This window comes from Poecile atricapillus, chromosome 14, assembly GCF_030490865.1.
Source record: "Poecile atricapillus isolate bPoeAtr1 chromosome 14, bPoeAtr1.hap1, whole genome shotgun sequence".
NCBI lineage: Eukaryota > Metazoa > Chordata > Aves > Passeriformes > Paridae > Poecile > Poecile atricapillus.
The window spans coordinates 14,159,948-14,274,053 of record NC_081262.1 but is presented as its reverse complement, the minus strand read 5'-3'; the positions used below and the strand labels follow the sequence as shown (position 1 = coordinate 14,274,053).

General features: G+C 51.8%; 4 protein-coding genes across 9 annotated transcripts; 2 read left to right on the top strand and 2 right to left on the bottom strand.

Moving 5' to 3' along the window:
- Window positions 1-11,907: 11,907 nt before the first annotated feature.
- DHRS7B (dehydrogenase/reductase 7B) lies at window positions 11,908-22,036 on the top strand. Of its 5 annotated transcripts, none has more exons than XM_058849478.1 (8): window positions 11,910-11,984; window positions 12,600-12,706; window positions 16,294-16,465; window positions 17,981-18,096; window positions 18,717-18,927; window positions 19,568-19,660; window positions 20,956-21,108; window positions 21,433-22,036. In XM_058849478.1, exons 2-8 carry the CDS (start codon window positions 12,698-12,700, stop codon window positions 21,636-21,638), a joined length of 960 nt encoding a protein of 319 aa, XP_058705461.1. In that variant the 5' UTR covers window positions 11,910-11,984; window positions 12,600-12,697; the 3' UTR covers window positions 21,639-22,036. The 5 variants fall into 5 exon arrangements, with proteins under 5 accessions (XP_058705460.1, XP_058705461.1, XP_058705462.1 ...); XM_058849479.1 differs by having other exon boundaries at window positions 16,290-16,465; XM_058849477.1 differs by lacking the exon at window positions 12,600-12,706 and having other exon boundaries at window positions 11,908-11,984; window positions 16,290-16,465.
- Window positions 22,037-25,442: 3,406 nt separating this feature from the next.
- Window positions 25,443-34,416, bottom strand: TMEM11 (transmembrane protein 11). Its single transcript, XM_058849492.1, has 2 exons — window positions 34,215-34,416; window positions 25,443-26,373 (listed from the first exon to the last, which is right to left on the bottom strand). The coding sequence occupies exons 1-2, from the start codon at window positions 34,277-34,279 to the stop codon at window positions 25,857-25,859; spliced, it is 582 nt and encodes a 193-aa protein (XP_058705475.1). The 5' UTR covers window positions 34,280-34,416; the 3' UTR covers window positions 25,443-25,856.
- Window positions 34,417-36,209: 1,793 nt separating this feature from the next.
- Window positions 36,210-47,158, bottom strand: NATD1 (N-acetyltransferase domain containing 1). Its single transcript, XM_058849495.1, has 3 exons — window positions 46,928-47,158; window positions 40,287-40,405; window positions 36,210-39,544 (listed from the first exon to the last, which is right to left on the bottom strand). Exons 1-3 carry the CDS (start codon window positions 47,022-47,024, stop codon window positions 39,428-39,430), a joined length of 333 nt encoding a protein of 110 aa, XP_058705478.1. The 5' UTR covers window positions 47,025-47,158; the 3' UTR covers window positions 36,210-39,427.
- Window positions 47,159-50,939: 3,781 nt separating this feature from the next.
- On the top strand, window positions 50,940-80,632 carry MAP2K3 (mitogen-activated protein kinase kinase 3). 2 transcript variants are annotated; one of them, XM_058849482.1, is made up of 13 exons: window positions 50,940-51,040; window positions 67,388-67,420; window positions 67,797-67,866; window positions 69,641-69,689; window positions 72,152-72,265; window positions 72,727-72,846; window positions 73,006-73,122; window positions 73,264-73,315; window positions 74,118-74,245; window positions 74,802-74,879; window positions 76,649-76,788; window positions 77,483-77,528; window positions 77,950-80,632. In XM_058849482.1, the coding sequence occupies exons 1-13, from the start codon at window positions 51,025-51,027 to the stop codon at window positions 78,031-78,033; spliced, it is 1,047 nt and encodes a 348-aa protein (XP_058705465.1). In that variant the 5' UTR covers window positions 50,940-51,024; the 3' UTR covers window positions 78,034-80,632. The 2 variants fall into 2 exon arrangements, with proteins under 2 accessions (XP_058705465.1, XP_058705464.1); XM_058849481.1 differs by lacking the exon at window positions 50,940-51,040 and adding an exon at window positions 62,436-62,911.
- Window positions 80,633-114,106: the final 33,474 nt, after the last annotated feature.

Sequence of the window (114,106 nt, the reverse complement as noted above, 5' to 3'; positions counted from 1 at the left end):
AGGTGCACTTCTAGGCTCCTCTGGATAGCCATAAATCAACTGTTACCTCATGACTTGGGCATGCTTTACCATGATATGTGTTAAAATGTCCAATTTAGTTCTCAGGTAAGCAGGAACCTTTCCCTTCAATCAGGTGTGTGAGCAGCATCGAGGATTTGGGTCGGATTCCTCCTGTAACCCTGCATTAGAAGTGGAGCTGGCTTTAGTTTGGACCTGCAAGAAGCCCCTGGCTCCACAAGTGGATTTGAAGGGGGATGTTCAGGAGCTTTGCTCTTGCAAGCACAAGGGCTTTCCACGCTAATAACGAATACAGAATATATGAAGATTCCTCAGTACCTCTCCTGCATTTTTTAAGGTACTCTGAAAAAGTTCTCATGCATTCTGAAAGGAAAGAACTTACAAAAGAATTCTGCTTACCAAAACACACACAGAAAAATATTCTAAAGCCTAAAAAGAACACTTTTACCTCTTAAAAATGACCTTATTTTTAATCTTCAGGAATTTTTTCTTCCCCCTGAGCTCAAGCCTTTTTTCAAGTTTAGCTGAGTTACCCCAGACACCTGAAGGTCTGTAGGGAAACAATGGTACCTCTTATTTATCTTGGGCATGGAGTACTGACCTTGCTACAAAACCAAATGGGTTGTAAAGTCCTAGCTACACCAGCTTCTCTAAAAAGCCTTGTTTTCATCCCAATCCATTGGCAATGGCACCTGGTAGCTGCCAGAGCAGAGGTTTCCATGTGGCTCAGTCTTAGCATAGGACACAGAGTGGTTTCTTGAATTCACAGCATTCTGTGACAAAGGATTGGCTCAGCTGAGGGGATCCTGCCAGAAAGATGTGTCAGTCCAAGGACTGCACAGATAGGTGGATTTCAGTGGATCAAGCTGACTTTGAACTTGGTAATCAACTCTTGACATTCTCCTTTGGAATCATGGCCCACTGTATAGCAAATTTAAAGGTACTGACACTAAAATTCCTTGTCTTTGAGATCTTTTGCGGACTTCTTCAAAGCAGTGCACAAGACTCTAAGGATTCATGGCCCATGGATTGAAAATAGTCCTAGAAAAACACAATGCCTGTGCTTATTTTTCTGAAGATCACTCGTTAGATTTCCCGTCAGCACTGTCAGAGGGTGAAATCTTGGCTCCTGCTGAACTCAACAGGAATTTTGACACTGACTTGAATGGAGCTAAAATGTCACTCCTGCTATTTGTCAGGCCAATTACATCCAGACAATACTTTAACATCTGGCTTTAAGTGAACACACAGAGCAGTTCACTCCCTCAGTCTCTGAAGACAACACAGGACCTTGGCTATCTCCATAAAAAAATGAAACATCTGTTCTTGGCAGCTGCTTGTAATGAAGAGGGGATCCATCCAGTGACATCCAGGAACTAAGTCCCTGATCCTTAGCCTATAGTTATTGGCAATAGCACCAATAGATTTTCTGTCACTTTCTGGGAAGGATGTCAAAAGCACCCATCTACTGTTGCAAGTCATTCTGTTGTAAAAACTTTGTTTAGAACAGCAGATCTGGCCTCATCTGTGGTTTCTCACAGATGAGGGGGGTTTTCACCCAGTTCATCTTCTATTTCCCAAGGCACTGGAAGGTCCCTTGTTAGGTCAGGGAGCAGCATTTCTGTCTAAACCCTTCTCTGAGTATGGTGGTCAAAGGTAAGGCTAAAGGACAACTGATTATAGGAGAACAAATGGTGTGAGCTCATTTCTCTGTCTAAAAACCCATCTGAGACAAGGCAATATTGATTTATTGCAAAATATAAAGGTTAGGTCAACCTCAAGTGGGGCACATGTTTTCCTGGTAGGAAAAAATAAAACCCTATATATAGAATTATTTGATTAGTTGTGATTAAAAAATCTATTTGAATAGGAAGAATCACAGGATCATAGAATGGTTTTGGTTGGAACAGATATTGAAGTTTATCCAGTTCCAGCCCCAGGCTTTGGGCAGGAACACTTTTCACTAGACCAGGTTGCTTCAAGCCCATCCAACCTGGCCCTGAACACTTCCAGAAATGGGGCATTCAAAACTTCTCTGGGCATCCACAACTTCTCTGAGTCATTGGATATGTCTGGAAGAACAGAGATGTACAAATAGAGGGGCTTTTATTCATCAGGTAGCCAGGTCACCAGCTCTGTACTGGTGAGTTGTATTACTGCTCACCTGTGCAAAACCAGCTTCCCTTGGTTTCCTTCCATCCCTTGGGATGCAAAACCAAACTCAGTCACCAGCATCTGATGAGCCTTAATTCCCAGCACTTTAATAATTAGCTTCTCAAATGTACGAAAACAACTCTCATTTTCTGGATTAATGAAGGGAGCTGGGTTCCACTGAGCACAGCTATTATGGGGCTGCTAATGCAGTGTTTGATTCCATGCTGCCACTGAGCAGAGAGCGATCCAGGCCCCTGGGACAGCAGGAACACAGGGAGAGCAACGCTGCAGGGTTAAAGTGGAAGCCAGCAGGGGAAACCCTGGCAGTGCTTTGTGGGTTTATACAGAGGGAGGGATGGTTTTATTTCTGTGTCTGCTGAGTCTCATCTGGGTTGATGATGATGCCACATAACCCAGATTCAGAAGGCTGAAGCTCAGGGAGATCCTGGGTAGTTTGCTTTAATCACAGTCGACATAAAGGCAGTTTCTGAAGCAGGGTAATAAAAATGTGACACCAACAGAAACCTAAAGCTTAGGTAGGCACACAGCAGCTTCTGCCCAGTTCCTGTAGCCACAGCAGTAGAGAATGGCAAGGAGCTGGAAGGCTACAGTGGAACCAGAATGTTCCTGTCCTCTGTGTTCATTGGCTGAGGAGTTGGTAGGAACTGGTTGCAAAAAGTCAGTCTTGCCTCATTTTGGCAGGTACAGGCATCTAAACTCTTCAAAACAAACCTCTGTTCTTTCTTTTGGATCTTGGCACAGGGCTGGCAAGTTTGTTTTTCCCAAATGGAGGGAGAGGGGACTGAGGAAATGTCAGCCTGCAAAGGCTGCCTTGCTCTGCCCTGGGAGGTTTAAACTGAGGCCACATTACATGGGCAACTCAACACTCTTGGGACTATTCCCTTCTTCTCTCTGCATCACTGCTTCCCTGCCTTGTGCATTGAATAGGGAAGAGAGAATAATTACAAAATCAGGAATTTGAGATGTAACTTCAGCCACTCAACAAAGTCATGCAGCTTCTCGGAGAACTGGAGATGAAAAGGCCTGGAGAGTTCATTTCCAAAAATTCTTCAGCCATCAAAGAGCCCTTCAATACATGTCATTCTCTTCCACCCATTTGTACATCCAAATTAGTGGTCTTGCAACGCTGGATGTGGATTTGGGGCTAAATATCTTCTCGTACTGGAGTTCTCCTCCAACAATATGCCCTTGAACACATGACATCTGTCACATCTGCACACCAAACCAAACCAAAACTTTTGACCTGTGTATGAAAAGGTCTGAAATTGCAATGGAAGCCTTGGGTTAATCAAGAACCTCAGTGAAGATATAGCAGGAATTGAGTGGTTAACATGGGAATTCATGGAACTGTGGTGGTTTATGCAGCAAAGTTTCTGCTCCATTCAGTGCCAAGCACCAGGGACACCAGGGACCTGCAGGTGCTCAGGAATCTCAGCACCTTCCCAAATCAGGAGCACTTCCCTAGGGCCGGTCATTCAAAATTAAGCACCTTTGAAAATGCATGGATGCTGCTTCTCATGTCAGGGCTTGTTGGGCCACTGACTTGAGAGGAGTAATTTAGCTGAAGCAATAAGGAAATAATTATTACAGTGGAGAGTTAAAAGACAGTAATTAAACTGTATAAATAAATAACTGAAGTGACTAAAAAGTCTACCCAAAGCCTACTTTTGGAGCACTATTTAATGTAAATGAATCACTTAGTGGACAATACAACAATCATCTGTTCAGCTTCTATTCATTATCAAAAACAATACAGAAGGATTGGCAGGGAATAGCCATGTGCCAGAGGGAGCCCTTTAGGAAATACCACAGAATCTGGATTGGCTTTGTCTGTTCTTCTATTGTGTTCTGACAATGCTTTGCTAATGAATGTCCAACGTCATTTCAGTTGTATTTTTCTTTTTTTTTCCCCCTCCCCAAAACCAGATCAGTGGTAATCTTGGCCTGCCAGGGTTGCTTGTTCCTGCTGGGAGCACTTCTACACATTATGTATCAGTTTAGCCAAGGTCCAAGAGACTGAGGATGTGTTGTCTCAGGTCCTCTGGGAAATCCCACTGTAGGTGATGAGACAAAATCCTTTGATTTGGGCAAAAATCCACCAAGTTTTAAAGAAATCATCACATATCTTTGAAACACGAAGTACTTCAGTGAGTTGTATACTCAGTAAATTTGTCTTTTGTTATTCTATTTGAAAGGACAATAACCTCATTCTGAGAAATAAACTGCTTTTCCATAGGGAGTATTTACACTGATTATTCCCAGCATTGTCATGGGAGTTATCTGCAGGAAGCTGCAGGCTAAAAGGAATCCCATCAGGAATCTGGGGAGCTAAACCTACCAGGCAGACACCTATGCTAGAACAGAGGTAAGACAACATCAAGCACTAAAATGCTGTCATTAGGCCTCAGAACTGATGATCCACTGACATTCCCTTCTCTTAGGAGTAACTGGTTTGGAATAACTCCAAGTTCACACCTGAGGGTGCAGCAGTACCCAGAGGGGATTCTCTTTTCTGACCTGGCTCCTTGGCTCACTCCTGCATTGCTGCTGCAGCTTTCAGCTCCTGCAGCGTTGCTGGTTGGACTCTGTGGAGCCCTACGGTGCAAAATCACTGTGACAGTCTGACTTAAGAAAAAAGGGCAACACTGATACACTTAGAAGAATAAACAGGCTTTTCTGCTGAGAAAATGCATGTGGACTAGCACCCGGATTTGACTTTTCAAGGCTGTCTCTGAGGTTGTTTTATTTTGTATTAAAGAAAATCTGAGGCTCTGCAGCAAATTTCTGCAGCCAGGGATGATTTCTGTCAATTCCAGTGACAATGGAGGATGTGGGTTTCTAGTTAACGCTATCTAGAATTTGAGATAGAAATGCACACTTCATAAAATCTTGCTCTGAGCTCGGTCTTCCAAATAAAACAGAGATGGCATCAAACCCTCCAGGGCCTTATGCTTGCAAAATCCCCACCAAGTTTGCTGCAAGCTTGGTGAGCAATTTGGGAGTTTTACTCACAGCATGAACTCAGAGTGCCATTGAAGGTGGGACTTGAGGGTTGACAGCCCCTCTGGGGGTTATTTCTGATATTACTATTTGCAGCTTCTCCCTGTCCTTCAGCTGGAGATCACTGGGGCTGCAGGATGGGTGGCACATCTCCTCTCTGTGTCACTGCAGTGCTTGGAATAGCAAAGGAACCTGAAATAATTTGCTGAGTTGGATTAATACCCTGGGCTGTGGGGATGCACAGACCAGCTGCCACCTCGGGGGAAGGACTGAGACCTCTGACAGCGAGCTGGGACAGCAAGAGCCAAAATCTATCCTCTTAGAACTGCTACAGCTCTTTGGGAGGCACCATTAGTATTACAGCTACCTCCAGACACACCGTTCTTGGTACCTGCCAGGCCAAGCTGCCAGGTAGAGTGCTGAAAATGGGTGGTTATAGCACCCTAAAACTGCAATCCTGAGTGCTGCCCTTTCACTAAGAAAACTGTCACTGGGCTTGGGCAGGGAAGGAAAACTGCTGAGCTTCTGATAAACAGTAATTCATTTTGCAAGATCATTGCCACCATTTGCACTAATTGACACTTTTTTATAGTTATCTCTGTTAAAAGACAGAATTTCTCAAGTATCCTTTTGGTAGGAAAAAAAATAGCTGATTATGTTAATGCTCAGTATATTAAAGGCATCGTCCTAATTTTGGGAGAAAGAAAAATCGGAATTACCCTCCTTTGTTTAATAAACTTCCCCTGAAATATATTTTAAAAATTTTATTCAGTAAACTTCTGTTCCTCCCTGCTCTGGTAAAGAATTCCTTTTGTTAGTCCCTCGAGTGGATGCTTAAGTCAGGTCTCGCTGTAATTACACACCTCGCAGCAGTGAGGGAGACTTAATTAAGAGAGTCACTGTAGGTGTGTTGTCAGACGGATACAACCCAGTGCTGCTGGAGGAGACACCAGCATCCAGCTGCAGTGGGCATGTTGGGGAAGAAAATTCAAGTTTGCAGGGTTTTGAGATCCTCCTGCAAAAAGAAGCAGCGTGGACACACCCAGCAGCCTCTGTTCAAAGCCCCTCAACTCCATCATCAGGGAGTCTGTGGTTTTAAAAATCTCTCTGTACTCACCAGGAGACGCTCTGCCACACGGCAAGATTTCAGATTCTCTCCTCCCCTCCTCCCAAAAGTGTGACTCACCAGTTTCAAATGGTGACATTTCATTCCCAAACTATTCCGGGAGCAGCTGGCTCCACAGCACATGGGGATGTGGGGAGAAGGGAGGAGGGAAGGAAGAGCCAGCTTGCACAGTGAAAACCACTCATTCTCTTCCCCTCCACAGGTATGTTGATTTTAAATTTCAGAACCACGTAATTTGGGACACGCTGGCAAATTCCATCGGAGGAAAACAATAAAACAAGCACATTTCGGAGGGAAAACAAAAAAAAAAATTTGCACGCGCAAGTGATGCAATTCCCTGTCAGCCAGGAAGGACTGGGAGAGGGGTTTGCTCTCCAGATGGAATAGATGTGAGGAAATGCTCTGTCCCCACTTCTCACTCTCATCTGTGTGATGCAGGGTCAGGGTTTAGTCAGAATCAGTATCTTAATAATGATGAACAAATGCATGTGCAGCGGGACGCTGACAACAGGGGAATGACAGAGAAATCCGTGTCGGCTCTCGGTCCCGAGAGGAGTTTAGTGTCACACTGCAGTCCGGCATCGCTGTGTCCCTGCTCTGGGGACATCGCTGTGTCCCTGCTCTGGGGACATCGCTGTGTCCCTGCTCTGGGGACATCGCTGCCACGAGCACACCACCCTGCATGTGAGGAGCGGCATGCTGCGGGCACCGGCCTCGCCAGCACACACGTGCAGCCACAAAATCCCAGGATATTCTGAACTGGGAGACACCCACAAGGATCACCGAGCCCAGCTCAGGTGTGAATGGCCCAGCCGGGGATCCTGGCGTTGGCAGCAGCGGCCGGTGCGGTGCCAGGGACAGGAGCGAGGTGTCGGATTGTCACTCTGAGCGCGGCTGCGAGGTCAGAGCAGCCCCCAGCCCGTTCAGTGATGCTCCCCAAACCTCACCGGGAGGGAGCTGTGCGCGGTGGAACCCGCCGGGATGCCCGCGGGCACTGGCACGGCAGCCTGGCCCCGAGGCACTGGGGACACCAGGCTGCAGGGACCATGCCCAGGGAGGCGACAGCCTCAGGGAGACGTGGCGGGGGCCCAGCCCCTGGTTCTCCCTGTGTGTGCCGGATTGGAGTGCCGGGAACAGGCTGTCACAGCCCGGCCCAGCCCCGTGCATGTCTGCACAGGAAATGTTTGATTACAGCTTCATTCATCTCCTCTGCTGCCGTTGGAAAAGGGGACGCTGTTCCTGTGGCTCTCTGTGCCCAGCAGCAGCTCGGGACCTTGCGCTGGCCAGATCCAAGCCTAATTCCTATTTTTTTCCTTAGGACTGAAAGCAGTCCGCATTCAAGAAGAGGATGGCTCGCTGCTCGGATCCAGGCATGCAGCAGCAATGACCTTGGCTAGGCAACCATCTCCTGAATACAAAAATGGATATAAAAGCAGCAATCCCCTTTTTTAAAAACACACAGTCTTCTGCTAAGGTAGGGAAAGGCAGTGGTTTGTTAAATAAACGCGTCTGTCAGGGCTGGATTTCTTTCCCAGCTTTCCTAAATGCCCTTCACCAGCAGAGAGGGGGAGGGGACCTGCTCTTTGAAGCCTTTTCCTTATGGGAATAGAAAACACGGAAAGAATTCAATTCTCTGCCACAGCCCAGCAGCGCTGATCCACACTTCAAACCCAAAGCCCGGGAGCACGGCGGGCTGGTGGGTGCTTGGAGCCTGCAGTACCGCAGATTAGCCTTGTTCGATATCCAGCATCATTAAGTATCCCCCGTGGTGTTAAAGCTCAGAAAAAGGGGCAGGAATGGAGACTGGGGAAGAAAAATTAGGAAATTCTGTGTAGAAAGAACTGCGGTTATCCAAATCTTTGATCAAAGCACCATCTAGTGAAGAACAGGCTCCTTGCAGCTGGCAGCGCTCGGGGCAGCTGCACCAACATTTGCCTTTCACCAAAGGTTTGTTGCTAAAAAACCCAAAATATCACCCAAATATGCACAGCCCGTGCTGGACCTGAACGAACAGGGACATGGCCCCAAAATTGCTGCCCTCTCCTTAAATCTTTGTGAGTGGAAACGCATTCCTCTCCTCATCTCCCACCAGAGAACCTCAGCCCCCCTGAAACCTGCAGGGAACGAGGCACCACAGGAAGAGAAGGATTTCCATGTTGTAGTTTGGGAGCTAAGGAAAAGAAAAGGTAAGTGAGCGGTCCAAGGTCGTGCAGGAAGCCGGAGGCAGATCCGGGAATAGAGATCAGCCACCCTGGACCCAGGGATGCCTGAACAATAGCACAGCCTCTCCCTCTGTTGTCATTTAACTCCTTCCTGACCCACCAAAACCCAGAGAGGGGTGGGCTCTCCACTCCTCTGCAGATGTGCCTGAGGCTTTTCAGCTCTTGGGGGCCCAGCCCTCAGCCTGTCCCTGCTTTCCCCCCTCCAAACCAAGAAGTAAAGGCAGTAGGGAAGGATAGGGTTGGATATCCTGAGAGCAGCGAAGCTGCAGGTAGGAAATACTTCTGTACAGTTGGCCTGAGCTGTCCCCTCATCAATTAAAACAACCACAATTAGCATCTTTTTATGGTCTTATCTTTTTTAATGGTTTATTATCTTTAAATGGTACCTCAACTTTGCCATTTCTGTGAGTGACAAAACATCACTCTCTCCCCTGGAAGCATTCAGCTCCATTAAAATGATTGTGGAGTGTGGGGATTTTTAGCTGCAGGAGGAGAGGATATTGCTGCCTCTCCCTCTTGCCCAGCTTTTGGGTTATCCGCAAGGATTGGGGATTTGCAGCACGATCACACATCAAAAATGCAGTTTCACTAAGTCTACACTGTTCTCACACTGAGCTTGGAAATGCTGCAGTGCAGGCTCTGGAGGAGACAGTAATTACAAACAAACCTTATAGAAAATAGCTGGAAAAGAAAAATAATACTCAGGTGGTGGAAAAAAACTGAACTGCAGTGAACTGAACCTGCAGCAAAAATTCTTCCAGAGACAAGAGCTGAGAGAAATAGTGACCAAGTATCCAGGCAGAGTTCTCTGAAAGGAGTTGGATGTCCTTGAGTCAGAGCCCGGTTCCAAACCAGAACTATAACTGAGACAAAAGTTAAGACCATCTTCTTGTGTCACTGTCTCAAAGGGACACAGACAAATCTGCAAACAGCTGCAGGGGCAAAGAATTGAAAAAGCCCTGAGAAACCCTTATTTTTCTGTTTTCCATCCTAGGTCTGTTTGTTTCCCCTACCCCCCTAGAATGTTTTCCTCGACTCCTATAAACCCAATTATGGGAGCAGGGAGGGGAGGATGAGAGTCTGCACCCTTGTATGAGAGGCTGAGACATGGAAATCTTTAATCCTACCACAGCCTTTTGAACATTTACATCTTCCAGCCACAGGGGCTGTGAAACTGGGAGCTCTCAGTTCAAACGAGTTCAAGGATGTTTTCCCTGGGGAAGGGTTTTGTTACCCTGGGGGGATTTCTGCCTAGATCTTTGCTCTTAGGATAAGCAACCAAAGCTTTTCTTACAGAAAGAAGCTACATCTTATACTCCTTGGGAAAAAGAAAATGTGATAAATAAGAGCCCACAGGAGCTAGGACAAAAAATTGCTGCCCTAGAGATTAGGGTTAAAAGGCTGCAGATCTGCACTCAGTGATTGCAGTAAAGCAGACGTCACCAAACACAAGTGAAAACTCAAATCCTTGAGTTTGGAGACTTTTGCTTTTCTCCCCCTCAAAAAAGAGTTCCTGCACTACAAGAGGGCAGCGATAGAACAGCAGGATGTTTGTCAAGGAAGTGTTAACATGCTAAAAGGATTCCAGCCCTTTGCAGTTGTGGCCTGACAAAATGAGAAAGAAAAGAGGAGAGATTCGAGTGCTAATAAAAACAAGCATAGTTTTGGATTATGCCAACATTTACCAGTTGGGGCTTGCACAGTCTGCAAACCAGTCCTAGATTTGGGGTAGAGCCTTCACTAATGGTTCTGAGAACAAAGACATGTTGACATAAGTAAATCATCTCATCCCCATCCAGTGTGTGATGTGTCAATGAGCAGGTTTAAATCAGAGGTGAATTTGTTGTTAATTACATTAGATTAACCTAAGGAAATGGAATCCCAGTCAAACCAACAAAGTCAAGCTTTAATTCACTGACTTTCCCTCTCCAGTTGCAGCTCCAGTCTGACCCTGTGCTGTGTGACTTGCTGGGCACTTGGTTTCAATCAACTCTGCCAGCACCTGCCTGTCTGGGGACAGATCATTCCTGTTAAAATAAACACCAGGTAAATGACCAGAGCAGCTTGGGCAGGGCTCTCAGGTAACTGCTGTCCTGTGCTTTAAGCTTCAGCTCTTGCTGCCCTGCTTGGGTGGGAAAGAAGGACTGAAATGGCTTTTTCCAGCTCTGATTTTCAGAATTCTGAACCAACTACAGCTCCCAGTAAGGCTGCCATGACATAATTCTTTTACTGGGCTTTATTTTTCGATTTCATTTGTGTAAATAAAATTATTGATTCTTCCATTTCATTACATATTGTCCCTGAAGTCAAAAAAGTGCATTATCATCCTTCCTTTCAGACAGTAATTTTTAGGAAGATTTTGAATTATTTTCTTATCTTTTCCCTGAAATATTGATCCCTTACTAATGATGAACCGGCACTGAAGCTTTGAATTAATTTCAGTGTTTTCCCTATTGGAAGAAAGGAGCAGAAAAAAGTTACCATAAAAATTGATGATAAAACCATCTTTCAAAGAACTGCTGCAAAAATCTGTCCTTTATTATTTGTCCAGGGATATCAGGGGATTTACAGCTGCACAACTGCAGAACATTCAGGCCCCATTTCTGAGCTTGTGGAAGAGCAGAGAAATCGGTTTTTTTCCCCATCATGGATTTGAAAGAGGCTCTGCAGAAATGCCTCATTTCTCCTACAGGAATTTACTGATCCTCAGAGTCACGCCTTGCACAGGGTCCTGTCCTGTGCCAATGTCACTCTCAGGCACAGGGTGGGATTTTGGGGAAGTCCTGTGTAGGGCCGGGAGTTGGTGACCCATGGGGCTCCCTTCCAGCCGAGCTTTTTCTGATCTTCAGTTTTCATGTGGAGATATCAAAAACAACCAGAATTTAACTTGGCGCAATCATCAATGAGCAGGTAAAACAGTGATCATTGCAGCTGGGAATTCAGGATGTGCAGGGAGGGGTCAGAGATGGACCAGGATCTGCTCCGTGGGGCCCAGCAATGGCACAGGAGGAATGGACACAAACCGATGGCCAGGAAGTTCCACCTGGATGAGAAGAAATTTCCCCGTGCGGTGCCCGAGCTGTGAGCAGAGAGGATGTGGAGCCTCCCTCACGGGGGAGATTCCAGAGCTGCCTGGGTGCAATCCTGGGATGGCCTTGCTGAGCAGGGAGGCTGAACCAGATCCCCCACAGTCCCTTCCAGCCTGACCCCTTTGGGATTTTGGGATTCTGGGAATGAGGGCAATGCCCACACGGAGGGGAACCCCGAGAGGGCGGAACCCCTGTTTGGCAGCGCTGCTGCCCGGCCGGGCTGCATGGGCGGGAGGACAGGTGAGGGCAGCAGCTCTCCGGCAGAACTTCCGGTTGTGTCACAGCGGAGCGGAGTCCGGGCGGAAGTTCCCGGGCGCCACTTCCGGCGGTGGCCATGGTGACGGCGGTGGCCAGGTGGGGACAGGAGGGGACAGGAGGGGACAGGAGGGGACAGGAGGGGCCGGGGGACACCCGGGAGGGGCCGCGGGACTGCGGGTGCGGCCCTGAGAGGGCCGGGGGGCTGGGAAATGCGGGAGAGGTCGGGAGAACGCGGCGCTGGTGCGCGCAGGGACACGCTGCGCTCTCCGGGACAGAGTTCACCGCTGGTACTGACATTAAATACCTAATTATAGATAAATCAGGGAGACAGCCGGCGGTCATGTTCTCACGGAGGTTTAGGTGGTTCCTGATTTGGTAAATGTCTGCAAAATACTTTCTTTGGAACGACAAATGTTTCAGTTTTCTAATCGGGCCACCTTTGTTTCTGTCCCAAACACCAATAGAGGAATTCCGCGTGGGAGGGTGGAATTGCAATTTGCAACTGAGTAAAAGTGGCAGGAAGAGTAATGAGAAGACGATTTAATAGAATCCTAGGCTGGTTTGGATTGAAAGGACCTTAAATCCCATCTCATTCTACCCCTGCCAAGGACAGCGACGCCTTCCACTAGACCAGGTGGAGGAGCAGACAATTCCTCAATTCCAGGCTGGTTTTTGGGTGATGGAAACGTATTTTTTCCCCTCTTGCTGCAGCATGGATTGAGGTTGTTGTTTTGCATAACAATTATGGAAGAACTCGGGCAGGATGCACTGAATGACTGCTGGGATACAACAGAGGGTTTCCTTGGGTGATGCTTCAGGTAATGCCTGCGTGGTGGCAACTTCTGAGAATTCCAGTTGGGTTGTTGTTCTTCTTCTCCTGTTTAGAATGAGGAGCTCTGTCCAGTTGCTGCATTCCTCCCTAGGAGTTTTTACTGCTTTCATAAGTTTAAATTCACTTCTGTCTTCTCATTCTGGGGGTTAAATTCTCCCCCTTCACTGGAAAGGTCAGAGCCTGTATTCCCAAGGTTTGTTTTTAGAGGCAGCCCCTGGCTGAGCTGGCATTGGACACTTGCTTGAATCGCTGCCATTTCCAAATTTAAGTCGGGGCTGTCCTGCTCCGGGACCGAGGGAGCTCCAGCTCAGAGTCACTGCAAGTGAGCCCCTTTCTCAGGTAGGACATTGTGCTTTCTTCAGACTAAAGTCCTCACTCAAACCTAGAGGGGCTGTGCTTTTTTCCTTAGGAAAACCAGATTTTTTTCCCCTTTCTTTTATCCCTCCAAATCTTTGGATTTGGGAATGCAGCCTCCCAGTTGCTGCTACTCGTCATGGAAAGGACAATGTGATTCTGTGAGCCTGCAGCTGCAGGATCAGTGTTGTTTGGGGAAGCTTCCAGGGGTTTGGTTGTTTAGGACCTGGTCTCATCTTTGCTGTCTCTAATGCACCCTTGACCTTATTAATCAATATCCATGTTCCTTCAGAAACCACTGTCCTGGCTTTCATAGGAGAACATCCAGTTTTGTTTTAAGGGGAAAGTTCTGGGGTTATTTTTAATTGGATAAATGTGATTTATTCTGGAAGTTTCCTATCACCTGTATTTCCTCACATTATCAGTGTTCTTATTTCTGCTCTCGAATACCCTGCATGTTCCAATCCTGCCTTTTGGGATGGAGAATTGGGAATTACAGGACTTGGTTTGCACCACTTAACGAGCAGTGCCTTCTCCCATTCTGAAACCCTGGTGTTATAAACATCACCTGCTAATAACAGGGAATTTTTTTCAGTGTGAATGCCCAAATTATTGAACAAAGGTGATAGTGGGGTCTCAGACCTTTGAGCAGGAGGCCTGAGATAGTCAGTTTATCTCAAATTAGGTGTGGAACCCACGTGTTCCCCACCCTCACCCCCGTTTTTAATGTCTTTGGCTACTTCAGTGTTACCTAAACTTTGTGATAGAAGGAAGTCACAAAGTCAAAGCAAATCTTTTTGCTGTAGATCTGAAGTACTACAGAAGTTCTTCTGTCCCAAATAATTTATTCAGCTGGGTTGTCCTCTCTTTCAAATCTGACTGAACTGATATTTTCTTTGTTTTGGGATTTTTTAAGAGGCCATTTGAGCACCTTGGAAGAAGGCACTGCATCTGCATTCCCCAGTATAAAGGGATTTACATCTCTGATTGGCAAATCTTTCTCTCTTGCTCCTCTCCCTTCTCTTCCCCATCCCCTGTTTCCCCTCCCCAGAGCTGTTACCTGTCGGTTCAGACTCCAGCCAGGAATCTGCCAGAGCAGGTTGTTGCTCCTGCCTGGGTTCTTGGTTTGCTGCAGCCCTCAGGCAGAGATGGACAATCTGCCCAGTTCCTGTGTATAACATGGAGAAAAAGGAAAGAAAAACAATAAAAGACTTGGAAATATTTTTCAGATCTTACTGTGCTTTAGTTAGGAGAGGTGTCAGGAAAGCCCCCTCTTCCCAGTTACCTTTTCACTTGCATTTCACTGGTACCAGAGCAGGGCCAGATTTTTCCAGTGCCTCATGAAGGAAGTGCCACTGCACCTGCCAGCTCCCACTTTGGAAATAATGAAAGAGCCTAAACGTGGGCTGAAGGTTTTTTTTTATTCCAGAGTGTTCTGTAAGCCCAATGTCAGCACAGCACCTGTTGTCCCTGCCCACATCTCGTGTTGTGAATCTCAAGAGATCTTTGAGAGAACAAAAAAAGGGGAATCATAAAGAAGGCAGCTGCTTTCAACGACCAGCTGAGCATGACCCAGTCTGGAGAACCTTCTCATCCAGTCTGAAAATCCAGTGGCTTTGTGTCAAAACATCTCTTTCCCAGAAATTATTTTAAGGAAGATCCATTCTCTTATGTCAAATGAACTGTAGCGGTCCCTGGCTGCAAACCAGTACAAAATACACTGTGTGCACTCCCTCAGCTCAGGGCTGGAGGAATGAGATGCTTTGCAGTGGCCTGAGCTGAATCCTCCTTTTGGATTTCTGCTTTTCCACTCTGGGCACACTCCCTGTGCCTGGGGGATCTGCTGTTCCCATGTCTCCCTGCATTATCCACAGGAGACCACACCAGGAAGGACTTCAGACACACATGAGTCAGTTTGGGAATGGGAAGCTCCAAAGGACTACAAGAAGATTTGTGTTCTGACTTGATGGCTTTGTTTCTAGACCTTGCCAAGTTTATTTAGAGCTGTCTTTATGTATTATTTTATTGTGTTCCAGCTGTACCCCCAGAAATACTTATTTTAATCAGTTCTCTACTATTTCAGCAAGCTGTTCACTGAGCAGCTATTTGAGGAATTCTCTCCAAGCCCCTGATGGATATCTGGAAGAGCCTGACATTTTCCACATTAGCTCTGTTCCATGGCATGCAGAGCCTCTGCCATCCCCTCAGTTCCACACAAGCTCAGTCCTACTCAATGACACTGAATTCTGCCTTGGCATTGTAGTGACCTCTTATTTTCTGCTTCTTGTGCTGTCCTTTTGTTTGAAGGAGCACAAGTTGTGTGCCCAGAATGTCCCAGTATCTTTCCAGATAGAAGATTGCCTGTCTTGCAGTTCAGACTGCAAGAGTTCAAACTCTGCCTGCACGAGAAAGAAGAAGGGAAGGGAAAATATTTCCCTGATGTTTGTTTTTGACTTCATGTGTGACACAGAAGATTTCAGGAAGGGGTTGTAATTAACTTTACTCTTACACCAAGCTGTGATAAAAGCTCAGGGATATACAGAGGGAAAATCAGTGGCCTTTTCACAGAAGTCCCAGCTGCTCTTTGGCCCTGGAGTAAGCTGTCACATAAACTATTCCCTTGAAGGAATGGCTTAGCAAGGGGATTAGGGCTATGCCTTGGTATCAGAATCCAACTCCAGCATGAGATTTCAGTGTGTTAAGCAAATAACTGGCTCAGAGAGAAAACCTGGAGCCTCCAAAAGACAGACTGGCTTATATCCATCTGGGATAATACACAGTAACTGATCTCTGGCTTGTAGATACTCTGGTACTGGCTGTTCTAGAGAAATCTGAACCATTTTATACAATCAGAAGAATGTGGAGAAATATCCCAGCCCTGAGGAAATTCCAAACAAGAGGGTGAATTTAGGGCAAAACACGGGAACAGCATCCCTGAACCCAAGCTTGTTACGTGACAGCTGACAGGATGCAATGCCAAGTGTCCTGCTGGGATGTTCACATTACTATTTAAATGCTTTAACTTGGGTACTGATGTGAACTTTCCAAAGCCTAAATGAAGGGATGAAAAAATCTGCTGAAGATACAGAGGTATCTTGGTGGTTTATTGGTGGTCTAAGGCAGGGTTAAGAAAAATAATTTCAAAACCGTTTTCAAGCCTTTGCTCATTTTCTTCATGGTGAAATGATCTCTTTCCTTTTATCCTGTGGCTCTAGGAAGACAGTTCAGAAAGGAAAGCTGATGGATTTCACAAGCACTGTCATCATCCCGCTGCTCTTTGGCAGCTTGGGGATCTTTGCGCTGTTCCGGCTGCTGCAGTGGGTGCGGATGCGAGCTTACCTGCAGGAAGCAGTGGTGGTGATCACAGGGGCCTCCTCTGGCCTGGGGAAAGGTATGGACCCAAAGCAGGGCACCAAGGGCAGGACAGGCATGGGGCTGTGGCAGGAGCAGCTCTTGGAATAAAGCAGTAGTGAGCTGAAAGTTCCTGTTGATCTGAGTTCTGAGAGACGCGGCTCCCACCTGAGTTATAACCACAGCCAGTGCAGACTGGGATGCAAGAAAGTCTCAATGTTTGGTACAGAAAATTTTAATCATCCTGTATAAACTGGAGCTCTTCAAAGCAAGGAATCAGATGTGCTTTTGTGCTGTCAGGGGTCCTTTCCCTAAATCCTGAAAAAGCCAGGAAGCTAAATTGTTTCTTTAAAACCTCCCAGAAGTGTTATTCTGCATTCATGTACTTCCAGCTGCTCTTCCAAACTTTCCACTCCTCCTTCTCCCTCATCCTCAAGTTAAGGTACCTTTCCTCTCATGGTACAAATCCATCCACTCTAAAGTTAAACTCTTTGCATTATTTAACACCAGGAAGTATTTTTTTCCAGCTGAAACTTATGTTTTGCTTCAGTGGCTACATTCTCTAATTGTGCTTTCTATAATTGCTTTAAAAGCTGCTTGAAGAGAAGACAAGGTGCTCTCTGCCAGCAAGGCCTTTCATTAGGATGAGTACATTTATAGAACAAATAGAGCTTTAATTGATGCTGCCTTTGCGTGTGAGCTTGTCCCTAAGGACAGGGGTGTTCAGGAACTGGCCAAAGGAGATGAACTGGTTCTCTCTGCCTGCCTCAACCAAAGAGTGGGAGTGGTAAAGGATCTTGTACTTCTCATCAAGAAGAGAGGAAATTAGTATTCCAGGAGAAACCTTCCAGGTGGAGCTCCGTCTGTGCTGTGGGGTGTAGCGACTTCCACCACTGTACAGTAAAGTTTCCTCCCTTATTGACTCATTTGCAAGATCTTTTACAACTTCCCCTTACTCCTCGTTATTAATACACCAGACCACTTCTAATTACTGTGTGTTCATTGCCATCCACTGTCATCCCTCATGCAAACAAGCAGTTTGTCCCTCTGGCTCCCAGAGGGGACAGGAACGTGCAATTAGGAGGACAATAGCCTGGCATCCCTTCGCCAGGCTTTTCCAAATGAAGAGAATCACCTTGATGAAGACATTAAATCTCAGGCTCCCATAACCTCTGGAGGTTCTGGAGGTGTTCATTAAAATAGAAAGTCCTAAGACCTGTGTTAGATGACTTAAACAAGCTGTGGTCCCTCTTAAGAAGGGCATAAAGTCAAAAATGGAGACACAGGCAAATTTGACCAGCTAAGGGGGAGGATGTCTAACCAGCACAGTATCTGTGAGCACAGCAGCTGCCTCACCACTATTATGTGTCTCTCACAGTCTCACACGTGGCTGTGACCTCGCTGTAAATCAGCCTGGCCATCACACAGCAGCAGTAAAGCCACCTCAGACCCTGCCAGCAAACAGCAGTTTTGGCTATCACCAGGTCTGATGTGAATCTGTCTTTTGTCTGGTATTCACATGCCTATTTTTCTCTCTTCCTTGCTTCCTCCACAGAATGTGCCAAAGCTTTCCATGCAGCTGGATCCAAGCTGGTGCTCTGTGGCAGGGACAGTGAGAAGCTCAAAGAGCTGGTGCAGGAGCTTTGTGCTGTGAAGAATCACCGCAAAAATGTGAGTGTGGGACAAGGACAGGATTTCTGCTTGGGCTGTTACAGAATTGCCTGTGGGCTGTTCTCTTGAGCAATAGGAAAAATGCAACTCCGTGGTTAGGGGTAGAGGCTGATATAGGAGTACACTGAGCTGTCATTCCTTGTAAAAACCCCACAGAAAGAGGCCTTGTGGCTAGAAATAGAAGTGAAAGCAGACAAGCACAAAGTGCCCAGACTCTTGCACCTCATACACTGAATCTGGAAAAGTGACTTTCTTTCTGTTGGCTTTTATTTTTTATGTCTATGCCTGCTGACAATAGCTAAGAAAGGTACTCCTGGCTTCTGCAGAAAACAGTTACGTTTTGCCTTTTTCAGATGCATTTCATTTGACAACAGGAAACTTTAGTACTTGAGGAAGATCTCCCTTGTCCCTTTGCTAGGCTCAGGGATAAGGAACAAGCTACAGGAGCAGAGAAAGACAAGCACAACCTGCTTCTGTCATGAATTCCTGCCACATGGAACTGCTGCACTGTAGCTGTACAGGGCCTGGATGGCTCCTGTGCTTCCAGAGCTGGGAGATCCCATCATCAGCTGGCACATCCAGCACTGAACTGTGTTTTGCTAACTTCAGTTTATTCACAGACACACGAGCCTCACACTGTGGTGTTTGACCTCTCGGACACCAAAACTGTGGTAAATGCTGCTGAGGAGATCCTGAAGGCCTTGGGTCACGTGGACATCCTGATCAACAATGCTGGCATCAGCTTCCGAGGCACAATCGTGGACACAGGACTGGATGTGGATAAGAAAGTGATGGAAACAAATTACTTTGGACCTATAGCCCTCACCAAAGGTACCTATGATCCACAAGACTGGGCTGATGCCTCTGCAGACCAGCACAACTAAACACAGCTTCATTTTGTGATTGTCATTATACTTGGTACAGGCACAGGGTGAAAGGAGGTTTGGGGTTATGGGCAGGCCTGAGGGCATGACTGTGTGGAAAATACCCCACTGGAGATGATCCCTGGTTCCATCTCCTGATGCTAGCCTGGCAGGGACTTGGGAAGAGGTCCAGTTATCCTGTCTGCACTGATAGAACACTGGAGAACGTGGTGAGGATTGCAGTGGAGCTGCAGCTTTCCTATGAAGCTTTGGTTACCCAGAAAGCTCAGCCCGGAGCGTGTCAGCTGCAGGAAATGGGAAGATGTTCTGGTGTCAGGAAAAGCAAATCCTGCTGCCCACTGTGTGGGAGATCAGAGCTGCCACAGCAGCTCTTGTGCAGCCTCTGGCACAAGGAACCTCCTCACAGGTGAATGTCCCAGCCAGACAGAGCTTCAGTCAGAGGCATCCCAAGCACTGTCCCAACCCCTGCACTGAAGAGGGATCTTGTAATTCCCTTCAGCATCTCTTGAGTGCTCTGAAAGCTTTGATTCTTGACAGCAGCAATGGCAGGACTGTTGTCTGAATGGGTCTTTTCTGTCCTTTGCTAGCACTTCTCCCCTCCATGATCAAGAGGAGACAAGGCCACATTGTGGCCATCAGCAGCGTGCAAGGCAAAATAAGCATTCCTTTCAGATCTGCATGTAAGTACCTCCACAGAAGATGGGAAAGACATATTTGGGGCACCAGACTGAATAAATACTTGGCTCCTGCTTCCACATTTAACTCTCCATGGAATTGGCTGCATGCAGGGAAGGCAAAGCTGTGGATCACCCTCAGTGGGGTCACAAACCACTGACAGCAGTCTTAAATAAAAAATCTTAGCCCCATCCTTAAGTTTTCAAGGGATGAAGAAGGAGAATATGTTTTGAAAAGAGCTTGACAGTCCTATCTTAACACTTGAGAGTCACTATAATTCTGTAATTTTATGGTATTTTATCCTTGTCATTTGTCTGCATTTTCTCCTCTAAGAAAGCAGGAATTTTTTGTTTTAATAAATTATGAAGTGCCATAGTACAAACAATACCAGAACAAAAGCCTAAACAATGTTGATCCAGCAGACTCTTCATGCTAAATCAGTTATGACAAGAAATATTGGTGGGATTACTGGGAAAAAACCTTTTAAAAGATGGATGAACTAAGAGGAGAGCATTTGACACGCAAGCATCTGTAAATCACTGAAAGTAAACACCAGAAGTAGAGTGGTGAAGACATACAGTGGGTCAGGAATGATGCTGGGTGGGGGAGAGTCTGGAATGTCTGAGCCATGGGGTTTAGCAGGTGATGTGGATCCAATTGCTCCAGGAAATGTGTTCTGAGGAGCTCCCAGAGCATTTGCGCAGGGACCAGAGCCACGTGGATCTGGCAGCAGGAGCTCAGCCCGTGCCTGGGTCCTCACAGGGTGTGCAACCTGTGCTGAGCTGCCTCTGGTGCTGCTGGCGTGGCAGTTTCCAAGCAAAAGGAGTCACTCAGCCATTTCACAGGGGAAAATCCTCTACTAGGAGCTTCCCTGCTCTGCCTGCCTGTGTGATCTGGTGTTGCCTTGTGTGCAGCCAAGCCCTGAACCTGCTCTGCAAGTCCCCAGTGCTCGGCACGTGCAGGGCAGCCAGCTCTGCCTTCCAAAGCCTTTGGGTCTCCTTTATCAGGAGTGGGAGGCAGCTTGGGTTCACTCTGAAGTGCTTTGGCAGGGCTGTGATATTAAGCTCAGGATCCCAGCCAGTTTTCAACTTGAATTTACATTTTGTCTTCCTAAATTGCCCTGACTCCCACTACCTGTTGCTGCCATTCACTAAACAAAAACAAATGTAGAGGCTGGTGAACAGCTCTTGGGTTCTTGCTGAGAAGTGGCTGCATTGCAGTGAAAGATCCATTCAGGAAGGGGAAATTCCTTCAGCCCTGCTCCTTCTCCTTGGTGCACAATCCTTTTCCTGTTTTCCAGATGCTGCCTCTAAGCATGCTACCCAGGCCTTCTTTGACTGTCTGCGAGCAGAGGTGGAGCAGTATGACATTGAAGTGACAGTTGTGAGCCCTGGATACATCCAGACAAACCTGTCCCTCAACGCTGTCACAGCGGATGGATCTCGCTATGGAGGTGAGAGACCTCTCACTGCCCTATTTCTAAAGCATTTCCATGCTATTAGAAGGTGTGTTTGCAACACATGGCCTCTGGTAGGAACACAGGTTAGCCCTGAAGGATCAAAAACCAATTTTGGATGCAGGATAGCAACAGTGAGCCCCAAAATTTAGACTTCTCAGACAGCAACTATAGCCTTCTGGGCCAACCATGAGGAACACCTACACAACTGGAATAAAAACCAAAACAAGCAGCCATGTGCAGTTAGAGCATTCCTAGGAAAGGTACCTCATTGAGGGTTTACCTGCTGGTGTTGCTGCTCACTCAGCTTTCCCTTGGCAGTTATGGACAAGACCACGGCCGAGGGACAGACGGCGGCCGAGGTGGCTCGGGTGGTTCTCAATGCAGTGGGACAGAAGAAGAAGGAAGTGCTTGTGGCTGGCCTGATGCCCTGCCTGGCTGTCTACCTGAGGAACCTCTGCCCCAGGCTCTTCTTCACCTTAATGGCATCTAGAGCAAAAAAGGAGAAAAAAGCAAAGGGCTCTTAGAGCTCAGCTGCCTTGAGCAGGGAGAGGCTGAGCCCCTGCAGTCAGCTGGGACATCACTGGAGGTGCTCCTGCAGGAAAATCCTTTCTCAAAATGCTGTTTACTATTGCATGGAGACTGGGAAGTGGTTTCCCCCACACTGCTGGAGTATAGCACCTAAACCTCAGCTGGAGAAGGAGGGGTGCTCGGACAGTGGGGGAGAGCTGAGGCTGCAGGGGAGGGGTCAGGGGAACACTGCAGCCAAGGGAGGCCCTGGCTGGGAGACTCCTCACCTCACTCCAGGCATGCTCAGCTTTACTGGCCTGCTACAAATAAAACCCACCTGTTCTGCCTTCACACGAGCAGACCTTGGCTGTCCCCACCCCTGTGAAATACAGTCCTCAGCTGGGAGCTCTCGTGATCAGTGTCTCATTCCCACTCCTTCCAATCTGATCCAGGACATGCTGCATGCAGTGGGAAACTTCAGATCCTCTTCCTTTACCATGCCAAGTCATCTGATAAATTAAGCTCAATCCAGTGCCACTTTTAAAGAAGTAACTGATGTACAATTTGGGTGTATTTGGCCATCATTTTACCTGTCTGAATCATGCCCTACTGATGTACTGGGACAGTTAATTCTGCAGTGATAACGCTCTGTGAATCCCAGCCCAAGGAATGAAGGGAAGCACTGAACAGGTAGAACACAGCAAGGCATCTGCTGCCAGGACACACTGCACAGGTGACAGCAGCACACCTGGGCCACCTGCAGCACAGAGCAGGTGTGATCCTGTGGATGCCAGCCACTCTCTGGCACTAGAGAAGAATCCATGTGTGTAGGGTGCAGAGTGTAACAGACAGACCCTTTGTTCTCATCTGCTTTAAAGCAATCACAGATACTAATTAGTATCACATCCAGTGAGGAATGACATCTGCCTGTTCAGGTATCACTTCAGGGAGCCTGACAGCCTGAAGGGGTGCCATGTTCCACTCCTCACCCCTTCTCCTCGTGTGAGGGACAGCAGCACCACTAGGAAAAATGAACTGGCTGGACCAAGATAGGACAGAAATAATCTTAAAATTGAAATAAACTCTAATAGTAGGAACCAAGGTCCAGACCCCTCCTGCCACCTCCATGCACTTGCCAGCATTTTCCATGTGTCCTGCCTGGGAGTGCACATCAGATGACAAATAAATTACAGTGCTATGAAATTAACCCCTTGGTCTATTCCAGCTCCTCACAGCACGTAACATAAGAGGAAGGAAAAGCAGGAGGGTTTTCTTTTTCTTTTCTTACATCCCTGCAAGATGGTGTTGTACCAGCAGTAGCTGCAGAACAACATACTTTATCTCAGCCCTCTTTATGGGACCTGCTGGCTTAGTGTGAATCCACACAGAGGATTAGTCACACAAACTCTGATACAGGTGTGCAAGCTCAAAAGGACCTCCTCCTTCTAAAAGCCTTTTCTTAACCACTTCAGATTTATAAATGATCTCTTGAGAACCAGGATGTGTTTAATGATGACAGTGCTGCTGCTCTGTCAGGACATCCATGCTCTGCCACCTTCTCTGTGGCTGAGGCTGCAGCTGTGTCACAGGAAGGCCCTGGGCTCGACTGACAAGTTGAAGCTTTCAGGTGTGCAGTCACCTTTTTTCCTGTTAAGATAGGAAAGCAAGACATTACCTTCTCCTCCTCTCCACAAGGGGAGTGTTGGTGTTAGTTGTGCTTTTCCTTATGTTTCCCATGCTCAGATCCTCAGTTTCTCAGTGAATTGCAGTGCTCCTACCAGGTTTGTTCAGCTGCTCCATGTTCTGGTGTTTCAGGTCGTGGCTACCCAGGAAGGACCGAGGGGCTGCTTTGCATTTCTGTGTTCCCATCCAGGGCACTGAGGGTGAAACACATCAGGCCTGAGGGAAAAATTATGTGTGGGGAGTTACTGTGGGTAGTTACTGTGGGAACTACAGCTCCAAGGCAGAGGTTGCTGAGGGTGCATCCATTCCCTTTGGAAGTAAATTCCCTCTCTGTGACAAGGGGAATGCTGCACACTCCAGAGCACATCCACAATTGGCAGGGTGGGCAGCAAAGTGTGGGGGCTTCTGAAGGGAGGTTTGTCCCCAGCCACTGTTATTCCACTGAGCTACTGGCACTGGGGACAGCAGATACAGCACCACTCCACATGGATGAGAATTTTTTGAAGTTGTTTTACCATTTCACTGTGCACTGAAATACCCCTCAAGACCTCTCTCATTCTCCCAGATCACCTTGTGCAGCTACATCCCAGACTGACTAACAACCAGAATGTTGAAAAGCATTTTAGCTATGTTATCACTGAGATTCCTTGGAAAACAAGCCCCTCTGCCCCTCCACCTCAGAATGGAGTAACAGCTGGTTTTGAATCAGACCTACCCATTCTGACAGCTAAGCTGACTTTTCACCTTTCCTCCTGCAGTAAGAGACCCCAGGAAACTTGCTAATTTTTAACTCCAATCTCTGATGGCAGCCATGCATTTAGGGAACCTGCCATAGTGATCATTCCAGATCAGGGGAAGCTTAACACAAAAAAGTACCAGGATCCCAGAGGTTTGGTGCAGGAAAGGAACTAACAGCTCTGAGAATTATTCTGCACTGAGTAAAACAAAGACCAGGAACGCCTTTGGTGTGGCCAGCACAAAGGTACTTCATGTGTAGCAGTAAGCAGTATTAGCTGTGGCAGATGTGCTGCTGGCTTCAAATCCATCCAGCAGGGACTCTGGAGACACGTCAGGGTGGAAGGGCAGCCTGCCCAGCCTGGCCTAACCACTGAAAGATGAAGTAGTTGCATTTCTTTGCCTCCTCTCTGCCAAGGCAACTGTACATTGTTGCTATAAATAGACGCTCTGGATCCCAGCTTCTTTTAACCTTGGAGGGAAAGAGCTCAGCCACTGTACAAAGGGCTGCTGCCACCCAGAAATGTCTCACTGCCACTGGAGCTTCTCCAGCCCACTCATGTACAGCTGCCTGTGCTGGTGCTAAGGACTGAGAACACCCAGCAAACCCAGTTTGCCCAGCACACCACAGTGGGCTGCATGTCCTGCTCACAGAAAAACTGCCCCAGCAGGGAAGCACAAGTCAGAACCGTGGTCAGAACAGCCATGGAGGCGAGGACAGGGAGAGTCCTTGGTGCTTGCTGTGGCAATTCAGAGAGATAAAGACAGAAAAGCAGAATTTGGGGTCTGACCCCTGTCAAGGTCAGTGTTTCAGCTGTGAAGGGCAGGCTGCAGCTCCCACTGGAGCAGGGAGCACACAGTGCACAGGCAGCTCTCACTGCAGGCCTTTGCTCTCCTATTCCAAATGTAACACCTGGAGCCCTGCCAAGCTGGCCCTGCCAATGCCAGCCACACCTATTCTCCATGTGGTGGGAGGAGATTACAGACAGCAAGCTCCTATCTTTTAAAAATAACTGGCAGATCTCACAGAGGAGTAAATGTTTCCCATTCTAAGAACAAGATTTTGAGTTTAGAGCTAAAAAATGAATTAATGCACAGTACTGAATTCTAAAATTTCAGGTAGCACAGTTACAAGATGCAGTCACGTGGATGCCTTGCAGCAGAAGCAGGCAGCTCCTGTGTTCCAGGCAAAAGCAGTGGAATTGTGTGGTCAGGGCACAGCACAAAGGTAAGGCAAGTAGGTTCCCACCTTGGCAGCCCCCAGCCCTGCTTGTGGCTCAAGGCATTTCAGAGATGTATCCACCTTAGGAAGAACTTCTACAAGAACTAAGCAGAATGTGTTTGTAGCTGGACACTTAAAGTGATATCACTATGATAACAGTGACAAGAGAGCAAGAGCATTTGAAATTCTCATCCTTTAATGGTCAATGATAACTTCTGGCTGGTTCTGTGTAATACAATTAAACAATATACTTAAATGTTTCCCCAAAAAAAAAAAAAAAAAAAAAAAGGAAAAAAAAAAAAGAAAGCAGCTCTCACACCCCTTCTTTCTATTGCTTTCTTTCATCGACATTCTGCTGCTGGATTGGACTCCCCTGGCCTAACATACGGATCTCAAGTCACCACACATCCACATCTCAAGTGTAACGAAGAACTGAAAAACCTTGGTGCACCAGTGATGTGTTATTTGAAAAATAACAGCTCTATTAAACCAAATCCTTCCCAGTCTCCACCGCTTCTCAAAGAGGAAAAACAAAATGTTACTGTGGGAGTCTTAATACACTTGTCTTTGTGGGTTTCTCTCTTCCCTGCTGAAGTCATACAGCGTAGAGTTCATAGATCTTCTTTACACAGTACACCAGGGCAGCGAGTGCTATCGTGTTGTGCAGTCTCTTTCTGTGCAGGTCGTCCTTCCTCACCAGCACCACGGGAGTGGACGAGGTGAGCGTATGCAGGGGCAGGCGCGAAAGTTTATAGGCATCGTACTCGACCTGGTACTTGCAACAGGGATCAAACTGCCAAGAGATCCCGTAGAGGGTGCAGCAAGCCACGCTCAGCACTCCAGCGGGCAGGGAGATGTAGTGAGAATAATCTACTGGCAGTGCCAGAGGGGTGAAGAGGCAGGTGGTGCCTGCCAGCACGGCCGTCTTGTGCAGGCAGTTCCCCACGGTGATCCAGCGCGCCGTCTCGTCGCCGATGCGCGTGGGCTCGATCACGATGTACTTGTACTGCGCTTCCAGCGCCTGCTCCAGCTCGTACTCAAACTGGTCCTGAGCATTCTCCCCGTTGTAGATCTCGTGCACAATGTAACAGTCCGTGGAGGACAAGGTCACCCTGGTAAGGGGAAATGAAGAATTAAAACTACAGGGCTGAAGGACAGGCTGTTCACCCACCCGGCTGGGAGAGCAGGACAGAAGTGCCTCAAGTGAGGGCAGCCCCTCGAGGTCACTGCCTCTGTTTCACAACCAGCAGCTTCTCAACTCAAGCTTCATTTCACATCAGCTGATTACTCCTGCTGTACAATAATTCATCCCAAAAGAAGGCAACATATTTTTCTTACCTTTTCCTAACTTGGAGGATCTAGAACAATTTGAGAAATAGGGTAACAGTCCTGAAATGCTTTCTCACACTGATACCCAAGCAGTTTCTTTGGAGAGAGCAATAGTGTCACACCTTAGTGACCACAACACATCACTGAACAAACCACAGAGGCTTCAGGAGCTTTCACAGAAACCAAGACAAGCAGCTCATTGATCCAGGAGGACAAGCTGCTCTGGGAGGTTTGGAGAGAGGAAGCATCTCCAGATGAATACATTTGCTTTCTGCTGCAGCTTACTATTTAGTCCTCTATATTAACACAGCCTGGTAAATCCAACAAGGATGGCCAAGGAACACTGCTGAAAGGGAAAGTGAAGAAGGCAGCAGAGCATTCAGTTTTTGGCAGAATGCTTCACTCCGTCTCCTGAAGTGGGATGCAGTAAAGCAAAATACAAGTAACTTTTTAACCCAGGCAGACTTTAGCAGTGGAGAAAGAGCTCCTCACTTCACCTGGGAGCACATTTCATACTCAGGGGATTCAGGGAACTTGTATTGGAGCAGCAGCTTTTAGCTACTTAATGTCACATCAATTTCCACCTTCCCTCCACCTTCTCCACCACATCACCTTACATCTGCAGCTACATTCATGTACAGACTGCTAAGAAATAGGATTATGATTGTTTACCAGCTCTGAGAAAGGGTAAAAACCTATCCATCAGAACCAGGCAAAATTCTACCTTCTAAGCAGAAATGAATATTTCTGACATACTTGTGCTTAACCAGAGCAAAACTGAGCACGTGGCCCAGCAAAGATAAAAATATCTAGCAGATTCCTTTGGCAGAAGGAGAACAAATCACACATCTGACCTGATCACAGCAGACAAAACAGCCTCATCCCAACAGCATTTAGACCCCCGTGATATCGGGAGGAACACACTGCTGATGTAGAGAACAGAATGAGCACTTTTTGCTCCATTAGTACAGTGGTACTTATGTGCATGCACTGGAAAATAAGGGAGAAAAATACACATTCACAAGCTGCTGTTGCCAAACATTATCCTTAATGTGCAGCTCTACTCAGGCTGCAAAGGGGATTGAGCAGTGGCCAGCTGTAATCAAGAATATTGTTAAATTACAAGCTGTTGCAGACATGCTGGGTTTGTAACAGCAGCAAACATCAACCAGCAGGACCTGAGAGGCACCACCCTCTCCCAAAGCAGAGTCATAAGCAGTTTCATTAAAAGTCCAGCTGGAATTTATATAACCTACAAGGAAAACTCAACTTACAATGTAGTTATTGAGTTCCTTGCAGTGCATTTCCCCTTTGGCCTGTTCATGGGTAGAAAGAAAAATAAAAATCCACCTTAATTCTGTGTATGCCGGGGGCTTCTTTAGGGCAAAGAGCTTGTCAGACATTGTTGAGAAAATTACCATTAACCCTTTCAGCACAGGATGTGGTGGGCTCTGCTGTTCTGCAGTGAACTGAGGTATTTAAAATTTAAGGACAGGACCTATATAAGGAGTTTCTAACAAACCAGTCAAGCAGGTGTTACATTAACACCAAGGACACAGCTGGTCATGGTTTCTGCCAAGGATTATTTTCCCTGATAACAGCTGCTCCAAGTGCAGCTTCTGCTAAATCAAAAATTCCTATTTCATTGCAAAAGACATATAGAGGCTTAAGGTAACTACACACCACCACCCATGACTTTGTGAAACCACTTGCTAGGGCATAATGACTTCATGGAAAAGCTATTGCTGAAAGGCATTTTCAAGCTGGAAGCCAACCCAGTGCTAACACAACCCTCCAGACAAAATAATGTATTTCCAACTTTCAGTGTTTTGTAATACCTGGGAACATGCAGATGGGTCTGCAAAACAGAGAAGCAGAATTCAAATTCAACTAAGAACTTCCCAGAGGCTTAGGAACAGCACAGTTGTCATTCAGATCTCCCTGTCATCACTGGGAAAACATGGATGAAGTGAGCCCAATCCTTCCCTGCCTGTACAAGAGCCATTGGGAACTGAGCTTCTAACTTCCAAGAATTCAGTATCTACATTACATGAGATTTCTCCAGGCTCAGCACCAGGACACGTGGCACTAACCCATCAGCCTCATTTCTCCTTGCTCAGTTCTTGCCTTTTCTTCCCTCTGAACACCTTTTTTTCCTTTCACCATTATTGCACAAGCAGATCCACACCACAAACAGCCACCTGTCAGCAGGAATCCAACAGACTGGCCAGAGGCAGCACTGTCCATCTCCTCTGGAATTTTTTGGCTTGCAAAGCTCTGGGGCTTTATAACAATAAAGATGAGAAAAGCACGGTCCTCCAATGCCAAAACAAGCAGAATTTAAAGTATGTTCTGCTGGGAAAAATAAAAATCACTGGGAACTGAACAGCACAAAGACTTCATCCATGAAAAAGTCTGCCCCCCAACTGTGCTGTTTCTCCAAATGAATCCTCTAAAATCAGAATAAATCTGTATCATAGTGCTGAAGCTGCAAATGGCAAAACAGCCAATCCAAAAATGACAAATGAAGAGATATCTGCTCAAACAGGACATGTGAAGAGTCAGCAAGGCAGGCAGCAAGTCCCTATTTCTGCACAGGGAGGTGGGGTTATCATGTATTACTTCCACACAAGAACTGGCTGCCCCTGGAGTACGGAAAGCTGAGAACTGTTTGGATTTCAGATGATACAGAAAAAGACACAGATATGTGGGCTTGAGGAGGTTTCAGCTGAGGACTTCACAGAGGCAACTCTCCTGACACAGCCTTTCCATTGAACAAAGCTGCTGCACATGAACAAATCCAGTCAAAGCAACTGGATTTGCTCAAACACTGGAGGCCGTGGAGTTTGCCTTTTGGAGCTTGTCACCCATCCCCAGCCATGACAAACACAACTGCAGAGCTGTGCAAGCAACTCTGAGCTGGCATCCACCACCTATCAAATGTGGGGATTTTATATAAACTCCATCTTACTTAAAAGAATAGTAAATAACCAGAGAGCACCTAATGCCAGAAGACATAAAATGCTGCCAGGTGTTCATTAGCCTGACAGGCTGTTCACTAGATAGACCAAAGCCTAAAAGCAGTTGTTAATATTATTCAATCAAATGATTTTCCAGGACCTGTCTCCCCACTCCAAGTAAGAGGGCACAGTTAAAACATTGTACAGCTGTTCTATAGGAATAGTTCTAGGCCTTACATCCAAATATTTGTTCTATTGCAGCTTCTTCAGGCATTCTATGTTTGAGAACTTTAAGTGTCTCATTCTTGGTGCTGAACGAATGCCTGGATGAGGGAATGTGACAGAGCTCTCAGCATTCAGCACAGCAAGATGTAAATCACTTAAAACCCAACTCAAATTTTAGTATTGCCAAAGTTATAAATAAGGAATCCATTGTTAACAGAGCTACAGCAGCAGGAGAGGCAGAAGTGTCTGTTAGCTATACAGCAAGCTTCAAATTACATTTGGATTGTCTTCCTAACATGGGAATATGGGAGAGCACCAGGAGAGGGTGAACAATAGCAGCTCCAGCAGTTCATCAAATCCTGAAATGGTTTGGGTTGCAAGGGACCTCAAAGCCCATCCAGTTCCAGTCCTCTGCCATGGGCAGGGACACCTTCCACTATCCCAGGTTGCTTCAACCTTGGATACTGGCCTTGGACACTTCCAGGGATCCAAGGGCCTTCCCACCCTCACGGGGAAGAATCTCTTCTGAAATTCCAGTCCTCAGAGCAGTTCCATTTCTCTGCCTCCACCTTGGAAGCAGGCTCCTCAAAACAGCAGCCTGCCTGGTAAAAGGAAATTTCAACTGGATAGTCTTTATGGTGAAGTAACATTACAAAGAGGAGGCACAATACCATTCTGTGTGAAAATACCTTCCATTTTGCCATGTGGCAAGTGGCAAAAGCAGAAACAAAGGAACAGAGAACTGAGAACAAGGCAGGGGAAAACAATCTGGGAGAACCCTCAGTATCCTCCTACCACTCCCACCTGCAGGGATGACTGAGCCTCCTGAGTTTGTTGCCTTGAACCTAATGGCATCTGCCAGACAGACTTTTGGTGAGGGTTTCCAGTTATCCAACTATCTCAGTTCTGCAAATGCTCAAAATCACACTTGGAAACAGTCTTAAGCTGCACAAGCAGAGTCTGGGCAAAAATAAAAGTTCTTTTAAGCCCCTCCCATAATACATAGGTAAAGTTTTGTTAAAGTTTTCTTTCCTGGGCAAGAGTTTTGCTTGGAGCACCAAACAGATTAACTGAAAATGAAGACCAGTTTGATAAGTAGTTAAAAAAATTAGAAAGGAGAAGCTTGCAGCAGTGTGATAACACCTGGTCACAAACAGCACACACAGTCCAGCTCAGCAATGCAAGAGGGGTTTCGTGCTGGTTGTGCAAGATCTCAGAAAGGACATTACAGATGGCCAGAGCATGTCTGGGAGTATTGTCAGCATCTCAGCCAAGCTGAAAGAAGTCAACAGAGCCAAGGCATGACAAATTCAAACACAAAACTTCCCTCCCTCCAACATAAAATCCTTCCTGAAATTTAATTTAATTTCAAGATTAAGGAATGAGCTGTGGCCTGGCTTTAATTCTCAGTGGAAATATTCCACGTCCCAGTCATATTCCCCAGTGTATGTTTCTACTCAGGATATGGTGCACAGAAAGCACAAACAACCCTAAACACCTGGAGAATTTTTTCTCTGAAGGTCCCCACAATCTACCAGGCTCAAGCCCTCAGCCAGGGCTGTCAGGCCTGGGGCTTTAAGAAGGGCATTCAAGCAGAGGAAGAACAGGAAATGCAGGGCAATAAAGCAAGACTTTAATTCAAAAGATGCACCTTAAATTCAAATAGCAAAAAGGACAGGAGAACATTGGGAAGCTCTTCAAACAGCCTTAGGGAGGGACAACATTCCCTGAACACTAAGGAAAACATCACCAGACCATTACAACAAATCCAGCCCCCAGACAACAAGGAGGTGTCAATTTTAAGTCAACTAATGATTAGCCAGGCTGATGGAAATAGGTCAATCATTGCTGCAAGCAGAGTACCAGAAATCTGAGCAGTGCAGGTAGCGAAAGGAGAGCTCTGGGAGGGCACAGAGGAGCCAGTGCAGGCAGTGGTGATGACATGAAAGCTGTTCTTTCCAGAGTTTGTCAGAACATCTCCCAGGGGAACAAACGACATGCTGTCCACTGCTCTGGCGGGCACCGGGCTGCCTTTTATACAAAAACACCCAGTACAATCCAGTGTCTGTTCTGTATGAAAAAGTTGTTTTGGTCTACAGATTAACAATTCCCTTTAGACAGGCTCCATTAAAGAGTCTATCCAGAATGAAGAAAAACAAATATTTAGTTGGTTCCCTTCTGTGTTTTTGGTTATTTTGTTTAACATTATTATTTCACCAGCAAAGCCAGCTGGAGTTCACAGTCAACATCCTTTGCAATTAATGTCCTTACATTCACTCCTAGCAAGGAAAGCACTTTTTAACCAATTATAGCTTTCTCTGTATCAATAAAGTTACTTGTGAAGGGACTCAGTCTCCACAGATACGCTGTTTTTTTTTTAAAGAAAATAATTTTAAATGAAAGCTGCTCTAGTCTCGCAGCAGACAGGATTTTATTCAGTACCGAGTCTCCTCACACCACCTCCGACACACAGATGCCTTTTAGAGCTGCTGGCTGACAACTACAGACACTCCTTGAAGCAGCTCAGTTACCAGGAAAACTGGATCAGCACATTCAGTTCAAAAGAACATGTCTTTGGACAAGAATCCTACCCAGAGTAAGAAAACTGTATTCACCCTATAAAAAGCACATGTGATGACATCGGGTCTGTGAGCGCTGCCTTTGCACAACCGGTGCTGCAGCAGCCTGACAAGACAGGCAGGTGTGGTTTGGGATCAGCCACTGATGGAGTGGCAGAGAGGCCCAGTCATCCACATCTCCTGCTCTGCAACTGCCAGGAGAGCAGCAGCACCTCGCTGACATCACCCAACACCTTTGGAATTATCCTGTCACATTTGTACAGGGTGACACCTGAAGAACCACCAGGTTTTGATGGAGATTGTGAAACGCTGCTCGGGGAAGATCTGCTGTTCTGTTCTCTTCCATTCCCTTCTCGCTGGCAAAGGAAAAATAATACATGCAGCAGGTTCATGGAGTGACTCGTGTTTAAGAATATTTTTGATCCTAAGATCAAGAGAAATCACAGCTTTGAAAAAAGATCACCTCAAACAACAATTAGATTATTGTACAGATCACAGATGAAGTTATACAGTAACAACTCACTTTTAAGTCTGCATCAATTTTCACCCTGGAAGAATAATTGAAGTTATTAAATGTTCTTTTCCATATTCTGTTTCTTCCCTTCTGCTGGGAGGACACATCTGCCACATGAAAACTCCACACCTCCTGTGCTGGGGCAGTGCCAGCACTGGGTGCAGACGGTTTTACCACTGTGGTATTCTTAGTTGTTTATTTAAACCACGCTGATGCAGGAATTCCATTGGCCCTTCCAGTTCAATTACTTTTGAATTCCCTGAACACAGGCAGCATTCCTGCAATTCACATTAGCGCCAGAATTTTCAGGGCTACTTGTGGCTCTCCTTGGCCGTGTAGATTCAACAGCATCAAAGCAAACACTATCGGATCACAGCAAGGGAACAAAGTGAAGCAAAAGCCACAACACAAATTAAGGGGGATATCAGAGTTTCGAGGCGAGGCGGCAGGACAAAGGAAAACTCAGAAAACACCGCAGCAGCTTTCAGCAGCTGCCGGTTACATCAGTCAGCCCTGGGGCAGAACGGAAAAATGCCAACGTCAGGATATGCGGGATAAACCCAGACATTTTCAGCAGGTGGAGAGCTGTGCAAACAGATTTTAAAGTAGCTCGACCAGACACTGTCTTAAGCTGTGCCAGGGGAGGTTCAGGTCGGACATTTGGAAAGATTTCTTCACAGAAAGGGTGATTAAATGCTGGAATGGGCAGCCCTGGGAGGTGGTGGAGTCACCGTCTCTAGAGGTGTTTAAGTTAAGACTGGGTGGCACTCAGTGCTCTGATCTGGGTGACGGGGTGGGGATCGGTCACAGGTTGGACTCGATGATCTCAGAGGTCTTTCGAACCTAATTGATTCTGTGAGATTTCCGTCTGTCTCTTTTCTCTCTTTAAAGTCGCGATTCCTAAACTTCCACCGCTGCTCCGTGGGTATTTCCAGCCTGTGCTGGCCGCTCCCCCGGCCCGGCAGAGGCCGGAGCGCGGTAGCGAGCCCCGCGCAGAAGGAGGTCACCCTGGAGGACTCGCCGCTCCCTCCCCGCCTTTAAAAATAGCCGTGGACGGAAGGAGCCTCCCGGGGCCGGCCCTCTTCTACCCGGCCCCCAGCGCCGCATCCCGCCGCGGGCAGCGCTGGCCCAGACACGCCGCGGGCCGCGCTGACCTTCCCCGGGCCCGGCCCCGCCGAGCGCCCCCGGCCCCTCCGCGCCTCAGCGCGGCCGCGTCCCGCGCCCGCCCCGCCCGGCCACGCTCCCCTCGCGGCGCCCCCGCCTTTGCCGCAGAGTCGCGGGGCCGCCGCGGGCGGTGCAGCCCCGCAGCCCCCGCCGCCTCTCGCCCCGGCCCGGCCGCCCCTCACCTGTCCCGGCCGCCGCCGCTGTTGGTGCCGCCGGGGCCCGCGCGCCTCCTTCCCCACGCCGCCATCTTGGAGACACTCGCCTCGCAAATGTCTCCGCCGGCGGCCCGCGGGCGCGCCGCGATGCCCGACGGAAGATGTAGTGCGCGGGGGCGGCGGCGGGCGCTGCTCGGGGTGGGGCTGAACCCCCGAAAGGACTACAAGTCCCGCAGTACCCCGCACCGCCGCGCGGCCGCTGGGGGCTCTGGGGCGTGTAGTCCCTTGGACGGGGGCGGTGGGGCCAGGTGGGTACCGCGGTGGGACTCCAGTGAGACCCCTCGCCACAGCCCCGTCACCGGTGGCGGAGCCCGGCCCGTCACCGCCTCGGCTCGGCCCCGCCGCCCGGGATCTTCCACCCGGTGGGAGGAGCGCGGCGACGAGTCCCAGCCTGCCCCGCGGCCCCGCCATGAGGGGATGGGCTGCCGATGGCCGGCACCGCTCGGCAGGGCCAGCATCGCTTCGTGTTCCTAATCCAAAAAACCCAGGAGGTTCCTTCCCTGCGGGGGAATAGGGATGGAGGATCCTCCCTCCCTGGGAGGAGAGGCTGGGCGGTTTGGGGGTGAATTTCGCCCCCTTAATCAATCTCGAAAGAGGGGCAGTGAATGGGGAGGCTCCCCTGCTGCATCTCTGAGGAGGAATAGATCACAGAATCACTTAGGAAAAGACCTCGAGATCATCAAGTCAATACAAAGTTTACAACCAAACGCTTTTCTAGAATTGCAATGTAGGTTTGGTACTGCCAGGGGTTTCCCAGCTCCTGTGGATCCGTCCGAAGGTTTTGTGGGTGACCTGTGCCACGGTGCTTGGACTGGTTATCTCCAGGATGCTTGAGTCTCTGCAGGACTCCCTCTTGCTCCCGGCCGGATTCCTCCCAGAACAGGAGCCTTTTTCTCAGGAATTTTAAGTTTTCCCTTATCAAACAGCAGCTCCCTGTCTGTATCCCCCCTTTATTGGAGCCCTCCTCCAGCCTGACAGCGCACATCAGGAGACAGCGGCGCTGGCTCTGCAACCCCCGTTCCTAGAAAAAGCCTCTTTTTGACATTATTCCCAAGTGATGTAATGGGACTGAAGAGAACAAACCCCTGGCTGCCTCCACCTTCCCAGGCATCCCGAGGCTGCTCTCCCAGCCTACAGGGCCTTCCCACACCGCTGCTCTCTCAGCTGTATTTTGGGGGGGCAGCTGTTTCGGGGGAGGTAAACTCTGCATTCGCAGGAACAAGGAGGTGTTTGGGAAGGGTGCCCAGCCCGGCAGAACGTGCAGCAGTGCTGGGACAGGCCGGAGCATGGACTGTCTGGAATGTGGAATGTAAACAGAGTGTGTTACCAGCAACAGCCCAGCTACAGATCCCAACCGACCGTGCTGTCCCTTGGGAGCAGCAAACCCCACGCTCCTGCTGCAGCCCAGGGGCAGCTTGTCATGCTGGATCAAATCATACCTGTTCTCCACACCAACCTTCCTGGCAATCTGAGTTACCCAAACTCCAGCCTCAGCCTCTGTAGCCTTCACACAGCATTGGGAAGTGACACAAATGCCCTGCTCAGGAGTGCTCAGGCTGTGCTCCCAGCCCTGAGGAGTGCTGGCTCCAGGAGGGAAGGGCCTTGTGTCCCTCTAAGTCACCTGCCTGCCCACCTTCCTCTGGACAAGCACAGCTGCTGGATATTTAAGTATTTTCATGTCGATCTTAAAACAGTGGACATAAACACTGATTGCTCATTTGCAGGACAACTCCCAAAGACTGGCCTGAAATCTCAAGGAGGAATAATGAAGGTGAGCAGGGCTGGATCAGCTGGCAAAGGAGAGGAACCAGTTGTGATCCCGCTCACCCTGAGCTCTGCACAGTCAGCACGAGGTCAGCCAGCCCTGTGACCTCAAACAAAACACAGTAATTTCACCCCTTACCTACTGTTCATTTTCAATGCGAGCATGTGGTCCCCCCAGCACAGCACAGCCACTGCAGCTCAGTTAAGCCACACTTTTATTGTATTGTATTCCATGCATTATGTTCATGTTTTATAGTATGACAGAGGGAGGGATCAAGATAAATGTTAAACATAAACAAGAGCAGAAAGGTTGTTTGTAACAGGTCCTGAGAAGGAAAGGCACATCGTAACCACCGAATCCAACAGAACGGAAACCTTGGACAGAGGAAGACAATGCTGGAGAGCAGATAAGGGAGGGGTGTTTCAAGTTGGGGGCTGTGGAAGCAGGTTTGACAGCCACCTGCATTCACCCACCCACCAAAAGTCTGCAGTTCAAATGGGTTTGGGGAGCTCAGTATTCAACCAAACCACTTCCACACTCCTGTTGCCCGGGGAAAAGTCCAAGATCCCAAACTCCTCCAGGCTTAATCAGCACCAAGGGGCAGCACAGGTCTCAAAGCTCCTTTCTGCAGAGACCAGCTGGGAAAAGGCAGCTGGTGGGGAGGCAGGGAAGGGCTACCCAGCACCGAGGGACCCCGAGCCGGGTCCCACCCGGCCATGCAGGGTCACAGGAGCACCGTGGACTGCAGCAACGCTGGTGACCTGCAGGTATTGCTATTCACTGGCATTGAGGAGGAGGGAAGGCTGGGACAGAGCATGGACACAGCAGAGAAATGGTTGGCACAGACACTGGCACACGTCTCTGTCAGGTCAGACGCTGGGGGGGTTGTAGCACCTCGAAGGGAAGCAGCAGCAAAACCGTGTGCTGTGCCTGATTTAAGGCAGCGATCGCTGCGGGTGATCCAGCGCCGGGAAGCACGAGGTTCCTGCCAGAGCAGCACGAGGGGCTCCAGAGCCAGGCTGGGACACTGGGACACTGCCCAGACAGCACAGCACACCCTCCAGTGAGCTGACACAACAGGGAGCTGCTGGAGACTACACACAGTGGAAATGAGCACAAAACCAGAACAGAGGCTCACAGCACTGGGCTCAAACATCGCTCCTGAGCACCCAGCCCCGCTGTGGCAAAGACACAAGTGTGTTATCTTGGCTTCCAGGGGAGAAAACAGTTCAGCTTCACCTTGGAATCAAGAGAAGGGATGGTTCAGTCATCACAGCAGTACCAGAGCCAGCCTTGCTCCTGTAACTATCTGTTGAAGTGTGTTTTGCATGTTAAAGAAGGAACATTTAGCAGCCCAACTTTCTTCTTGAGTCCCTTTAGTTTGTTACCTGCCACCCTTTCCCAGTCCCTCAAAGCCACCCTAAAGGTCACAGCCTGGGTGAAATAAGCAGCAGGAGAGCAGAAATGAAGCAGAGGCAGGGCTGAGCTCGAGGCCTTTCCTGAGCAGCACAAGGCAGAGGTGGCTCTGCCCCCTGGCACAGGTGGTGGGCATGGGTAGGAGTCTCACAGCCTGCAGTGTGCAGGGCAGGGATGGAGTTTGGGAGGTTAGGAAGCCTGAGAGGGCTGCACTATGCTGGTGATGGGCAGCCCAAAAGCACAGGCAGGCAGCAAGGGTTCACCTCGAGCTGGTGGCCAGGGACAGCTCAGACTGAAATCCTGGCACAGGGTCTCCATCTCTGGCCACTCCAACCAGGAGAGAAGATTGTAGTTTTTGCCTCTGCTGCCATGGATTTTGTGCTGGGCTCTGGGAAAGGGCTGAGCTGTCTCTCACCTGGGGTTTCAGTCACTCCGTGGCACAGATTGTAAACTTTAGTCCCCGCTGAGCTAAGCAAGGTCTGGATTTGGTCTCCAGGTGAGAGACTTTCCATCTCCTGCCTGGCTGCAGCCCCCAGGTGCTGTTCAGGGCTGGGTGTGTTGAAAAACATTTCCCTCACCACAGCCCTGCCCTGGGACACTCCAAAATCCTGAGAGCTCAGTGTGAGATGCTCTGAGGTGTAGCTCAGGCCCTAGAAAACCCAGGCAAGGCAGGACAGGCAGCAAGCTGGAACCTGGCAGTGCCCTGCCATCAGGGTGTTACCTCTACATCTGAGTGTGGCAATGCTGGGTTGTGCTACAGAATTGTCATCCACGGAGGTAAGAGGGTGCTCCTCACAAAATGAGGGTGTTCCTGTTGCTGGCCAAGGTCCCCACGATGCCACCAGTGCCTTGAGCTTGGAGCTGTGAGGAGGCCACTGAGCAGACAGGTAATGCCATGAGCCAGGGCTTCTTTCCAAAGGCTGTAAGGAGAAACCATCAGAATCCACATGGACGCAGGCGCCTCTAGCACTGAACCCTGGAGATGGGCCAGGAGCAGTCCTGGAGGCCTCACTGCTGCTCTCAGGATGTCACGATGAGGCTGATCTGGAGCACTGACAGGGATGCAGAGATGGAGCAGATGGGGGGAATGAGGGGAGCCTTACTCTTCAGCTGCAGGAAACCACCCTGGTGCCCTTGGATGTCTCTCATCGCCTAGGCCAGGGCTGGATGTGGGGCTGGGCTCTTCTCCTGAGCAGGCTGTGCCCACACCAAGGGCAGGGAGACAGGAATAACAGTCCATGACCCTGTGGGGATGCCACTTTAGGGTTCTATACAGAAACTGGCATCTCCAAGGAGCAGCATCTGCAACTCAGCCACATTTCTTCCTCTACACAGACTCTGCCACAGCCTCTGCAGTCCAAGTCCACTCTTCACACAGGTCTTGTCTCTAGGCTCCAAGCTGTCCATCCCAGTGTCTCCACAACCAGTGCAGCAAAGCCCCCAAGGTGCCACCGTGGTCCACATGTTCTTGTATGATTGCATGTGGGCTTGGACACAGCTTGGTGCCCAACAGAGGATGGACCTGACACAGGGCTGGGGCACCTCCAGCGCTTCCCTCTGTCCCACAAAGCTTAATCCACAGCATCTCCCCAGCTGCCAGCAGGAAAGGGGGGCTGGTACCCCATGACCACACCTAACCAACATCCTCCAGCAAGTTCAGAGATGTTGCCAAGCAGAGGGGAGAGGATGAGGTGCAGAACAAGTCATCCCCTGGCCTTCCAATGGAGTTTGGTGGGAATATCACCCTCTTCTATCCCCTGGCTTGGGAAAAGCACTGGGGGGCACCACGTGTGCCCAGAGCCAGCCTGGCCCAGGGGCTGTAGCCATGCTCACACGTGGGCAGAGAGGAGGAGGTCGTGCCCACACTCACGCGCCGCGTGGACACGCTTAAAAAAAACGGGAATTGTGAGTGTGGGAAAGGGTTTCCTGAGACTGCAGAGAAGCGAAGGCCGCGTTGAACAGTCAGGGACAGCTGTGCTGGTGTGGGAGCAGTCCTGCCTTAAGGCTGCAAGTGTTCCAGGTACTGTGGCAGCGGGTTCTCCTTGACGTATTTCTGAATGTACCAGCACGTCAGGTGGGCCTTCAGGTCCTCCTCCACCACGAAGTCCAGGGCTGCCTGCAACCAACGGAGATCAGGTGATTTTACAACCTGCACTCCCAGCCTCTGCTCCCCTCTGAAGCCTCATTGGAGTCCTGTACCCCTCACCCAGATGGGGGAAATAGCAGGGGTCCCTCAGGTACACCCTGTGCAGGGCAGGTGGAGGGAGAGGCTTAAGGGGAGAGCAGAGCTGTCCTGCCACAGCCACCACCTCACCACAGAGTCCCCAGTTTAACCCTCAACACATCCAGCCCCATGGATGCTGCAGTGCATCATCCCAGCCCATCCTGTGAAGGCCACCTTCATCATCCCTTTGTCTCTGCTTAAAGGATCAGGGAGCAGCTGTACCCCAAAGCACCACCCCACCCTTGTGCTCATGGCTCCTCAGCTCTCCCTGCACAGCCCAAGGCAGGCAAAGGGCTCACGAGGGCAGTGAAGGTTTGAGAAGAGGGGTCTGGCTTGAGCTGAGGTGAACCATCAGCCCCTGCACAAGGGTTTTTTTGCTGAGAAGAGGAATGGGCCAGACCTGGGCGAGTGGCTGGATTTGCTGACACTTACCCAGCTCCTCTTGCCACAAGAAACAGGAATGTCTGAGCCCAGATTTCCATCTGCCCTGCCAGCCACCCCATCTCCCACCGGAGCAGGATTCCCACAGGGCACACGTGGGGTTCCAATCTGATGGGGCCTGGCTTCAGCCAGGATCTTTAGCCACAGCTGGGATGGCAACAGCTCTTGCCTTTGTGGGTGGCTGGGGTCATACCTTTGCCAGGTGCTTGGCTATTCCTCTCCCCCGGTAGGCATCCGGCACTTCCGTGTGCTGCAAGTCCACGATCCGCTTCCCCACGTACTCATAGAGCAGCACGGCCTTGTCGTGGCAACCTGAGGGGTGGGAGAGAGGGGTGAGGGCTGGGATGTCCCTGGGGAACCCACAGCAGGGGATGGGAGAGAGGATTGAGGGTCGGGATGTCCCCAGAGAGCCCACAGCAGGATGAGCAGTTTTGGGACTGCTACAGCATCCCTCGTGCCCATGGGAATGGATCTGGTGCTGGGTTGGAGACTTTGCTTCCAGTGACACCTGGATGTCCTCATTGCTCCTCACGAGGTGTGAGCAGAGCCAGATCTGCTTGGCCTTTCCAAGCCCCTGGAGCAGGAGCAAGTTTTTGACCCAGCCCTGAATCAATGACGCCAGCACAACACGTTTAGGGTAGGAAAGCAGCTGTGGGGAGGGAGGAGATGTGCTGATGGTGGGGTAGAGTAAAAAGAAGAGGGAGAAAACCAACAAAGCTGATCCAGGTAACAGCCAATTAATTTCTCCTCCAGCACAGGGTTTTTTGTTGTGGCACATGAAACAGGACAAGACTCCTTGGGTCTGCTGTTGCTGCATTGTCTAGACACGTTTTGGAGAAGATGCTGGGGAGGTGAATGCCACAAACACACAGGAAGGTGCACACAGGTGTGCAAGGGGGGCTGTGCACACAAATTTACATGTACACACACAGGCTTCCTGTTTCGACACCCTGACCTTTCTCACACAGCAGCTCAGTTACAGGAAAAAAGAAGTTTCAGCTCATGTATAAATCAGAGGAGTCAGAACATCCCTCTGGTTTCATCCACAGAACCTGAGCTTCTGCCTGCAGTGCAAAAGCAAGCGTTTCATTTCTAGAAAGTTTCTGTACTTAAAAGTGAGTTCCAGAAATGCAAGATCACAATCAAAGAGACAAGTTTGATTAAAATGATGGAAACTTTTCCTTCTCTCCAATGCTTTTTTAAGGCTGAAGGGCCGCAAAGTTCACCTGCATTTAGGATCTGCCTTAGCTGAGATCAATACACTCTACTTCACTGCATTTTAGCTGAAAAGTCCAGCCCAGTTTGCCTCATCCCTGTATTCAAGAGAAACTAGAAATGAGCCCACTGGAATTTTGTGTTTCCAGAGAAGCAGCTCAAGCTTTTTATTCCTGCTCCTTTTTTGCAGACACTCAATTCCCCTACATTGGATGGAAACCTTCACATTTCCAGCCCAAGTTTATTCCTGCTGGTTTCTGCCCATTCCTTCTTGTGCCAACATTGTTCTTGGGTGGACATAAATAATTTCCCTCTCTTCTGTTCCCCCAAGTATTTATAGGCTTCAGTCCTGCCCCTCTCAGCTCTGGTTCACCAAAAAGCCAAGCTCTTTGAGTTTCCTCCAGACAGAAAAGAGGGAGCACTGCAGTGTTTCTCCATGTGGATCCAGGCACCCCAAAAAAGCCAAGGGAGCAGGTGAAGCCCTTCCCCAGCAGCACAGACCTGCCCAGGCTGGGGCATGAGGTGCCCTCACGCTCACAGAGCATTTGGTGGCAGCTCTCAGGGGTGGCAAGGGCAGAGTTGGCAGCACCAAAGGCTGTAAAATGATCTTATAGCAGCAGCTTTCACTCGTTCCAGCCCTTCCACCCCACTCTCCTCCCAGGCTAAAACTTTCCATAGCCTCTGCCTGAAGCTTTGAGAAGTTTAAAACTAAATTGACAACAGAACAAAAGACCTTTTTCCTTTAAATACACTTTCAAAATATGTGATCTGTTTAGAAGTGTCACAGACACAAATGCATTTTAAAGCAGAAGGTGATGCAGTGTTTGGAGGATCTCAGACATATCCTGGACAGGTTTTTCCTCGATATTCCCTGTACCACAGCAGCTCCACAAACCCCCAGCCAGGACAGGAGCTGCAGAGTGCCACCAGGGCACAGGTGAACACACAGAGAAAGGATTTTACAACCATCCTGATTTTACAACAGAGAGTCAGTGCTGCTGGAAATTTGGCCCAGTTCAGAAAAACATGCCAGTTCAGCCAAGTGCATGATCACATCCACACACGCTCACCTTGGTGACACAGCACATGAAAACCAAGGGCACTCAGGGTGTGGTGTGGGCCCTGCAGCTCACAGCCAGGGCTTGGCACAAGCCAGCCCCGGTGCTGTGGGGTACCCCAGACATGGGGGGCTGCTCCCAGGAAAGCTGGGGGAGCTGGAAGCAGTGCTGACCCATCCTGGGGGTACCCAGCCCCAGTTTGACGCAATCACCCCCAAAGAGAGGGGGCACAAGCAGAAACCCCAGCAGAACAAGGCACAAGAGGCACCTCCTGCCAGCCCCCAGCCCGTGTCACCCCCTTGGGCTCTGGGACAGGAGTTTATCAGCCTGCACAGACAGAGATGGCACAGCAGGCCCAGCAGAGCCCCAGGAGCCTGCCCGTGGTGTTTGGCTCACTGACACTCCCCTCCAGGATGTGGAGTCAATGCAAATCAGCACAGGCAGAGAGGAGCAGGATGGCAGCAATGGCAGCACAGCTGGTGCCCTGCTCGCCCTCTGTCCCTCCCTCCACTCACAGGGGGCTCAGGGGAGGGGAAGCTTTTTTGGAAGCTGGGAAAGGGACCAGGTCTAAACTTTGCTCTCCATGGAAGGCTTCCAGCAGGAGCAGTGGTGGGCTCAGCCCTCATGCCAGACACAAGTCCCCAGGCTGCCAAGCAGAGAGCCCAGTCCCAGCCCAGCTGAGGAAGGGACACGTCAGGCATCTGGACAGACACAGGCACCCCACCCCAGCCCATCCTTCAGTGCCCCCCTCTCCTGGCACACACAAAGCACCTGCCCAGCGAGGGGAGGATGCAGCACTGCAGGACCATCCCTTGTCCCTTCTCCCTGTCCCCCTGCACCAGCCCCAGCCCTTGATAGCCCTCGGTGTGCCCAGGGCCCAGGCAGCGCCATGGCTGCTGCCCACAAGGCCAATTTCTGCACACCAGCCTTTGGAGCAGCCCCTGAGCTCCAGCCTCCTTGGAACACTGCTGCAAAGCCATTCCCTGGGAGCAAGGGCAGAGAACAAATGCCAGCCCCATCTCCCAGGAGCAGGGGGCAGCTCCGGTTTTCTGCTGCTGAGCCAAACAGCGCGGAAATGAAAAAGCAAAAGCTGCGTGTGGGGTGGGCTGAGAGGATGAGACGTCCCGAGGAGCTCTCGCTGCCTGCCATGGGCTGGCCTCACTCCCCAGAGAGCTACTGGCACGTTACTACGGAGAGAAAACACAACAGAGCACAACAGCCAGAGTGGAGACAGCACAACCCTGATGGAGGGGCCTCACTCGCAGGAATGGCAGCAGGGAGGGCTCTGGTTTGGAGCAGTTTCCTGTTTAGGAGCTCTCTGGAGGCGCCTGTGGCACGGGAGCAGCAGGGACATCTTTGATGCAGTGTCTGGTGACAGATCCCTTGGTCCCTGCTGCAAACTCAGCACCTTCCCCTCTCCTGGAAAGCATCTGCCTCATCAGGGAGGAAAGCTCCAAGGCAGCACCTGCTCCAGCTTTCCCAATAAACCTGAGCCTGGGCTCCTGGACAAGGAGCTCCTGAGACTCAGATGAGCAGTGGGCAAAGCAGGAGCTTCCAGCCAAAATCGTGTCCAAGCACAGCAGGGGAGGAGTGGGAGGTTTGGGAAGTGTGGTGTGCTGCACCCAAGTGTTGGATGAATGGGAGTCGGAATGTGCCAGAAGCCCGCACATCCCTGAGGAACTGGAGCTGCTCCACGCTCATGGTGAGCCTGACTGGAGAGCTGATGGACATCAAGAAGTCACAACAGCTGCTGCTAAAAGCTCTTCCCCTGCCCAAAACATCTGTGCCAGCAGCTGGACCAACCAGCCGACTGCTTTGGGGTGGGGGATCCCTTTGGGTTTCTTGTTTTGACCTGAAATTTCATCTCAGATCCAAAGAAATACCCAGCTATTCCTGACAAAACCAGCCTATATGATTCCCATGGAAGCTTTTAGCTTTGACAAATTGATGTTTTCCAAGAGTCTCTGCACAGGGAGATTTCTGGCTGGCTCAGGCTGTTAGTCACATCCTAACCCATTACAAATCCAGTTGGGCGTCTTTTGCCCTCCTCTCGAGGGATAACGAGACTCAGTGAGGTCTGGTTATAATCAGCTTTACTTTCAGCTTCTAAATGCTCCTTCATTTGGAATGCAAGGCAAAAGGGAACGTGTTCAAGTGAAGCAGCTGTTCCTATCAGAGTTTTAGGAGCTACTGCAGCAATGAGGGGAGGGAGGGGAGGAACCAGCAGAGAAAGGGAAGACAAGGCAAGCCCCAAAAAATCAAGTGCAATTCATCTCCCTTGTGCACAAGGAGGAAGTCCTGACACGAGGTCACACAGTGTTGCAGAGGCAAACACAGGATGATGCTGAAAATGAACACTTTCACAACCAGTTCACAGCTTTCACTGTCTCAGGCCTCCTGCTCCAGGGATTTCCAGAAATTCATCACCATGGAAAGTTTTCTACCCAACATCACATCGCCATAAACCACCAGCTGTCAAAGTCTGGCTGCTTGGTCCACGTGCCTGGTGCATCCATGTTTTCCCAGGGTATCCTCCCCACTTGACATTAAGCAAAAATAAGAATATCACAGGGAAGTTGGCCCTGGAGCCCACAAAGTGCTGCTCATCTCTGCTACAGTGCAGTGACACGGGACAAGACCCTCTGAGGGTCACGGGGGTCACTTTGATGCCAAAATCTGCATCTGACCCATTTGTTGTCATTCCCTGCAGGCAGCAGGGAAAACCTCCCAGAGCATTCCACACCACCGATGCTCATTGTGCCAGGAGCGACAAAGAGCAGTGCAGGAAATAAACACCCTGCCACGCACTCCCACAGAGATGTTATCTCCTGACCATCTTCCAGGGCTTGGCTGCTACCAGCAAGTGCCTCACAAGGAGGAGGAGAGATGGATCACCCACTCCACACGGATGTTAGTCAGCACAGCAGGACAGCAGCACACTGCTCAGCTCGGCTGCCTTGTGTGGCCAGTGCTCAACTCAAAAAAAAGAGCTCAGACTCCCTGAACTCCCAGATAAAACACAACTTTGAGCATGGGAATCCACCTGGGTGACGCCATGGCGTGACTGGATGGGGCTTGGAGCAACCTGGTCCATGTCTGGACACACAGACGGCATCCCTGGGCTGGAATGAGATGAGCTTTAGGATCCTTCCAACCCAAACCATTCTGGGATTCTGGGATTCCATGACCCCCTCCTGAATCAGGAGGTTCTGTGCTGATTCACACACGACTCCCACAGCTGATTGATTCTCTCCCTCTCAAAGTTCACCCTCTCCAGTCACGACTCATCCCTGCTCAGCCACCAAACGCTCCTCGGCCCATGGTGTGGCTGGCAGAGCTTTTATCCAGAAAACCACGATAAAAGATTACGTTTCCCTAATAATTGTTGACCCTTGGCTGTCCCCTCTATTTCCTGCACACACCAACTCCACTGACTGGGACAATGCTCTGGTGGTGGCAGTGGGGACCTGGCACCTGGGACCTCGTTTGATCTCGGGCTGAAATAAGCACTTGGTGAAATTGTTTTCTCCGCACCCGTCTCCTCCTTCCTCGCTCCACCACTGCCGAGCCTCCAGCCTGCACTTTGTAATTAGTGGTTGAAATGAAAATGGGGTGGGGGGGGAGGAAGAGAAGTCTAAAATAAAATCTGGGCTATTCCTGTTGTTTTATCGACAAAGCCTCCTGCATTCCCTATGATTTCTGAACTACACATTTCATGTATTTATTTTTTAAAGGCAGCTACCCTGCAATTTCTGCAGGGCAGTGAGGCAGTTTTACCCAGAGCAGTTCTCAGCACGACAAATGGGTAGGAAAGAGACGTTGGGATGGTTGAATATCTGGAATTACCCATTAAGACGAAGGCTGGGAAAGAATCAGGACACCACAGAGAAATTTAAGTGGCACCTATTTTTTTTTTTTCCTTTGTTCACTCCACCCAATATGTGACAGAGCTTTTTGGGGGTCACTGTGTCACCAGAGCTCCACAGTCCTGGTCCCATTGGTGGCTGTGGCAGCTTGGATCCTACAGAACCGTGGCACCCACCGTGCTGGAGACCCCGAGGGGCTTCCCTGAAGGAATTTCCCCAGAGGGTCCCCGTTCCCAGCGGGTACCGCAGCTCCTCATCACCCAAAGGCACCTGCCCAGGGCAGTGTCCCCAAACCTGCCCGTGCCACCACCGGGCTCCAAACACCGAGCCCAGGGCAGGGAACCGAGACAGCCCCGGACCCGGGAGAAGGTTTTAGGGTGCAGGAAGGGGATTTGGGGTGGGGGTCACACCGCAGCAGGGTGGAGAGCACAGGGGAAAGTGCTGCGGGACACAGCGGCACGGGAGGAACGGGGGAAATAGGTGAGAACAGGAAAAAGAGGGAGGAACAAGAATAAAAAGGGGGGAGAGCAACGAGGAGGAAGAACGGGGAGGGGAAGCGGGGGAGAGACGGGGGGGGCGAAGGGGGGGAAACAGCGAGAGCTGAAAAGGAACGGGAATCTGGGGCCGCCAGCGAGGCCGAGCCGTGGGCAGAGGGGACAGGTAACGTCCCGGGGAGCCCCGAGCGCCGTCCCTACCGTTGAGCCGCACGGTGAACTGCCGCCGCTTGCGATCGTGCTCCACCTGGATGGGGCAGCCCTGCTCCAGGAGGCCGAGCGGCGCCGAGTGCGCCATGGCGAGCCGGAGCCGGTGCCGGTTCTGGAGCTGAAGCCGGTGCCGGTGCCGGAGCCGGGGCGGAGGCGCGGTCGGGCCCCGGCGCGGCCCCGGCCGCAGGAAGCCCCAGCTGTGCGGCACGTGCCCGCCCCGCAGCCAATGGCCGCAACGCGCTTTTGTTTTGGTACGGCCGCGCGGCCCTTAAAGGGGCAACGCCGCCACAGCCGTGGGGCCCGCAGGCAGCGCCCGGCGCCCCCGCGCGGGCGGGCACCGCCAGCAGCACTGCGGGCACGGGACACGCGCGGTTCTGCACCGGGCCTGTACCGGTTCTGGATTGGTTCTGGATTGGTTCTGGATTGGTTCTGTACCGGTTCTGGATTGGTTCTGTACTGGTTCTGTACCGGGCCTGTACTGGTTCTGTACCAGTTCTGGATTGGTTCTGTACTGGTTCTGTACCGGTTCTGTACCGGTTCTGGATTGGTTCTGTACCGGTTCTGGATTGGTTCTGTACCGGTTCTGGATTGGTTCTGGATTGGTTCTGTACCGGTTCTGGATTGGTTCTGTACCGGTTCTGGATTGGTTCTGGATTGGTTCTGTACCGGTTCTGGATTGGTTCTGTACCGGTTCTGGATTGGTTCTGTACCGGTTCTGGATTGGTTCTGGATTGGTTCTGTGCCGGTTCTGTGCCGGTTCTGGATTGGTTCTGGATTGGTTCTGGATTGGTTCTGTACCGGGCCTGTTGTGGTCCCGCACGGTTCTGTACTGGTTCTGTACCGGTTCTGTACTGGTCCCGCACTGGTTCTGTATTGGTCCCGCATTGGTTTTGTACCGGTCCCACACTAGTCCTGTACTGGTTCTGTACTTGTCCCATACGAGTTCTGCACTGGTTCTGTACTGGTCCTGCACTGGTTCTGTACTGGTCCCACATGGTTCTGTACTGGTTCTGTACTGGTTCCACATGGTTCTGTACTGGTTCTGTACTGGTTTCACATGGTTCTGTACTGGTTTTCCTCTCTGGGTTCCTGGTGCCGCCTGCTCTGCAGCAGCTCCGGTTCTGCGGGCCCTGCTGGGCTCCCTGCCCTGCCCTGCGCTGTGCAAGCCCCCGGCCACGGCCCCTGTGTGATGCTGGGACCTGGAGGCTGCTCCAGGCCCCGTCCAGCCCGGCCTTGGACACATCCAGGGGCAGCCACAGCTGTGCCAGGACTCCACCATCCTCACAGGGAGCAATGGCTTCCCAATATCCCATCTAATTCCCCCTTGTTCTGTTCCTCCATCCCGTGTCCAAAGCGCCTCTCCAGCCTCTTTAGGCACTGGAAGGGGCTCTAAGGTCTCTCTGGAGCCTTCTCTTCTCCAAGCTGAGCACCTCTGGCTCTGCCAGCCTGGCTCCAGAGCAGAGGTGCTCCATCATGTACCATACACACATCATCTATCACATACACATCACATCTTTGAGCCCAAAGCTCTCAGTGACAGGAGCTGAGAGTGCTCGAGGTGTCTGTGCCGGCTGTGCAACAGGAAAAGCAGTAACACCTGAATTAACCTGGAACTAGGAACAGCTCAGCAGCAACTTCTCTGCACCTCTGCACCATCTCGTGTAGCTTGGCCTTTGTTTACTCATCCCTTCAGCTCCTGCTGCCCGAGTTGCAGCTGAGGAACTCACTGGGTTGGGTTGTGCTGGTGTTCTGCCTCTCAGGGTCTCCTGCTCTTTTCCCACTCCCGTCCAGCCCTGGCCCAAAGAACTGTGTGTCTGCCTGGAGAGAAGGCTCCATTCCCTTCCTCCTCCATGGATATCGGTGAGGAGATGTTGTCCTTCTCCCCATCCCCTCCCTGTGCTCCCACACCGTGTGGTGCTGCAGGGAGACACAAAGAGCAGAGCACCCGGGCAGGGGAACGCAGGGAATGCAATCACTGCAACAGCCAGGCTGGGCACTGCTGGGGTGCCGTGGGGAGGAAGGGGATGAGGGATCCCAGAGCTGTGAGGGAGAGCTGATGTCCACACAAGGATGCTCAGGAGACAGTGGGTCTGGGAAACCTTGGGAGAGAGGAGGAAGGAGAAGCAGGTTTTGCCTGGACATGGGTGAGCAGCTCCTTATTGCTCTGCTGGTGATCACCCTGACCCAGAGCCTGCACAACCAAAGGTTCACCTACAGCCCCTGAGAGCACGGAGAGGCTTTCCATGGAAATCCAGTACCTTGCCAAAATCTCTGGGAGCACTCAGGCTCCATGGGGATCCTGTGCCTGTGATGATTCCGGGGAGTCTGCAGGGCCCGAGCACAGTGGCTCAGACAAGGAGGTGCAGGCAGAAGAAGCCATGGCAGCAGCACTGGGAAGCTGCAGGAGAAAAGGAGAGGTCTCCCAAGAGATCCCCAAGCCCTGCCATGGTTGGGAGGTGAGCAGGTGGCTGCTTCTGGTCCCATCCTCGCAGCCTGGGTGTGCTCCCTGCCTTCCCACCCTCTTGGATCTGGATTGGGAGTGCATCCCAATTTCCCTGTGTGTTTCTGCAGCGCTCCTGTGCTGGAAGCCTTGGTCCCACAGCTCCACATCTGCAGAAGCGCTGGTGATGATGCTCTGCTCCCCAGACCCCCCAAACCTCACACCCGAGCACTGGCTCAGCCCAAAGCTGTGTTCATCACTTCAAACCCCGCTGCTGACTCCAAGATCCGTGTGGATAAATGTCAGAAAGGTAGAGACAATACAGAACCACCCAGCTCCTGCTTGCCCAGCCCTGCAGTGACATCCACAGCTCTTGCACCAGCACCAATGACCCGAGGCTGGGCTGCAGAGCAGTTTTTTTTGGGGGGGAAAGACTCCTCCTCGTCTGTGTTGAAAGACTTGAAAGGTGGTGAATCTGTGACGTCTCTGGGGAAGGTAATTGCTCTCCCCATTAAAAACCTGTAATTTATTTTCCATTTGAACTCTTCCACCTTCAGCGTGCAGCTGCTGGATCCGGTGCCATCTGCTCCAGGCACCCGTGTGGCCACAGATCCCAATCCATCCAGTTCCTTCCCTCTGGCAGTGATTCCCTTCGACTGCTGGGGTTTGAGGAACTTTTTCCAGCCCTCAAATTTATCCCAAACGCTCTGCAAAGCTGTGAGCTGGCTGCGACAGAGCAGCTGTGATCTCACCAGTGCTGTCAGCAGTTGCCACCCCTCCTTTAGATCTTTATGGATCATGCTAGGAATTCCAGCCAGAAAATGGCACTTGGAATCTCCTTTTCTGCTTGTTCAACTGCATCTCTCACATCCTGTCCAGCACTTCTGCCTGCAGCCCAGCTCGGTGGGAGCATCCTTACCCTGGGATGTGCCACGTCTAGGAGGGATTGATTCCTCAGTGACTCAGAGAGGAATTAATCATAGAATCACAGAGTATCCTGAGCTGGAAAGGACACACAAGGATCATCCAGTCCAACTCCAGGCCCCAAAATCCCACCCTGTGCCTGGTGTTGTCCAAATGTTCCTGGAGCTCTGGCAGCCTTGGGGTTGTGACCATTCCCCGGGGAGCCTGGGCAGTGTCCCAGCACCCTCTGGAGGAAGAACCTTCCCCCAGTATCCAACCTAAACCTCACAAAATCACAAATCCAGCCGTTCCCTTGATTCCCCGTCCATTTTCCAGCCGGACCCCCCCGGTGGCAGCCGTGGCGTGCAGGACCCATGGGAGATGTGGCGAGTTGACCATCATTAGCTGACAGGTGAGGTGCGTGGGTCGAAGAGCAGCACAGCACGGGTTCCCCGGGGGATGCTCCGCGCCCCAACCCTGCGGGTTCCGCGGCGAGGCCACACCAGCGACACCGGGGACACCGGGGACACCTCTGCTGGGGAGCAGCTCCGCCCGCCCGCCTCACTTCCCCTCACAGCCGCGCCCGAGAACCGCAAAGCTGTTTCCGCGCGGGGCCATAACCACGCCCCCCGCGCGGCGCTGGCCAATGGCGGTGCGGGGGCGGGCCCGGCGGGCGGTTGGCGGCGGGGCCGCGGCGGGCGGGACGCGCGGGCTCCGCTCGGGCCCGCCGGGCTCCCTCAGCGCCATGTCCCTGCCCAGAGGTACGAGCGGGGCTGGGGGAAGCGGCGGCCGGGGGTAACCGCGGGGCCGGGGCTAACGCACAACCCGCCGGGCGTGGGCTCCTCGCGGCTTTCCCTGCGCGGACCCCGGCGATTCCGCAGGCCGGAGCCGGGTGCCGCGGTGGCCGGGGCTGCAGAGCGCTCGGTGGGGATGTGCGGAGGGGAGTGCGCTGGAGGGGACGGGGCGAAGCTGCGTTTGGCGTGGGGAGGGCGATAAAAACGGGTTTTGTTTGCTGCTGCTGGAGGCTTTCCCTGTGTTGAGTTTCCACTCGGGAATCGTGGGCTCGGAGCCGGGGGAGCGGAGCCCTCGGCACGGCTCAGCCGGGTGGGAAGGAGCGGGCTGGGATTGCGGGCTGTGTCTCCTGGTGTCGGTGCTCGGGCACGGCCCGGGGCCGGTGCCGAGCGTGCCTCGCTGTTTCCCCGCCGGAGAACGTGACCGTGTGTCACCGGTGATATTTATAGAGCGGGGCCGTGACTCAGGTGGCCTGTCCCCATCCCAAGGTGAGCACCGGCCGGCAGGTACCGGCCTGCCATGGCCGTGCCGGGAGGGATGGGGACGGGGAAAAGGCTCTGCCGCTGTCCCGGTGCTCCCCGGAGCGCAGAGCGGACGGAGGAGGGAGCGCACGGAGTGCGGCTGCTGCCTCTCTCCATCAGCGGAATAAAATTCCAGGGGTTTTCCCTGTGCGGGAGTGATGCGCTGGAAACTTGAAGTCAGGGGCCATGTGAGCAGATGAACGCACCTCCCGTGACTTTTTTTTTCTCCCCCCCCCCGTTTTTAAATGATCCATGTCTTATCCGGAGGGAATGTGAACCTGAGTTTCCTGTTTGCTGTGTAAGCAGGGGGTGAATCAGCAGCGATTTACGGAGCTGCTGAGCGGAGCTGCTGACTCACAGGTAGGAGCACATGCCTCCAGCCATCCAGCCTTGGAAGGGATCATCCAGGCTTCTTAAAAGGCTGGGACACTCGAGCCCAGACCCTTCCTTGGCTGCCTGTGCCGGACCGGTGGATGTGTGGATGGAGGGACGAGGTGAGCCTGGCCCTGGGACCACTTGTGCCCCACAGGAGATGAAGCCCGAGCTGGGCCTGGAGGATTTTGGGGGAAGCAGCGTGGCTGACACCAAGAGATGATGCCTGGAGGAGGTTTGGAGCCGTTCTGTGTGTGCAGGTTTCTGTTGGTTGTGACAAGTTGGTTCATTCATGCAGTTAACCCCGATGTCCTGTGCTGGAGGTGTCACACGTGTGCTGAGAGCTCCAAGTCCCCGTCTGACCTGAGCTCCTTTACTTCCACCAGCACGAGGGTCCATCCTGGGTGTGTGTGTGTGTGTGTTACACACCTGCATCCTCACAACCCTCTCATCCTGCCTCTCCTTGGCTTGCACCTGCCTCCGAGCGGCTTTTTCCAGGGATGCTCGCAGGTCTGAGTGTGTGCACCTGCTGCTCGTGGCAGCCACTTTTCTCTCTTTCAGGCAGCCTGAATTTAAGCTGAATTTCCCTAGTTTTCCTTAGGGAATTTCAGCGAGCAATCTCAGGTTTCCTTTGCTAGTTCTCCTCAGGTTTGTATTGCCCAGGGTTGTAAACAGAGGCCGCTGCGTTGAAGCTCTTGGTTGGCTCTTTCTGTGACAGATGCCTTCCAAAACTCACCTGCCATCACTCTGGCTTAGTCATGGGGCTGTCTCCTGCCTCGGGAGATTTTTGGGATGCGTGGCTGGTCGTGACACTGGCGATAGGAATGGTGCTGGGCTGGGGCTTTGCTCTGCACTAAACATAGCTTGGGAGATAAACACCTTCTGGGGATTTTGTGAAGCTTAGGGAGGATTTCAGCTTTCTTCCTTCCTCTTCCCATTGCTCCTGTCTGCTTGATCCAAGTTATCTCACAGGATCTTGTATGTGGGAGAACGTCTCTTGTGTTATCTTGTGCTGTTGAGGCTGATGTTTACTCATATGCAAAAATCTCCCTGTTTTCTCAGGTCACCCAAGTTCCCTCGAGCTGTGTCTCATGGCATGGGGTGGCACTGTAGGAAGGAATCGGGAACAAAGCTCTGGAGCTGTCCCTGTATCCTCCTTGTAGAGTTTTTGCAAGGGACGCAGCCTCTGACTGCAGCTTGCAAGGTTTGGTTTGGCCTGGGTGTGATTTTCCAGCAAGGTTTGCACCTTTTTCAGTGAATGGATGCTGTGCACAGAGGGTGTTGTGTGCCAGAGGTTAAAGAAGGAGGGGATGAAGCCTCAGGGAATTTTCAGCCTTTGTGTGGGTGCAGAAATACAGCGGAGGGTGCAAGGTCTGAGACCCTGAGGATACAAATCCAGGCTGTTGCCTTTTCCCTGGGTCTCAGGGTGTCTCTCCTGCCTGCCCTGCATGTGGAAATCCCTGTGCCCATCGCTGGGGCTGTTGGCTGTGACTTGAGTGGCCCCTGATGCCTGGGAAGCCCCTCCTGGAGGGACAGGCAGGAGTGTGCCAGAGGCAAAACAGTTGTTTCCCAAAATCTTGGAGTTTGCTGGGAAAAGCAGCTGCAGGGAGGGAGGGTGAGCACATGGACGGGATCTGGAGGGAAAAAACCTGCTTGGCCTCCCTTGGCTCACCCAGCACTGATGCCTGAGTAATTCAAAAGCAAGTTTTCCTTGGCAGGGAGATTGTCCTTTGGGAATAGAGGTGCTGTTGGGGAGAGGAATCAGGATCTGTCTGGAGCCAGGCTGTGCCTCTGGGGAGGCAGCTCTCCTTGGCCACAGAGGCTTGGAAAAATCAGCAGTGAGAAGTGCCAGGACCTGAGGATGAACTGGTGCTTGTTCTCGTGGCACATCTATTCTGGGTGGGTAAATAAGTGGTGGGGACGTGTCCCTGCCGTGCCCTGGCCATGCCCTCCGTGGGAGCACACCACTGTTATGCAATTCAGTCTGTGAATCCAGCACTGTCTCATCTGCCATTCACACTTTTCCAGCTGCCATCCCCCAAAAAAAGGCAGCTCTGCCAAAAATACACGTGTGGGTCGTGACCTGCTGAAGCAGGACTTTGGCTTTGGGCTCCTGTCATGTCCAGGCAGAGCAGCCACCAGCCTGGTGTGAGTGCTTGGAGGGGTGGGAGCTCTGATCCCATGGAGCCAGTATTTAATTCTAGTTGAAGCATCACAGAGCTCAAATCCAATTAATTCTAATGATCCTGGAGAAAACACAGCACTTTGCTTCTGCCTTCCTCCTCTGCTGGCATAACGGTGGGTGCCTGGAAAATATCATTCTGGACGTGATAAATATTTAGCTGTGCCTCAGCAATCCATTTCCCTCCCTGGAGGGATGCTTCCCTGCTTTTCTTCTAGTGGATAATGAATCTTGCTGAAGGCTGATCCCTTTATTTTCCAGCTCTGAGTTGGAAATAAAGTGGTCCAGGGATGAGCTGGAGTTTCTTTGCAAAGGTGGTTATTCTGGAGAAAATTCATCTGTGCTTTGTGGAGGCTTTCTGGTATTGGTGATTTTGTGGCCCAAAATGACACCTCTGCAGATGTGAGGCTCTGTGGGTTTTTGGACAGAAGATGGTTTTTGCTTGTGTTGGTTAATAAGGCACAGCCTGGGCTGGCTGTTTGCTGGGGAAAGAGCTGGGAGAGAGGAACTTGTGTTGGCTGGGGAGGTGATTTTACTCTATCAACAAAAAGTTTGGGGTTTTACTGGCATGACTCAGGATGGCTTGTGGGTACGTACGGAGCTGGATCTACCCGCTGCCTCTTGCTGACAAACCTCTGCAGCACAGGTCAAGTGTTAGTCAGGGATTTGGAGTGGGGGAAAGGGCAGAGAGGATTTTTTTATGATGGAAACTGGAAGTTTCTGTTGGTTTTTTTTTCCACCTGGGAGATATTCCATCTCCTCACAGCCTCTTATCTGTGTTGGGCAGTGCTGCAGTGGTGCTGTGGCAGCGTTGTGGGTCCCAATGTTCCTTGTCCTGAGGAGCACTGGAATTACTGGGCACAACTGCAGCAATCTTGGGTGTCACAGGGCAGCCTGGTGGCCCCAGTTTGCTGTGGATCTGAGTCTGCTCCCTTTTCTGGAGCTGGGACAGGGCTCCCTGTGTGCTTCTTTCTCTTGCAGCCATTTCTCTGCCCAGCAAAAGGCTGGAGCAGAGGTGCTGCTTGTGTGGAATGTGGTGGGTTATACGTGGTCAAGGGGAAGGGAAGGATTTGGGGGTCTCAGGGGGTAGGGGAGGGAGGAAATCATTGCCTTATGCTGGGGACCTGCAGTGGGGTGAAGGTGAGGATGAGGTGGATCCTCTCCAGCACCCACTGGGCTGCCACAGCCTCCATCCTCTGGCCTGCTCTGTGCCCAGGGAGGGGCACTGCTGAGTTGATCTTTCCTGTACTCTAAACCTTAATTTCATCATTTCAATTGAAATGATTTTTTTTTTTAAGATAAATTTTCACTAAAAACCTATCTTGAGTGTAAAAGGAGGCAGGATGAGGAGGAGACAACACTTACCAGAAGTTGTTTGTGGAGCATTCACCCTTCCCTCCCCCCTCACCGCCACCAAAGACAAATCTGGGTTTGGAAAGGAAGAAACCTCCAGAGTGCTCAATACAAGTAATTTCCCATCAGAGGCTGCTAACCTTAGCTGTGGTTTGGCACTGGCACCAGCCAAGCTGCTTGTGTCTGCTGGAGCTCTTTGGGAATGCCTTGGACCCTTTTCTCCCTGGGATCTGCTTGTTGAGCACCAAGTGTCCCTTGTCACCAGTGTTCATCCCTGCTGCCTCCTCTCCTGCCATGATAGTGCCTTTTAGGAAACATAAAAGCAACTTTTAAATTCTTGTATCTCATTCCTAAAGGTATTGGAGATTTCTCATGAGGAATGCATAAATCCCTGCAGAGGGGATGGGGTCCTGCCAGCATCTCTTTGGTGGTGTCAAGAGCCACATCCTCCCTTAGCATCCGTGGGAGATGGGTGTGGATGGGACCAGGGGTGCAGGACAGAGGGACAGGAGGGGAAGAAATTGTCCTGGAGGGCCTGGCAGGTGACAGTCATGTGTCTGACAGATCATAAACACGCAGGGCTGGTTACGTGGATGGGCTGGGGGTGGTTTAGGGGAGGATGACGGGGTTATCTAGGGTGTGTCAGCTTGTCTGGGCTTGCAGGCCAGTTAGAAACTGCTTTGTGGTGTGTGTGTGTGTATGAATTCCCTCCTAGCTGGGGTCTCGTGGGGATGGCTGACGCAGCAGCCTGGCTGTGCTGCAGGGGTTGGCTGCAGTGGGCTGGGTGCTGGGTGTTCACTGGGGTGTGTTCACAGCAGCTTGGAGATGGCAGCATCCTCACCCTGCTGCCTGGAGGGTGTCTGGCACAGCTGGAGCAGATGTTCCCTGTTCCTGCACTCATCCCTCCCTGCAGGACACTTTTTCCAAGGTGGTGAAGGGCAAACACGCTGCACGATGGAGGAGATTTTTGCTGTAGCGTGAAGATCTTGCTTTACTTGGTGTGGGAGTGGGAAAGTTGAGGCTTGAGAGGGAGATGATGAAGCAGCAAAGTGTGCAGCCCTTGGGATGGCCCCTCTGAATCAGCCCTGAACATTACAGGCATGGCTGCAAGGGTGTGTTGTGCTGCAGACACGAGGATGTCTTTGCAGCTTGTCACTAAAAATGACGTGGCTCCTGTGCTCAGGGCCAGATGTGCTCACGGTCAGGGCTTTTGAGGAAAGCTGCTCTGCATAGTTCAAAATCCCCTGCTGCTCTGCACTGCTTGGTTTCTCTCCTGGTGTGCTGCCAAGTTGCACCCCGGCCAAAGCTGAGATGATCTCGTGCTGATACGTGGCTTTTGCTGCTCTTTGTCATCTTCCAAACACCTCTGAAAGGTGCTCGGGGGTAGGTGACAGGCCCAGCCCCACGTGCCTGTTTGTAAAACCCCCAGAAAATCCCTGCTGGCACGGGACAGGGCAGCGTCAAACACCTTTGTGTGGGTGCACGTGTGCTCAGCTGACTCCTGAGGTTTCCCTGGTCTCTCCAGAACTAAAATCTTCCACCCTGTGCCAAATCCTCACCTGTTCCTCCCGTGGTGCTGACTGCCACCCCTGTGGTGCTCAGGGAAAAAAAAACACGATGTAATTGTGCAGGAAGAGGGATGAAGGTGCTGGTGGATGGTGATGATGCTGCAGGACCAGCCTGGACCTGAGCAGCCCCTGTGCCAAGCTTTGTCTGTCTTTGGCATCACCCTTTTTCATTAAGTCTGGAAGCAGCTCCACACTGCTTTAAGGCTGCTAAAAAGAGGGATGTGGTGGGTGTTTTAGATGATCTGCTTGTACAAATCTCAGTGTTCACTCTCTGTTAGCATCTGCAGCCTGTTTCTCTCAGGTTTTTGGTTGATCCCTGCAGTTGTTTGTCTGTGAGCAGCATCCTTGAGCATCAGAGGTGAGCACCAGGTGGCTGAGGATGGCTGGCACCAGCCAGGGCTGGGTTTGTCCTTGGAGCCCAGGATACCTGCAGGGCTGGGCTGTGCTGGGCATGCCTCTTGTGCCCTGCAGATGCTGCTTTCTTACCCAAGAGTAGCTTTTTGCAATTTTTATTAATTATACCTGGCTGTGCCTTTGTTTTTGATGGGTGGTGAGAGTGAAGCGAGGTCTGGAGGAGGTAACCAAGCAGAAATTGTGGGTGAATTTCTAATTCTTATCAGCCTTGTGTGTGGTGTGCTAAGGTGCTCAAAAAACCACTTGGCTTTTCCTCCAGCAGCTCCCCTGTAGGTGTGATTTCTTTGTGTACATTCCAGGTAGCTGCGAGAGTTTACCCTTAATTTTGGATCCACAAAGGGTTTTGTGTTTGGTAACTGTGGGTTTCCCCATGGGGCTTTACAGCCTCAGCTCAGTGAGGGAAACCGTGTGTAACCATCCCAGGGAGAGGAGCCAGGGTGTGTTTCCCTTGATCTCAGACAGGTTTGATGTTTCACACATCTCCTTCCAGCTCCTCTCCACGCGTCACCCCGCAGAGACAGCGCCGCTCCTTTCCCCAGAACACGGATGTGAGCCTCGCTCTTCTGGGAGAAAGGAGATTCTTAAAAATTGATTTTTCTCTTACTCAAATGGAAATGGTTCTTGGAAGCCTTGAATGTGCCCCAGGACAGCTGCAGGCTGAGCTGGGCTGGTGAGTCGGGACCAGCCCGGCTGTGGAGACCTCTGGTTTCCTGGGATGGAGAGGCAGCTCTTTAATCTGCCTTTACCAGGAAAAACCTGCAACTCTCACTTCCCTGGGCACTGGGAAAAGTGCAGTGTGCTGGTGGATATGAGAGAGTGACAAAAGGAGGGGAATGAAGATCCATCCCACCCAGAGGAGCAGCTGTGCCCTTCCTGCCACCACGTGGGACCGTGGTGGCAAAACACGTTTCCTGTGGAGCCCCTGCTTTTCCTCATCATGAATCAAAGCTGCCATGTGGGTACTGGGCAATTCCACCAGAAAATAAGGAGGTGGTACATGGTGTGGGCCATGAGGATGGTGTGGGTAATGCCAGGAAAAGAGGCTGCAGGTCCAGCTTTTGGGGCTGAGCTCTCTGTGTTTGTGTCTCCTGCCTGGTTCCCTGTAGCGGGGAAGGGATGGAATTGAATGTGCACCAAAAAGAGCAAAAATTTGGTGTGGGACAGCAGGAAATGTAGAGAATTGTACTGCAGCACTTGCCTGCTGCTTTGTGTAAGCTGCTCCAAAGGAAATAATCCAAGGTTTTCTCTGCTCCTGCACCTCAGGGATGTGGAGCTGGCTCAGTGCTGCAGGTCAGAAGTTTTCCTCTGAAGGAGCACAGGCTTTTTCCACCTGAGCTGTGGTGGCACCCTGGGAGTGGGGAAGCATTCCAGGTCCCTGGGGAATAATGTCACTGTGAACCCTCTGAGCAGCTGCTTGGCCTGTTCCCAGTGCAGATGCTGCTCTTGAAAGTCCTGCCTGAAGTCTGTGGGAAGCACCTGGGTCAGTCCCTTGTTTCTGCCCCTCTCCCAGAGCAGGCAGCTGTGAACATGAAGGGGATTTTTTTTCCCCCCATAAATTCCATTTTCATAGCAGGTGTCTGTTCTCTTACATCATTTGGAGAGATGACATCACTCTATCCCTGCCCAAAGCAAATTAGAGGGAGGATGGTAGGAATTTTTTCTTACCTTTTTTTTTTTTTTTTTTTTTTTTAAAAAGAAGCAGAGAGGGGAATACTTTGCTTTCTTGGTAAGTTTACAAGGACACCTGGCAGTACTTGAATGATAGTTTGGATAGAAGTGTCTTTTGATGCTGGAGTTGAGTTACTGCTGACAATTACAAAGTCAAACTATTCCCTTTCCCACTGTGCCTCCTGTCAAGCTGATCTATTCCAAGGACAGTTTGAGTTTTCTCTCCCATCAGGAAACTGTCACTAGCTGGTCACATCAATTCCAAGCAGATTTTATTTTTTCATGACTTAGCCTACAGAGTGAGAAGTCAAAGGAAGGAGTGATGCTGGTACCTGCTGTCGAGGAGATGGCCATAGGTGATGATGCTTCTGTCTCTTCCTTTTTTCCTATTTTTTTTCCTAGCGTGTTCTTTGCTTTTCTCTAAGCATTGTCTCCTTTGCCTTCCCCTGACAGTCCCAGGGCATCAAGGCTGGGATTCCTTCAAAGGATTCATGACAAAGCTGAGCTTTGAAGAGGTGCAGCCTCAGCCACTGCTTTTTTTTTGGGGAAAATCCATTTGGAGCAGAGGATGCAAGGGAGGCAGTGTCCATCCCAGAGGATGCTCTGCCTGTGCCCCAGCTCACTGCCTGCTCTCAGCAGGTGCTCCTGTGACTGTCAGCACCTTTGCACAGGGGTTTTGCACAAGCTCTGGTGCAAAGCACCACAGCTCTGGGCATTACACGTGTCCTGTAATGTCACAGTGTCAGACAGGGATTTTCATCTTCCTCAGGGGAGTCTGGCCTCTGGTCACGTGTGGGTTCTCGGCGTGGAGCCTGTGTGTTCCATTGTCACGGGGCTGACACATGGGGACAAAAATCAAACGTTTTTTCCAGCCCTCGAGGTTGTGCAGGTAACCTAAAAATACATCTGGAATGTGGCTGGGTGGTGACATCCTCCCAGGGCTGTCCCGGTGTTATCTGGCCGGTGCAGGGAGCCCGGGTGTGGCTGGGAGCCCCTGTGCCAGTGCCTCTGCTTGTCAGAGACTGTGGCTGAAGTGCCCATCCCCAAATTCCTCACTGGGCACAGGGAGGTCACATCCTTGTCCCTTGCACAGTCTCATCCAGAGCTGGTGGCACTGTGGCTGTGACAAGCTTGAGTCCCGTGTGGTGCAATGATCGATCGTCCCAAACCATGGACAATCCCATGCCCCATCCAAAGGGATGAGAAAGATAACAACACTGTTCCCTTTCCAGCTGGATTCAGTTCAAAGGCTCTATTTTAAAGCAGAGTTTCCAGCCTGTGTGTCCCGTGCATGGCTCAGGCACGTGGGGCTTTCCCGTGGGATGTGTGTGTGGAAAGGCGATCACAATCCCTTGCAGCCCTGAGCAGGGAAGCTGCTGCCCTTCCTGGAGAGATGTGGGGGACATCAGGCAGTGTGGTGCTGGGATGGGGCAGCCAGCTGGTGCATGGGCTTGTCTCTGATCAGAGGGAATGAAATATTCCATGGAAATCACACTGTCCCCGTGGTTAGACAGCAGCTCTGCTTGCAGGACAGGTGAAGTCAGTAATTTTTTGGTCTATCCCAAACACATCAATAAAAAGCTCCTCTCCAACCCCAAATGGGGCACTTCTGCTGCTCATGGCAAAGCAGCTCATCCCCTTCTCCACTCCCTGGCTGTGATGGTGACCCAGCCTTAACTGAGGTGGCCTCGGGAGGGGCTGTGTGTCCACAGGGGAGGGGTGGGAGAGGGGCCCAGTGTTGGCAGGGCACTCTTTGAGCTCATTGCTGTTTTTGAGGGTGTGCTTATTCAAGCCAGCCCCCTGGCAGGAGGCTGCTGGGTGGGATGGGAGCCATCCTTGTGCCTGGCTCTGCCCTGCATACCCAACCCTGTGCAAGTGCCTGAATTCTCCCCAGGATCTGCTCTTCAGCATCCCTCACCTGTTACAGGGTGACATCCCTCGTGGGGAGGCTTTGTTAACACCAGTGAAACACCTGATGCTTTTTGTTCCCCTGGGATTACCTGTGCCCTATAAAGGATTGGATAATTTCTGGCAAACAGTGCACGTCTTTCCAGGCCTGGCTATTCCTAATGCACCAGTAAACCTTTAAAAGAGTTCTCAATAGTGAGAACTTGAAAGGATGATAAGGTTTGTTTTTGTTTCATCGCTTTTTTGTTGTTGTTATTTGTTTGTTTATTTTTTAAGATGCTTTTGAGATGTCGGGAAGCTCCGCTTTACACCACCCCTGGTCCTCGGGCGCTGAAACCCAATGGGACTAATTCAAAGGAAATCTTATTTCCCATCCCACCTGCTGGGTTAGGGACTTTCTGCTCCAAAGCAGCTCTGTGGGTGTCTGTAAAGATCCTTGGAGTGCCTGTGTCAGGGTGAGAGGGAATTAGCTGCTCACAGAGTTAGTGATGGGAGGGCAGCACAGCACTGCTCTCCCCAGGATGGCTGCTGGTGGCTCTCAGTGCCATCTGCAAGAGCAGCTCCTGCGTCAGCATCCTTTATGTGCTGATGATCTGTGCCTGAAACTATACCCTGGGAGTGGAAATGAGCCTGAGAAAATACCTTCCGCAGTCCTTCTGGGGCTTACATAAACACTATTTAAAATTAGAGCCGCTCATTATGTTGGCATGTGCGTTTACCTTGACCTCTGACTTTTCAGCCTGCAAATGTGCCTGGTCCAGCACAGCCTGGAGTTGGGAGAGAGCTCAGGAGCAAAGAGCTGGTAGATTTTCTATAATTAGTTTAAGGTAAAGAATCTGGTACAGTATCTCCCCTCCAGGCTGACAGGGAAATCGAAAACAAAACTGCAGCCTGTCAGAGCTGAGCCTGGCTTTGATGAGGAACATCAGCGTTGGCTTCTGCTGGAGCGGTTTTGAGGGAAAGGGGAAGAGCAGCGATACTTGGCCACGGCTTTTCTTGCACGTGCTTGCAGAGAAATGAATGCTTTTATTTGCCCACTCTCCCTTGCTATTTCCCAGCCAAGTGCATGCAGCAATTTATATTTTGCTACCAGAGATGCCATCTCAGTTGTCACCCTGGAATAGCTGCTGAGCTCGGTGCTGGCATTGTCATGGAGCAATATTTCTACTATTTGTTGTGGTAATAGTTGTTAGTGGCAGAGCAATTAACGTGTCACCTGCAGCACAACCAAATGTGACCTCTTTCCATCCCAGCACCCAGACCAGTGAGCCTGGGCTCCCCTTGGCTGTGCTGCCTGGTGCCAGGGCTGTCCTGGAGCAAGGGTCACTCGGCTGGGATGCCCAGGCCTGCGGGCTGGCTCGGCATGGTTGAGTTTGTGGGAAGAGGACGCGTCCCACCGGGATGTGCTGTAGCAATCCAGCGCTTGAGCAGCTCCCGGAGCTGGACTTGGCTCCCCACCAGTTTCCTGTTGACGTCACCTGCTATTTCTCTGCTGCAGTTTTTACAACTGTTGAGCTTTCCAGGGTAATCGGAGCCCAGTCCGGCCAACCTCGGCAGCTGCCGATGAGGGAACGCGGCTCTACCTTCCCAAATTCCCCCCTCTTGCCTTCGCTGCTGCTCCCAGCCTTGGGGACCCCCGGGATCTGGGGGCACCCGGCGAGGAGGTGAAGCCAGCGGCTGCTTCGGGCCATGCATTCCCACTGAAAAGAATCAGCGGTGCTTGCAAGAAGTGCCGTGCGCTGGATCCTGCGGGAATTTTTTCCCCTCCCTCCTCCAATCCGCCCCCATCCCTCTCTTCTGCCAGGCGTGCCGGCGCTGCTCTTCATTTCTGGGAAACCATGGACAAGAAGCAAGGTAGATGTTGCAATTTCCAAAACACGTGGTGGGGGAGAGCAAAGGGTGCTTTTGGTGCTAAAAGGGGCTGTGTAACTTCTCTGGGGTCAACCCACGCGGTTTTGTTCCTCTTGGCTTGGGCAAGGGGTCGATCTTTGCAGCTGGGGATCTATTTTTCAAGCACTGGAAAAGTTGCACGTTTTGTGGGGCTAAAACTCTGGGCTCTTAATTGTTTAAAAAAAAGAAAAAAAAATGAAATCCAGCATGTCTGAAGGAAAATATGCAGAGGGTAAAGCTGGCTTCTGGCTCCGGTTTGAGTCGCATTCCTCAGGGTTTTCCAGCAGCTCCTCATAGTTGTCCCCTGCCTGTTGCATGGGAAAGGTGGGTGCCCATGGCCCCAGCAGTCGGGAGCTCTGGTTCAGCACAGGCTGAGGAGCTGCTTTGGGGCTGCAAGGGGCTTTTTGTGCAGCGTGGTTTTTTCCTGCTGCTGGCGGGCAGTTTTGCAGAAGTGAGGAGCGCTGCGGGAGCCCCTCTGCAGCGGGCTGATGAGTGATGGCTCTCGGCAGGTTCAGAGCCCTTTTTCCACTCCCATGGATAGCTTTTTCCACTCCCAACAGTGGAAAACAGCACAGAGTGTGCCTGTGAGGAGCTGGCTCTCATGACCAAGCACCCAAATTCCCCTCTCTGCTCTGCACCCTGCCTCCAATTTAATTTGTTTTTTTTTTTTTGGTGTTGTTTTGTTTTTCCTTGATGCTTTTTTGTTCCAGCTCTTTCTTTGCAGCAGGGCTGGGATCCACCCTCCAGCCTTCTGCCCTATCCATGGCATTTGAGACTCCTCCTTGGATCGGGGAGAACCGGGATGCATCCCAAACATTTCCCCCAGCACTAACAGAGCAGTGCAGCTCTTGGAGCAGCCTCTCATGCCCAGGACTTCACCTGGAGCTGCAACCAGAGCCCCGGGGAGGCAGTGGTGAGGTTTAATTTCAAAGGTCGACTCAGGCAAATAGTTTTATTTGCAGTTCTTTAGATTGTCCTGTTCACTTCTCTCCGCCCACGCCAGCGGAGTGGGAAGGAAAAACCTCCGGTGGAGAGGTGCAACTTAATAGGGCTGAAGTTGGTGGCAAAAATGAGGATTCCGGTGTTGAATTAGGCAGTTCCAGGAAATGTCTGGCAGTTCTTAACTGGTGGTGGTTATAGCATGAGAAAAAATCTAGTTGGGCTTTTTTTTTTTTGTCTTTAGGAGGAAATGGTTCCTTTCTTAGCATAAAGGATGCAGTTACGTGCCTGCAGCATCACGTGGGTTGCAATTTCATCCGCACCAGGAACTTCTGTCAGCTAATTTTCCCCTGCCTGGGTGCAGGGCACTGTGCCCTGTGTGTCTGTGGCTGGCAGCCTTTTCCTGTGCCCTGGTGGGCTCGGGGCTGGCAGCAGAGCCCTGGAGCTTGCAGGGATAACCAGGACACATCCCCAGATCCCCTTGTCCTGCTGCTGCCTTTGCAGAAGGATCTTTTGAGGGGAACTTGTGCTTGCAGACACCCCTCTTGCAAGAGCCCAGTGGGAAACTGGAGAGTTTCCAGGGTTTTCAGGTGGCATAAGCAGTTGTGCACATTCTAGCAGCTCCTCCTGCACCGACCCTCCCGGGATCCCAAATGTGGGAGGGATTGTGCTGAGTCTCAAGTGTAGGAGAGACAGTGCCAGGGACTCTCCAGGGGGAAGGAGCTGACAGCAGCTGCCTGCGGGGGCTGAAGGCAAAAGCTGCCCTGCAACTGAAAGGCTTGAATTGCAGGGTCTTTTCATGCCCATCCCACTGCCTTTCTACTCCTTTTTTTTCCCCTTTATTTTCCCCCCCCTGTTTTTCCTGCACTCTCATTCACCCTGGCCAGGGCATGGGCTCTCCTTGGGGAGGGGTGCTGGTGCCACAAGCAGTGGGAGAAGCTTGCAGCAGTTCAGGCCAGTCTTTGGGAGCTGGAAATCTCATGTCAAATTTTAGGAGAGCTGTAACAAACGAATCCAACCTCTGCCTCAGCTCCCTGGCTGCAGGGCAGCATCCTGGGCGATTTTATTCCTGCAGGCATGGGCTGAGCTGGGTTTTCTGCCCTTCGTAGGTGGCCCAGGCAGAGCCTGGGGGTGGTGGTGTAATACCTCCAGTTTAATTAGTGCTTTTTCACGTTGGAGCTAGGAAATGCTTTTTGGGACTAAGCAGGACAGGCTGGGAAGGGGATGGTTGCTGACTCCAACTCTGGGAGGTCAAGGGTGGTAGTTTGGGAGTACAGGGAAGTGTGCAGGGTGCCTGTGACAGCAGAGTTCATGGCCAATGCACATCAAAAGCCTCTTCTGTACGGAGCAAGGCGTTTGGAACAGGGAATCTGCCCTGGTTATCCCATGCTGCAAATGCTGCCTGCGAGCTTGGGCTCCGCTGGACAATGCACCCTGTGATTCCCAACCCTGCACTGGGTGCTCCCAGCTCCCTCCAGCCTCGGTCCTGCAGCCAGAAGGGCTGAGGAAGGGCTGAGGAAGGGCTGGGGCCATCCTGCAGGAGCCTGGCTCGGGTGCCTGTGGACCCTGCTCCTGCCCTGTGAGTCACGGCCGCGGTGCCAGGGGCGCTGCTGGTGGCACAGAAGGCGCTTTGTGCCGGCTCTGCAGGGTTTCTATGGCAATTGGGGAGAGGGAGAGCAAACAGATGGAGCAGAATCCCAGCCAGCATGGGGGGATTTCAGGGCTTCGTGTAGAGCTCTGGCTGGAGCTGCTGGAGGGGCTGTGTGTGGAGCAGAGACCGGCCTGAGTTTGGGAGCAGGTCCTGGGGGTGAAACACTCAGCACGGAGCTAAATCCATCCCCTGGGATAGGATGGGTGCCCACAGCAAGCTCCCCAACTTGCCTGAGTGTAGAAGGACACAGGGGACCCCAGTTTCTATGTTATTTTCATGGCCTCCCACACTGAGTAGCGAGAGGCTGGGAGTGGGAAGGGGAGGCATTTCTGAACCCACGGCCAACATCTTTCCTTTGGCTTTGTTTTGTGTTTGCTCCTGTCCTTATTCAGCTGGGTATTTTGCAAAGTGCCACCAGTGAGTGTGTGGGGCTGTTCATAGTACCCCTTCCAGCCCTGCTGGGTGGGCGATGGTGAAGGGGAACTCTGCAGGCTCACCAATGAGAACTTGTGATTGCTCTGACACAGTCGGGTGGTTTCCATCCAAGTGGGATTGGTTTGGGGTGGAGTGGCTCGTTGGGTGGTTTCACTGAGCTGGAAGTTCACATCATGGAAACTGTGCTGGTCTTGGAGCTTCTGGCTCAGCTGTGATGCAGGAAAAGTGGCAGATAAGGTGGGGGTGTGGACTGATTCCCTCAGCAGGGAGGGATGCTGCTGGTCCTGCAGCTGGGACCTTTGCAGTATGTTGCAGGCAAGCTTTAACCCACAGCCTCAGTGAGGTTTGCATCTGTGGGAGGACAAGGCAGGAGAAGTGAGTCCCAGGCACCTGTTTTGTCTTGGAGCTGGCAGGGCACAGGGATGGGAGCTGTCAGTGCTGGGGACATGTTTGGCATGTGTCCTTCTGTCCTGCTGCAGCTCTTGCACGGTGCTGCGTCTCCTGCTGAAATTCCAGCTCCTCGCTCTCCCCTCCCTTCCCTGGCAGCCTTTGGAGTGCTGGACTTTGTCCACACGCCTGCTCCCAGCAGCCAGGCAGGTAGGAGCTGTTTTGAAAGGCTGTCCAAGGCCACGCTGAGCTGTCTGCTCCCAGCCCCACGCCTGGAGCACACCTTGATATTCCTGCTTTCTAACGGGTCTTCCAGCTCTGTGCAGCCAGAGCACCTTTAGCTGCAAAGTGCAGCTGCCCCTTGTCTCTCCTGAGGACATCAGGACCTCGATGCTCTCAGCTGCTGTGCTTTCAGCCCCTTGGGGTCAGTTTATTTTCCCAGGGAGCTGGGATGGAATTTTCACCTCCAGGTTTCTGGCCTGTCCTGGCCCTGCCTGAGCCCCGTTTCCCTCTGCAGCAGTGGGTGTTGTTATCTCAGGGCTGTTTGGAGTTGGGAGGAGGAGGGAGGGACAAGAGCATCCTCTTGCCAGTCACTGCTGGTGCCTTGTCCTGGTGCCTCAGCCTGTGCAAGCCTGGATTTGTGAGGGGTTCACAGCTCATGTCTGGTTTTTCCCTGTTTTCCATTTGCTGTGGATTGCTGTCCCCTCTCCTGCTGGCACTAACCCCTTGCCTTTGCTGGGTGTCTCATTGCCCTCTGTGCCAGATCCAGCTCTGGATCCAGGCTGGGGCCCTGGGGGTCAAGGAGTCTCTGGACAGGGAATGTTTTTTTGGGAGCCCTGCACATCACTAATGGCATGGGGACCTCTTGTGGCTGGAGAAACGGGGATGGGGCCAGGCTTGGCTGCGCTCCCAAAGCCCAGCTGCCTCCCTCTCCTGGAGCTCTCCTGAGTCCACGAGCCACAAGGGGTTCAGGGCTGCTCTCTGGTTTGGCTGGAGCATGAAGGCTGACCTGGTGTCTTGTTTTTCAGATTCCAAAGGATCCTTGGAGCCACACAAACCAGGTAAGTGCCCAGCAGAAATTGCAGCTTTAACCCCAGAAAGAGTTTAAATTACAAATAGAGGGGACTGTTAATGACCATGAAGAGTAAAGAGCACTTTCAGTGTACAGTGCTTGGCTGCAAGACCTGGAAAATGGTCTGTTAGTGCCCCCTTGGCTATTTCTACAGAGCAATGTTCAACAGTGTCATTGAGACCCACTTGTGCTCTGGCTCTGGCTTGAAATTTTGGGCAAGTGGTCACTGTGACCTTCTTGGCATTTTGCTGACCATGGTGAGGGGCCCAAGGGCTGCATCCCCTGCCTAGGGGCTGCTGAGAAGAGGGTGCTTGAAGGAAAAAAAGCAAAAGTCCATTTGCTCATGTGTGCATCTCCCCTTCTAGTGAAAGGCAAGAAGAAACGGGATCTGAGGATAACATGTGTCCCCATCAAACCACCCGTTGCCAACACAACGTAAGTTGCTGCTCAAAGAGGTTCTCCAGAGCTGGATTTGGCACTTCCTCCAGGGGAATGGCCTGTGAAGACTTCCCAAAATCAGCATAGTTATTCTTTCCTCTTAAGCTGTGGCTCGTGGGTGATGAGAAGGAATTGCACATGTGTGTGCAGACACGAGCACAGCGTGTGTCTCTCTCTGGGAGGTGCCTGCTTGATAGGAAATGTCCTAAAAGCAAAGACTCAGAATCCTCTGGGGAGCTCTCCTCGGTCTTTCTGCCATGGCTCTGCCAATGCCAAAGGGCAAAAATGTGGTAGAGAGAGTGAATCTGCCTTAGGGAAGAAGAGGGAAGAATTTTAGTGCAGGGGAAGTGAAGAGGTGGTGGTAGCTGGACCGTGACAGAAGCCAGAAGCACAAAGGTTGGGGGGAGTGTTTTACACGAGCTGAGTGTCAGGTTTAGTTTGAGTTGTTTGCAGCTCCTTACCCTGCTGCAAGGAGGACACAGACATCTTGCACTGCTGGGCTGATTGGTGCTGGGGCCAGTGCCCAGCAGTATCTCAGGGCACTGGAATTTCTCCCTGCCCTGTTTGCTTCGAGCTGCTGATGCTTGTTATGCCATGGGGGAGAGCCCAGGGTGGCAGTGCTTGGTTTGACAAAGAACAGATGGCTAAAATTCCACTTCCATGGTGCTCTTCCAAAACACTTTGGGCTGCATCGCCACTGCTGAGCCTTGTTTGCTCCAGAAACCTGTTCTAGAGAACTCTCCCGGCTCCAGGAGAGCAGTGAAGTCCCCAAAAGAGAAATATCACTGCTGAAAACCCAGGTAGAAAGGGGGAGGCAGGGGAGCTCCCCCACTGATGCTGTGCAGCCTCGCACAGCCCTGCCCTGCGTGGGACAACCACCTCCTTCCCCCACGGGCACATTTGTCTCTGCTCCTGCCAGAGTTTGAATTTCCCCTGGAGAAGGCCTCATGCTGGAGTCTGCAGGGCTTTGCATGCCCAGAGGCTGGTGCAAGCTGTCCACAGCTCCTTTTCTCCCTGCTTTTCGTGCTGCAGTGCAAATATTTGCGCAGTGCAAGGCTTTTGCTCAGAGCCCAAAGTACTTCCTTGAAGCCGGAGGCTGCTCTGATGGGAATTGAGACTAAACCAGTTGAGCAATCTCTGCTCTTAGAAGCTCCCAAGGGATGGGGAGAGCCCAGAAGTGAGGCACGAGGGGCAGAACACTGATGGTGGCTCTAAAAGTACCGTGCTGCCCCGAATGGGAAGTGGGCAGCAATGAGGAAAAAAAAGCCATAAAGGACAACTTTCACCTGCCTGGTGTTGTGCAGAGGGTGACACCAAAGTGCTGCCTGCTCTGCCTGCCTGGAACAGGCAGCAGAGAGTACACAAATGACTCACGGGGGAGGAATTACCTGTTGTTCCCTCGCGTGCGTTTCGGGCTACGTGGCTGTGCTGTTACAACACCTGCCTGTCAAAACATGACAGCTGAGCTGCTCTGCCACAGGAACGGCTCATCCCGCCACTCTCAGCTCCTCAGGCTCCTCTCCTGAGCAGGAATGGTTTCACAGCCCGGTGGTTGGGTGCATGTCTCACCTGGCTGACTCCCTGGGGCCTCGTGGCTGTGGGGTGAGGTGTTACTGGCATGGTTTAAAGCATTTGGGGGTGTTTGGAGGGGGCTGGTTGGAACCTACAATGAAGCACAGGGGGAAAGTGCTCAAAGGAGTGTGAAACCTGGCTCTGGCCAAGAGGGTGAATGAAGCTGGGCTTTCTCCTGACTCTGTGCCTTTTCTTGCAGGCCCCCAAGGAACCTGGACTCCAGGGCGTTCATTACCATTGGAGATAAAGTAAGTGTCAATGGAGTTTCTGGGTTTTTTTGCTTGCTTCCAGTATGGTTTTCTCTGGGCATGGAGAGCTCTGTGGATTGTGCCTTGCAACCTGTCAGATCAGGTGTGCAGCCTCATGGGATGCAACTTTGAATCTAAACCATTCTAGGATGATCCAGCCCATCTGTCCTAAGTCAGGGTGGCCTCACCAAGCTCTCAGACTGCTCCTAGCAAAGTCCCTTTATCCTGCTTACCCACAGGTCTGTGTTGCTGCTTGAGGCCCAGGAGAGGCCAGGCACAAGGTTTCTCTCTGGTTCTCCAAACTCTTTCCTAGTGACCTGATGAAAAACACTGCTAGAAATAGCCACTGTCTCTCTTTTATTTCATTCTCTTGTTAGGAGCTCTCTTGGGGCTGCAGAAGCTGTTTGCAAACGAGCTAAAAATACCCTGCATTGGATCAGCCCTATATCTAGACCCTTTCCAGGCTGGGAGGTGGCTTGGCTGATGGGATCTGGGTCCCTTGGCCTCAGTGCAAGGATTAGGGTTGAGGAGAGGAAGCTTTGGCTTGGTCCAGGGAGCAATCCTGCTGCCTGTGCTGTTTCCTGGGCCTGGTGTTGTGTATAGCAAGAACTCTGGGAGGGATGCTCTCTGTGTGTGCAAGGGGACAGTGCTGCAGCTTCGGGAGAACTCTCTAGAGTCACCTCCTTGCCTGCTCCAGTGTCTGCAGGGAGGGTCTGGCCCAGGTATTTCAGAGTTACATGATGGAAAAGAGGACTTGGGCAGAATTCCAGCTTTAGGAATGGGGTTGGGTGGTGACCTCAGGTCCATGGGATCTGCAGAGGCCGTGCTGTGCATCCCATTGTCCTGGGAGGGAAGCGCCGGCTCCAGGGGTGCATCCATCGCCTCTTGTTGCTGGGCAGGGCAGCGCTGGTTCCTGGAGGTGCTGGGAACCACCAGCTTCTGGGGAAGCCTCGGGGCAAATGCCAGGAAAGGAAAAACACAATAACCTGGAACAACTGCAGAACACGTGTCCGAAAAGCACCACCAGATCCTTCCTGGAGGTCACTGCGAACCCACACCGCTCCTCTGCCAGCTGGAGAGAGCTTGGATGTGTCCCCTCAGCCCTGCTCTCCTCATTTCAGGATCCACGTCCTGCCCAGGAAAGGGCCGGCACCTTCCTGTGCTGGGCAGAGCATATCTCAGTGCTGAGCTATGCACAGCCCTCCCTTGCTCCCTGCCCGCCGCATCTGGCTGGAATCTACAGCCACATCTGGCTGGAATCTACAGCCACATCTGGCTGGAATCAACAGCCACATCTGGCTGCAAGCAGCACTGGCAGGAGGGTCTGGCAGACCTGGTGGCTGCTGTGGCCGGTGCTGAGGGGACAGTGCTGGCCAGGGGCCTGGCAGCCACATCTCCCAGCCTGGCTCCTCCACGCCAGAGGCCGTTTCCTCTCTCCCTGCTCAGGGCGTAGCTCGCAGGCACCGTATCCGGAGCTGTGCTTGTTTCCCACCCTCGCTGCCTTTGTGGCCACTGGGGCAGTTTGGCATCCTGGTATTATTTTCGTTCCCTGAGACCGGAGGAAAACTGGAGGCTGGATAAAGCCTGGCTAAAAGGAGGCCTGTGACTTATTAGGAGCAATGAATGCAGCATCCAAAAATAGCCCATGTCTCACTCGGTTCGTGCCCTGCCCAGCAGAGCCAGCAATTACAGGGGCACGTGTCTTTAGGGAAAATTGTTTGTGGGGCTGTGCAGGAGCTCGCTGGCTCCCTGCTGGGTCAGGCACTCGCTGGGGTGAGCACTGGCTGTGGTTTTTTTCCCAGCTTGAAGTAACGCTGAGGTAGTTGTTTTCTTGGTGTTAATTCGGGTTTTACCTTGCTGGCAGCTGTTTGGTGGTAGGAGAAAGTATTGAAAGCGGGTAAAACCTGTTTGAACTCACTGATAATTAGAAATGGAGTTGCTGTGTGCATCCAGTCTAAGAGAGGCTTTGCACGGGTGTTATTAGACACACACAGGTCTAATGATTTTGGGGATGTGGGGAGAGGTGAGGGATCCTTGGCTGCACAGAGGGGTTTGGAGCTGTGGTGGAGGCTGCCAGTGTTGGCACAGGAACTGTTAAAACCCTGCAAATAGTTCAGCAACTGCTGAAATACCCCTGTGTGAGTAATCCCCTGCAGGCAGAGAGGCACCAACCTTTGGTGCCCTTTCTAGTGGCAGCGTTCCCTGGGCTTAAAGGATGAAAGTCCTGATCTCCAGCTGCAGAGGGGGAATTAAATGAACCCTGATGAGTGTGGGGTGAGAGGGTTTGGGCTGTGATTCAACAGAGCCAAAAATACCCCCAATCCTCTCAAAGTGTGGTGCCTCTGGAGTCCTGTAGGTGCCATTGTTGGGAATGCTCTGCACGAGTGAGCTCAAAGCATTGCTGATGTCCTTGTTGGTAAATGTGCTTGTCCCTGATGTCATTTTGTCTTCTCTCCCTAAAGAACTTCGAGGTGGAAGCTGATGACCTGGTGACCATTTCGGAGCTGGGCCGTGGGGCCTACGGCGTGGTGGAGAAGGTCCGGCACGCGCAGAGCGGCACCATCATGGCCGTGAAGGTGAGGACACCTGAGTGGGATGGGGATCAGGAGGGGCAGCTCCAGGGGAGCAGAGGAACTGCTGAGCTCCACTGGTTGTGGCAAAATGGGGATGGGTTTATCTGGGTTTGGCAGCCTGTGGTGTTCCTGGTGTGGTTTGGCCAGTGAAGGGTCTGTGCTGATGCTGCCTGGGCACGGTGGGATCGATAAGCAGGGGCTTGGAAATCCAGGATTGGTGCCTGCAGTGCAAGGCTGGGATGTCAGAGGGCCTGTCCAGGCTGCTGGCCTGGCCCTGCATCAGCTGCCAAGAGAGTGCCAAGGGTTTGGCATTCGTTAAGGTTCTGTCTGGCAGAGGCAATTTGGGCGTCTCCTGATGGCTGCAAAATAAGGATAAAACAGCCTGGCCCCAGAACTGCAGGTCCTGAATCAGGCTGGTGGTTACCCCACCTACACCAAACCCTTTTCTTTCATGTTTGTCTCAGAGGATTCGAGCCACTGTGAACACTCAGGAGCAGAAGAGGTTGTTGATGGACCTGGACATCTCCATGAGGACAGTTGACTGCTTCTACACAGTCACCTTCTACGGAGCCCTGTTCCGTGAGGTACTGACCTGGTGGGTGCCTGGGGGCACCTGGGGCTGTGGGATTGCTCTGGAGGCACCAAACTCTGTCCCCAAACACCTCTATGTTCTTCAGCCCAGCTCTTTATCTCCCTCGGATTTCCAGGGAATTCCCTCTCAGCTGCTTTCTCTCCATCCGCAGGGTGACGTGTGGATCTGCATGGAACTCATGGACACCTCCCTAGATAAATTCTACAAGAAAGTACTGGAGAAGAAGAAAACCATCCCTGAAGACATTTTGGGGAAAATGGCTGTGTCTGTGAGTGGCTCTTGGGTTCTTAGATGGGTTTGTGCATGCCCTGAGCCTGCTGGAGGCCTCTCCTGAGGCCTGTGGTGTGTTTGCAGTGCGGCTGCTGCTGCGTGTGACTGATGGGTGCTTTTTCACTCTGTTTGTCCCCAGATTGTACGAGCTCTGGAGCACCTGCACAGTAAACTGTCTGTAATCCATAGAGGTAAATGCTGAATGGGGTCAGTGAAGTGTGGCTGGAGATCTAACCTTGAAATAAGCTAGGGGAGGATTCCTTTCCAGCTGTGCTGCGTCCCTCTGGGATGCCTGAAGTGGAATCTGCTGGTGCTTAGGACTGTGGTGAACAGATTGAGATGCTTGTTCCTGAGATGCTTCCCTTTTTGCAGGCTGTTGTTCTCTTCCTCCTTTCCAGGTGAAGGGTTCAATGTAACAACAGAATTCCTCACTACCTGTATTTTATGAGCATCTCTGTCCCTCTTGCAGTACAGAAGTGCCTTGAAGGCAGCTCTTGGAGATAAAATCCCCAGGCCCTCCTGGCTGGGTAGTTTTAGCAAAGTGAGGGCTGAAGGAGATCTTACAAAATGACAGATGGGAATTTTAACACCCAGGTTTTGCTCTCCATCCTGGTAAAGTCCCTTGTGTAGTTGTGGGCAGATCAGGATGTGCATGAGACAAGCTGTCCTGAAGATTTGGTAGAACTGTGCTTTTAAGGCTATGCTGGGCACACAAATCTCTCCTAAGGAGCTGGGGATAAACTCAACATTTTATTCAACTTTTTGACCTGCCTGGTTGGAGAGAGGACTTGTTCTCCCTGAAGGACATAAGGACATGATTGTAGTTTACCTGTGAACGGTTTTATTGCAATAAGACCAGTGGGGTTTTGTCTCCCTCTGCCTGTGCTGGGGCCTCCCTGGTCCCTCCCAGGCCTGCAGGGAATTGCCTGTTTTGTGTCAGACTCTTCAGTACCCCTGCAAATGCCCAATTTGCCCTCTTGCCTTTCCTCTCAGATGTGAAACCTTCCAACGTGCTGATCAACAAGGAGGGGCACGTGAAGATGTGCGACTTTGGGATCAGTGGTTACTTGGTGGACTCTGTTGCCAAGACCATGGATGCTGGCTGCAAACCTTACATGGCTGTAAGTGCAACCCTGTGCTACCTCAGCCCTGACTGTAAGAGGCTGCTGCTTAGAAATCAGTCTGTTCCACCTCCACCCTGAGATAAAAGCCACTCAAGAGTGCTCTGGTCTCCCTGACTCAGCAGAGCCTCCCTTTTAGCCCAGCTCTGTGTGTTAATCCCTCAGCGACTCTCCCTCTGCCCCCTCCATTTGCTGAAGGATGCAAAACTGGCTGGTGCTGGTTGTGGCTGTTGTTGGATAGAAAGTGCTGAGGCTTTTCTTGGCAGGATTGTTTAGTTTCATCCTCAAGTCAGTATGAATTTCCCTTTGCCATTTGTGGCATCCATGTGGGAAGTGTGTGCTCCCGAGGCAGGGATCGTGCAAGTCTCACTCTCCTGAAAAGAGGGAGACTTGATGTGAGTTGTGTGGAGCAAGATGAGGCTTTCATCAGAGCTAGGTTTAACCTCAGACCCTGGGGACACAAGCCAGGGAAATTCACCCAGCCTGGCTTTTGGAGCCAGAGATTTGCTCTGTGGAGAAGGCAGTAGTGGTAACATCTCCCATTTTGCTGTTACAGCCAGAAAGAATAAACCCTGAGCTGAACCAGAAGGGCTACAACGTGAAGTCGGATGTCTGGAGCCTGGGGATCACAATGGTAACGTCAGGGACTGGGATCTGTATCTGCAGCCCTGGGGCTGGGATGGGCTTTGGGCAGGTGGGGCTGTTCCCCTGCTGGGAGCAGTGGCAACAGGACTCAATTTGGGCATGACAGCTCAGGGCAATGAGGTTAATTACCCAGGGAATTCAGGCTCCCAGCAGACAGTATCAGGATGACAGTGAGTATCCAAGAGCTTTTAGCTGCTCTGCAGTGCCCTGCCTGCTGGCTGAGGGGTGGTCAGTGGAGCAGGGTTTGCTGCAGCTGGGGCTCAGCCTTCCTCCTTCACCCCTCCCTCCCCATGTCACCAGAGCCTTGCAGGGGATTCCAGTCCCGCTGCAGTGAGAGCTGCTGTGTGTGGTTTGCAGCAAATCCTGCCTGTGGGGTAACTCAGAGCAGCCAACAGGAAGGGGAAATGCTTTCAGTTCCAAAATCGCAGCTGCTCGGGATGGTTTATCTGCCTCCTGCAAGAAACAGATCTTGCAGAAAGCAGCTGAGATCCTCTGGCGCCAGTGGACGAAGGAAATCCCAGCTGTTGGCTCCAAGGGATGCTGCCTGAGAAACAGCTCCTGCTTTCCAGGAGACTCTCTCTCTGAGGGTAGATTATTTTCAGGAATTTTTCCTGTGCCCTCTTAGCCATGGCTTTTGTTTTGGGGGCTGCATCCCTGTCTTTGTGCATGCTGTGTCTTGGCAAATATTCCCTCTTCCCCAGCGTGGTCTCGCCCACTGTGCCAAAGCAAATCCCCTCTCCCTGGTGTCCCCATGCCAGTGCAGAGCTGGTCTGGCTGACTGGAAATGTCATCAGCTCTGAGCTGCAGGAAGCTGTGGGATGGGAGACTCCGGGTGATGGAATATCCAAACCTTGCCAGAGCTGGAAGGGAGACAGGACCTTGCTAAAAGCCAGCCCACAGCTGAATGGAGCCCCAGAATGTTTGGTTCCCTCTCGTGTCTTCCTCCTGGGCTGGCTTCCTGGGAGTTTTTGTTTTATTTTCTTTATGAAGGGGTTGGATTGATTTCAGAGCAGACAGTTTGTGGGCCATTGAGTTGCAGGGCTATTCCAGGCCTTCCTGGGCTGGTGGCTTCATTCAGTTTTGCAGCAGCAGGAACTGAGCTTCCCTGAGCTGAGCCAGAGGCAGGGAGGGACACAGGGCCCCAGTCTGTCCTTTCAGGTTTTTTATTCCTCTCATCCCATCACACTCTACCTGGAGGTCTCAAGGTTCTGTTGCCCGTTTTGAGACAGGAAATGATCCTTGGCATGAGGAGACTTCCCAAGAGCTCTGACAGACTTTTTCCTGCTTACATGAGGGATGGAGCAGAGGTGACTTGTAGGAAGAACCCAGTGATTGAGGTGGCTTTGGCAAAATGATATTCTAGCACTTAATTTTTCTTGGGTTTGTGGATTTTTCGTGTGTTTAGCTCATGCAGTGCCAGCCCAAGGCCAAGAGGCTGCCTCAGGGCTATCAGAGCACTTTGGAAGCCAGTGCAGAAACTGTGTGCTGTTATTATTATCTTTTAAAATAATCCCATTTTACATATCTTTTGTGACTTCCTGTAAATTCATTAATATGCTGAACCATCCTCAAAAGGAAGTATTTTTGGCCTCTGGGTCTTTGTATTTGAAAAAAAAAAAAGAAAAATAAAAAAAAGTGGTATGACCCAAATTGAAAATGGTTTGTGAGGAAAGAGGGTTTTCCTTTGCCTCTGAGCTGGCTGAGCATGGTGGGGTTGTGCTTGGTGTGTGTCTGACGTTGCTCTGCCTCCACCCCCAGATTGAACTGGCCATTCTCCGCTTCCCATACGAGTCCTGGGGGACGCCCTTCCAGCAGCTCAAGCAGGTGGTGGAGGAGCCCTCGCCCCAGCTGCCACCTGAACGCTTCTCCAAGGAGTTTGTGGACTTCACAGCACAGTGGTGAGGCCCCAGCAGGGACTGCTGGCTCTCCCAGCCTGGCTGAGGAGGAGCCCTGATCCGTAGGGGTTGGGATGAAGCAGGGGGGGTTCCTTTGCTGTCCTTTGGGAGCCCATTTCTCCCCTCCTCGCTGTACCTGGTGCTCAGCATGGCAGGAAGTGCTGCCCAAACTGGTTTTGCTCTCGTCCTGACTCACCCAGGCTGGCTGGAAAGTGCAGAGGTTTCTCTTCCCCTTCTCCTGTCTCTGCTGCTGAAATGTTGGTGTTTTCTGGCAAAGTGGCAGTGAAACCAGAACCAGCCCCTGGTAGCCTCTGGGTGAAAGCTGGTTTGTGGTTTTGTGGGAAGCTGTTCCCCCCTCCAGGGTGTCCCCTGCTCTCTGGGCAGGCAAAGACAAGCTCACCCTGCAGGTGCTGGGAAACCATATCCTCTCCTTCCCAGTCATTCTGGTCTGTGTGGGGCAGACTGCAGAGCTGCTGGGTTTGTGCTTTTTGTGGCAAAACACTGAGTTGTCCTTCCCCAGTTACTGCCTGGCTGCTTTGCTGGTGGTTCCAACCTGCTCAGCCAGGGAGGGGAGAGGGATGGGTGCAGCCCAAGCATTTCATGTTGGGTGGGAAGGGGAGATGCTCTGTGACAGACCATGTACAGCAAAAGAAAAGAATCCTACAGCCTTTCTCTCCCATTTTTTTTTTCCTTCCAGCTTAAGGAAGAACCCAGCTGAGCGAATGAACTATTTAGAACTCATGGTAAGTGCAGAGCTGTTTCTGCTGGTCGTTATTCCCAATTTTGAAGCTCAGATCAGTGGTCCAGCAGGGAAGTGGGAAACACGTGGCTGATTTTTCAGGCATGGAGCAGGAGGGGTGTAGTGTGTCAGAGGTGGGAAGGGTGTGTTGATTTCATGGGTGGTAAGGTCAGGTTTTCCAGGTGTTTTCTCCCTCTGTCATAACTGCTCTTGGAGAGTTTAGACCTCAAAGGATGGCAGTACAGCTGCCAAGATGGGGTGTCCCACTGGGGCTGAACTGAGAAATGCCAAAGTTCATCTTTTAGCTGAAGATTGGTGTCCATGGGAGTCTGGGGAGGAGGTTGGAGTCCAGCTCCAGCTGTGTGACATCCCCCAGGGTCTGTGGCCTTGGTGTCAGCTGAGGTTTTCTTTGATCTCGTTGGCAGGAACACCCTTTCTTTACCTTGCACAACACCAAAGAGACTGACATGGCCTCCTTCGTGACAGAGATCCTCGGGGAAGACTCCTAACTCCCAGCTCCCAGCTTCCTGCAGTCCCTCCATCCCAGCTGCCCTGCAGGAGAGGGAGCCAAGGACTCAGTTCACAGTGGTTTGCACAAATCACAAATCGCCCTGGGGGCATCTCTGGCCCCATCCAGCCTCGAAATCTTTTCTCTTTGCCCTGAGAAAAAAATCCCCCAGGAGGAGCCTTTTGAAGCCAACACTTTCCCAGCTAAGCCAAGGACTCTGAAGGCTCAGGAGGTCCCGGGAGAGGAGCAGTGCCTGAGCAGGCAGAGGATGCCAGAGGCCACCTCCCCTCCCCAGTACCCAGTGAACAGCACAGGGGGTTGTGTTTCTTGGCTGCTGGGGGAAGACAGGGAGGATCAGTGCTGCTGTGCTTCCCCCACTCCTCCCCTGCCTGCCCAAAGCCCCTTCCCTGGAGTCTGGTCTCACTCACCTTCCCTCAGTGCCTGGCTCTCTGTCCCCAGGAGCCCACACAGCTTTAGGAGCTCCTGGGGCTCCCTGGGATGCTGCTTTGTTTTAATGCCTGGCTCGACACCTGAAGGACCCTTTGAGGCAGCAGCAGCTCGGGCATCCCTCCCTCAGTCAGTGCTGCTCCCTTGAGAGGGGGAGGAAGGAAAAGGCATTTTTCCATGAGCCCACCATGACACAAACTGCAGCCCATGCCCGTGGGACTGCCCCCAGCATCCATCCCTTCCCACGTGGGCACAAGGTGATGGAGACACAGCAGATCCCCCGTGCTGCCTCTCCCTCCAGCCCCAGGCTGGGAGGACACATCCCTGCTCCGGGCATTGCCTTCCACAGCCCTGGCTGCCTCCACCTGCCCTGGCTCCCTGAGAAGACGCTGCTCCATCTGCTTTCCAACCTGGAGCTGCTGTCAGACCTCTCACTGTGACACCCGCTCGTTCCAGAGGCCGAACTCGCACCCCTCGTGTCCCCAAGTGTCCCCAACTCCTGCGGGTGCCAGCGAGAGCCAAACCCCAGTGACCGGCCCGGGGCTGCCGACAGCTGTACATTTGATATCTATATATAATGGACTTTGTAACGTGTTTCCTAGGTTTGATCTAACTCGCTATAAATTAAAGCCCTTCTGTGTGGGAGGAGGGAGGAGCAGTTCCTTCTCTGCTGACAAATCCACTGTGAAAACCTGATGTGTTTCCCCACGCTCCCAGCCTGAGGAGCCAGGGGAGCAGGAGGGGTTTCTGGCTTCTACTGTACGTGATCGTGGATAAATGCACCAGCTGTGGATTTTGGGTTTTTGTTGTTTGGTTTTTTTGTTTGTTTGGTTTTTTTTTTTTTAAATAATTGAAATTTTCCGAAGGATTTTTTTTTCTTTTCTAATATATATTTGTGTGTGTGTATGTGTGCTCTCTATATATATTATATATTTTTAAATCAATGATGAATGTCTGGATATCTATGTGGCCAGCAGATCTGGTGTAGTAACATTTTTCTGGCTAAAGTTGGGCAGGTGGGGAAGGGGTCACTAGAAAACACTCTGGCCTAAGATCACTTTGTTTCTTTCTTTTTTAAAGAAATGCATCTATTTTTTAACTGAATCTTTTCAAAATGTTATTCCTGAAATTCATGCCCTGGAGGTCTGGATTTCAGGGTGAATTTCAAGTGTTCAGGGTCCCCTTAAATTCATTATCCCCTCACTCCTGCAGTCCAGGGTTTGATGCAGTGCCTGGGAACTGGGGTGCTCCACACTATCCCCATGAGCAGCTCCTGGGAAAGCTGCTTTGGGGAAAATGATTTTCAGTCCTTGATGCATCACCCAGCCACGCTTTTCCCTCTGCCATCCCTCTGATTCCCCCCAGCAAACCCTGAGGGAACCAGCCCAGGTGGAGCTGCACAAACCCTGTTCAGCTTTGCTTCAACCCTGAGCCCCCAGCCCACCTCTGGATGGAAAATAAGGAAGTGATTGATGTTCTCCGTGTCTTCCTCCTCCTCATGCTGCTCTGCAAACCACCCAACACTCACCTGTACCTGCTTGGTTTGACAGCTTCATTGCTGAGATGTACAATTGTATTTTTTTTCATGGTTACTGCAGATTATTTTTGTTTTGAGTTGAGCTTTTGGGTTTTCTGCCTTCTCTCTTTGTTTAACCCCTTTTCCCCTTTATCTCACCCTTTCTTTATTGCATCGGGGAACAGTGTTCATTTTTAAAAAACTTTTTTTTGCATGCTTTTTATTTTTTTCTGCATTTCTCCTCCTGGAGAAAGTCCTGATTTCTGTATTTTGGAACAAGGGAGCATCTGCCCTTTCAAACACAGGGGAGAGGTCTCTGGGCTGGGCTTGGGCCCCCGTGGATGAGCTGAGGCTTTGCTGAGGGGGCAAACACACCACACCTCCCTTTGCCATCTCCTGTGCCTCATTCAGCACAGGTCTCAGCTGTCCAAATCCCACGTCCCTTTTCACCCCCCTGCTTCCCTGTCCCACCTTGTTCCCTCTGCAGTGGCAGTTCCCTGCATAGAACCAGCTTGGCTTTAAGGTGGGCGAGGATTTTGACTCTCATTGGAAGCCCCTCTCTCCTTGTATTTTTGGGAATGGTCTGTACCCCTTAACCCCTGTCCTTGTTTCCAATAAAATTCACCCTCAAACCTGCTCCTTGTCTCCTCTTGTTGTTTGAGCATCAGCTGGGGCCTGTTTGGGGCAGCAGCTTGGTGGGGGATCCTGCTTTCTCCTTATTTTGTGGGGTGATGCTGCTCCTGATTTGGGGATTGTACAAGCTGTGACCCTTGGGATGGGATCACTGGAGCAGCCACCATAGGATTGGAGTGGGGGACAGCAGCCTGGGGACTGATCCTGTCACTTGTGTACTTCCTCCTCCTGTTGTGGAGTGCTGCTGGTCCCAGTCCGGGGCTTGTACAACGCGGGAACCCCAAAGCAGCATCCCGGGAATGTCCCCCGGAGCTTTCCCGCTGCCAGCGGCTACCCGGGGTTCTTCTGCTCGTTCGGCGGGCAGAGTGGGGGTCTGGGCTTCTGGGCAGGGGGAGGCTCACCATGGATCGGGGATCCCCTCGAGCCGAGGGTCCCGGGGCAGCACCCGCTGCCCGCGGCCGCGAGGGGGAGGCAGCGCCCGGCGCCGGGACCGGCGGGACGGATCGGGACCGGCGGGATGGAGCGGGATGGAGCGGGACCCGCGGGATGGAGAGGGACCCGCGGGATGGAGAGGGACCCGCGGGATGGATCGGGATGGAGCGGGATGGATCGGGATAGATCGGGACCCGCGGGACGGATCGGGATGGATCGGGACACGGTGGGATGGATCGGGATGGATCGGGACACGGCGGGATGGATCGGGATGGAGCGGGACCCGCGGGATGGAGCGGGACAGGGCGGGATGGAGCGGGACACGGCGGGATGAGCCTGGATCAGCGGGATGAACATCCACCGGTACCCGCGGGATGAAACTGGATACACGGAATTGAACATCCACAGGGACACGGCGGGACGAGCCAGCCCCACGGGATGAGCCAGCGGGGTCCCCCCTTTCCATCCCAACCTGCTGTGACCGCCCCCTCTGGGCACCTCCCAGCCCCCCTCGAGGGTGCACGCCCGGGATTGGGACAGGGGGACCCGGGGGATCGTGCCCATGGGGGATGGAGCTGCAGGTTTGGCAGGGGGCTGGGATAAGGAAACAGTTCCCTTTCCAAATATTTTCCCTATCAGCTCTCTCCAGGCAGGATCAGGCAGGGACATCGGGTCCCTCAAGCACCGGGACCTTGGTGCAAATGCTTTGCCTGGAAATGGGGTCGGGGGGGGATCAGCAGTGCTGGGGAGAGCAGGGACCCCAGGAACCCCCATCAGTGTGGTGTGGGGACACGCTTGGAGGGGGCCTGACCTGCTGGGAGCTGGAGTCTGCTCTGTTCCAATTACCAGCTTAATAGCTACATCGAGACCATTAAAAATGCATCAGTGCCTCCGAGGAAAGAACTTCAGGAGAAGTGGAAAATTCATCACTTTGAGTTCCCTTATTAGGAGAAAAGGTGTTTTTTTTCCCCCCCATTTGTCTTGAACAGAGGCAAAAAGAGGTTATTTCTGCCTGGTGACTCCCCCATGGGACTGTCACGAGGTGTGAACAGGCAGTGCCCAAACCTGGGTGAGAAGGACACAGCTCCCACTGCAGAGAAGGGAAAACCCAGCACATCCAACACAGGCAGGGGGCATGGGGACCACCAGGGCTGCAGCAGCTCAGTCCTCCTCAGATGAAGCTTTCCCTGTGCTGAGAACACGTGTTGGGAGCATGTTGTGATAATGAGCGACGCAGGGACCCCAAGCAGATGCACAGGAGGGTTTTTTATTGCCAAAATCCCGGCCTTTTTGGGCAGTTAGCTGCTTATCAGTTTACACAGTGTTAAGGCACAACAAGCCCAAGTCAACCAAGCACCAGACGCCACAATGTGGACATGGAGCAGTCACACAGCACATCTCTCATGTCTATTCCAGCCAAGACACTCCCATAGCTCCCTTCTACTTAGCCTGAGTAACAGGCTGGAGCCGTGTACCAAGGCCATCCCTCTATGAAACCTCACCTATCAGTGACCAGACCCCAGTGTGCTCCCCCAGTACCCTGCAGGTGTTTGTACTGGTCATACTGGCCCCTTGCAGGGGTGGTTCATCAGGAGCTGTAGTGGTAGGACAAGGAGAAACAGGTTCATACTGAAAGGGGGAAAATAAAGGTTTGATACACATAAGAAATTCTTCACTGTGAGGTTGTGGAGACCCTGGCACAGGCTGCCCAGAGAAGCTGTGGCTGCTCCATCCCTGGAAGTGCCCAAGGCCAGGTTGGATGGAGCTTGGAGCAACCTGGGATAGTGGAAGTTGTCCCTGGCCATGGCAGGGGGTTGAAATTGGGTGATCTTTAAAGGTCCTTTCCAACCCAAACCATTCTGTGCTTCCATTCTATGGTGGTTCTCTCCAGGAGCTCCTGAGCTGGAGCTCACGCTGTTCCTAAGAGCCGTGTGCGGAGGAGGTCTGGCTAATGGATTAGCAGGGGGTGTGATGATGCAGCCAGTTTTCTGGGGCTGAGGGTTATTTATTTTGCTTAATTTTTCTCTTTTTTTTTTGTTTTTTTGGGTTGGTTTTTTTTCAGACAGTGGCTGAGCCTGTATCTAGGACAGGTTTTTTTTTGGTTTGGGTGGCCTGTGGGCACCTTGTCGCTCGATAGTGTAAATTAGTGAGTTCACCCAGGCCAGGGGTTTGTACGAGACGTGTTCAATCCTCCCCTAATAGCTGCCTCACCCAGAAACTTCCAAAGCTCTTGTAGCACCTAAGCACTAATGAGCTGAAGCTGCAGAATAGCAATGAGGCCTCAGGAATATGGATCAGTCTTTCCTGGCCCAGCCAGAGGCTCTAAAATCATTTCAGCTGGCACCCAGAGGGACCAGTGCAGCCTAACTGGGAGGGAAGGGTTTAAGTGAGGTGCATTGGGTGCAGAAATCTTTCCTGCCCACGAGGAGCTGCTGGGGATGTCTCCCAGCTCTCCTCTCCAAACAGAAGCATAGGTGGCTTGTTTTGGGGTGAGGAGAGCTCAAACTCTGATTTTAACCACTGGTATCCAGGAGTTTTGCTGCCCTGCCTTTTCCCCCTGATAATTGGTCAGCCCTGAGTCTGTGTTTCTATGTTTTGCTTTGTTTTTACTGCTGGCTTGGACAAAGCATCCCCAAGCACTTTCTGCCTGTCCCAGCAGCCTGGTTTGCACATCCAGCCCCAGAGTGTGTGTATTTATGGAGTGAGTTGTGCCATGCACAGCTGCTCTGCTGCTCCATCCCCTGGGAATTGCACGGGACCAACAGCATCTCCCCACCATTGGGATGCTGGAAAACTGGGGTGATTGCTGGAAAACTGGGGTGATTGCTGGAAAACTGGGGTGATTGCTGGAAAACCAGGGGGGAAACTCCTGCCTTGCCCAGCGGGTGCCAACCTCCAGCCTTCCCTCTCAGCTTGAAGCTCCGATCGATTTTTCAGAGGCGGGGATGCTGGTGGGGGAACGTGGGGGTGGGAGGAGGAAGCCTCAGCAGCGCAAAGCCTGAAAATATCAAAGCTTGACGGCATCGCTTTGGGGGTGAGCGGGGAGGTCACCTGCCACGCAGGGAGCCCCGGTCCCCCGGTGGGTTTGCCGGGAGCCTTCCCAGCCCCGCGAGCGGCGGCTCTGGCCCTTCACATGCTGAGTTAACCTTTCTGGAAATGCCAAGCGGAGCTGGAACAGGCTGTTTGTTTCCAGACGCTGGGCGCTGTGGGCAGGGGGCTGAGAGGAGCCTGGCGAGCCACGGTGGCTTTTGCACTTGATTTACATCTCGGAGCAGCTCGGGGTGGAGGAGGAGACAGAAACCTTGGGTGAGATGAAGCTGCTACCTTGTTGTCAGCTGTGTTTTCCTCAGTGTCATTCCCCGCTCTTTCCTTGAGTGAGACACTCCTTTCCTCTGGCTGAAGCTGGGATTTCATAAATAAACTCCAAGGTTTCGCACAAAGCTTGGGTCCAAAGCTGCCCCAAATGCCACCAATGTTGTGTGGCTGCTCTGAGCGCCACTGCTCCGCTCAGTGGAGCAATTAATTCACATTTCCCAGGTCATCACGACCCTCTGCAGAGCATCACAGCACAGCAGGTCCCGTTCTGTGCCAACCATGAGGAGCTGATCAATGATCCTGAGGCTCCCCAGGACGTGCCCATGGATTGGGAACGCTGCTGGGGCTGTGGCAGGAGGGGTTTGGCTCCTGGAATGGGAGCCCCAGGGATGCTCTGCAGGCTTGGAACGGCTCTGTGAACACCCAGCAGCTGCTGAGAATCCACCCAGGCTGGCGGATCTGGCCACACACCCAGCAAAGCCGGGCGGGAGTGATCATTGGGTGGAATTTTGGGAGCCTGGGGGAAGGTGCAGAGGTGCTGGTGGCTCCAGGGCCTTCAGGGGTGGTGCTGGGGTTTCTCAGGCAGTGGTGCCTCCAGCTTGTCTCCTCAGTGTTTCTCGTAGGGGCTGCAGGGTATTTTTGAAACTCACGCCGTGCCTCTTTTCAGGAACCTTTCCAAACAGCCTGAAGGTGGTGTGGGGATTCTGGTGACTGCACCCTGCTTCCCAAAGGTTTCCTGGGCTCTGAGGTTTCCTTTTGGCTCAGAGGGGAAGAGCTGGGGTCAGGACTTTCAGCTGTGAGGACCCTCCAGCCTCTCCCTCACCTTTGCCGTAACTCAGAGTGGAATCCACAGGAATTTGGGTTTACTGCAGGCTGGAGCACCTGACAGCCCTGTGGGGAACCTCAGCCAAGACTGGAAGGTTATTTTTGGGGGTGCAGAGCAGCCTCTATGACCTGCATTTGGGGGACACTTCCCCTTGGGGAGGGGGACAATACCAGCCCCATGGGGCCTTGATGGGGGTCCCCACTCCCCTTTCACTGCCCTCCCCGAGCCCCAGCAGCAGCAGGACGTGTCCTTTCTTCATCATCCTGCCCCACCCTGAGTTTCTTTAATTACAGCTTTGAGAGGGATCTTCCCCTTTATTCCCCCAAATCTTCTCCTTAATTAAAATCCTTGATCTGGGCCAGCGGGAAGCAGCTGTTGCCTCTTTGCAGCGTGCTTGGGTGTGTTGCAAGCTGCCAACCTGATTGTGGGCCATGCAGGGACAGGACAGGGACAGGACAGGGACAGTGCAGGGACAGTGCAGGGACTGGCACTGGCACTGCCCCACCTGGCATCCCAAGGGGAGCTGCTGGGACCAGCCTTGCCCTGCCTGAAATCATCTGAGCTGGGAGTGGGGCCCGAGCACTGGGTTCCTCTGCATCCTTCCCACCACGGAGCCCTTCCAGTGGGGATGCAAAGGGCCCGAATGCAACGAGCCCAAACTCATTTTGCAGCTTCTGCTGATGTGGAGAAGGGCTGGACCATGGAGGTGGATGAAGGTGAAGCTGGGGCTGGGATTGTTCCTTCAGTTTTTCCCCTGGGATCCATGATGTGTCCAGCCAGGGGCAGTTAATTCTCATTCCTGCTCTTCAGAGGAAGCCTCTTGGGAGCCCTGCAGAACCCAAATCCATCGCTGGCACCTCACAGGGCTCGTGGGACACTCCTGTGTCCCCACGCTCCCCACGGCCTGGGGACATTCCCTGCCATGGTCTCCACAACCTCCCTGTGTTTTCTCCCAGAATTATCCCAGGGATGTGACTTTACCCCTCCCTGCCTGCTTGGGGCAGGCGTTTCTGCAGTGATCCACCATCAAAGCAACGGGGATGCTCAGCAACAATTAGTGAGCTGGTGGTGTCAACTTTATCACAGCTGATGTGTCTCTTCTTAATGAAACTTGTGGAAGAGAAGAGAGGAAAAAAAAAGGAAAAAGGCTGCTGACAACAGATGTATTATTTCATCTCAGATTTACCGATGCATGCATTTTTCATTCATGGAAGAGGCTGAAATGCAGATTTATTCAGAGTAGAGCAGGTACAACCCTCGGTGGATCAATTCCTGCAGCAGGCTTAGGAGAGAAGGACTTGGCTGAGCAAACAGCCATGCAAGGCACTTCCCAAATTTTGTACCCAAGATGGGCTAAAAGCCCAATATTTTTTTTTTTATTTTTTTTCCCATTTTGGAGAGGCTGAATTTATATTATGGCCAATATATATATATATATTACATAAAAAAATATTATTTATATTGAAATGGCTTCTTCAGGAGACCCTTCTTTGTTCTGGCTCCTTGGTCACCAAAGTCATATCTTGAACCTCAAAAGATCCAGGTGTCTCTTACTGGTAACCAAAAAATTTGACCTCCAAAAGGTGTCTGAAGCTCTTCTCCTTCCATACACAGCACGTTGTGGTTTCTCTGTGATTTGGGGGGGCTCTGCTCCTCTGGGGGAGCACACCCTCTAAAAGCCAAGTAGAATTTAATCTCCCTGCAGTGATGAAAGTGAATCCAAGAAAAGTGTTTGAGGTGTTTTTCCCTCTCATTAGGAATGGAAGACAGGAGTCTTCTGTCTTCTGGGTACTATACAACTGCATGAATTATTTAGGACCAAACATCTCTCCAATAAATAATTTTTTATGTGGGGAGATTAAATCTGATTTTTTTTTTAAATATAATAACAAAAGCAATTTCTCTCTCGTAAGTCCTCGTATTTCACACACCAAAGAGATCCCAGGCATCCATTCCTGTATTGATCAGCAAATAGGTCCTCGTATAGATTTAGTTCACCCAACCTTGTTTAATTTTGGATTCATTGATTCAATGCAAAGATCTAGATGAAAAGCAAGTGGGCTGTTTCCAGTGCTGGTGATGCTATTTTTAAATAAATCTGGTGCATGCTAAAATAAATATGCAAAACATTTTGTAAGGCCGTGTACGGGTGGGGAGACCAGATGTACTAAAATATTTAACAAACTTTTTCCTGATTTCTGAAAATGCATGTTTTATTTACTAAACACCAGTGGAATTTAATCTCACCCAGTGTTTGCTCCGAGGCTGTCCCTCACCCATTGTCTGGGGTGAGCAGGAACGTGGGACCTTGGAGGAACTGTCTGTGCAGTGACATTGGTGGCACATTTAAATGCAAAGCTCATTAACCGTGTCTGGGTTTTTTTGTTTGTTTCTCCCTTTTTTCATGTTCACGTTCCTTACAAGAGCAAGAGATGAAATATCCATCTACAATTCCCTTTCATCTCCAGGCATGTTTGGTGGGGTTTTGTTTTTGTTTTTTTTTTTTTTTCTCTCTTCTGCTGCTCAGATGACAAAGTTTCTCATTTGGAATTTTATTTGATTTCAGAAGATGAGAAAGAATTAAAAGTGTCTTCAGGAGGTTGGGCTCACCTTACTCTATCCAGGATCCTTCAGAAGGAGGATGAGTGACTTGGCAAAGTCACTCCTGCCCCCAAAGGATGGAGTTCATCCCAGGGTCAGAGCTTCATCCTGGCTTTTCCTTCACCTGGGGTGACCATCCTGCAAATCCTACAGACCCCAGCCTGCTTTCCTGGGGAAAGGCATCCCGCTCTGGGTGTGCGTGCCTGTCTCCTTGAAACCCTCTGCTTTCAATCCAATCAAATTTAATTGAATTGTGGTTTTGATCACATCTGACGGTGGCAGAGATCTTGCTGATAATCAGATTCCCATGGGTGACTGGAAATGGGGCTGGTGGAGGAGGGAGGAGGGACGGGAGGAGGGACAAGTGTGATGCCACTTGTTCCTTATGAGACACCAGGGAAGTGACACAGCAGCCGGGCTCCGTCCGCTCTGGGGTCAGGTCTCGTTTTGGGGATTATCTGAATGTCTCAGTGAGGGCTGAAACCTGCAGGTTGCGTTGGTTTTGGTTAAAAAAAGGCGATTTCCTCGGCAAAGCCCTCCACCTTGCTGCAGGCTGGAGCAAAGCTAGCATCCCCCAGCATTCCTGGTACCCAGCTTGGCCTCATCCCGACCTGCCTGGAGCCTGTGCAGGGATGTGGCTCAGCTCTCTGCACATCTGCCACTGCTCGCACACAGCAGCAGTTAAATACAGGGATTCATATGTGATTTACATGAACTCAACTGGAAGTGCAGCCCCTGGGATGGGGGAACATTCCCTGTGCTGTCCCCTGCTCCAGATGCCTTTCTGTCAACAAGTGCTCCATGGGGTGTTTGTTGTGTGTGTGAGTTTGGGGGTGATGAAACAGGAGGGGAAGAGCAAGCAGCAGCCTCTCCTCCATCCCTTGGTCCTTGGCAGGGGCTTGGGCATGGCAGGGAAGGCCTTGGATATGCTGAGACACCAGGAATTTCCCCCCAGGTTGGGATGAAAATATCCTCCACCCTGACCTCAGCTTCTCCCCTGAGATGCTGGAGGGACATGTGTCCCCATTCCAGTGCCAGTGCTGCTGACCCCAGGGCACGTGGGGAAGATGAGGGACCACAACACAACCCCAATCCCTGCAGTGCTGGGATGTGCCATTGCACGAGACCACAGGCCTTGCACTGAGTTTGCAGCTTCCCAGGACAGAGGCTTGGTGGACTTGCTCTGCCTGAACTCTTCTTGACCTTCCAGAGCTCTGTTTCCCTAGGCTGAGGTGTTACAGCAGTTTTTCCCATCGAGCAGGTGGCTGTGGCTAATTTACCTCATTGCTGTTTGCACGGTTCAGCCCTGTGGTTTAATGCACCCAATCTCCTTGGATCAGAGACTTCCAGAACGGTTTGGGTTGGAAGGGACCTTCAAGATCATTCAGTTCCAACCCCAGGACAACTTCCACTAGACCACATTGCTCCAAACCACATCCAATCTGTCTTTGAGCACTTTCAGGGGTGGAGACAGAAGAGATCTGTGACAGGGAACTGCCAGAGGAGGATGGAGGGCTGTAGCTGTGAGGAAAGAGAGACTCCTGCAAGGACCCTGCAGTGTGCTGACTTGATCCAGGAGAGGTAGCAGCAAGCCAAGAGACTCAAATATCCTGGCCAGAAGGATGAGGGAACATTGCCAAGACAAGCAGGTGTCCAACAAAGCAACTCTGGGCCTGGAGGAGACGGAGGGAGTCTGGAAAGGAATGACAAGGAAAAGAAGCTGAGGTGTAAGGTGACAGCTAGAAATAGAAGGGAGCAAGTGATATTTGTATCAGAGATATCCTGGGGAAGGCATGAAGGAATGCAGCCCTGAGATCCCCAGCTCCTCCTGTCCAAGCCTTTCCTCTCAAACCCAGCATAAACCATCTTAAAGGCTCGTCTCAGCTCACCACGAGAGAGGATGGAGCTGGGCATGGCAGCTGGGCACTTCCACTGGTCCACTGGCTTGGTTCACATCTCCACTGGCTTGGTTTGGATCAATAATGAGCTAATTAGTTGCTATGGAAATGTAATGTGGGAGATCTTTGGGGAGGAGAAATTATAGGTAATTTTTATTTGTTTGGGCCCTGTTCCTATAGCAACAGGAGAACTTGTCACTGACTACCAGTTGGTTTCCATGGAGTTGGCTGCTAGTTCTGGGTTATTAATGCCTCCAAGCATAAAACAACTTACCTAGCAGGGCTGGTGGATTGTCCTCCATCATCCATGGGAACTTTGCAGTTTGCCAGAGTCGGGCCTGGCTCTTGCAGTGGAATGTGAGCTCCCAAAAGTTGGGCTGGAGCGTTCGTCATCACCAGACATAGTGCTGGAAGGATCGATTATTCTACCCCTCTCTTGAGTTGAAGGCATCGTGGAATGAATAATCCATCACTTCGTAGCTTGTTCTACTCGCAGCATTGCCTGATTTTTAATTGGATTTTCTCCGTCTTCAGCTTCCAGATGCTTGGCGTTGATCTGCCTTTCTCTGCTAAATTAAAAAGTCTTTTAGCACCTGGCAGTTTTGCTGTAAAGGGACTTACTGTAATTAAGTCCCTTCTCATCTCACCAGGACCGGTTCTCCTGAATGAAGCCGTTTGTTTTCCTTCAGCCCCTCACCTGACGCGTCCCCCGTTTTTGTGCTCCTCCGAACAAAAGGGATGTGGTGTCTGCTTTGCAGAGGGTTGGAGTTCTGTCGAGGGACTTCTCCAAACTCCTCCAGAAGCCGAGCCTTGGAACCAGACCAAACACTCCTGAGCACCGAAGAGACTGGATTTGGGAGAGATTGGCTTTATGATAGGTTGTAATTTCCCTCCCACCAGCTAACTCCTCAGCTTTCCACGGCTGATAATTACCCAGTAGGAGCTAAAATGTCTCTCCCCACTCCCCTCTTATCAACCCATTCTCCACTTTGAAGGCATGGCCACTCCTTTCCAGAATGTCCTCGCCAATCTCCGCAGCCAAGTGAGCTCGGAGTGCCTGCACATCCCCTGTTGTTTTGGAAGATGGTGCCACATCCACCACCTCTCCCTGTGGAGACCGATCTCGCTCCAGCTTTGAAGGCAGATAAATTGATCAGCGTGTGGATAAACCTTTAATGATATTTGGCTGAGAGCACCACGCAGTCGGAAGGGAGGCACGAAGCAAAGGGCAGCTCCTCTCCACCAGCCCTTCCTCGGATGTCTTGGCAAGCTCTGCTGCTGGCCCCCAGCTCTGCATGCTGTGCTCGCAGCTGCTCTGTCCCTGTTGGTGAGGCACAGCCCAAATGTCTCAAATGAGGGTGCAGAGGGGGATGGAGGATGAGTCTGAGGATGAAGGCTGGCTGTGGAGACAGGAGGAAAATCTCGAGCCATCCAGGTGGGGTGTGGCTGGCAAAGCCAGCAAAGCCAAGCCTTCAAGACAGAAGAAAGGCTTCTCCAAGAGTTCCTGCTTCTCCTTAATGCCTCTTGATTTGCAGATAAATTATGTAAGAAATCCCTCTGCAAACTCTGTGTTTGTTCTTCCATATGGCTGTAGCACAGACTGGCTGTTGGATGGCGAGTGTCAGCTGGGTGTAGGGGCACATGAGCACACCAGGAGCCCCGCTCTGGGTTGGGAATCCAGGCTGGGAAGGCAGGAGATGAGAGCAGTAGGTGCCCAGGAGGTGACGTGCTGGGAATGCTCCGTGTTGTCCCTGCCTGGGGTCTCTCTGCCCATATCAGTGTCGTGGCTATAAATAACAGGGATGTTCTGGGTGGTCACCTCCAGCCTGGCTGTGCTCCGTGACTCACCAGCTTCCTGTCCACAGCAACGCTACTGATTGACTCATGGCTATGGGAGTGTTTCACCCTGAGCCCACAGCCCTTTGATTTCACCAGACACCCTTGTGTGTTTACAAACGAGAGATCTCCATTTCAGGGCTGTGAAAACTGGTGACATCCTGCAGAGCCACGTGGCAGATGATGCTTCATCCTGAGTTTCACCTGGTTCTCCTCCTCCCCTTCCCTCATGTGTGGCTGGAAAGAAATTCTTCCTGGCTTGGTTTGAGCTACAGCTCTCCCAAGCTGGGCTTTGCTTCACCTGTGTTGTTGCAGTCTCTTGAAAAATCAACATTTTCCCACTTCATGTCTCAGCCTTCCTGAGCATGGAGCAGCCAGGCTCTGCACCAGAGCAGACCTCGTGCAAGTGTGGGAAGGCAGATGATGTGAGCCTTGTTCAGCCACCCAGAAGCTGTTTGAAACAGCATCTGAAGAGGGATCTGGGCATGGGAAGTACCCAACACCTGGGAGGGTGAGACCAGCCTTTGGAAAATGGCTTTGAGTCACAGAATTGTGGAATGGTTTGGGTTGGAAGGACCTTAAAGATCATCTAGTCCCAACCCCCTCATCATGGGCAGGGACTTTGTGTCCCTGATGACAGTGGAGCTGTGCTGCTTTGCTCTGAGCATCTGTCAGCACCACGGCACAGCAGGGGAAGGGATGGCGTGTGCCACGTTGCAAGGTAAGGCTGGTGACAGCTGGGAGAGCTGTCCCTCGGGGATGTGATGGCTCCTGGCACGTCCATGCAGGGATCCTCTCCTCCAGCCCATGCCCATGCTCTGAGGGACGTGGTGGAGCCACCTGGGAGGGGTGTGATGGGAAAGGGTGGCGTGGCTGTGGCGAGCACTGGAGATCCCGCCCGGCTCTGCGGGGACTGTGGTGGGAGGAGGACGCAGTGTTTGTTTACATGACACACGAGCACATGCTTTTACTCTGAGTAACCTTCTCCTGCCAGAAAATGGAGCCTTCCACCATGCCCTGTGCTCCCAGGGAGGTCCAGGGCAGAGCAGTGGAGCCGTGGGCGCCGTGTCCTGGAGCAGGGAGCCACAGCCAGTACCTGTTTATGAGAGCTGGCAGCAAGAAGGTGGCCATGGAAGAGCTCCATGCTGGGACAAGCCTGGGTGGCTGCTCCTTGTCATCCAGCAGCTCTGCCATGACTGTAACAGGCAGGTTTGGGTTGTTCTCCACTAAGTAGGCAAGACCTGTTTGGGTACGATGTTGTCCCAACCTCCTGCTCCAGGTTTCTGCTGTCCCCAGTCCTTTGTGACACTTTCAGCCAGCTCTCTTGGGAGGTTCTCTAGTGCTGAGGTGTCCACATGGGTTTATGGTGAAGCCTGGGGTCCTTCCCAACACTTTTCTCTGCCTCCCAACACTCCCAGGCTTTGTCGACGCCCCAAAGGTCAAGCAAACTTTAGAGCAACTGAATTAACCACAGAATGGGTTGGAAGTGATCCCAAAGATCATCTCATTCCCATCCCCTGCCATGGGCAGGGACACCTTCCATTGTCCCAGGTTGCTCCAAGCCCTGTCCAACGTGGCCTTGGACACATCTTCACACCCATTTTTCAGCCTAGTTGTTGGTTTTAACCAGCCATAGCTTGGACTTGGAGCACGCTGTGAACCTGCAGATCCTGCTCCTGGAGCAGCTCAGGAATGGGTAGGGAGAAGCATTTCTCCAAAAGCCTCATGTGTGACCTCACAGCTTCAGTCCAAACTAAAACTGAGGAGCACAAAGGTGTATTAGAACATCAGATACCAGAGCAACACTGGAGCAAGCCCAGGCTGGATTAGTCCTGGATGAGAAAACCCTTTTGCCTTTAGGAATGGCCACAGCAGACCCCATCCTGCACAAAGGACTTGCTGGCAGCCTCCTGTCCTCACCAGCTGTGGCAAAGAGGAGGTTGCATGTGCCAAAGGGTGGATCTCCTGCAGCCTCCCGTCCACTCCCTGCCCGCTGACGGCCTTGCCTCACTAGGAACATGTCTTTCCAGGTGAGCACGGCCAGGTGTTTCCTGTGGAGCCACTAACCAGTGGTTGAGCAAGCGTTGCTGGCTTGAGGCAGGTTCTCCTCCTTCCCCAGTCCTTTCCCTGCTCTGGATCCATCCGTGGGGAAACGTCCTCTCCAAGCTGCCGATGTTCCCCGGCTCCTCAGCCGAGCCCACGGGAGGAATGGAGAGGTGGTGGTCTCCTCTGGGCTCCGGCAGCAGAAGAGGGTGGTGAGGGCTCCAAGGAGGTGAGATCTTCCTCCACCTGTGCTTGGGAGGCAGGAGCAAGAGGAGAGCTCCAGGAACCACCTCAGGAGCTGACTGGGTAAGTCTGGGGGTTGAGCTGGATGGGGTAGGATGGGACGGGTGAGCGTATGCAGCTGCTCCAGCCTTGTTTCACCTCCCACTGAGGCGCAGAAGGCTCCTTGATCGCCAGGAAGGGTCATTTGGAGCAGTCCACGTCTGCTGGAAGTGTTCTAGAGGCTCAGGGGATGAACCAGCCATCTCCCATGGGACCTGGAAGGGTTAGGAGGAAATCTGGGTTTTTTTCTCCAGGCCTGGGCTCCTCATCTGCCCCCAGCGGTGAAGGGAAGAGTGGATGTGGTGGCCTGGGGGTTATCTCGGTGCTTGAAGGGACTCAGGATGGTTTCCTGGTCCAGCTCAGGGTGCAGCAATGTGCTCCAGCCCCAAGCAGGGCTTTTCTTCCCAGCTGGGCAGCAAGGCCAGATCAGGTGTCTGTTTTTGTAGGAATTGTTTCTGCAAAGGGATTTCCTTGCTCTGTCCTTCCCCATCTCACCACAGGCTTTTCCAGGCCTGTTCCTGGGGGCTGTTTGCAGCACGCTGGGCTGTCTGTGACAGGACTCCCTGGACCTTTGGACACTGACAGGGATTTCATCCTCGGCGTGTGGACATTGTGTCGTGGTCATTTTGTGTCTCCTGTAACCTGCAGGGCAGGTTGTCCTGGGGCTGGTGGCTCCCAGGGGATGCCACCCTCTGTGTCTGTGCCAGTGAGGTGCTCCCAGGGGTTCAAGGGGTGCTGCCATGGGGATCTGACTCTGGGTGTGACCCACGAGGCTGTGCTTCATCTCCAGGACACCGTGCTCTGCTCTCCTTTCTCCATCCTGTTTAAACTTTCATGGCCCAATCAGCTCCTGCAACAGAGCAAACATCGTCTGGTAATTAATCTGCACAGATGGGCTTTGTTTGAGCAAGCTGGTGTGCACTGGCCTCAGAGGAGGGTGCAGCAGGGGGCTGGGGTGGGGGCACCTCACCACACCCTGCTCCAGGCTTTTTCTGTGTCCAGGAGACTCCTGGGATCACCAGATCTTTTGACCAGTGCTTGGAGCTGAAGGTGGTCCAGGACATTTGGGCTTTTTTGAGGAAGAGAGACATGAGAAAATAGGTTTTGTGGTTGTGAAACCCTGATGGAGCCAGGGAAGGAAGGGGGGAGGAGACTCCCACTTCTCTCTTTGGTGCCTCTTGACTCCTCTTGAGCTGCTCCATGCCCTGTGATCAGAGCAGCTGGGTTTGGACATGGAAAATGTTAAAATGCTCTCAAAGATCTCACCCAGGAAACCTCAAAGTAAATGGGAATCTGCATTTCCCAAGGAAAAAGCCTCTTGGAAGCCCTCAAGTGCTTCAAAACACTTGAATTATTTTTCTCCCCTGGTAATTATTGCCTCAGTTTGTGCTGAATTGGCAAAGTGTTCCTTTTGCCCCAGAACCTCATTTTTCAGGTGAGTCACTGTTAGCTGATGTTTTTTGCTGCAGTGGTGGCCACAGGGGCTCACAGCACCATGGCCACAGCTGAGGGAAGAGGAGACAACTTCCCAGATTAGCACTGGGCCCAATTCATTGAGAGCTCAGGGCCCTGCCTGCCCTGTCCAAGGAGTGCATTTTTGAGGACAAACTGGAAACATGAAGCTGTGTCCTGAGCCCTTTTGTGACCGAGCCCAGACAGCCATTAGGGAGGGAGACGTCTCCCCCACCTACATCTGCTGGCTGCAGGTGACAGATGCCACGGAGCCGGGCAGCTCCATTTATTTATAAACCACAGGCGAGCAGAGCAGCACTTCCCAGCCTCACAGGCTTCCACCTACCTGGCAGCCAGATCCCAACCCGAGCTGCCCTCCTCCCTGGCCTTGATTCTCGTTCACTGCCAGCAGCTGGGGCTGCTCTTGTTTTTAATAGAGCATCTCTAGATTACAGCAAGTGACAGGAGAGTGATTTGTGGTGGGTCAGGTTTCCTGCCCTTTCTCTTATAGCCCTGGCTTATAAAAATATACTCCCTCTGGGATTGCTTCGGGTCCATCTTTGTTGGCTGGTTCAAATCCCTCTTTTTTATTTGTGTTAGGAGGACTTGGGAAAGCTTGATGCCTCCTGGTAGCAGTGCCCAGCAAAGCCCAGTCCTTGCCATGGCTCCAGGATGGGGAAGGCTGATTTCCATCTCTGTGGAGATGAAGGGAGGTGTCCTGGGACCCTCAGGCAGGGAAGGATTCACCTTGACCCCCCTGGAAGTGAGGTCCCGGCCACCACATGGTCCAGTTTCACAAAGACTCATCTCATGTGCCCTCTGTGTGCTTTGCATTTATTTAGAGGTTCTCATCTCGCTGCCTTTATAAAAATCCCTGGCTCAAGAGCGAATCTGTTGGCATGAGTCTGGTTTTGGTGGGGATTGATGTCTCAGGGGGCTGGGGGAGCCAGGAGCTCCTGCAGATCCTGGAGATATCAAATGAGCAATTAACTGAGGCTGATGAAGGGATCTGAGGGAAGAGTTTGATGCAGGAAGCAGCACAGATCACCTCCATGGTTCCTCACCACCCCATTGTGCCCCGCTCTGCCTCCCTATGGCTTCTCCCTGCTTTGGGGGCGCTCAAAGGGCCTCACAACCACCACTAAATGGAGATTTTTTTTTCTGGACAATCAAGACTGCTTCCCAGACAGGGAAACGGGATGGGATGAGATGAAGCTGTTCCCCCAAGCCCAAGCAAAACCTCAGCAGCAGATCTGAGTCCCAGCCTCCAGCATGGCTGCAAATCCTCCTGCTAATCTCAGCTTTGCTGAAGAGCACCAGGGGGGTTTTAGTGGTCCTGTTGAGATTAATGTCATTTTTCTCTCCTTACTTCCTCTCCACCTTGGCAGAATCAATTTCCTTTATTTGCTTTAGGCTTTCACCGCGGTGACAAAGCTATGAGAAGATCCCTTTCTTCTGCAGGACCCCTCTTAAAAAACCTAGGAAGCCTCCTTAGCACGTACAAGTGGCTGCAACTCTATTTCCCAGTGCTAGAGATGCCATTTCTTCCCTTTGAGAGCACTTCAAGCACTTCCACTCCAGCCTGTAAGAGGTACAGCACAGATCTCACCGAGAGCAGAACATTTCCAGGACCTTCAGGAAGACAGAAGCACTTCAGGATGGGCAGAGGAGGCCACCAGCCCCCCGGGACATGCAAGGGAAGGAGAAGGCACCTTGCAGGATGAGGTGGCTGGGCTGAGCCAGTGCTGCATCCATCCCAAACAGGTTGGATGTGCTGGTTGCTGGCTGCATCCCTGTGCCGTGCTGGGGCTGGGCTGCCGAGCTGGAAGGAGCCCAGGGAGAGAAAATTGGCTGGCAGAGGATCTGGCGAGCAGCAAAGAGCTTGTTGCTCAGGCAGGAAATTGCTGTGTCCCAGAGCCCCGGCCTCGGCTGAAAGTCCCCCTCCTCTGGGGGTGGTGTGGGCAGAGCTGTGGTACCCAGCCCCACAGGACCTGCAGAACCACAGCTAAAAACCAACTGGGAATCGTGGAAATGCAAGTCCTGGCTGTTGCCACCTGCAAGGGGACGGTGCTGCAGTGTCCCAGCATGGCACAGCCCTGAGCTCAGCTCCTGCTGCCTCTGCCCAGGCTCCCAGGGCAGGGAATCATCCCCTCTTGCAGCACTTTGGGTGGCTGAGACACTTCTGCAACAGCAGTGACTGGTTTTGAGTCTGATTCTGACCTGACAAAGCCCTGCTAATGCAGCTCCTGGACGTGAGCCAGCAGAGCCGGGGTGGAATTTCACCTTTCTCCACAGAGGGAGATGCTCAGACTTGGATATGTGCAGGCAGCATCTCTCTCCTGCTCAGACATCGCTCCCGTTCCCAAGCCAAGCAGTGATGGGAGCTGCTCTCCCTGCAGGAGCTGTGGGGTGGGATTGGCTCGTGGCACAAACATGGGCTCAGCCTCCCAAAATCACTCAGGAATGCAAATCTTTGCATGCTGCCGGCACAGCATGGGTGGATATGATGGGTTGTTAGCTGGGATGGAGGAAATACATCTGACACAAAAGCCATGGCAGGGTGGGCAGGCAGAGGAAAATGTTCAGGGTCTGGTTTGAAGCCCAGAGCTGTAAGCAGCCTCGTCTCTCCCCTTGAGCTGTTCCCCGTGAGCATCTGCTACCAAAGACAGGTAGGGAAAAGCCTCCACTGCCTTTTGAGGGTTTTGTGAGAAATGGGGAAGCAGAGACAGGGAGATGGGCTAAAACTCATTCCAGGAATTAATCTGAAGTGTTTGGGCTCCCTGGGCTTACATGTCCCTCTGTCTTGTCCCTCCTTCTCTGCATGAAGGAGGTCAGGGACGAGGTACAGTCCCACCTTCATGAGGAAAATGAGAGCTCCATGTCCATACCCTGGATATGCAGCAAAAACATTTGCAAGATGGAAAGGGTCGGGAGAGGCTGGTTTCCAGGAGAGGCTCTTGGATGCTGAAAGACCCAAAAATGCCAAAAAATCCAATGGCTGTAGCAAATTCAAAGATCCAGCAGGTTTGAAGATGCAGAGGTGAATCCTTTTCCAAAGGGAGGGAAGAGAATCTGGGCAGTGGGAAATCTCCCTGGCATTTATGCCATCCCTTTAGGAAACAGGGAGCCAGTCTGAAAGAAGTGGCCCCAAACTCACTTCCACCCCCCAGATTAAGCAGGAGGAGACAATAATAAAAGCACAATGTCCTGACAAATATAATTAACGGGGGAAAAAAAGGAGAGATTTTTCAAAGTTTGGGTCCTCAGCAGCGATGTTTTATTCATGGCCCGGCAGGGAAGTGCTGGCGGTGCCATTAATTACGGGAGCTGCGCCTGCTCCGGCGAGCTGGGCTCGGCTTCATCATCCTGACACCTGGAACGGGGAATTGGGGCAGCCTGTGGGGCCACCACGCTCAGGGACACGAGCCTGGCTTCTCCTCCCTCCAACCATCCTTGCTGCTGGATATCCTCAGCCATTCAGAGGGTCCTGCCAACCCATGCTGTGCCTGGGGGATGAGCACCACGTTCCCAAAAAAAGCAGAGGTGGATTGAGGATGGACAAGCAGCCCCAGGGATCACCAGCCTCCCTGTGGCTGGGAAGATCTTGGCAGTGCCACTGAAGCAGCACAAGTCATGGCTTGGTCAAAGACCCAAATCAAAAGGGATAGTGATGATATAAAAAAGCACATTCAAAGCACACCTAAAGAGATGGTTGGAACCATCCCCGGGCTTGGTGCATCCCCCAGGAGCAGCTCACAGCTCTGACTATTTCCTATTCTGGAAAATCTCCCCAGTAACTTTCCAGAGTAATAAATAAAATATTTAGTGTTCAGCAAGCTAAAGCAGGTGCAAGAACAACACAAGTGGGAGAAGGGACTTGGGAAGGGTCCCTGTGGGAGTCAGCTGCAGCTTCCAGAGATGTGAAGGAGAGGGACCAGAAAAATGGGGCCAGTCTGGGAGAAAGGTGACCTTGCAGCAGGACATCCCTGTGCATCACATTTATACCCCTGGAAGTGTTCAAGGCCAGGCTGGACTGGGCTTGGAACAACCTGGTCCAGTGGAAGGTTCTCCTGCCCACAGCAGGGGCTGGAACAAGATGAGCTTAAAGGTCCCTCCCAACCCAAACCATTCTGGGATTCTATGAAAATATTTCCATGAAAGATACTTCTCCAAAAATCTCTTTGAAATACAAAAGTGGTGAAACAAGGTTGGAAACTGGGACAACAACCTGGGGGTAGAAGAAGAGGGTGACCTGTGGCATCATTAGATGCAGGCCAGGGCTGTACCCAGGGGCACTGGTGTGCCTGGCTGGTGGCATCGCACAAACAGGGTCAGGAAAAGGCAGGTGACAGACCAGGAGAAGCTTTGAAACGGCAGGAGCATCCTCAGAGGAGATGCTGGATTAACAAATGAAACAACCTTTGGCTGCCTGGGAAGGAGGGATGGTCTCTGGGAGTGTCGGGTGGCCAGGTTGGTTGGATGGACCCACCAGGCTCCTGCTGTCCCCCTGATGTGGGGAGCTGATGATGGGGGTCAGTCCTGCCTGGCTCTCCTGGGACCAATAGCTGCATGCACCCATCTCTTTTAATCAAGGTAGTGCTCGGTTGTGCCCAGCACACCCAGCCCCGCTGACAGCCTGGGCTCAGATGGCCCCGCTCATCCTCACTTCCAAATGCAAACTGCATTCCATTTCTGCGGGAGATGCAGGAAGGGAAGGGGGCTGTCTGGGCACTCCTGCCTGCATTCTCGGCTCCAAATCTCTCCTGGCTCTGCTAGCCCATGGGCAGGGCTCCACCAACCCCAAATCTCTGCTGCTCCATGGAGGGATGAGCTCTGTTCCCAATCTTATGGGTTCTGGTTGGATTCGGAGTTTTTTTAGGAGCAAATTATGTGTCTAAAGAGATTTGTCTGGGGGATTCCATCCTAGACTCAAGGGGCTCATACCCCCCAAAATGCAGAGAACCCCTGTGCTGTGTGATCAGGGAACCAGCATCAGCTACTCAGGGGGATGCAATTAGCTCAACTGGTGTATTAGAGGCAAGATGGTGCACTCTTGCCCAGCTCAACCAAACGAGAGGAGAGCATCCTCCTCCCCAGCCTGCTGGTTATAAATAGGAGGAAACAAGCAGCGTGGATTGGATGCTGGGCAGGGGCTGCCTGCTGTGGGGTCTGCTGGCAGTGGGATGAGTTGTGCCTGTGCTCAGCCCCTCGGTGCCTCCCCCAGTTCCTGCAAGGGGGTCTTAGTGTAGCATCTTTGGGGGAGGTGGCGTGGGACAGTCTGTCACCGCAGCAGGGCTGGGCTGGCTCCCAGGCATGGCAGCTCCATCTGCTCCTGCAGAAAGCCCTCCTGTTCCGCCTCCACAGCCAGCCAAAGGTACCTCGTAACCCTTGCTCGGAGCTGGCTCCACGCAAAGCCGTGCGCGCTATAAAAAGCCACGCTCCCTGCGAAGAACCCCCCTCTATTAGGATTTTTTTAGAGACACCTGATGATGAGCAAATCTCCCCTACAGTCTGGAGTGGATGCTCTTGGAAAGCAGATCTGGGAAGAGAGGATCTGTGAGGAGAAAAGGACATTTCCAGGGGGGCAGAGGGGTAGGGACTTGCTCCTCATGGACTGAGGTGTTCAGGGGTAACCAGCAGCAGCACTTGCCTTATCCCTGGGCCCTTTGTCTTGCTCTGAACGTGTCAGTCCCTGAAACTTTAATGCCTTTACACTGATGCTTTAATTATTAAGCGTGGAGGTAATGGAGAAGCCAAGCTGGAAGAGGTGGCTGCTGTGCATGGATGCAGTCCTGCATCCCGGGCATGCAGGAGGCTGCAGCGTGGATCTGAGCATCCCAGACCAGACACTGCTCTGGCTTCGTTCTTAGCGCTTTTTGGAATTTCCCACGTTATATTCTTGCTCTGCAGGGACCACGGAGGGTCTCGGTATCTCTTGCTCTCTGCTCATGGTGTGTTTGTCTGGTTAAGTTTGCCGGAGGGGATGGATGTTCTCCAGGGACTGACAGAGGAGATGTTTGTGATCCCTCTGAATGAATGTCTGTGCCTTGGCTGTCTGTAATTCGGGAGAGAACTGTGAGCTGTGAGGCTGCTTCCAAGGTTCTTTCCCAAAGGGAACTGTGTCAGATTGAAGTGCAGGGGAATGAGCTCGTCTGCAGCCACAATCAGAGCCTGGTGGTGCTGGGGAAGAGCCTCCCTCTAGCTACAAAACTGAACCGTGCTTGCCAAAAAATGTAAAGCTCTTGTGCTAACAGGGTAATTAATTAATTACAGCTCATTAGAAGAATTACAATCCCATTAGTTCCTTTGGATCATGATAGGGGGGAGCTGATCCTCAGAGTATGAGACTGAGGGCACTCCAGGCTGCTGAGAGCTGCTCTTTGCACTGGGGAAACCAGGGGTGCTCTGAGGCTGATTTGTGGGGATGGGATCCTGCTCAGACAGCCCCTCTTGGCAACCCCCAAATGATGGCCCTGTGCTTCCAGGGAAGCAGACACTGAAATTGCTCCTGCCTTCCCAAAACAGAAATGCCAGCATTGCCGTGTCCCAGTCAGCTCCCAGGAGCTTGTGCTGGTTGTCAAACTCCTCTCTGTCCCTCCGTGCTCTGCCTACATCCCCGTTTAGAGAGGCCTCACGAGACTGCCTGAGGAGGGATGGATCAGGATAAGTATCTGATCCCATGTGGGACAGGTCATGGGGTCCTGGCACCGCAGCTCTCTGCTTTCTCTGGGAGCAAATCCTCCCTCCTGCCCTCCTTCTCCCCTTGAAATCCCATTAACGCTTCCTTTATTCTTTGCCTCATGTTGCTGTCACTTGCCGGGCGCTCGGTTCTTTGATCCTTTTAATTTATTATTTTTATTTCACAGAATCTTTTATTATATTTTTTTTTTTTTTTTAAATAAGAAAAAGGCTCTATCATTGAGGCTGGGTGAGTGGGGACCTCTCTGATTAAATATAGCAATGAGACGTGCTGCTCACCGCGTGCCAGCCCCGGGGTGTAGTGCTTGTCCTCCCAGAACTTGGGATGTTTCCCTTCTCCTCCCTGCTGGGACATGGAGGAGTTCTAGGGCCTGCCACGAGTCCAGATAAATTGCTCCAGACCTTAAGCCCTGACTGGAACAAACACCAAGTTTCCTCAATTTCCGTTCCCTGAGCCTGATGCTCAGAATCTGGGCGTTTCTGTAATGCAGTAACACACCTCATGAATAAAGATTAAGTTGATTAAAAAGGAAAACCCAGAGCAAGGCTGAATAAAAGCGATTTGCAGAGATTAGATGCTCTGGCACATCAGGAGTTCCCTAAAGGGCTGAGCTAACATGTTCAAACATAAGAGCTTTAAGCCCTCTTCCCTGTTTTGTAACTAATGGCTTTGAGTTGGGGAGACTGACTCTCCCACTTGATAATTGTCCCTGTGGGACACCCTGGAGTTTCATTCACTGCTCCAGAGGCCAGCATGCCCTGTAACCTGTTCCCTGCTTTCCGTGGGATGTGCTTTGGGCAGCAGTTGCACAAATAACTCCCTTCCCAGATGTGGGGGGAATGGAGCAAAGAAGGGGGATGAGCCCTGTACCCCAGCAGCCACAGCTTCTTCCACAGTCCTGGGTCCCAAAACTGGGGAGAGCTTTCCTGTGTGACTAAGGAAGAGAAATAGTGAAAATCAAAGTTTTCTTCTTATTTGTGAAAAAGAGAATGAATATGAAGTGTGTCTGTGTGATGCCCCAGCACACAGTCTCATGTCTCAAGTATCCAGAACAGCCACGGAAAAAAACCCAACTCCTTTTGCTGTGCATCAAATCCAACGGGTTGCTGCTGTTACAACCTGAGCTTTCCCTCTGCCACATAAAAGCAAAGGTACATCCTCTCTTAAAAATGGGATAAAAGGGAGAAAAAAGCCCCACAGTCTTTTCTTTCTCTGGGGAATCTCCTTCCCTGGATAGCCCTGGGCCCCAAAGCTTTGAACCTGCCTCTTGCATGCCTGGGGTGATGTTCTGGTGTGTGCTGGGAGAGGGGCACTGTGTGCTCTTTAATGGGACAGCAGGGAAAGGAATGTGCATATGTAACCTGGAAAATCTTTTGCTGGGGATTTACAGGGGTAGATATAAGGGCAGAATCCAACTCGCTCCTTTTTAATGATGCAACCTCTGTCTTCATCAGAATTTCCCATTTGTGCTCAGGGCTGAAGCATCATCACTGCTCAGGGCTGTGTCTTGCTAAGCCCTGTTTGAGTGAGCTAGGCCATTCCTGTACCTGAGAGATGATAAATGGAACTGACCTTTCTAATTCTGACCTGAAAATGTGAGGTTTTCCATGCCACACATCCCTCTTCCCCGTCCCCATTTCCTTTCCTCTCTGGAGATGCTGTCACTGAGCTAATGCTGGTTGTGCCTAACTCTGAAACCAGCCCCAAGGTGTGTGGGGACTCTGTGTGTCCCAGCGTGTGGGGAAGCTCACTCTGAGGTGGGCACACCTGGAGTGGAGCATCCTCAGGAGGCAAATCCAGAGCAGGATGCCAACAGCAGTGAGGGGTAGAAAATGGAGCTAATTTAGAAATTTCCATGATGGATTTCTGAACCTGATTATGCAGCTGGTAGCAGGGTCTGAACTGGGTGATTCAGGGTCCTCTTCCTTGTCCCTGCATGACCCAGGAGCTGCGATTCCTGCTGTAGTAATTTTTATTTTTATTTTTTGGGTGTGAGTCAAATTCCATCACGGGTAATCACGCTCCATCTCTTCAAATTCCTTGGGGAGCACGGAGGCAATTGCTGGTCCTGTGGCTGCCGAAGGAGTCTCAGGTGTCGGCGAGCTGCAGCCTGGAGGTGGCTGCATTGCAGGCGCTGAGATGCTCGCAGGCACTCGAGCCGCCGCCGCTTCATTCTCTGATTTCTTATCCAAATAAATCCCTCTCTTCCTCCGAGTTTCTGAACAGCCATGGGAGGGGGGAGGTTTGAAGGGCGTATTCGTGTGCTGCCTGCGCAGTTGGGACAGTTGTGCTCTGATGCTGAAGGATGCTGTCTTGGGAAGGTGGGAAGAGCTTGGAATCCAACTGGAAATGCAGCTGGTGGAGCAGCAACTCCCCCCTGCTCCTCTCCCTTCTCCCTGCAGTCATTCATCCCAAGCAGTTGTATCCAGTGCTGTGTTTCAGCAGGAATTGCTTCCCCATCAATCCAGCTGCTATTTCTTTCCCCCCTGAGGCTTCCAAAGGCAGTAAGTCTGCAGCAATGTGCAAATATTGGAGAGCTGTGCGTGGGGGATTAGTGACTTGGCAATTAAAATATTTGACCTACATCTTGTTGAGTACCAGCAAGGTCAGATGGAGCCATGCTTCTCCCCAAAACTTCTTCCCAAAGGAATTCTATTGGAACAGGCTGCTACTGAATATAAAGAGAAGGGCTCAGGGTCCAGATCCGTGGGGCTGTGCGAGGGCTGGACCCCTCAGCAGGGATTTTGGGGGTGCTGGGAGTTTCTGAGGGTGGGCTGGAGATCATCTCTACAGCACAAACATCCCATAATATTTACAGGACTCTTCCCACAAACACGGCAGAGAACAAGCATCTCCTTTTGTTCCTGAGATTGTACGTGCTGAGAATCCTTGTCCAAACAAATGAGTGGGTTTTTCTTCCAGCAAACATCACAGATCTCTCCTTCTTTTTTTTTAAATTTTTTTTTTTCCCCTCCTTTTCACATGTTGTTGGCTGTGTTCTGCAAACAATGTTCTTTTTAAGGCAGGGCAGAAAACTCTGTGTGTGTCCAGAGCACGATGTGACGGCAGGAGCCGGCGATGTCTGCTTGGCAGGGAGATTTAGCGGAAGTCTTTTATAAAGCTCCTCTCATCCCAAAGCAAAGGGGAGGGAGAACAAAAACAAAGCCCCCCCAGTACTGCTGGATTTGGATGGTTTGCTCACAGCTGGGGCTACAGGAACAGTAGCCAGAGGGTTCCTGGACACCCCCAGCCTGAGGTCGGGCACAAACCCTCCTTGGATTAGGATGGCCATGAGTGGCTCTAACAGCGCTGGAGGAAAACTGAATTTTCTGCTTTGGACTGTGGGATGTTGATTGTTTCTCCAATATCCACTTGTATAGCTGGCATCCCCCAACAACCTGGGGAAGATGTTTTGGGCTGTAGTTTGATTTATAAAAGGATTCCTTGCTGTGACTGGGTCCAGCAGCTCTGCCTGTTACTCCTACCCTTGGAAAAGTGTCTGCTCTGAGCCTACCTGCTCCAGGCAGGGCTGCTAAGACACCAACCTGCTGCCAGTCTAAGGGAGTTTGGAGTTCCTACCTCCTGAAGCTGAGCAGAAGAGGCTGTTGGCATATGCTAAATAAGCCCAGAGGTGATTGCAGCCCCTTGGGTGTGATCACAGGGAAGGGCTGTGCAAAATCCGTGTGGCAGCTGCTGCTGGCTCCAACACTGAAATCCCAATGCTCCTTCCCCTACCTGCTGGTGCTCCAGGATGCTGTCTCAGAGCAGGAGAAGCCCAGGCCACCACTGGTCCCAACTGATGCTCAAACCAGAGCCCAAAAACTGGATCCTCACCCCCCAATGAAACCCTGACCCTGAGGTTTTACATGTCAGACCCAAAATCGTGAACTTTTACCAAAAGACTCAAGTAATGGGTTTATCTAACACGAGCAATGACAGATTTTGGCAGAAAAACAGTTAGAAAATTGAAACCAACACATTTGCAGAAACCCCCATGGTCTGTCATCCATATGGAAGCCACTCACCCATTTTTTCTATGCTGAGGGGTTCCCCATCCTTTTCTTTTTTTTCCAGTGGGGTGATGCTCCTCAAAAGGGAGTGGGGCTGGGGTGAGAAATTCCCAATTGCTGCTGGGGACTCACCTTAGTGAAGGTCATTGATGGTGTCTGCAGTTGCGCTGCCTGCCCTGGTCCTGCCTGGCTTCCCTCGCCTCCCCAGGATTGCTCCAGGTGGGATTTGATAGCTTGTCTTTATTGAGTCGTGCTGTCCTTGGAGTCTGATAGCAAGAATTTCTTGCAGAGCCATAAATGTCTTCAGGGCTACCAGTCTGTGAGCCAGCAGGGAGTGGGGAATTGCTGAGTTTGGGTAAACTTGTCATTAGAGAGAAAATAGTTCTTCAGGTTCCTCCCTGAGCAATACATGACTTAAAAATAAACCCTCAAAACAACAACAAAAAAAAAGAAAAAAACAACCTCTTCAACAACATACACCTCAGCATGGCTCAAAAGAAAAAGAACATCTTTTTTCATTCAACAAATTTTCCTGCAACCTCTCCCTGATTTTCTTTGGGAAATGAACTTCTGGCTAAACCTATTCAATCTCACAAAGCATTTCAATTTTGACAAGAGTGCATATTCTGGAGGAACGTGGTTTCATCAGAGTTTCTCCAGCCAACTCTAATCCCAAATGCCTCGCTGTGACTAAACCTCATTTCTATGTTAAGTACTTGAGCTTGCCTGTAAGGACCAGGTAAAAACTCAATCAGTCGAGTAGCCTCCCTGCAGCTGCCTTGTTAAACAGTGGGCTTTTAAAACTTTTCTCCTTTTTATCTTAATGGAGAAGAAGTGGAAGATCCCCTGGGGAGAGGCACAGTTTGATCCCTGATAAACCAACCCAAAAATTTACACTGGAACCTTGCTGACATCCAGGGACATGTGGGGACTTGGGGGTCCTGGTTGCTTGGGTTTGGGCTCTGGGAAGGTTTTGCTGCTTTGTCTTTTATCATCCAGCATCCAGAATGGATGGAAATGGAAGAAAAAAGGAATTTTTAAGAGGCATCTTTGTTAGGAAGCACAAAGTGCTGGCACGGTGGGCAGTGCCCTCCTGCTGGCTGCAGTCCTGAGGGAAGGACACACATAACTTCTGCCCTGCCATGGCCATTTACAGCTGGTGACAGCCAAATTTCCATCCCAGTGGTGCTGGATTTGAGGCGTGGGCTGCTCTAGCAGCAGCAGGAGTTTCCTGTCCTCCCAGAGATCCAGATCACACCTTCCCTGGGTATTCCAGCTCACCTATGTGATGCTTCTTGCTTTGGCATCCCCATGTGAGGTGCCTGTGCCACCTGTGCATTGCAGAGGGGTGAGGCCCCTTCTGGAAAAGAGGGGTTTAGGAAGCTCCATGGCAGCTCCACATGGGAATCACCCCTTCTGTGTAATCTCTGTAAGCTGCTGCATTGGAGCACCCCAGAGCAGCAGGTATCACCTGATGGGACCTGTCGTGCCACCCCTGCATCCCAAATGGAATTCCCTGGCTCGCCCCACAGGGATAAACACCCCAGAAAAAGGGAAAGAACATTTCCTCACCCCTTTACCCTCGGCTTTGCTGGGTGCTGTGGCTCTGATCCGGAGCGTGCCGGCAGCTGCGTGTGCTCGACACTGGCACTGCAGAGCCTGGCACCCATCCCAAAGTCATGCAGAGCTCGGGAATTACATGTGATTGCACAAAATGGGGGAGAGAAACAACTGGGAAGATCACGGTGCTTTACCTTGGCTTTTGGAAATGTGAAGTTTTTAGGAAGGGTCAGAATGCTCTGTTTGGAGATTAATTTTTTTTTTTTTTTTAGTTCAATTGCCTCTTCTGCTTTGGAAAATGTTTTTTAAATGAACTAGAGGAGAACAGTGATGTACAAATGAATGCAACAACCTGGTGGAGGGTTGGTTCCTTTTGGATTGAACAAACCATTTTGAGGCTCATGAAAACAAAAAAACCTTTATAATTTAGTCTTTCACTTAAAAATAATTTGTTTTCATATGAATGTACAACTTTATTTTGCTCTACAACACAAAGAATAGCTCAGCCTTTCATCCACCTGGCCCTGGGCACTAGTGAACCTCTGTTTTCTAATACCCCACCCTCCAGAAACCCAGCACAGGCAGGTGAAAATGCAGCTGTTTCAGACCGGCCTCTTGGCTTCCCTGGCACAGTCCTGGTGTCTGGTGTGGGTCTTGCCCATGGCTTTGAGCAGAGGGTGAAAACTGTGGGGTTTTGAGCCAGTTTTGGCTGTTTCTTCACTCTATAAATTCGAAGCACTTGGCTCTGGCGCCTGCAGCTGCCTGGTGTCACTTAGGGCTGTGTGCTTGGGGACAGGACTCGAGCAACCCTTGAGGTTTTACCTTTATTGCCATACCCATCTGCCCTTTCCAAAACCCTGAGAGCTGCCAGCAATGGCCAAAGAGGCCTTGCCAAGAGCAGGAGAGCACAAATATTTGTTCATATGTTCCCCACTGCCATCTGCAGCGACAGACACCCAAATTCTCTGCTTCTCTTTTCCTCTCCAGCCCGGGGTCTGGAACTCCAGCGCTGATGGAGGAGCTGCTGGTGCTGATCCTGCAGGGATGAATTTAACCTTGCTCCGTGCCCAGGAGCGCCCTGGGAGGTGCAGTGAGGCTGGGGCTGCTTTATTTAGCAGCGGGGGAGGGTGTGAAATATCTCTTGTGAAAGACAGGGCGGGTTTTCAGCGGCTGCAGCGTTTAAATGACCGGTCAGAGAGGAGCAGGAGGCTGGGACGAGTCGTGTCCTGTCCCCTCCTGCTGTCTGTCCCCAGCTGTCCTCCAGCTGATGTCTGAACCCACCGCGTGTCACCTGCTTTGGCACAGGAGGGGATGTCCCACGGATGGGCAAATCCCCAAAGGCTGATGCTGACAGGTAAAGGCAACAGTGAGCCTCGAGGCCACTTATTTGGGATTTTCTTTGGCCAAAACTACTGTGGATAAATCCTTTGAAGATGTGAGCCCAGAGAGAAAGAAGAAATAGTATCTGCCAGCACAGCCCTCACCATAGTTTTCACCTCACTGAGCAGCCTGGAGTGACTGAAGATGCTTCAGTGCTGAAGATGCTCACGGGTTATCCATCCTCTGCATCCTGCTAACGCCCCAGCCCAGCTGGTTTTACCCCCAGCTCTGTCCATCCATGGGCTCTCTCCAGCCTCCCAACTCAGCTGTCTCCAGAAGGATGCTCAGGATGAAAAGGAATGTCTCTCTTTCTCTCTCTCTCTCTCAAGTCTCTGGCAGTGCTGAGAAATTTGAGGGCTAACCCAAATTTGGGGTAGGCAGAGATGAGAAATTTCCATGTGGTGGGAGCTGAGTACTGGCAGAGTCTCCTGGCTTGGTGTGATGTCTCCATCACTGAAGGGATTTATGGTCCAGCCAACTGAGGCTGGGCTGGAAGTGCTGGCCTTGCAGGAAGGGCTCTTGGGCTCTTCCCAGCTCTGCACTCAGCTACCAAGTCCTGGAAGACAAATAGTTTGGGGGCAGAAATGTCATTTTGACCCCTTCTTCTGTCTTTTTTTGCCTCTGGGGATGGACAATTCTTCTCCACACACCAGAGTTTTCTCCTGGAGCCTCCTCTGGCAAAGCTGTGAGATGGGTCACCAAGGGGGTCTGACAGGGAAAATCCCTGCCCTGTCCAGGAGGGAATCGCTGTGTGACTGAGCTGGCTGCAACCCCAGGCCAGGGGTGCTTACATAAGATATTTACTGTGTGCCCCAAGAGCGCCTTGGGAAGAAGCCAATGTGCTGATTAGGTGACGTCTGCCCGGGACCGGGTGGATTTGGCCTCGGAGCATCTGCTGCCTGCGCTGGTGGTCTCGGAGGCGCTGCCCTCAGGTCGTTTATGTAAGAAACCAGTTGGGCTCTCTGGCTGCAGCCAAACCTCTGCATTGTGTGAGGTGTCTGGCTGACCCCTGGGGTGTCCAGCTCTGCTGTGAGCAGCCATCGGTCAGCTCATTGCTGCTGCTTTTTCCTCCTCCCTTCCTAAAAGAATTCACCCTTTGGGTGAGGGAAAGGGCAGCTGAGCATTGGTCGTGGAGTGAGGAGAGGTGAAAGGGACCCATGGTTTCTCCTGGGTGCTGTGAGCCCCCAGGGAGCTGCCCTTTGCTGTTCCTTTTGGAGCATCCCATGGTAAAAAGCCAAAGCTATGCTCGTCACAACTGGCCCGGGCCATGGAGCTGGCACTGGGATTGTGCACAAAGTCTAGGAATTCCCATCTGCTGCCCCAAATCCTCCCCCCAAACACTGCAGGCCATGACAGCAGGAGATAAGCTTCTTTCCTCCTGCTTTATCATGTTTTTTGCAGTCAGGATCCCAGAGTGATGGGGTCTCTGGCCTGGTCTTGGAGTGGTGGTATGCTGAGGGTGCACAGTTTTCCCAAACCAGCTCTGTTTTTGCTCTTCAGTTGTGGATAAGGAGCTGGCCACGATGGAATGCACTGGCCAAGGTCTCCTCAAGGTCCATGGGCTGGACCTCTCTGTCTGCAGCAGGGCGAGGTCAGTGCCTTTCACCTCCTAAAAAGTGTATCACAACCAGCTGGGAAATCCTCTGGGGCTGTGTAGGGAGAGGCACGTTTTATGGAGGATATGGTTGTTTGGACCAGCCCTGCTCATGGAGGAGCAAGGCTGAGCCATCCTGAGGTGAGCTGTGTGCACAGGAAGAGGAGAAGCGGAGGAAGAGTCAGAGGAGGATGCTGGGGAGCGACATTCCCTCGGGACCCCGCTGAAACAAGCTCTAATGGGTGAAATTAAGCTGAGTAGAATGGGAAAATTTCCTAAGATGTGTTAGAGCCTCCCTAGGGGCACGATGCCATCCCAGCAGCACGGTCCCCAGGGCAAACACAGGGGAGCAAGGGGTGGGAGCAAACCTGGCAATGGGATCTGTGTCCCTGCCATGGGGCAGTGCTTGGGTTTGCAGTGGCACCGGTGCTGGGATGCGACGGGGGACGCTGCCAGTGTCCGTGTTGTGGCTGGGGCTGCAATCCAGCTGGAAGCTGGATGGAGCAGTCCTTCATTAGCAAAATCTGCAGAGTTTCACTGGCTACAAGTGGCATTTCATTTTGTCAACTGGCAGAAATACAAATGTCTTTTTTTTTTTTTTTTTTTTTTTCCCTGTGCTAGCCATTCCGGGGAGAAATGGCTCACCTGCTCCATGGCTGTTCATGGAACAGATTTTTGCTCCTGGCTGATGGTTCCTCAGGCCCAATCCTGCCTCTACTTTTTTTTTCCTGGGGAAGTGGATACGAAGGTGCTGAGCAGAGAGAGCAAGACCTGCTGGGCATGGTGCAACCAACCTATGGAGAGCCCCTCCACATCCCTGCATGGCAATGGCCAATTCTTGCCCCATTAATAGTTTGTGGTCCCCAGGACCTCGCTCATAGTGCCAAAAAAGCACCACAATCAAAAGACCTCAGCTGCTGTGCTCCTCCTGCTGGCAGCTGGGCTCCTTCCCTGCCCCCCCTCCCTCCTGGTCTCACTGAAGCACAGCCAGAAACCAGAGGTGCACAGGAATGTTCATTCCTCTGTTTCCAGATAAATCCATGGCAGTGCCAAAGTTCACTGCTCCTCAAGCCCTGGGGTCAACCTCCCTGAGCTCTTCAGGTTGTGCTCCCTTTGTGCCAACACAGCCCTCAAGATGTTCTGGACACGGAGGGTAGGTCTGAGCATCCCTCTCTCCATCATCCAACTGCTCCTGGACATCCTCGACTGCTCTCCCAGGCTGAGATCCCCTGGTAACACAAATATCTTCAGTGCTGGGCTATCACCCCTGCTCTCTCCCCTGTCACAACCTCCGTGAGCGCTCCAGGGGCGAGAGCGGCGTCCACAAACCCGTGCCATCCTCCCTTCCGTCTGCCGCATCCCCTGGCCCGTTGTCTTCCCAAACCCCACCGGGTCTTGGCCCTCTGCGTCCCTTTGCCGGCCAAGAGCGCGGCCTGGCAGAGCCGGCATCCCAGAGCAGATGGCCGCAGCCGACCGGACCCTTCCCCACGGCCGGCTTGTGGCCGGGAGCTCGGTGGGCTGGGTGGGCAGGTGGGATGGGAGCCAGCTCGGCCGGAGCGTCAGGGCGAGGCGTGTCCATGGCAAAGCTCACGGTTATTTTTAACCTGGATGGATGAGAGCTTATTTCCTGAGCTGGCTCGTGCGGCGCGGTTCCCACTGCCCGGTGGATGGGGGGATGTGTTTTGGGTCATCAGATGGCAACCCTGAGCCTGCAAATGGCCTTTTCCAGGAGCAGAAGTGGGAGGGGAGTGGGGTGCTGGGAGAGAGGAGCTGGTGTTCCATGGGGATGTCCTGCAGTGCTGTCCTGGTCTGGTGTGGCTTGAGTTCTGCGTGTCCTGCTGGGCTCTGGGGCGAGTGCTGCATCCATCAGCCTTGGCGCTTTCTCAGCTTGTATTTCCAAGTCCCAGTTATCACACTGGGACCTACACTGGAGCTCCAAGGCTATTTCCCCCAGCACCCCACCTTCCTCCAGCTGCAAAACCCATTGGAGCAAATGGGTGAGACGCCCATGGGATCAAACCCCCGCCTTGTGGGATTTGTGAACCTTTTGGGGTTCAGCAAGCCCAGTTTGATTGAAATGCCACCCTCTCCAGCTGCTAGGTTTTTGGAAGGGCTGGAGGATGGTGGGCTGTGTCCCCACGGCGTGTGGGACGGGGTGGTGGCACCGATCCGAGCGGCCCCGTGCCACCGGGAGGACGGGTGACTTAGCACGTTTCGCCATCCCCGCTCCCCCGCGCCTCCCCCTCGGCCGGTTCCTCTGGGAGCCCTGACACTAATGCAGCGGGAGTGGGGGATTTATGGACGGCAGCCCTCCAATCGGGCCATCCGTCTTGATTAAATTAGCCCTAATGGCTCGGTGCTGACTCGCTCGTGGCCCTGCGCAGCCGCGCTGCGGGAGCTCGCAAGGGGCTCGACCCCGCCGGGGGCACCCCTCATTTCACCCCCTGGCTCCTTCCCTCTCTTGGGCAGCTCCTAAAAGAGTGGCCACTCATGGCCTGGGGCAGTGGGAGCTTGGATCCTGGCTGGAGCTGTTCCCTGGCTGGGAGCCCACGGGACACGGGGGTCCTGCGCCAACAGAAGGGGACAATGAGCTTCTCCCCAGCCCTGGTGGGAAAACATGGGGAACTTCTGCCCAAAAGCAGAGGGAACCTGGGGCTTACCGGGATGGAAGTCCCAGGCTATCCATTTGTAATTCCTGGAGCAAACTGGGGAGAGAGGGATGAGCCACCAGCATGGGCAGGTGCTGGGAACACCAGCCTGGCCAGCTGTGGCTGCCCAGCTCCAGCCAGCCCTCCTTGGACTGGGGAGCCTGAAGCTGCTCCCCTCACCCCAGTGCTTCCCCCTGGCCCATGGCCAGTCTCCCACCCCAGCTCTGCAGCCAACCTTTGGGTGCATTAATGGTGTCTGTTTTTGAAGGGAGTGTGAGGAGCTTTGGTCTGGCACCTGTGGCTGGGCATCGGGGCAGGGAGGTATTTGGGAAGCGTTCCATGGGCACGGTGGGGTGACAGGAGAGGAGGCACCAGAGAGGAGCAAGCTGGCACATGAGGGGCTGCCTGACAGACAGAAAGGAGAAGTGTTTTGGGATCAGGTTGTCCCTGGGTGGTCCTGCACAAGCCCACCACGCCCAGTGTGTGAGCTGGTCTCCCCCTGGATCTGCGAATCCCAAATCCCTGCTGTATCCATCAGGGCTGGGGCGAGGCCCTGCAGTGCTTTTCATCCTGGGATGTTGGTGTTGGTTAAAATTCAGTGTTCCTGAGGTTTGTGGAACGGGGTGAGGTGGGACAGGCCAGTGTGGAGAGGGGAGTGGAGGCAGCACTGGGAGCATTTCCCTGAGGTGCTCTGGTGTCTGGGGTGTTTGGGAGCAGTGAGGGGACAATGCTCCATCTCAGGAGAGGATGGGAGCTGGGCACCAGCAGAGTCACTGCTGAGGATGCTGTCAAAGGTGAGAGGGAGGAATTGCTGGTCCCAAACTTGTGGTGGGAGACAAAGAAAAGTGAGGGAGAGGCTGCTAAAACGCAGGTGGGGAGGCAGCCTCTACATGTGGGGGCT

What these genes read in the sequence shown, in the direction of transcription:
- DHRS7B (XM_058849477.1), top strand. Translation starts at nt 11,965, where the DNA reads ATGGTGACGGCGGTGGCCAG. An exon ending in ACCTATAGCCCTCACCAAAG is followed by an intron (nt 18,928 to 19,567) that starts GTACCTATGATC and finishes GTCCTTTGCTAG; the next exon opens with CACTTCTCCCCTCCATGATC. An exon ending in GGATGGATCTCGCTATGGAG is followed by an intron (nt 21,109 to 21,432) that starts GTGAGAGACCTC and finishes TTCCCTTGGCAG; the next exon opens with TTATGGACAAGACCACGGCC.
- TMEM11 (XM_058849492.1), bottom strand. Translation starts at nt 34,279, where the DNA reads ATGGCGGCGTGGGGAAGGAGGCGCGCGGGCCCCGGCGGCACCAACAGC. An exon ending in AGCGGCGGCGGCCGGGACAG is followed by an intron (nt 26,374 to 34,214) that starts GTGAGGGGCGGC and finishes TCCCCTTACCAG; the next exon opens with GGTGACCTTGTCCTCCACGG.
- NATD1 (XM_058849495.1), bottom strand. Translation starts at nt 47,024, where the DNA reads ATGGCGCACTCGGCGCCGCTCGGCCTCCTGGAGCAGGGCTGCCCCATC. An exon ending in GTTCACCGTGCGGCTCAACG is followed by an intron (nt 40,406 to 46,927) that starts GTAGGGACGGCG and finishes CCCACCCCTCAG; the next exon opens with GTTGCCACGACAAGGCCGTG. An exon ending in TAGCCAAGCACCTGGCAAAG is followed by an intron (nt 39,545 to 40,286) that starts GTATGACCCCAG and finishes CGTTGGTTGCAG; the next exon opens with GCAGCCCTGGACTTCGTGGT.
- MAP2K3 (XM_058849482.1), top strand. An exon ending in CCACCCGTTGCCAACACAAC is followed by an intron (nt 67,867 to 69,640) that starts GTAAGTTGCTGC and finishes CTTTTCTTGCAG; the next exon opens with GCCCCCAAGGAACCTGGACT. An exon ending in GCTGCAAACCTTACATGGCT is followed by an intron (nt 74,246 to 74,801) that starts GTAAGTGCAACC and finishes TTGCTGTTACAG; the next exon opens with CCAGAAAGAATAAACCCTGA.